The 134,154-nt window shown below is 40.1% G+C and overlaps 9 protein-coding genes and 1 long non-coding RNA gene across 21 annotated transcripts; 5 read left to right on the plus strand and 5 right to left on the minus strand.

The window, feature by feature from the left end:
- The first annotated feature begins 5,415 nt into the window (after window positions 1-5,415).
- On the plus strand, window positions 5,416-18,665 carry prokr1a (prokineticin receptor 1a). The gene is made up of 3 exons (XM_066662306.1): window positions 5,416-5,550; window positions 9,608-10,147; window positions 17,318-18,665. The coding sequence occupies exons 2-3, from the start codon at window positions 9,681-9,683 to the stop codon at window positions 18,006-18,008; spliced, it is 1,158 nt and encodes a 385-aa protein (XP_066518403.1). The 5' UTR covers window positions 5,416-5,550; window positions 9,608-9,680; the 3' UTR covers window positions 18,009-18,665.
- Window positions 18,666-32,343: 13,678 nt separating this feature from the next.
- On the minus strand, window positions 32,344-50,928 carry aplf (aprataxin and PNKP like factor). 4 transcript variants are annotated; one of them, XM_066649070.1, is made up of 12 exons: window positions 50,796-50,892; window positions 50,607-50,646; window positions 49,771-49,864; window positions 48,598-48,669; window positions 47,611-47,771; window positions 45,169-45,367; window positions 43,093-43,213; window positions 39,289-39,494; window positions 37,315-37,601; window positions 34,518-34,649; window positions 34,090-34,136; window positions 32,344-32,854 (listed from the first exon to the last, which is right to left on the minus strand). In XM_066649070.1, the coding sequence occupies exons 3-12, from the start codon at window positions 49,861-49,863 to the stop codon at window positions 32,664-32,666; spliced, it is 1,509 nt and encodes a 502-aa protein (XP_066505167.1). In that variant the 5' UTR covers window position 49,864; window positions 50,607-50,646; window positions 50,796-50,892; the 3' UTR covers window positions 32,344-32,663. The 4 variants fall into 4 exon arrangements, 3 of the variants coding, with proteins under 3 accessions (XP_066505167.1, XP_066505176.1, XP_066505159.1); XR_010795938.1 differs by lacking the exon at window positions 50,607-50,646 and adding an exon at window positions 34,263-34,348 and having other exon boundaries at window positions 32,802-32,854; window positions 50,796-50,928; XM_066649079.1 differs by lacking the exon at window positions 50,607-50,646 and having other exon boundaries at window positions 39,289-39,491; window positions 50,796-50,928.
- LOC136673550 (F-box only protein 48) lies at window positions 49,500-55,295 on the plus strand. 5 transcript variants are annotated; one of them, XM_066649109.1, is made up of 3 exons: window positions 49,500-49,602; window positions 52,967-53,292; window positions 53,807-55,295. In XM_066649109.1, exons 2-3 carry the CDS (start codon window positions 53,005-53,007, stop codon window positions 53,966-53,968), a joined length of 450 nt encoding a protein of 149 aa, XP_066505206.1. In that variant the 5' UTR covers window positions 49,500-49,602; window positions 52,967-53,004; the 3' UTR covers window positions 53,969-55,295. The 5 variants fall into 5 exon arrangements, with proteins under 5 accessions (XP_066505206.1, XP_066505215.1, XP_066505223.1 ...); XM_066649118.1 differs by having other exon boundaries at window positions 49,544-49,602; window positions 52,972-53,292; XM_066649126.1 differs by lacking the exon at window positions 49,500-49,602 and adding an exon at window positions 49,824-49,944 and having other exon boundaries at window positions 52,972-53,292.
- A 1,496-nt stretch (window positions 55,296-56,791) lies between these two features.
- LOC136673300 (tetraspanin-16-like) lies at window positions 56,792-60,651 on the plus strand. 3 transcript variants are annotated; one of them, XM_066648707.1, is made up of 8 exons: window positions 56,792-56,882; window positions 57,360-57,473; window positions 57,600-57,797; window positions 58,123-58,197; window positions 58,345-58,452; window positions 59,363-59,518; window positions 60,175-60,258; window positions 60,550-60,651. In XM_066648707.1, exons 2-8 carry the CDS (start codon window positions 57,405-57,407, stop codon window positions 60,631-60,633), a joined length of 774 nt encoding a protein of 257 aa, XP_066504804.1. In that variant the 5' UTR covers window positions 56,792-56,882; window positions 57,360-57,404; the 3' UTR covers window positions 60,634-60,651. The 3 variants fall into 3 exon arrangements, with proteins under 3 accessions (XP_066504804.1, XP_066504818.1, XP_066504810.1); XM_066648713.1 differs by lacking the exon at window positions 56,792-56,882 and adding an exon at window positions 57,137-57,150 and having other exon boundaries at window positions 57,333-57,473; XM_066648721.1 differs by lacking the exon at window positions 58,345-58,452.
- A 463-nt stretch (window positions 60,652-61,114) lies between these two features.
- best2 (bestrophin 2) lies at window positions 61,115-68,529 on the minus strand. 2 transcript variants are annotated; one of them, XM_066661142.1, is made up of 10 exons: window positions 68,378-68,529; window positions 67,301-67,395; window positions 66,617-66,850; window positions 65,844-65,998; window positions 65,678-65,755; window positions 64,723-64,875; window positions 63,610-63,690; window positions 63,287-63,441; window positions 62,488-62,978; window positions 61,115-62,430 (listed from the first exon to the last, which is right to left on the minus strand). In XM_066661142.1, exons 1-10 carry the CDS (start codon window positions 68,527-68,529, stop codon window positions 62,189-62,191), a joined length of 1,836 nt encoding a protein of 611 aa, XP_066517239.1. In that variant the 3' UTR covers window positions 61,115-62,188. The 2 variants fall into 2 exon arrangements, with proteins under 2 accessions (XP_066517239.1, XP_066517238.1); XM_066661141.1 differs by having other exon boundaries at window positions 61,115-62,978.
- A 3,595-nt stretch (window positions 68,530-72,124) lies between these two features.
- On the minus strand, window positions 72,125-78,872 carry get3 (guided entry of tail-anchored proteins factor 3, ATPase). Its single transcript, XM_066662374.1, has 7 exons — window positions 78,475-78,872; window positions 76,633-76,780; window positions 76,019-76,167; window positions 75,580-75,730; window positions 75,053-75,160; window positions 74,380-74,577; window positions 72,125-73,812 (listed from the first exon to the last, which is right to left on the minus strand). The coding sequence occupies exons 1-7, from the start codon at window positions 78,615-78,617 to the stop codon at window positions 73,684-73,686; spliced, it is 1,026 nt and encodes a 341-aa protein (XP_066518471.1). The 5' UTR covers window positions 78,618-78,872; the 3' UTR covers window positions 72,125-73,683.
- Window positions 78,873-82,201: 3,329 nt separating this feature from the next.
- LOC136677899 (verrucotoxin subunit beta-like) lies at window positions 82,202-100,973 on the minus strand. Its single transcript, XM_066655599.1, has 12 exons — window positions 100,868-100,973; window positions 99,762-99,854; window positions 96,408-98,161; window positions 95,625-95,744; window positions 92,936-93,024; window positions 92,605-92,800; window positions 92,411-92,524; window positions 90,866-90,955; window positions 89,542-89,630; window positions 83,501-83,696; window positions 82,365-82,478; window positions 82,202-82,276 (listed from the first exon to the last, which is right to left on the minus strand). The coding sequence occupies exons 2-12, from the start codon at window positions 99,850-99,852 to the stop codon at window positions 82,223-82,225; spliced, it is 2,907 nt and encodes a 968-aa protein (XP_066511696.1). The 5' UTR covers window positions 99,853-99,854; window positions 100,868-100,973; the 3' UTR covers window positions 82,202-82,222.
- A 9,948-nt stretch (window positions 100,974-110,921) lies between these two features.
- Window positions 110,922-112,110, plus strand: lbx1b (ladybird homeobox 1b). Its single transcript, XM_066661772.1, has 2 exons — window positions 110,922-111,336; window positions 111,638-112,110. Exons 1-2 carry the CDS (start codon window positions 111,060-111,062, stop codon window positions 112,108-112,110), a joined length of 750 nt encoding a protein of 249 aa, XP_066517869.1. The 5' UTR covers window positions 110,922-111,059.
- Window positions 111,181-113,516, minus strand: LOC136687391 (uncharacterized). Its single transcript, XR_010800465.1, has 3 exons — window positions 113,270-113,516; window positions 111,825-112,066; window positions 111,181-111,305 (listed from the first exon to the last, which is right to left on the minus strand). It is a non-coding gene; the product is annotated as an uncharacterized lncRNA (long non-coding RNA).
- A 9,720-nt stretch (window positions 113,517-123,236) lies between these two features.
- Window positions 123,237-128,153, plus strand: cenpk (centromere protein K). Of its 2 annotated transcripts, XM_066661500.1 has the most exons (11): window positions 123,277-123,316; window positions 123,522-123,619; window positions 124,142-124,268; window positions 124,648-124,704; window positions 124,931-124,994; window positions 125,104-125,150; window positions 125,251-125,333; window positions 125,473-125,571; window positions 125,721-125,856; window positions 126,621-126,674; window positions 126,812-128,153. In XM_066661500.1, exons 3-11 carry the CDS (start codon window positions 124,152-124,154, stop codon window positions 126,965-126,967), a joined length of 813 nt encoding a protein of 270 aa, XP_066517597.1. In that variant the 5' UTR covers window positions 123,277-123,316; window positions 123,522-123,619; window positions 124,142-124,151; the 3' UTR covers window positions 126,968-128,153. The 2 variants fall into 2 exon arrangements, with proteins under 2 accessions (XP_066517594.1, XP_066517597.1); XM_066661497.1 differs by lacking the exon at window positions 123,522-123,619 and having other exon boundaries at window positions 123,237-123,316; window positions 126,812-128,150.
- Window positions 128,154-134,154: the final 6,001 nt, after the last annotated feature.

Raw genomic sequence — 134,154 nt, forward strand, 5'->3', positions numbered from 1 at the left:
TAGGAGGAGTGTGTCCACCCTTTCATTAAATTTATTTCCAGTAAAAACTGCACTTATACATTTTTAAACTAAACATTCCTGAGGACACTTGATATAAAATAAACCAACATCCATTTTTCTTACCATCTGAAAATATCCATCCACCTCCTGAGAGATTACAGCCCAGTGCTATGGGTCTTAGAGGATGTGCAGGTGTCAAGAAGCTGTTACTGAAAAAGGGGAAAAAAATCTGAGATGTGGAGGAATATTCAGTGGAGTAATGAGTCTGAATTTCTCACTGGGATTCTTTATTTTAGAAGCAAACAGTGCAGCCCACTTCTCCGACTGAACTTCGGCAGCATGGGAAAATATCCCTGTGCTTTTTCTTGGAATAAAAAAGTGAGTCTCCCAAAATGAAGTAAAGCTGTAACAAAAAGGAGAGAGTGGACAGACTAGATACTGACCACTTTGATGCAGTATTTAGTGCCTGTGACCTCTGTGTCATTTTCTGTTAAAAAAGATTAAGGTTCAGTTTGGTGTGGGCAACACACATTTGGTGGGTGATTGGCGACTCAAAAGTGTCCGTAGGTGTGAGTGTGTGTCGCCCTGTGAAGGACTGGCGCCCCCTCCAGGGTGTGTTCCCGCCTTGCGCCCAATGATTCCGGGTTGGCTCTGGACCCACCGCGACCCTGAACTGGATAAGCGCTTACAAAGGTGGTGTGTCATCTCTGTGTCTGTATGGGTTTCCACTGGGTGCTCCTGTTTCCACTCACAGTCCAAGAGTGCGAGTGTATCCATAGGAGTCTGTCCATAGGTATAGTTCCCTGTGATGGACTGACACTCCTTCCAGGGTGTGCCCCTGCCTTGTGCCAGTAGATGAATGAACAAATGAATGAATGAATGTTTTCTGTTTTTGATTCCCAAAGGTAAAAACGGACTACTGTATTCACAGGTAATTAATTTACTGAAGGGTGGTCCCTAACATTTTCACAGGGCTGTCTGTGGAAAGCAATTCTCAAGACAAAAGGAGAAGTGAAAACAATGGCTCTAAACAGATTCAAATCAGTGCTGTTTCAGTCTGAGTGTTTCCCCTGAGTGGCCAAATGGACTCTAAAGCCTGTTTCATGAACACAGGTCTAGATCTGTTCGGAAAATCACTTTTCTATCAGAATATATTATTGTCCCTGTGCTAAATATGGCATGCTGGTTTATTTATAGCTGGGACAGTGGGCCTTCGCTGGGATGTTGTTTATGAATGGGTTTTCATTTGTCAGATGTTGGTTTTATGAGCACACGCAGCTGCGTGACCCTAAGTCTCATTTGTGAGTATTTATTTATGCATGAACACGGCTGTCGTTTAGTGGGATGTATTTATACATGGAAATGGTTCAAGGGCCAACTGCTGTCATTCTGTTTTTATCTTTCCCTGTTCTTTGTTGAGAAATACGTAAGTGTGTGTGTGTGTGTGTGTGTGTGTGTGTGTGTGTGCGCCCATATATTTTAAAAGCAGAGCGTGAGATAGTTACCCTGGTCAGCAATTTTTATATTTACCTATCAGAGCAAGATGTGTACGTTTTGTCAGAGTCTGGGAATGAAGCAGTTATTGAGTGTGTGTGTGTGTGTGTGTGTGTGTGTGTGTGTGTGTGTGTGTGTGTGTGTGTGTGTGAATGTTCCAAGCAAATGGAAATCTAAAAGTCCATAAATTCAGTTTTACATCTGTCTCTTGGCCCCTCCACGTACCCCAAGGACATCATTCTATTTCCACTCACATAAGGCATTAATTACGAAAAGAAATACTCTTCGAACCCTTGTGTAGTTTTCTGCTTTCCACAAATTTAATTACAATTACAATTTTTAACTGTAAATGAACAGTAAGGTAATCTCTTCATGAGTATTAAATCATAAAGTAACTCATTAATCCATTCATTCATTCCTTTTCAGTAAACACTTCATTTTGGATGTGTGGGAAGAAAATACAGCACCCAGTGGAAACCCACGCAGACACAGTGAGAACACACCAACTTCCTCACAGACAGTGATCCAAAGAGAAGAAGGGAGGAGATGGGGTGATGGTGGGTGTGATGTTGTTCAACACAGGGATGGAGTGAGAGTGAAAGGGGTAAAAATGGAGCTGTGGAGAGGTAATTGGGGCATGGTCTGAAGCCCAAAACGACATCACATGGTGACTTCACTAAATAGACTGTTTTGCAGTTGGGGTTCTTTAGGTGACGTTTAGATGTTTTGCGATGGTAACAACGTACACATAACACATTAAATGATTTATTTTTGTAAAGACCATTTGCCCCTTTTAAAAAACAGTGATGAAACACCATGCTTGCATGTTTCTCCCAAAGCCAAATGTTGTCAATCTGACAAGACTTTGGTTGAACTTTGCCTCTTTAGCTCTTCCCTGGAGCTATGAGGACAGTGTTTTTCTTTCCCCTCTGAAGTGAGTAATGGGGATACTATCCAGATGGCTGTCTACCTGCTGTGCAGCACCACTGACTGATATTTGTACAAGTAATGGAAGCTTACGGCCTGTTTGCAGTGTTCAGACAGCAGTGTTGAACGCTTGCCCTATGGAGTTGATAAGTGTTCAGTGATCTCAAATACACTCCCTAAATGTGAGTTATGACACAAGTTTCTAGAGTTCAAGATGGTTCCAAACTCTTTGCTACTTGGATTTAAAAACATCATAAAGTGTCAGAAAAAATGAGTACAGTACAATGCAAATGCACCTATGTTTATTATTATTTAAAATCATTTGTCTTTTTAGTAAGCGTTAAGGGCAGTGTCAGGTTCACACAGCTCCAAGGTCCTGGGGTTTGTGGGTTCAATCCTTGCCTCAGGAGTTTGGTGTGTTCTACCTGTGTGTGTGGGTTACCTCCAGGGGTTCCTCTCACAATCCAAAAACATATGTTGTTCAGTGTGTGCCCGCGTTGGGAAAGCTGTGTCATTTAGCACCATGTCACTGTGACATTCATTAAATACAATGGCATTTCACCCCATAAAGTGTCATTACAACCTAATGTTAGCGATAAATCAACATCGTTTGACACCAAAGCAGGTAAGTACATGCAGACTTGAAGGCCAATGACACTAAGTGTTTGTTAATGATAATGTTGCTATTTTTCTTTAGCTATTATGTAAGTGTCATACAGACTGATAAAACAACTCAAGTGTTTATGCATTTTGGCCGTGCAGTTTACACAGTGCTAAACAGTGGCTAGCTAAATTAGCCTCGTAAGACAAAGCAAAACTAAAGAATCAAATAAAATAAAAAAAACTGTGTCTTGACAGGTTGACTTCTATTGTGCTAACATCTCTTTGACGTCTGGATCAAACGTTATTTTTTTTGGAGATGATTAAACTACCCCGACCACTTATATAAAGTGTTAATAGCCTCAAAGTTATAAAATGAAATTAACAACTGAATGCAAGTTTAATTGGTTTGTCTTAATACCAGCTGTGACAAATGAGCTGAAATATATTGCTGTCTGTGTTAAACCCATCTGAGCCAGACTGATACACTCTAGGGCTTTTTTTGTTGTTATTTTCCTGTTAGTATTTCCCCCACAAGGTCAGAGAGAGATTTTAGGAATCATGAGTAGAACGGCTGCACTTCGGATCAGATGGCTTGTTTTTTTCTAAGCCTGTGGGATTAGAGAATAAATGTAAATATGACTGGAGTTTTATCAGAATGGACTCAGATGTCCCCTGGACAAACAAGGCCATTTGTCTAGAGATGAAAAGTCTTGAATTATAGCTCGTGATAGTACCCTCAAACACATTTAATCACTCAAACACATTTTAAATGCACAGAGACTTTTATTCTGTAAAAAACTGTGACTATTCTGGACAAAAACTATTCTGGAACAACTGTGAGATACAATGAGTAGACCTGATATAAAATTATTTATATAAATTACAATTATTCACTAATCTAATTTACAAAGCGGGCGGCACAGTGGTGCAGCAGGTAGTGTCGCAGTCACACAGCTCCAGGGACCTGGAGGTTGTGGGTTCGATTCCCACTCCTGGTGACTGTCTGTGAGGAGTTGGTGTGTTCTCCCTGTGTCGGCGTGGGTTTCCTCTGGGTGCTCCGGTTTCCTCCCACAGTCCAAAAACACACGTTGGTAGGTAGATTGGCGACTCCAAAGTGTCCGTAGGTGTGTGAGTGAATGTGTGTGTGTCTGTGTTGCCCTGTGAAGGACTGGCGTCCCCTCCAGGGTGTATTCCTGGCTTGTGCCCAATGATTCCAGGTAGGCTCTGGACCCACTGCGACCCTGAACTGGATAAGGGTTACAGATAATGAATGAATGAATTTACAAAGAATAATGGGAAAAAATAAATAAAGAAAAATTCAGTAAATTCAGGCATTTTGTCTACAACTCCCCCGGTGGTCCGTCCAGAAAATGCAGAGCCAAACCCCAACTGACAGCCAGCTTTGCCCTCAATGCCATGGTCCTGTCTTCCTGCCAGCCTGCTAGTACAAAGTCTGGGAAATATCCAAGAGCATGTGTGCACAGGGCCAGTAATGTTCCAGAGAATTCACAGTGCTGCTCCACGTCTAAACACAGAACATCTTTAACTGTACACTACATTTGTAGCAGGGCAAATCTGGAAAATATCCCAGATGCGGGAAGGAGGTACTTCCCTCTCGCCGACATTGGGCATTGATCATGGTGACCCTGTCACAGCTCTGCTGTTCCTCCAGAGCATGCCGTTACACTTCAAGCCTGTAAACTTACTTGATTATAAGCGGTGTGAGCACAACTGCACGTGTGTGTCCAGGAACGGAGATGGGTTCACTAGCTATATCCCAGCCAGCACACCTCAGAGTAGCTCACACGAGTATGTTAGCTGATGACTGTTAGTACACAGCCCCCTCCAGGGTGTATTCCCGCCTTGCACCCAATGATTCCAGGTAGGCTCTGGACCCACCGCGACCCTGAACTGGATAAGAGGGTTACAGATAATGAATGAATGAATGAACACACCCAGTAAACAATTAGCCGTTGATTCAACGTTGAAATAACGTAATGACTACCGTCTAATTAACGTTCTCTGAAGGTTTAAAATGAAAGTTGAAAAGACGTCCAAACACAGACATTGAAAAGACGACTATTAGACGTATTTTGGACGTCCATTGACGTTATTAATTGGTCCGGAAATAAATTACTTGTATAAAACGCGTTTTGGACGTCCACTGACGTTATCGATTGGTCACCACTTAACTAACTTATTAAGATGGATTTTGGATGTCCATTGACGTTTAAAATATGTCCTTGACGGACAGACTACTTTTAGACCTATTTTGAACGTCCAGGGACGTTCCTTGTTTACTGGGCAAGACCCTCGGCTCGTTCATTTTCTCCACAGAGTCGAGTAAAGGCCGACTAAACCGCCACTAGAGGGAGAGAACACTCAGTATTTCACTCTGAAAGGAACCAGCGCTGAGGTGTCTGTCATCTTCAGAGACCGGGCTCTAAAGAAGAGCTGTTCGTGGAGAGACTATGGGACTCTACTATGGGGAAAGTGATAAGACCGAGGAGTACCATCCAGAAGGAGGTAGACTTTCCATTTCTGAACATGATATCGGTGTTTGCCACTCTTTTTTCGTTCAGTGGGTAGTTTTTACCTCAGGTTTATTCATTGCTCTCCGTGTATACTGTTGAACCCTATAAGATCAGCTGTGGTTTCAGGATTTCAGTTTGATTTACGGACCAGTTTGGATTAAACGCCCATTTAATTATAGAATTAATTTTCCACATTTAGTCATAGTTTGAAAATCCATTTAAAAACTCCTTTCTATTTAACCGCAATTACTTTAGAGAATTAAAAGCTATCCGAATTTATGAAGAAAATCACTACATCAAATTACAGCAAAATTAATTCATTTTCATACACGCTCTGAAAGACCTTACAACGATTTCAAAACATTAAAGATAAGATTATTTAATTTGTTTAATTCATACCTCTTACTGTAATAAATATGAATTCAGAAAACAGAACTGGATTTGTCTGATGTACGTTCTAAAGGATGAAACGATAAATAAAACGAACAGAAGTGTAGAGTTTTTAAAATGCAAGGACAGAAGCAACCAATAACTGATCTGTGGAAATAACGTTGAGCTTATTTTATTGTAATTTTATATTGTCTAATAAATACGAGGTGGGGTACTGAAAAGGAAATATCTAGTTTTAATGTAATAAGTTTACAAATGGATGAATTTTAGTGTTAAAAAAATGTTTGTGTAGTGTGTTTTAGGTTGTGTGGGTTTGAGATAGTGTGTAACTGGTGTTTGAGGTAGTGTGTTACTGTGGTGTGTTTGAGGTACTGTATAACTGTAGTGTGTTTAAGGTGATGTTTGTTTGAGGTAGTGTGTAACTGTAGTGTGTAACTGTAGTGTGTAACTGTAGTGTGTTTAAGGTGATGTTTGTTTGAGGTAGTGTGTAACTGTGGTGTGTTTAAGGTGATGTTTGTTTGAGGTAGTGTGTAACTGTAGTGTGTAACTGTAGTGTGTAACTGTAGTGTGTTTAAGGTGATGTTTGTTTGAGGTAGTGTGTAACTGTAGTGTGTAACTGTAGTGTGTTTAAGGTGATGTTTGTTTGAGGTAGTGTGTAACTGTGGTGTGTTTAAGGTGATGTTTGTTTGAGGTAGTGTGTAACTGTAGTGTGTAACTGTAGTGTGTTTAAGGTGATGTTTGTTTGAGGTAGTGTGTAACTGTAGTGTGTAACTGTAGTGTGTAACTGTAGTGTGTAACTGTGGTGTGTTTAAGGTGATGTTTGTTTGAGGTAGTGTGTAACTGTGGTGTGTTTAAGGTGATGTTTGTTTGAGGTAGTGTGTAACTGTAGTGTGTAACTGTAGTGTGTTTAAGGTGATGTTTGTTTGAGGTAGTGTGTAACTGTAGTGTGTTTAAGGTGATGTTTGTTTGAGGTAGTGTGTAACTGTAGTGTGTAACTGTAGTGTGTAACTGTGGTGTGTTTAAGGTGATGTTTGTTTGAGGTAGTGTGTAACTGTAGTGTGTAACTGTAGTGTGTTTAAGGTGATGTTTGTTTGAGGTAGTGTGTAACTGTGGTGTGTTTAAGGTGATGTTTGTTTGAGGTAGTGTGTAACTGTAGTGTGTAACTGTAGTGTGTTTAAGGTGATGTTTGTTTGAGGTAGTGTGTAACTGTAGTGTGTAACTGTAGTGTGTAACTGTAGTGTGTAACTGTGGTGTGTTTAAGGTGATGTTTGTTTGAGGTAGTGTGTAACTGTGGTGTGTTTAAGGTGATGTTTGTTTGAGGTAGTGTGTAACTGTAGTGTGTAACTGTAGTGTGTTTAAGGTGATGTTTGTTTGAGGTAGTGTGTAACTGTAGTGTGTTTAAGGTGATGTTTGTTTGAGGTAGTGTGTAACTGTAGTGTGTAACTGTAGTGTGTAACTGTGGTGTGTTTAAGGTGATGTTTGTTTGAGGTAGTGTGTAACTGTAGTGTGTAACTGTGGTGTGTTTAAGGTGATGTTTGTTTGAGGTAGTGTGTAACTGTAGTGTGTAACTGTGGTGTGTTTAAGGTGATGTTTGTTTGAGGTAGTGTGTAACTGTAGTGTGTAACTGTGGTGTGTTTAAGGTGATGTTTGTTTGAGGTAGTGTGTAACTGTAGTGTGTAACTGTGGTGTGTTTAAGGTGATGTTTGTTTGAGGTAGTGTGTAACTGTAGTGTGTAACTGTGGTGTGTTTAAGGTGATGTTTGTTTGAGGTAGTGTGTAACTGTAGTGTGTAACTGTAGTGTGTAACTGTGGTGTGTTTAAGGTGATGTTTGTTTGAGGTAGTGTGTAACTGTAGTGTGTAACTGTAGTGTGTTTAAGGTGATGTTTGTTTGAGGTAGTGTGTAACTGTAGTGTGTAACTGTAGTGTGTTTAAGGTGATGTTTGTTTGAGGTAGTGTGTAACTGTAGTGTGTTTAAGGTGATGTTTGTTTGAGGTAGTGTGTAACTGTAGTGTGTAACTGTAGTGTGTTTAAGGTGATGTTTGTTTGAGGTAGTGTGTAACTGTAGTGTGTAACTGTAGTGTGTTTAAGGTGATGTTTGTTTGAGGTAGTGTGTAACTGTAGTGTGTTTAAGGTGATGTTTGTTTGAGGTAGTGTGTAACTGTAGTGTGTAACTGTGGTGTGTTTAAGGTGATGTTTGTTTGAGGTAGTGTGTAACTGTGGTGTGTTTAAGGTGATGTTTGTTTGAGGTAGTGTGTAACTGTAGTGTGTTTAAGGTGATGTTTGTTTGAGGTAGTGTGTAACTGTAGTGTGTAACTGTAGTGTGTTTAAGGTGATGTTTGTTTGAGGTAGTGTGTAACTGTGGTGTGTTTAAGGTGATGTTTGTTTGAGGTACTGTATAACAGTAGTGTGTTTGAGGTGATGTGTTTAAGGTGATGTTTGTTTGAGGTAGTGTGTAACTGTAGTGTGTTTGAGGTAGTGTGTAACAGTAGTGTGTTTGAGGTGATGTGTTTAAGGTGATGTTTGTTTGAGGTAGTGTGTAACTGTAGTGTTTTTGAGGTAGTGTGTAACTGTAGTGTGTTTGAGATGATGTGTTTAAGATGATGTGTGTCTGAGGTAGTGTGTAACTGTAGTGTGTTTGAGGTGGTGTGTGTTTAAGGTGAATAACTGAGTGTTATTCATATCAATGAGCTCTGAGTCACGCTTTAATTACATCATGAGTCACTGAAGAGTAACAATTTCCTGAGAGATGTGCCGAGGTAATAGCCATTAATTTGTTCTTGATAATATTAACGAAGGAATATCTGACATAAAACATTTCTTAATATTGCTCTGTTAGACAGATAAACAGATAAACAGACTGAGATACAGACAAGAAGACAGAGAGATGAATGAATGGATGAAAAGATTTATGAGTTTACCTCCCAGAAAAAAAAATACAGCAGCAACAATGACTTCACTTTTCAGATATATTTAATATATATATATATTAGGAATCCATTTTATTCCAACTGTTAGTTTTGCTTGAACACTTTTACATATAAAATGCATTGGTAACCTTTCATGGTTATGGTTTTCTACATATACCTCTGTAAAATCAATGTGGAATAATAACATGGAGGTTGGATACAGATGCAACATTGTTGTAATGAAGAGCAAACATAGACATATGAGAAATAAACCAATAACTGAGTGATTAAAAAGACCTAGTGTAATGTAAAACAAAAAAGAACGACAAGAAGAAGCAACAAACTTTACACAGGACACAAATGCTTTAATCAACATGGGCTATATAAAACACCAGGACAAGGGTCAAGACGTGACAGGACGAAATGAAAGAAACACGAGAGCAAACACATGGCTTTGGGGAAAAAAAACAGAAAACTAAAACTGGAAACTAAAACAAAAACAAAAAAGCCACAGGACAGAGTGAGCCTTGCTTGCTTCTGCTTCTGTGATTGACATTGATCTGTCTATGTTCTTCCAGCCTGAGTTAGAAAATACATGGCTGACCATATAAACTTGTAAATGATACTGAGATCTGCACATGACGTCTAAATGGTCTGTGCTATAAACCATATAGACCTTTATGTAAAACAAAATATCTACAAAATTAATTCATATGGAAATGTAAAAAAATTACGAAAGTCTTTATTTTTCAGGAAGTAAAGTAAGGTCAAGGGAATGAGGAGGAAGGCAGATACAGCTGATACAGGCTGAACTCCACAGAGGAAGATGGAAGAAAGAAATCAAACTAACTTGGCTGTGACTTGGACTCAAGGCCAGCCTCTGGAAAGTCCTCAAGACCCTCTCGTGGCAAACTACGACATTCCTTTGGATTATGACGTTCCCCTGGATGAGATCCCGGACACTACTCAGGGCAGAGCGTTTTTTGTGGCTACCATCATCATCGCTGTGGTGCTGGTCAGCATCATGCTTGTTTGTGGGATTGGGAACTGTCTCTTCATCGCGACTTTGGCACGCTACAAAAAGCTCCGTAATATCACCAACCTGCTCATTGCTAACTTGGCTGTGTCTGACTTCCTGGTGGCGGTGGTTTGCTGCCCCTTCCTGGTGGATTACTACGTGGTCAAGCAGCTCTCCTGGGACCATGGTATAGTGCTGTGTGTTTCCATCAACTACCTGAGGACAGTGTCCCTCTATGTGTCTACTAATGCCCTGCTGGCCATCGCTGTGGATAGGTGAGTATTTGTTTTCCACATTAACCTCCTCTGAGTTCAAGTTGTCCACAAACATGCAGCTGTCCAGTGAGCAAGGCGTGATCTATTCAGTCAGTTTAAGTTTAAACCACAGAGGCTACAAAAGAATGGTGTTGATGCTTATAGCAGGATTTGCCTTTTCTAATTACTTACATTTCTTCAAACAAAAAAGCATAGCCTCCCACACGTCTGTGCTAAGTTATAAAACTAGTGATGGACAGATCCAAACCTTTCCCTCAGTGCTGTGATTATCAACAAGCACTGAGACCATGAACGTTGAAAAATGGAAATAAATGCGTGTAGTCTGTGGTCATGTAGCTACAACCACCAAAGAGAGTGTATCAACACATTTAGAGGATTTTCACCCAGCTTTTCAAATAAAACCACATAAATAAGCTGCTTTATATTTTCATTGGACTTAATGGAACATGTTGAATAAAGTTCACCAAAATGTTGAAAATATGTTTATCTTTCAGTGGGTTGGGGCAGTAAACTACAACACAGTTCTCTCATGTAAAGAAATGGCTAGTCTGTTATCCCCAAATACACCCAATTACACATTAATAACCCCTTAAATTTATATTTAAAGATTAATTAATTTATTTTATTATTATCTTTTTTTAATGGATCTTAATGATGGAAACAAAAACCTTAAGGTGAATGAATATCTTGGCCCAAGTGTCTACAGGATGCACCTGAAACTACGGATACTGGAAGCCTGTGCTAGCATTTCTCCTGCGGTGTTGCTATCACTGTGTGAAGAGTGGGAGAAGAGGGCACAATGGGCAGCACTTTGAACACATTTTATAAGTGGTCAGAAACTTGTAAATAACTCATGAAAGAAAGTTACATTAACTTTTATAATAAGTTTGATGTGTCACATGACCCTCTTCCCATAGAAAAAAAAGTTGGATCCAAAACGGCCGATTTCAAAATGGCCGCCATGGTCACCACCCATCTTGAAAAGTTTACCCCCTCCCATATACTAATGTGCCTCAAACAGGAAGTTAATATCACCAACCATTCCCATTTTTTAAAGGTGTATCCATATAAATGGCCCACCCTGTATATTTAAGCCTTGAATGATACTGTGTAGAATTTAGAGTAATGTTGGAGTAATACAAACATTACAGACAATAACAGAGCTAAATAAATGCTCAAGATCTGCAATTTGTGTCTCATTTATAATAATAATAATAATAATAATAATAACCACCACAACAACAACAATAATAGATTATTAATAATAATAAATATATTTTATTTTTCCAGTTGCAATAAAATCAATCAAACAATCAAAAAACATTGTGGTACCAGCATAATATATCAGCCATTGGTCGCCCTGCTCTTTAAATATCAGCATTGGCATCAGCATCAGCGAGTATAAAACTCATATCAGTTGACCATTAATGAGAAGTGTCCAGATTTAATGAACACCTGAGACTGCCACCTTCCCCTGTCCTATACCTGATAAATATCATAAATGAGTGGAAACATTGGACTGTTTTCTTCAGGAGGTCATATTTTTCTGTTTCGTTAGAATGGCACTAAGAACAATTCCAGCTTCTTCTCCTTGACCAATGCAGATTTGTGAACAATCACTGAATTTCACTTTCAACCAATCTTCCCCATGATCGCTTCTCTGTAGGTGTTAGTGCTAGCTTTCCTTTGCAGTTGTGTTAATTGTATATCCCATTTCCTACATTTCGGTCACAGACACAGATGTTTCTGGACCATTTGGTTTTCATTTGATTTGAGCTTTCTATCTTGATGCCCTGACATCTTCCTGCTTATAAATCTATTCCAGGATTTCCTTTCTAGAATGGTTTTATAATCTTTTCCTTTGTTTCAATTCACAGCTCTCTTGTTGGGAACACAGTTTCTTACCATTAGCCAAGTCCAGCATGTCGTTAAACTTGCCTTTTTTTGACTTGTATTTGCATTGTGGCTTCATTCCCAAGTACTTATAATTTGACCACTTGGACATAAGCGGAACAACTTGTACTTGTTAGTTTGGCCTAAAACAAGACTTTCAACACATAGTTCATCCAAGTGGTACTTTGTTTATGAAGGTAACAGTTTACATGTGTCCGGGTCAAATGACATGTTTTTCTGATTGTCCAAGTAAACAAAATAAGTACACATTGTCTACAGAGGACACACTTCAGCACGTTCTACTGCATGAATGCAGTTTGTTTACCGAATTAAAAAAGAGAAAATAATAAGGAATATGGCCCAAATGTTGAATATTTTATATTTTATATATATTATATTTTTTCAAATATTGCCAAAAGAATAAATTGAAATCGGGCTTTAACCTTTTAAAGCCAAACGTATCAAATATGATACATGATTTTTGGAGGTGGCTCTTTCATCATCTAATGAAAAGAAATATTGAAACTTTTATCCTTTTTGAAGTGTTCTGAGTTCTCCACTGAACTGTGAATGAAGAGGAAGCATTTCCAGACATTTACCAAACCATTATAAAATTGTTATCATCTTGAAAACACCGGAGAAAATCTCAAGACTAGTTTTTAAGAAAACTGAAGCAATTCCAGGTATGATTTGAATGATGTTACTTGTAGTAAAACTAAGTATTTTTGTTACATTTCATAGATGTTGTCTATTCAACCTGTCACATGCTCATTAATTGTAATAAATATTCAGAAAATTAAAACTGTTCTTTACAGCAGCAAAACACATTTAGACAATTTTACTAAGTATTTTTATGAAACAAAAATTCATTTTAGTTTTCTAAAAGCCTTTGTGTAAAAATGTGTTGGCTCAGTTCTCGACCTTGACTTTGTGAAACAGATCCAGAGGAAGATGATGATGATACAGTTGACTGTGGGATGTCTGTTGAATGACCTCAGACCTTAATCCAATGTTCAGACAGTAACAGAAACAACTGTAGTTCCTCTAAATGTAGAAACACTGTTGTGAAGATCAACAAAAAGGGCCTTTGTGGTTTTGGTGTTTTTATTACCACCAGTATATGAAATGTAAAAAGGTCAGAGAGAAGAACAGAGTACTTATAGGTCAAGGACTTCTAGAGCAGTGTTTCTCATCAGATCAATGTTCCTGATACGTTCTGAAGAACAGAAACAATCATTTGATATTCATTGTTTAATTGAAATTCATCAAAATTAAGAAAAAATTGTAAAGAAGTCTAAAGAAGAGTTTTAACTGATGCAGTGAACTAAATAATAAAAAAATATATTGTAAAATTCCTAAATTTGATGCATTCAGAAATTATATGACCCAAAATTTATAAATTAACAGCAATTAGATTTTTAGTTAAAGGCCCATATAATGTGTGATTAAAAAAAAATGTTTTATTGTATTATTATTTCATGTGTCAGGCTTTAAAGGGCTAAGTTCTACTCTGTAGGAAAGTTGATAACTCAAAGTGAACAAATCTTGCATGCCCAAATTTGATCGTATTAATCCATGAGAATGTTAGTGAGGTCAGGCACTGATGTTGGATGATTAGCTGTGGATCACAAACACCTCTCCAAATCATCCCAGGTGTAATAGAGAGTGCTTCGTCATTCCGGAGAATGCTGTTCCACAGCCCAGTGCAGTGTGGGTATAAATCGTTCTAGTGCATGCATGGTGACCTTAAACATGTGTGCATCTGCTCCAGAGTGTTCCATTGTGTGGCTTTTTTCCTATTTTACAAACTGCACCCTTACCACTGAAAGCCCCACTCCACAGTAGATGCACTTTAAAGTAGATGAAGTCACTAACTTTAACGTGAGTATATGATTTTTATAAACAGAATCCATCAAAGTGTGGTTAGATGGAAAAGATATCCTCGTCAAACTTGGCAGGTTCTCTAAATATGTCTTTATACAATCTGCATATACCAGGATGAGATTTACAAGATCTTTCTTGTGTTCAGCAGTTATTTGTGGACCTCTGTCTCTTGTTGACAATTGGGTGATGGGAAGATTTACACAACTACCATTTTAGAACACCATGAAACTTTGGGAAGTGCTGCATGTTTAGAAAATCAAGCAAGTCTTATACACTTAGGAATTTAATGGGATTGGCCCATCCAGAGGAAGTACAAGAAGTCCCCTGGAAAAAACTAAAGCTGGAATTCTAACAAGAAAAAATTGTGTGTAGGTGTCACACATACAGCGCTTTGCAAAAGTCAACCCTTCTGTACTCTTATTTAATTTGCAGATAAACTCATTTTCAGGATCAGTGGAGGACATAAATGTACAGAAAATTAGACAGAAACTTAACCTACTAAACACAGGTGTCAGTTCTCAGTACAGCACTGAAACACTGCGATGTAAAGGAGGTCGTAGATATTTAATTAAGACCCAGAACTGTGTTCACTTGTAGAAAATGGAAATAAAATGTCCCCTTTAAAGTCAACCTTGATTACAATAAAATAACTCTAAAGGTGACATTTAATTTCAATTTTCTACAAGTGAACACAGTTTGGGTCTTAATGGAATATCTATGACCTCCATTGGTCTAAATACCACAAGGAATAAACCTCAAAGCAGCATTCTCCCCCTGTGTGAACAACCCTGTTCCTTTAAATGATAACGAACTGCTCTCTGTTTGCCCTGACCCTGAGCACACAGCAGTGAGGAGCAAAGAGCAGAAGCTATGGTTTTAGACTTTTTCACTCGGTTCTTTCTTCTTTCTCATTTTCTCTCTTTTTATTCTGCTCTTGTTTTATTTGACCCAAAGCAATAGCTGGCCTGTGGGCCAGGCAAAAGGCCCACGGGACGCTGACAATGTCACAATGACCCAGAGCAATAGCTGGCCTGTGGTCCAGGCAGCAGACCCATGGAACACTGACGATGTCACAATGACCCATAGCAATAGCTGGCCTGTTGGCCTGGCAGCAGGCCCACGGAACACCTACGATGTCACAATGACCCAGAGCAATAGCTGGCCTGTGGGCCAGGCAGCAGGCCCACGGAACACTGACAATGTTGTGATGACCGAGAGCAATAGTTGGCCTGTGGGCCAGGCAGCAGGCCCACGGAACACTGACGATGTCAAAATGACCCAGAGCAATAGCTGGCCTGTGGGCCAGGCAGCAGGCCCACGGAACACTGACGATGTCACAATGACCCAGAGCAATACCTGGCCTGTTGGCCTGGCAGCAGACCCACGGAACACCTACGATGTCACAATGACCCAGAGCAATAGCTGGCCTGTGGGCCAGGCAGCAGGCCCACGGAACACTGACAATGTCGCGATGACCGAGAGCAATAGTTGGCCGGTGGGCCAGGCAGCAGGCCCACGGAACACTGACGATGTCAAAATGACCCAGAGTAATACCTGGCTGGTGGGCCAGGCAGCAGGCAGACGGAACCCTGATGATGTCACAATGACCCAGAGCAATACCTGGCCTGTGGGCCAGGCAGCAGGCCCACGGAACACTGACAATGTCAAAATGACCCAGAGCAATAGCTGGCCTGTGGGCAAGGCAGCAGGCCGACGGAACCCTGACGATGTCACAATGACCCAGAGCAATAGCTGGCCTGTGGGCCAGGCAGAAGGCCCACGGAACGCTGACAATGTCACAATGACCCAGAGCAATAGCTGGCCTGTTGGCCTGGCAGCAGACCCACGGAACGCCTACAATGTCACAATGACCCAGAGCAATAGCTGGCCTGTGGTCCAGGCAGCAGACCCACGGAACACTGACGATGTCACAACGACCCAGAGCAATAGCTGGCCTGTGGTCCAGGCAAGCTATCCACGGAACCCTGACGATGTCACAATGACCCAGAGCAATAGTTGGCCTGTGGGCCAGGCAGCAGGCACACGGAACACTGACGATGTCACAATGACCCATAGCAATAGCTGGCCTGTGGGCCAGGCAGCAGGCTGACGGAACTCTGATGATGTCACAATGACCCAAAGCAATAGGTGGCCTGTGGGCCAGGCAGAAGGCCCACGGAACACTGACGATGTCACAATGACCCAGAGCAATACCTGGCCTGTGGGCCAGGCAGCAGGCCGACGGAACCCTGATGATGTCACAACGACCCAGAGCAATAGCTGGCCTGTGGGCCAGGCAGCAGGCCAACGGAACACTGACGATGTCACAATGACCCAGAGCAAGCACTGGCCTGTGAGCTAGGCAGCAGGCACACAGAACACTGATGTTACAATGACACAGAGCAATAGCTGGCCTGTGGGCCAGGCAGCAGGCCGACGGAACACTGAAGATGTCACAATGACCCAGAGCAACCCAGACAGCGAGCATATATCGGTCTATTGGCATAAAAAGCCTGGCACACCACTGACTGTAGACCACTGCTGGTCCACCATCGGACCACTCAGATTACTGTCCTGTACAGGATATAATTAATTTTTAATCTCCTCAAACAGATTTTAAATTCACAAAGACTTTTATTCTGGAAAACAAACTAATACAAATATTACTAACAACGAGAGATATAATAATGAGTATAAGCCTGATATAAAATGATTATGATAAAAATGTTGATGCTGTGCTGGATTACAATAATTTACTAATCTTATTTATAAAGGATAACAAACGAACCTAATGAAGCAAAAAATGTAAATTGGACTGTGAATGGAAAAGTGCTAAAATGTGGCAGTTTGTCTAACATTCTGTTTAATCACCAGCGGTCTGCCCAGAAAACCCTGTGCAAAACACTAGTGGACCTCCAACTTTGCCCTCAGTGGGACAAAAGATCATTATCTTTCTCGCCCCCTTCCTGTCATTAGAGGCGTACCCCAGGGCTCAATACTAGGCCCTGCATTGTTTTTCATACTCGTAAATGACTCATTTATTAATACATGCTGATCTTGCATCTCCCGCCTCAGGATTAATATCAATTGAGGACAGGACAAGCCTTCACCAGCACTCATCTGTCTTTAAATCCCTTGTTAATAAATACTTAGGCATTTAGTTAGAGATTGCATATCCTGCTCCCACCATATTACTAAACTTCGGCCAAAGGTTAAGGGTTTGGTGGTTTCTCTGGCCTTAGTGCTTATTAGGAGTCTTGTATTCTCTTGTAATATTTTCATTTATTATTGATTTTTTCATATTACTTAGCTGTGACATTCATCATTCTTATGGAAGTATATTAACATTTGTGTGTGTGTGTGTGTGTGTGTGTGTGTGTGTGTGTTTGACAGGTACATGGCCATCGTGCACCCTTTAAAACCACGCATGAAGTACCAGACAGCATACTGGCTGATATTCGGAGTCTGGATTGTGCCCATCCTCATCTCCGTCCCCTCGGCCTACTTTGCCACCGAACAGGAGTACCCTCATGGCACCGTCGCCCAAGGCAACAAGATCTTCTGTGCTCAGATCTGGTCAGCGGACCAGCAGCTTCTGTATCGTACCTACTTCCTGTTCGTTCTGGTGGTGGAGTTTGTGTTTCCCGTAGTCGTCATGGCGACCTGCTACGCCCGAATCTCACACGAGCTGTGGTTCAAGAACATCCCGGGTTTTCCCACAGAGCAGCTCCAGAGGAGACTGAGGAAACGGCGCCAGACTGTAGTGGTGCTGATTGCCGTGCTGGTGGCGTATGTGATGTGCTGGGCACCATACTACAGCTTTGCGCTCTTGCGCGATTTCTACCCATCATTGATCACACGGGAACGCAACTCCCTGGTGGTCTTCTACATCATCGAGTGCATCGCCATGAGCAACGGGGTCATCAACACTCTGTGTTTTGTGAGCGTGAGGAACAATGCTGCCAAGTGCCTCAAGAACACTAAACTGGCGCAGTGGCGCGACGTCTCCCGGACGAATGTGGCCGTGAGCAAGATCGTGGAAGACGGCGAGATCAAGACTTCCTCACTTCGAGTGACTGAATAAGTGGAGTGTACTCAAGTAAGATGAAGGAACCAAGGGAAGATATTAAAGACTGTTGTCTGTTGTTACTGTTTACATTAATGCCATTTTAATGGGTGACTCCAAAGTTTAAATTATTAAAATGTTAATATTTGAAAAAACAAGGAAATATGTTCTTACAGATATTTTCTGAGACAAAACAGCAGTTTTTAACACAGTGGAACATTTACATATTGTGAAGTATGCTTCTTTCAGATACTCAGAGAACATGAGCACTGCAATTTTGTTCATTGTCCTGTTGAACATGTATTTTTCTTCACACGAGAAAACCAGGCACAGTGAGAATGGGCCTTTAGCCTAGAGGCTCTGGGGAATCCCAGTCCTCCATGCTTTGTTTGATTCCCTGAACTGTAATCCTCTGTACATATCCAGGTTTGGTAGGTGTGCTGATGCAATGAAGTCCACCAAACTATGCGTTACCTCTACTCCACAGTGTTAGCAGTTCTCTTGTGAAGCAAGCATATATAGTTAAAGTGATATCACTTTCCCAGGCTGCACCGTCGCAAATGACAAAACCTCAGGCAAGCGTTAACCTATCTCCAGTGTCTATTTTTTCCTGGAATTTAACCAGCTTTGCTTCTTTTTATAGCTTTTGCTTATAGCTCCATGCTTCTGTGTGACCAGTTTCCACATTTTTCCACCGTGCAGTCCAGCACACTGTTAAAAATAAAAACTTCTAATGAACCAGTAACTGATCACACAGACTGTTACTGCATTTCAGCTCAGTACTCTTGTGTCACACATTCACAAAATGTGTTTTGTCCTTTTTGTTTCCACTTACAGATGGCTGTGGCATGCTGGGGTTTGAAATGACAGTCTGCCGACGTTAGTGATGAAGACTTAGACAGTTGGGGCCCCTGAAGTTAAATTTAAAAGTAAAAATATAAAAAAATTAATATTTGTTTAATTTACTTTAGATTTAACTTTAGATCATAGATTTACACAAATCCAGGCATTTTCTTCTGTTCAGTTAACTCAAATATTCAGGTCATTTTCAACTTATTTGAACCTAAATTTAAATCAAATGGATCTTGGATGTTTACATTTTTAGACAAAGTATTTTATAGCTTCATAATTTTAAACCAGCATTTGCTCAGATGACTCCGACAATAAACAGATTACGTAGGCTCACAAATGTATATAGCAATGTTTTAAAGTATTCCAGACGTCTTAATAGAAGGTTGTACAGCCAAATAAACAATAGCCATTGTTTAAAGAGATGGATTCAGTGAAGGATGGATCCAGACGTGCACAATAGTGAGATGGAGACATTCTCAAAAGATTTCCTGTTGTAAGTAGAAAGTAGTTTTGTTCTTTTCTCCTATTGAGTTGTCTACCAAATCCTTTGGAAAGATGAGTGTGTTCAAAACAGTATTTATTTAAAAGTAGATTACAGTTTGTGGTTGTACTTGCAGACCGTTCAATCCCATAAATCCAGAGGTACAAAAGATCCTCAGAGGTGACTGATCAGCTCGGAGAACATGGTGAACACAGATGATGTGGTTCATTGACTGTATGTATAAATCAGAGCAGGAATAAATAGTACCCTTTACAAAAGTCATCTTCTGTGTTAGAGCAAGTGAGACTTAGGCGAACAACTGATGTAAAATGTAAAAGGGGATCCTGGTCTTTGATTAAACAAGTTCAAGTAGATTTAAGTTGTGTCGTTCTCCCATACCTTATTTACACGTTTTAATAGATATTTCTCCAGAATGGCCTTGAAAGTGTATTTCTGAAACCTCCTGGATTCAGTGCACTGTGGTGGGTTGTGACTGAAATTGATCCAATACAAATACTTAATAAACCCTTTTCTCAGGATATAACGCGATTACCATTCAGAACTCTGTAAATAACCAGGGTAAAGTTCAGCTTCCGCACAGTGAGCTGAGCTAAAATTCACATGGTTCACAAGTGTTCATGCATTTATAAATTTATTGTATTGATATTTGTTTTTCTGCTTTGGGATCGAAAATATATTTGTCACATTTAATAACCTACCTTTTAACTAGTCAAGTTTATTTTGATTCATATATACATTTTTGTCCAAAAAAAGTATTTATTTTTTTTTCCATATTTTGTCTTTTTACGTCATTTGAAAATGCCTGCTTTACATCGTCTTTCTTACCATATACAACTATTTCAGGAAGAATAAGGAGAGTAAATAAGGTCCAATAACAACAATGAACAAAAATATTAGCTTTTGCTTCTTTTTCGATGTTTGACACGTAGCAAAATAATCTGCGAGTTGTTTTGTTTGTGTTTTGTGTGTAATTAAATACAAAGTGATATGGGTGATGTGTGATTTTTGACATGTTCCAGAATGTTTGTTTTCAGACGAGGGTGCAGAGGCAGCTAGGTGTGACCTGGCTGTTCAGAAACATGCCACATTCACGTAAAGGATGTACTGATTTAGATGAATAACAATTAATCTGTAACAAACAGTGATGTATAGACTTTATACATTTAAATGAAGCTAGATGCTGATAATATTATTAATTTGGCTTGTCAATTTGGCTAGGATTTAATGCTACTGCCATGAAACTTCACACAATCCTAGATCCTATACCAATACTCGGGCTGTTTGTGCTTTTTGGAGCAATCCAATGAGCTCCCAAAATGGGAACTTTCCCATTGGAATGCATTGGTCAGAATTTCAACCTGCTGTAATTCAGTCAATCTACGGCCACAAGATTTCACACAGTCAGACTCGGGCACACAGAGACCCATCACATTGATTTTCAGGCCTCTCGCCCTCATCTGTCCCATTTTATCCCTCCATTCACTTGAATGGGGGGGGTGGCTAGAGTGGGTGATGTCATCGCACTCTAGCTACTCGGCCCGGAAAGCCTTTTTCCACTTTTCAGCTGAACATTTCCCCATAACATCCTTATGCTGTCATCTAGAGAAATTTCTCCTTTCGTGCACTTGTAAATTGGAGATCCTTTGAAAATACGGTTTTTGAGTTCAGAATTTTTGTTCGGCGGGTTTCAGCTCCCATAGAGTTCAGCACACAGAGTTGCAAAAATTTGTTCTGTGATTAAACCGTCATGACACAATTAAACTGCACACTTTTCACACCAAATTGATTCCCAGAGTGTCATTGTTGCTACGGTATGTTTGGTTAAAAAAGTTTTAGGAAAATTTTCAGAGCTACACAAATTTGTTTGGAGGGTGTACCCCCATAGGAATTAATTGAATTGTGAATCTCTCAGTGCTTTAGCTGTGTGAGTGTGTATAAGAAAGAGGAGGAGAGGGGGAGTGGTGTGAGGGACACAGAAATATATAGGTGGTCTCTAAGATTTTAAAGGTCATTTTTAAGGTGGAAATCCAAATAACGTGTTGTTTTGAAGGTGGAGGTCTTAAGGTGGAATTTTTTAAAGGTTGCAATTAAAATGTATTGGCTGTCTTTTTAAGATTTTAAGGGTTATTTGAAAGTGGTCATGTATTTAAGGCGAATGTCTAATTTAAATGGCCATTTTTTAAAAGTGGAATATTTTTAATGTGGAATTACTTAAATTTCACCTTTCATTCATTCATTCATTATCTGTAACTGATTATCCAATTCAGGGTTGCAGGGGGTCCAGAGCCTACCTGGAATCATTGGGCGCAAGGCGGGAATACACCCTGGAGGGGGCGCCAGTCCTTCACAGGGCAACACAGACACACACACATTCACTCACACCTATGGACACTTTGGAGTCACCAATCCACCTACCAACGTGTGTTTTTGGACCGTGGGAGGAAACCGGAGTACCCGGAGGAAACCCACGCGGACACGAGGAGAACACACCAACTCCTCACAGACAGTCACCCGGAGTGGGAATCGAACCCACAATCTCCAGGTCTCTGGAGCTGTGTGACTGCAACACTACCTGCTATAAATATGAAATAATTTCATAGTTGAGTTTTTGAGTTATGAGTGTTTATTCGACACTAGTGAGGGACCCAGGTCCCATAGACTTCAATGTATTATCTGACTGGGTGAGCAAACCTTTCTTTAAAATGTTTGTGTGTTTTACACTGACATTGCACAAACAATTCTTGCTCAATCTACACAGTTCTTGCAAATCGATTGCCAGAGGGTTCTTTCTCGTACAACGTGATTAGTTTTTCAATGTGGGATATGGTTTTTGTACAGCTCTCCTTGTTTTTTGTACATGTTATTTGAAGTGGTCATTTATTTAAAGTGGAAGTCTAATTTAAAGGTGAATTTTTTAAAAGTGGCAGCCAAAATATATTGGCAATTTTTAAAGGGACATTTAAGTGGTCATTTATTTTATGTGGAAATCTAAATTAAATAGCATTCTTTTTTATTATTTTATTTATTTATTATTTTTTAACATTGAGCTTTTTTAAAATGTGGTGTTTTTAAAATATTGGCAATCTTTTTATGGTATTAAAGTTTATTTGAAGTTGTCATTTATTTGAAGTGGAGGTCTAAATAAAATGGCATTTTTTTTATGTGGAATTTCTTTTAAGATGTCAGTCAAAGTATATTGGAAGTCTCTTTAAGCTGGTGGTATTTTAAAGGTAGTATGGGATAGATTGTTCTATAAATTTAACGTCATAGTTATTAAGCAGCATATAAGGTAGCTGGCAAAATATAATAGGAGAATTTTTAATGTGGTATTTTATTTTTTTTAATGTTACCATTTCTATGAAATGGTCACTTACACAAGGTGGAAGCCTAAATAAAATGACAGATATCTTTTTAATGTGGAGTTTTGTAAGGTGGCCTGCAAAATATAATGGGAGACTTTCTAAGTTGGCATTAATTTTAATGACCGTTTTTATGAAGTGGTCACTTAATGAAATGGCTGATTTTTTTTAAGGAGGAATTTTTAAAGCAGCATATATGCTAATGTTGCAACAAAGCTAGCAATATGTGACAAGCCAAATTCAAAATTTGTTTAAGAACTTTCCCCCTCTAGTTGACCTTGTGTTTGTCTTTCATCTCTTTGTCTCAATATTAGCCACAGAATAACAGTCTGAACCACACTCGACCACCGATGTTCAATATGAAATAAATGTTCCAGAACATTCCCCACAAAATCACCTGCAAGTGCAGACAGTGTAAAAATCCCTCGCCTTGCTGATTAACTCCATCTGTGTAAGACATCGGTGGCTCTTCAGTTGTTATTGCTTGTCTTTACTGCAATTTACTGATCGTTATCCTGCACTCTGTGAGGTCCTGCAACATGGCGAAGGAATCAGGACCTGAAATTGATGCTATATATACACCATTCCATCACAAGATTGCAACCACTGAGAGGTGATGGGATTATCTGACTGCAGTGGCACCTGTTGAGTGTTGGGGTGTATCGGGCAGAAAGTGAACAGTTCCTAAAATCCTTCTTTTAGGTACTAACCTCTGTTCACCAGAAATAAGCCACGAGACCAAATCAGCATATCCCTCACAATTTGGCCCTTGTGAAAGTGTTTCAGATCCTTTTCCTCCCTCATTCCTCCTCCTTCCAATGTCACCTTCAAGAGCTGAGTGTGTATCTGATGCGTGATATATCTCACCATTCTATTGAAGGCACTGTAATGAGATAATATTATTCACTTCAGTTGTCAGTGGTTGTAACCTTGTGGCTGATTGTTTACTTCACACACACACTATTGGCCAGTTAAAAAAGGACGTTAAAACATGTCACAATATTTTATCTTCATTTATGAGATGATTAGATATATGATTAGGGACGTTTCCAAAATTTGTTTAAAAAAACTCCAACAAACAAAAAACCCCATTACAATTTATAGCGAAAACAGGACTCAGCTAATAAAAAGCTCAAAAATAAAATAAGTACTGGAACAGCTAAATTGGACATCTGAGATGTGAAGTAAAGATTTATGGACAGACAGTGTGACTGCACACAATTCCGTTTGGGGACGAGGAGCACATATTTTCTTGAATACAAAAACAAACACTGTCTGGCCTTTTTTTTCCATTTGGTTCAGAGGGGCTATTGCTACGTGAGGAGAATGTGTGCTGTGAGGTAGTCCTCAGAAAGAACTGCTGTCAGCGGTGTAAAGGAACACTATGTAATACTATGTACCTCAAAATTACAGCTTCACTATTGTGCAAAAGGGAGAATAGATCCTCTATTGTTGTTTCTTTGAGCTCAGCACTGCAGAAACTGCACTATGTAACATTAAGCGGAAGGTAGGAAATCTTCCAACAGGTTACACACACTATTCCAACAGCGCAAAGACCTGCAGCTCTCTGCGGAAGCAACACTGAAGTGGCTTTAAAGGATGAATGTCCCTGTTTGGCCAGGTCAATGGGCTGACCTTAATCCGATAGATCTGTGGCACACTCTCCAACTTACTGTCCACGGCTAAGCTTTGAAGAATTTTCCGTGGAGGATTGGGCAAATATCTGTCCAGTGTTGACCGTTCATAGGGGCTTATCCACAGAGATTAATCACTGGTCCTTCAACAACACATTAACCATGCAGGAGACAGCATGTGACATTTCAGCTGAAGCACTAATGCACAGCTTCATTCTTTAATCATTTTATTTACTTTGGGAATACTGATAGCCTGACTCTGAGCTGAAAGATCACTTGTGAGGAAAACTGGCCCTGAGCACTTTGGACAGGATTAAGACAAGAGGTGAACTTTGTAATGAGGAAAATCCCTGTGCATGTGATCAATTATCAGTGATCTGGAAAAGACCATACAACATCACACACTTCGTCAAAAAAATAAATAAACTTCAGTGCAGACTTCAGCAAATAAACTATCTTAAATTGGGTAGGAGTACTCGAGTCCAATCTCTGTCATGATATTAGTCAAAATTAGCCATCTGGTTTGTCTCAACATCATTTTGACTCACTCTCATCTCAGTTTTGGAATAGAATTTGGGCTTTGTTCTCGAGACCAGGCATTAAACGGAGTAAAACAGATTTTTTTCAGTATAATCTGTGCTCTGTCTAAGAAGGATATACAAGTTGCTGTTCGTCTCGCCCATGTCCAGTGAACAGATGTTATTCTGAATCATCAAATATTAAAAAAAACGTGCACCTTCACTGCATGCTGTGTCATGTTTCTTAACTTACATTCATTCATTCATTGTCTGTAAGCACTTATCCAGTTCAGGGTCGTGGTGGGTAAGAAGCCTACCCAGAATCACTGGGCACAAGACAGCAATACACCCTAGAGGGGGTGCCAGTCCTTCACAGGGAGACACACTCACACCTATGGACAATTTAGAGTCACCAATCCACCTACCAAAGTGTGTTTTTGGACCATGGGAGGAAACCAGAGCACCCGGAGGAAACCCACACAGACACAGGGAGAACACACCAACAGTCACCCGGAGCGGGAATCAAACCCACAACCTCCAGGTCCCTGGAGCTGTGTGACTGCGACACTACCTGCTGCACCACCGTGCCACACGTCTTAAATAACAGTGTATGGAATTATCCTATTGAGTTGTGTTTGAGCACCGTGCACCCCTCTGTAGAACTTCTCTAAAGAAAAACCCTTCAGGTCAAAGCCCATTCTGCCACGTGTCAACCAAGTATGCAGAGCAACAGATGTACTACCGTCTGTAATTATAACCCTACAAAGTGCTCCTTTATGCTCAGTAGACCTGGGAGCATGGGCAGTGAGTAGATTATTAGAGAATGGAACATTTGTGTTTGCCCCTGTGTGATTTTTAAACAAAGGAAATAACTCACTTTGACAAACACCCTGACAAAGCACTGACCTCTCACAGGGACAAAAACATGTAAATAAACGTCTTCATTTTCACTATTTTTGTATTTTTTTTATTGCAAGAAACTGATAAACCAATAAACGCTCATTTCCTTCACATTCAACAGTTCACCGCTGAAGGCCTCTCACATCTAAAATGACACAAAAGAATTTACTATTTGTTGTTCTAGTGATGTAGCCCCTTGTCCGCTGCAGAGTGAGGATATATATATCTTAGATTAACTAGACATTTACAAAGGAAGCAGTAATTTCAGTATATGTGGGGGTAAAAAGCAGCAGATCCAGTTTAGATGTGTGTGGGAAGAATGCTGCAAATGTTGAAGGCGTTTTCTAAAAATTAACAATAAATCATTGGTTCCTAAATCAGTCATCAGGGCTTTGCAGACAGTTCACATTCTCCTAGCTCAATTAAAACAGGCTGTTAAGAACAGTCAGTACCCAGCAGAGGAGTGATGGGAGCTGGGTTGGATTAAAAACATGGACTGGGTCAATGGGGACTGGTTTAAGAGACCAAAAAGTCTCTATAATTGCTTTTATTGTGATGCACAAACATGCTACAATGCAGGAGGCGTCTTTTTGTGGAAATGATGGCGTGTGTGAAAGTAAGAAAGCTGCCTTTATGAATACGCCAATTTCCATTGGCTCCTAGCAGTATGTTAGCATTAAACTACGTTCACAGTATTTAATATGACACGTTAAGCCTTTAGTTCAGGTCCTGAAGCCCTAACCAGTGGTAGAGCTACTCACATAGATACCATAGGAAGAAATATAATCTGATTGGCTGATTTTCCTCTGGGTGTTTCAAGATCTTTTCCAGAGCGGAGGCGGCCAGTTGGGCTCTCTTTGACTCCAGGGTTTAGTTCGTAATCTCCCAATGATGGGAATAGTGCTTAGACTTGTGTGCCACTTGGGAGTGTTCCCGGTTTTATAGCAGGGCTACTCCTGCTCACCAGTGTTTCATAACACCATCTGATTTCACTAGTGCAGCTTCCCTGACCTGGAGTTAATTAGCAGAATTACAAGGTGTTACGCTGATTTAGAACAAATTAAATGCATGTGTCCCTTTTACGATCTGCTTTTCATTTTGGAGCTGAAGATTACTCATAACAACACATGCTAATGGAACAGCGGGAGGTGGATAAGTTTTACTGCTGTGTTATTGGTTCATTTCTTGTACATTAAGCCTGAATCCCTTGTTCGCTGAAAATACACAGTAATTGAAATCTGTGACTGAGGACTGGAAACACATGCTGTTGTTCTGTTCTTGGGGAAAATACTGTATCCAAAAGTTTGTGAGTTGGGATTGAGATTATTTAAAAATGGTGATTTCAATGTTAGTGTAACTATATTTCTTTTTTGTTAACACCATGCAACTCTTACTATCACTCTGACGAGTCTGAGAATTTTGTACTAAAATTTGATACACAAAAACCTTCATTTATTCATTCATTGTCTGTAGGCACTTATCCAGTTCAGGGTCGCGGTGGGTCCGGAGCCTATCCGGAATCATTGGGCACAAGGCAGGGGGGAACCAGTCCTTCACAGGATGACACACACTCACACATTTATACAGATACATACCTATAGACACTTGATCGACAATTCACCTACCAACGTGTGTTTTAGGACCATGGGAGGAAACCCACGCAGACACAGGGAGAACACACCAAACGCCTCACAAACAGTCACCTGGAGTGCGGCTTAAACAGACAAACTTCATGTCTCTGAAGTTGTGTGACAGCGACACTACCTGCATTGTAGTAATACAATGTCTGTTATTCAGCAGTGAATCAAATTCACAGTCCACAAAATTATAAATTCTCAAAAACTAAAAAGGCTGTTAATACAAAACTGAATAGAAAATGTAAATAGTAACAAGTCTGTGGGTTTCCTGGACAGTGACTAAGCCTAGCCCCTCTTCACTGCTCACAGGGGGAGACAGCTACAATCAAAGAATAATAATAATAATAATAAAAACATGCAATTGTACTCTGCAAAACCCTTGTTCCAAAAACGACTACTTGATACTAATCAAACTACAAGCACACATTAGGAACAAGGTTAATCTAAACTGAAAATAAAAGAAAAATATTTCCAATCATACAACCCCCCCCCAACCCAACCTGGCTCCTACAGGAATGTCTGAACTTGCTCAGGCACTATTTAAGGACGCCTAAAACTCAGTTTGGGCCTTTTTTTTTAACAAGAAGGTGCAGAATGTCCTATGTAAATATGAAATATCTCTGTTTTACAACTCAGTAGTATTATAATTTTAAAAAAAGATTGTTTACCAAGCTAGCATTATGGATGTAATGTTGAAAAAAAGTGTGTGTGTGTGTGTGTGTGGGCTACTGGGAGATAAAACAGGGACAGAAAGGGCTATGAGGAATACGAGGGGAACAGAAATATTTACCTAGTGATCATGTATTGTTGGTTCTGTCACAGAAAACTCTTAGACTTAATCCCTGAATGGGAAACTGACCCTTCGTGTGGTTCTGTTTTGCTTTGTTAAAGTTCTAATCACTACACATTCAAGTTGATTTCTTACTATGTAAAAACTGAATATTGAATAAAAACCATCATTGTTGCACATAAAACAATAAAACTCCAACTTGTTACATATTGACAGTAACGCTTTTGCTAAAGGAAAGGTCACAAATAACTTTTCTCTACATTCTTTTTGCTTTTAATCAGGTTAGCCACGCACTGTCCTGGAAAATCAATCCAAATCAATTCCACAGGCACAGTACAGGGAAGAAGGATGACGCTGACTGAGAATAAAATTCCACTGGGTTTTTAGTTCCAGACACAGTTAAAAACTTCACCACCTCTGACACAATAACGGGTTTCATTAAAGGTGAGGGCTGTAGTCTGATTCACTGCGTTAATGCTACAGTATTGTGATTAACACTGAAGCAAGACTGAGGGCACTTGAGAAGACACCAGCCACCCAGAGACGTCTCAATTTGTCAAATATTCCCAAAAAGAACTGGGTTGAGTTACCGTGGCCAGAACAATTTGGATCACATTAAGAAACAACATTAACAAAGCCCAGTTGTTCATTTCAAACCAGAGTTAGAAAAGAGTGCTTAATTGTTAAAGCTATAAGCTACTGCATGTTTATGCATGTGATATGAAGTCTCTATGTAGTCAGCTCTTAAATAACGAGTGTGGGTGACTACCCCTCTGACAGGGTCCTCTTCCGCCAGATCCTCCTTGAGAAATTCCTCTAGACGGAATTCAACAATTACACACAGTCACAAAGAGGATTTCCTTGATTTAAACAAAGCTGCAATTTGAATTTTCTTAGAAGCTCACCGCACTTCCCTCAGCAGCCTGTTTTCATCAAGCCCCTACACATACCGCTCTGTAATCTTTTCGTATTATAGCATTATAACAGGTGTAGGAGGGCACAAATTACAAAAAAACAAAACAAACAAACAAACAAAAAAGATTCAATTGTACTTCAATTGTTTTATATTGGGAAATTACTCTTCTAGAGTTAGACCAATCAGACACAAACAAACTAAACGACTATCTGGAACTCTGTATTCAAGCTCCAATTAAAAATTAAAGCCAGATCTTCTTGGTCTACTTGGTTATAAGAAGAAATAACAAGCTGGGACCTTTATTTTCAGAAAATACTTGCAACTTAAATTCCAATCATGATATTGGTCAGAAATATCACAACTAGATTTTTTCACCATATCATTCAGCTTTAATGTGAGCCCAGAAACATTAAAATTTAAATGCCCAATTCCAAAATTATAAAGATGCACTATAACAGACGCTTTGAATTTGGCTCACCTCAAAATCCAAGGTTCTCCTACGAAGTTAGAAATAAAAAATGCAGAGTACATCAATTTGTATTGTTTACAACCAGGTTTTTTTTATTACTAAAAGCCCTATGAACACATTTTAGGTTCAGTAAAAAAATAGAGATAAAATAAAATGATAAAAAAAAAAGGACAGAATAGGCACAGCTTTACTATCTATTACAGGGATCCTCAATCACAGTCCTGGTGAGTCCATGCTGTGAATATTTTTGGTGTTCTCTCCACTCTACACCCCCGGTCCAGAACATAACTAAAATGTTTCATTGGTTAATGAGATGAATGAGGTGTGCTCCATGAGACCACAGTGAGGGGGTAACTGGGACCCCAGTTGCAACAAAACAACAGATAAGTAATGTCTCTAAAGTAGGCCTTCAGCATTTAGAAAAGATGAAAAATCATAAATCACCAAAAAAATATCAAAAAACAAACAGGAAAAAAAAACACCAAGAGATAACTCATTTAAAACTATCATTCAGAGGCCAGATGTTTGTGCCAGATGTCTTGCTCTGAGTGAATCAAGCCAGAATGGAAATCCAGTCTGTCCTAGTAGTGGTTTTGGAAAAAAGTTTCCAATTCAGAATGAACCATGTGTATTACTCACAGTTCTGTACAGAAAGCTCCCTCAGCACGGTCATCCTTTATAGGTAGAATCTCCACTCACTGTCATTTCAAATCTTTCATTTCTTCAGGATCAATAAAGTGCCATCTTCTCTTAAATCTGGAATCTCTTTGTCCGGTACGTTCATGTAAACATTAGTAATGAAGAAACAAAGCTCTTTAAAGGTGTTTCACATTCTCCTGCACAGAAGGGATTTCTCACTGTTCTCTTACTGTATGTACCCTGAGATGGTGTTTTAGCCTAAGTGCAATACATAGCATAACCTCATTTATTTATCTCAACTTACTAATGTTTTCAGTGGTATGATCTGGGCAAACATCAGTTACCCAAGACATGTTTGGTCTTACGGTGCCTTAGATTTGTACTACATTTTAAAAAATAAACATGCTACAAAAGGTTTTTTGAGTGATGCCATAGAAGGATCACTTTTGGTGAAAGAACCATGTTTTCTTTAAAGAGATGCGTGAGTGTGTAGAATCTTTTAAAGGTTTGAAAATACTTCCCTTGCTCTTAAGATTCTTTGCCCATTTAAACATATTAGCAAAAATGGTTCTTCTATGGCATTGCTCAAAGAACCTTTTGAAGTACTTTATTTTTAAGAGTGTGGAAAAGCATGGCTAATGTAGCTAAACAGCAAGGAGGAAGCCAATAGCTCAGTAGTAGACATTGTACATCAAATGAACTTTTTTTGTGTTTTGTGGTTGCAGACACTGTAGAAACACATCTTTATGAAATACAGCAAAGTGCATCAGAATGCTAATAATTGTAGCAGCCGCCATTTTGAGGTTGTCCAAGTTGATGGATGTTAAAACATGATAAATCACAATCAAAATTGCTCCTTTTTCCGTTTCTTTTTGTCAATAAGTCTACCCACATGAACTGTGTTACTGTGTTCCTACTAGGACCTACATGCTAATTAGGTAGATATTTCACAAAGCTAAAGGATGAATTTTGTATGTGCTTTTGTCCATTAGTATAAGTACATGTCAGTGTCAGAAACCACATTCATAACTTCAAATTATATGATTGTACTTAGTTTACACAATGCTATAAAGCAGCTAAAAGTTTTGTTTAGAGTTAGCTACATTAGCAAAAAAGTTTCAGACACAAAACACGTCTTGGCTGATCACTATGGAGTCAAAAAAGGGTAAAAAAGAGTTTGTAAAACAATACTCACAAATGTAACGGACTTTGTAACTGCGCTTGAGCAACTACAGACACGTAAAACTAAATTCCACAAATGTATTGGAATGTACAAACTTAAAACCACAACAACAAAATAACTTAAAATCACAAATGTGTAAAAAAAAATTGCATTTGTAAATCAAATGTCATAAATTTGTGAATCAGTACCTTCTCAAAAAGCTTAAAATGTGCAATAGCAGATCTTTTTAGGGTTCCAAATGTTACTGAGTTTTTGAATGAGGTGGAAAAAATCCACACCTTCCCCTTCTCTGCTGCGTGTGCGAATCTATTTTGGCAGTTGTGGATTTAAGACCCTGTTTTGACGGCCAATTGATGGACCAATAGGAAAGTTTTAGCTGGACCAATCACATCGCGAGGTTTGTTTAACCAATCAGAACGCTGATTTGTTGCTGTCAACCATAGTGCTTTTCCACCAAATCAACTCCGGTTCTTGAACCGGTTCCATTCCTGATTCGTGGAAACTTGGTTCTTTCCAGTGAACCGCCGCGTTTCTACACGTTTAGAGGGGGACCAGGAATACGTCATGAGCGGGGGACGCTGTGGCCGAGTTTAGAGGCGTCCTGCTGACCTTGTGAACAGCGGAGAAACGTAACCAAGAGCTCTGAGCTTCAAATACAGCGTTATCACCCAGTGGAGCTTATCATTTACAACGTTTCATATAAATAAATAATAGGAAAAAACAGTAACACGCCCTGTTTTAATTTGTTTCGGGTGCTGTTAGACGCGAAGCCATGCGCATTGGTCAGAGCCGCGGCTCTTGGTTACGTTTCTCCGCTGTCCGTAGAAACGCGGCGGTTCACTGGAAAGAACCAAGGTTCCAAAAATCAGGAACGGAACCGGTTACATACAAAAGCTCCCACTGTCACATTGGAACCTTAAAAAGGTTTGCTCTTGCACGTTTTTAAGCTGTTTGAGAAGGTACTGATTCACACATTCACGACACTTGATTTACAAATACAAATCCTTTTTACACGTTTGTGAATTTAAATTATTGTTGTTTTAAATTTGTGCATTCCAATACATGTGTGGATTTTAGTTTTACGTGTCTGTAGTTGCTCAAACACAGTTTGACATTTGTGAGTATTGTTTTACAAACTCAATCTTTTTGATTCTTTTATGACTCCATAGATCACATGTTTGGGGTGAAGTGAAAATCAAGTCAATCTGATTTTTAGCCAAACCTCTACAGTAGTCTTACAGACTGGTGTGATACACTGGGGCAGAGAGCTTGAGTCACTTCTTCTTCTTCAGAAAAGCTTTGGCCTCCTTCTGCAGTCGTTTAATGTCCTCTTTGCCACTGTCATCCGACTCTGGCACATAATCAGAGTCTTCATCCACTTCCTCTTCCTCACTCTCATCATTAATGAAGCTGTCCTCATAATGATCTTCATCTTCATCATCATCATCATCTGGCACAGACTTTGCTGTGGAGTCAGTGGAGAAATATTGTAAAAATAATAATTTAGCTTAGAAGGACTTTATTGGATCGCATAATGAATTTGAGTAAAAATGTTAACACGGCTAATGAAAAGCTGTGAAAGCTAAAACTGCAGAGTAGAATCATGTGTAATTGAATTACTGTGTTCATTTGATGTTTATTGCCATGTTAATATTTTTGGTTCATCAGCAGTTATTAATCTTAAAGCAATTCTTTTGCACTGTTGCACTTTGTACTGCATATTTCTTTAAACCTAAAACTATACACCGACTGCATCTTAGCTTCTGTCTTCTTTTCTTAGTGTGATTAATGCTTGAGGGATGTTAGCTATGACGGAATACAGCCAACTCAGTGGGAAAGAAGAGCGTCACGAGAGGCATGGAGTAATTCCACTCTCTAGCCCGGACTCCCCCAATCACACAATGCTTCCAAGCCGATAGGGTAAAGAACAACTTCAGCTCAGATCATTTATATTTATTTTTATTTATAAAACACTTTTCAACCGGTGTTGTCAGCAAGCTGAGGCCACTGTGGCAAGAACTAATTCAATAGGCTAGCACATGTCAAACCAGTTGGTAATAATCAGACGTCACTGGACAGCTTCTACAGGCTCGCAGGACAATACTAACTGACTTTAAATGACTTACTAAATTCAGACACTCATTTTGAAAAAAAAAAAAAAACATTCAGTAAATGTAGTGGCCAATTTGTCAATAAAACATTTAAAATTAAAAATAACCCTGAATCTGTGACTTATTCAAAAGGACTGCATCTTTATTGGGGGCAAATGCGACACTCATTGGTTGCGGATGGAGATACAGGATAAATTTAGTTTGATTCCATTGCCATCACAGGTGCATATTTGTGAATGTGTGGTTGTGTGTGTAAAATGACAGCAAAGACAGGACTTAAGACTTGGGGCTGATTATTTACAGCTCTGTGAGGAAGCATTCAAAACCTCGCTGTGAAGGCTGAGAGATCAATGCTGTTGCTTAAAGCATCAGTTCAGCACCTTTTTAAATGGCCAGCCAGTGACAGGGAAAAAGAAAGATCTGTGGCATGGTGGGCTTTTGTTGCTTGGAGCCTGTGTTTGGGATACACAGTTGATCTAGTCTGAAACTATGCTCAATTCACAATCTGAATAATCCGAGCAGTCAATGTTTTTCAATGGTGTGTCCTAATAACATCTGTGATTCTGTTGTGGTTTAAGGGAATACAAACCTGGAGGCTTTGTGTGTTTGTATTCCTTCTTGTGTTGAGGATTCTTCCTGCAAGAAAAACAGGATAACGCAACTTTAATAAGAGATAAAAGAACTATTCTGCTGGTAGTTGGAAGTATAGATCTTGGAAATATAGATTAAGTGCATTAAAGCGACACTAGGTAATATTTTTACCTCAGAATTACAGCTTTCATTGTGATGCTCCACTGAACTTCAACAGGGAGAATAGAGCCTCTGTCATTGCTACTCTGGGCTCAGAACTGCAGAAATGGCACTATGTAACTTTGGAAGGAGGGTAGGAAAATGCTCACCAAAAAGCGTTCTTCTGAAAAGTACCTGAGCAGAATGACTTCTGTTCCCTAAAGGACTTTCCCAGAATGTGTAAGTTGAAGGAAGCCGTTCAGAGTAAAAGTTTCAAGGTAAACTTACCTATAGCAGTCAGTGCCGTAAGGACACTCAGGACGGTCATCGGGTTCGTCTTCCTCCTGGCCATTCCTTTGCTCTGTCTCATAGTCATCATCTCCTGGGTGACTGCACTCCTGGAAGTGGACTGGATTTTTTCTGGTAAATGAGAATTTAAACAAGAATAATTGAAACCTGTGTCAGCCCAAAGAAAACATACCGCAGGGATAACTACATGTAATTGAACAATTTATCCAATAATTAAGCTGGATTATCATAAATCAGAAGCCCAGTTCACTCAATGTCCACTTCATTTCCCCACTCACTGATTGAGACCGACGTTCTGAAGTGCTCACCACAGACAGCCTTGTCATTACACCGCGTTCAGTTTAAACCTTTGTGTCAGCAAGGTAGTTAAGACACATTGAACGAGCCAAAGACAGCAGTCTGGAACAAATTAAACCCATCTGAGCAGCTGCTTGACCAGCAGAAAGTACATCCAGCTCTGATCCACTTATTTACACTTTATTAGTGTACTTTTAAAAGCTTAGAGAGAGCGTTCTGCTGAAATAATTCACAATGGTGAAACTGCCAGTGCTGAAACGTGAGGAGGGCTGATACTTCAACTGCTTTTCCAGTCAAAAGACCTTAAAGAGATAAAAGACAAAATGAGCCCCAGAAGTCCTTTTATTTGTGGAGGATTTGCCTCGGGCTAATCTAGAAACATTAAGTCCAACTTATCTGTCAGAATTCGCAATAAAAGAGAAGACACCGACTAAACCAGAGACAATAGTGAAGATGACACACCAGGAGATTGCAAAAGTAATGCGCACAAAGAGCATTCACAATTTGATTTATAAATTCATCCAAAAGAGGGAATGAGTGCGAGAACTATTAATTCAATTATAAACATGTGTTTGTCCTAAAGTGATTAACCATGGTTTAAGGTTGAAGCAGTTGCCGAAGTCATTAAGTTTATAGCCTACATGCAACACGCCCCTGAATGACAACAACAACATTTTTTAAAACTTTTTTATAAACTTGAAATCTGATCTGAAGGGTCAAACTGAGTCACATGCTCTGAGATCAGATCTGAATTACACTCAAAACCAGTTGCAAATGTGGCTTGAATTCCAGTCTGATCTGATATGGCTTTTGCCTTGTTAGCAGCAAATCTATTCCTGCTCCAATCAGATATGAGTTGTCCATCTAAATAAGGACTGGACACTAGACACTAGAAAAATGGTGTTATATTATTGTGCTAAGCTTTTATTCAAGTGGTTCCCGCCTCTGGACACAGTTTGAGTGTGATCACTGCACTGTTGAAGCCTGAACTGTGTCCATACTATTAATTAATAACAGAATGCCTTATTCCATCACAGCAGAAAGTCTATTTAACAATGCACAACATGGTGTACACAAGGGGCGTTCTATATGTACTCCTAACCGATATAATCTACAAATCCTGCAGGTGATTTTATCTTGGTTCTAGGAACTGACACTGTCTGAGGGGATATATATATATAAAAAAAATCATCAGCTCATTTCAATCATTAGTTTTGTTGCAGTCTCTACGAAACTCCTGGTGCTTTGTGTGACTGTGGATTCCAGGACATTAGTCCTCCACCTAGAGCCTGGACTTGAGGGATATTTTACTTTTTCCCAAATCTCCCAGATCTCATTGGAAAGCGTTAAATTATCTATTTTGAGTAAAAATTCAATGTATTATTTTCAGGGAATTAAAAAGCTAATTACTAGATCTAACAAATGTATAGACGTTAAATGTAAACACATAAAAATAATATTTTGACAAACATATGTGCTTATGAAGATTGTCGTTCTTTTCCTTCTTATTGCCTAGTTTTGGTTCTGTATTTGTTCTTTGATTTTTCTTCTCTTTGCATTTTCAGGTGTCTTCCTTTTACATGTTTCCTGCTCTAGCCACACCCATTCCTCATGTGACTGCTCCAGGTGTCCCTTGTCTGTTAATGTTTAAAAGCACGGTCCTTCAGTGCTGGGTTTGTGGATCATTTGTAAGTCGTTGTGTATAGTCTGGGTTTCAAGATGTTGAATTTCTGTTTGTGTTAAAATGTCCCTCTGAAGTCCGTGTGCCTCTCGTTGGTTCTTAGTTGGATTTTGGCTCACGTTTCCTTTACTGTTTATGTTGCTCTCTCGTTCTATTGCTTGGCATTTGTTCTGCATTTAGCTCTGTCTGGTTGTTTTCTGTCTCTTTCTGTCTTTTTGTTTTCTCCCTGGACATTGCTCTGTTTGTTTGTACTTATGTTAGTTTCCCTTTTGTGGGTTTTCCTGGTTTTGCCCTGCGTTAGTCTCTTTGTGCCTTTTCCCTAGTGTTTATCTGGGGTTTTTTTTGTCTCTCTTCAGTTCTCCTTATTTCAGATTTCCTTCAGTGTGCCCAGGTTTAGTCCGTCATTGTTTATCTGTAGATTCTGTGTCTAATGTTGTTGTTTTTATAAAATATTTGCTCTACTTTTTTGGCTTGAGTTAATCTCTTGCTCTTGTCTAGTTTCATTTAGTCCTGGTCCTGTCTCACTTGTCTCTGTTTGTGTTGAATAAATGTAAAGCAAACATTGCTGCATTTACATCTGCCCCTTTGCTTCCCTGCACCACATGTGACTTTACTTCATACCTATACAGGGAATATTTTGAAGCACTTGTACCTCACCTACATCAGCCTTGTAGCTTAAGTGCCAAACTATGAGACTTCAGACACCTGGCAGGTCTTAGCTGATCTGACATGGGGATGAAGGGGAAAAGAATAAATAAAATGTTTTGATGAGCTACTGCTTTAGGACCTGTTCTGTACCTGTAGCAGGAGGTACCGTAGGGACACGGTGTTCGGCGCTGGACGTTGGGTTTGCTGGCAGTGTTGATTTCCGACTTGCTGCCCTTTGAACTCTGCTGTCCGTTCCGAGAGGGCATCTTTTCTTTCTTGGAGTTTTGTGCCTCTGAGCCTCTAGCCCTGGATCCCGGAGTGGCCTCTGCTCTCTTTCTTCCTCTCCGTTTCTCCTCCTCTTCCTCTCTCTCTGAGTCTTCGCTGAGTCTGTCCTCAAGTGATGGCTCTCCCTGTGGCTTTGGGGCAGTGGCCTGGTCCTGTTGGAAAATTCATTGCTTAAATCAACTGCAGTTCAAAAAACACTGTAGCACCAATATTAAAACAACATGGTTAAACACGTGGTGATCTCAGCCAAAGTGAGCGGAGTTAGACCTGGACCTTTTGCTAATTCAAGTTAAAAATGGTTACAGTTCAGCCACAAGAAGACACCACTACAATGCTGGGTGCAATTCAAAGACTAACCCTCATTAATTTTAATTCCAGTCATTATCTGTAAGCGCTTTTCCAGTTCAGGGTCACGGTGAATCCAGAGCCTACCTGGAATCATTGGGCGCAAGGTGGGAATACACCCTGGAGGGGGCACCAGTCCTTCACAGAGCAACACACACACACACATAAACTCACACCTACGGATGCTCGAGTCGCCAGTCCACCTACAAACGTGTGTTTTTGGACTGTGGGAGGAAACTGGAGCACCTGGAGGAAACTCACACAGACAGAACACACCAACTCCTCACAGACAGTCACCCGGAGCAGGAATCGAACCCACAACCTCCAGGTCCCTGGAGCTGTGTGACTGCGACACTACCTGCGACACCGTACCGCCCCGTAAATCAATGGACAAGGTCCGGAGCTTTCAACACCACTGAATATATGGGATTACTTACGCCCAGAAATGTTCCGGGGTACCTGGAAATGTACTTGGAGGAGCTGTGTGTGTGAACGCAAACACTAGCAATATTTGTCCTAGACATTACAGACTTTATCCTCCTAGCACCTTAGTGGAGACTCTGGGCAAAGTCAGAGTCAGTGAGAACACAGCTGCTAATGTTGAGTAATATCTCCTGCATGTCCAGCCCAGGCGCAGCCCCAAGCCAAAGCACACTGCACATTTCCTGCTGGAGAGAGAGAATCTGACACAGATAATCTCCCACTGTGCATCACATTTGTGAAAGGACCACTCCAGGACCTGATGTTCCAGGTTCTTGAAAAATTCTCCAGAGTTCATGTGTGAAACAGCATTCAGTGCTGAGAAGCAGCTTCTAAAATTTAAAGTAATGTACATAATGGTCTTTGCTCCCCCACTCATTACTAACAGCTGTTATTTCATATGGTGATGTGATTGTAAGCAAGCTTCCTTTTCTCTGTAAGAGCTTCTGAAGAGCTCCACATTCCTTCAGATCCACAGCACTGAGATGTCTCCTCAGAGTGACAGCAGGGCACAGAAACACCAGATCTGAGAAATGTGGACTAGAGGTCGACAAGGATTGCATGGTTGTTAGGAATCCCAGTTTTGTACTCTTATATCACCTCCAAAAATTATGTTTCTGGAGAACTGTCCTCACATCAAAACAAATTCACCTCTCCTGTCAGTGCTCCTTCAGAAGTTCTGCCCCCAAAGCCATGCACATGCCTTTTACAAGGCGTGAGTTGTTTTTATTTCTGCATCCTTTAAGGAAGAAACAGTAGATTCGAGTAAGAGGCTAAAGCTAATTTGTTTGTTTCCCCATTTACAGAGCCAGGGCTGTGTATGGACACCAGTCTTTTTTTTCCAGCACTTAAACAATACAGAGAACTAATGAATGATTAAAAAACATTCTCTGAATTTCACAAAAATTATTTACTGGATTGAAATCATGGACAATCATGGACATTAATGAAGGCTGGTCTCAAACTTCAGCAATGAATGCAGTCTTGTTACTGCCTCTCTGAATCCACAATTACCTGGCTCTCCTCTGTGTCGCTGTTCAGCTTCCTTGCTCTCTTCCTGGGCTTTTTCTCTACCTTGCTGTGTTCTTCCTCTTCCTCATTTTCCTCTTCTTCCTCAGCTTCTGATACAGGCTGCTTTGTTCGTGCTCGCTTGGGTCCTGTGGTTTGTTTGGACTGGGCCGTCTTTGAGGCAGTCTGAGCTGGGGCTCGCTTAGCAGCTGCTGAAAGAAACGGAGCAGGAGAAGAATCAAATGAGGGGGACATCAATAAAACAGATCTGTTTTCAAGGGAATCTGAGGTAAAATGCCAGAAAAACAAATGCACATCACCAGCAGTCAATCAATCATTCGATTTTGGTCAAGAATACCCCCTTCAACAGAGCAATTCCAAAAAATATTTTGATAAATCTGCATTCATTTTTTTTGCAATTATTCAGATTCTTCATGTGTTCTTCATTAAAGACAGTGTTTAGAGATAGAGAGATAGATAGCTCAATCCTTGGAATACTTAAATTCATACATATTGGGTTTTATATAAGGTATTTGTACCTTGTAAGTTGGACATCACAACAATAGAAGAACCCTGGTGCTACAATCTTTTATACATAAAAATTAAATCGCAACCAACATTCAGAACTTCTAATCGACATAAAAATGTTAAGTTATATCCCCACTGTGTGTTCATGTACTGTCCCTTTAAAACCAAGCTACTGCGATTCTGCCCCTATCTGCCACATGGAAGCAACCTAAACCCAACTGAGCAACTCGAGCAGCTCATACCAAAGAAAAACACAGCACCTGTGATGTGGACGTGCTGTGTTTTGACTGAATTTAAGGTGACACTGAACAAAAAGATAGATGGAGATGGTACTCAGTCGGAAAAGGGTGGAGTGCTCTCTCCAGGTTGGAAGTGAGATCCTGCCTCAAGTGGAGGAGTTTAAATACCTCGGGGTCTTGTCCACGAGTGAGGGAAAGATGGAGTGGAAGATTGACAGGTGGATCGGTGCAGCGTCAGCAGTAATGCGGGCTCTGTACCGGTCCGTTGTGGTGAAGAGAGACTTGACCAGAAAAGCAAAGCTCTCAAATCTGCGTCCCAACCCTCACCTATGGTCATGAGCTTTGGGTAGTGACCGAAAGAACGAGATCGCGGGTACAATCGGCTGAAATGACTTTTCTCCACAGGGTGTCTGGACTCTCCCTTAGAGACAGGGTTAGGAGCTCGGACATCCGGGAGAGACGCCATTGCTCCTCCATGTAGAGAGGAGCCAGTTGAGGTGGTTCGGGCATCTAGTCTGGATGCCTCCTGGACGCCTTCCTGGTGAGGTGTTCCGGGCATGTCCAACGGGGAGGAGGCCCTGGGGCAGACCAAGAACACGCTGGAGAGACTACATGTCTCGACTGGCCTGGGAACGCCTCGGTATACCCCCGGAGGAGCTGGAACCGGTGGCTGGGGAGAGGGAGGTCTGGGTTTTTTTGCTCAGACTGCTTCCCCCGCGACCCGTATAAGTGGTGGAAAATTGATGGATGGATGGATGGATGAACGAAGGAAATCAAATGTAAACGCTGAGAAAAACAGTTTCAGCCAAAGCACAATCACACACCAAATATAAACAGTGCTCAGAAAAACAAGAGAGGAACAAGCTCCCAGCGACGTTAGAAAAAATATCCCAGCTTTAACACTGGAGCAGATTTACAGCCTCGTCACTGAACTATGATTAAAAAATACAAACACAAAATAATCGTTCATTAATCGTAATCGTGGTAAAATGTAAAGTTAATCGTGATATTGATTTACACTCATATCGCCCAGCACTACATAGAACCGTATACAACACATTCTCTATTAATCTGAGGAACCATTTCACTGTGCAAATAATTATTCAGTCAAACACATAGTGCAAGAACCCATGAAGAAATCTTTTTAAGAGTGTACACAAACTTTAGAGATTTGTATGTAGGTAGCTTGAATGTGAACTAGGCTGATGATGTACTACTGTGTAAACTGCAGCGAAGTGGGACACAGTTCCTATTAAATTCAATAAATAAATTGAATAATTTTATTATCTAATGATTATTCCATTAACACCAAAGACATTCTCTGATGTCGAGGTCTGAGCTCTGCACCCATCAGTCCATTGGTCTGAGAACAACTTGGTGTTCCTGTTCATTGTCTCAATAATCATGCTTTTCTCGTTAAGAACGTCTGGATGAATCCACATCTTTTCAGATCCATAGCTGGTGAGAGGCCTTCTCATGTTGGAAATGTACAGTCCTCTGGTCAGCAGCTCTGCTTGAATAAGTGAAGTATAAAATTGGCGTGAGCTGATTTATTAAAAAGAGCTTTACGAGGGTTCAGTGGCAAAAAAAAACGAGAAGCAGTGATCCAGGCATATTCTGATATACTGCTATACTGCTGCTGATACATTCATCATCATGTGTCTCTCAGAGTACTAATAGGGATCATACCTGATCTAAATCAATAGCTGCAAATTCATCACACACACATATTTTAAAACCCAAGAGTCACATGTACAAGACCTCTCATGTTCTAGAGTCAGCTTTAGACATTAATATCTCTCTAAATATGATTTAAGGCTAGTTTTTAACCTCTGGCACATCTGTTTCTCCTCCTGCTGTACTCCTAAAGGAAATAACCGGCTGTAGGCAATCAAATACTTACAGCAATAATAATAAAAACTGAAGCACCTGGTACGGGCACACTGAGATAAAACAGAGGTAAATCATGCCAGAACAAGACACTGCAGAAGATACTACAACAGAGAACAGAATGCGAGGAACCAAACAGCACATACAAGACCTAACTATTGTAGCTTGTAACAGATTTGTTAAATTAGGGCTTTGAATTCATTAATGTACACTCTCTCTCTCTCTCTCTCTCTCTGTGTGTGTGTGTGTGTGTGTGTGTGTGTAGACACGTAAGTGTGTGATAAGCTGGTCCACGTGGATCAGACACAGCAGTGCTGCTGGAGTTTTTAAAGCCCTCAGTGTCACTACTGGACTGAGAATAGCATCCAAATCAACCCCAACTCTGTGGGGGTCTTGTGGGGGTCCATTGAACAACAGAGGGGTGAAATAGGGATAAGAAAGTATGCAGAGTAACAGGTAAACTTATTTCTGTAATGTGTAGAAATACAAAGCGCTGCTGTATGGATGACTGGTTTGTGTGTGTGATGTTGAGGTCTGGGCTCTGGGGTGGACATCAAACAAATCTCTGTCTGATTTTCATTTTTTATTCTTTATTAATATTCTTCTTTTGTGTCTTTTTCCTTTTTTCTCAGCATTGGATTGTTGAGAGCTCCACATCCTTTCAGACCCTTGATTTTCTCCAGTCTCTCAAAGAGTGCTGTTTTTCAGAAGGGGACAGTTATGGTGGTCTACCAGGACTTCTTTGGATGTTGACCCCTTTTTGTATTTCTTTTTGCAGTGCTGTGTGCCTTGTCCTAAGCTGTTAGCATTAGCAACCAAAGGCTAAACAGGTGTGGAGAAGGCAGCAGCAACTCTGAATGCAAATAAACTCCATCTTACAACAGCATAATTACCATGACTAGATCAAAGCAGCGGATAATGGCCTTTGGGTGACGGTACTCCCTCTCTCTGTCTCTTCCCCTCTGTCCTCCTCTCCCTCCCTCTTCCTTTCCCTTGCAGGTCTCTGTCTCCCTCTTTCTCTCTATTTCTGTCTTTCCATTTCCCTCTCTCTCCTTCTGTTTGACGAGTGTTGCTAATAGCCCATGACTGTTCACAAGCACGTTGACACTGGAAAGACCACTTTTCCATGTGATTGTTGTCATGGAGACGTTACCTTTCCCTGTGGATGTGCTCGGGGCAGTGGGAGCGGAGGCTGTCATCCAGGCAGGTAACACTCTTGTCCTTCGAGGAGTCTGAGAGGCTGATAAATCTGCTTTACTGGCGCTAACAGCAACCTGCAAACAGCCAGCCAATGAGGGAATCTGTTAGCTCATTTAACACTGGATTAATCTGGGAATTGTGCATTCTCCTGCAAGTGTGTTGGGTTGTTTACAGCAGTTTGACAAGGTGTACTGACTGTCTTCACAGGTGTAGGAGGAAGATCGGTAGTGTGGAGTGATTGGGGGAGATCTAACGGATGCATGGAATTTGTAATGAATAAATTGTGGGGAAAATTTCTTTTTTTAAACAATATCTGTAGGCTGCCAAAATCTATTATAAACATCTGTTCTAATATCTGTGACTATTAAGAATTCATTCTGAAGTGTTTACTCCTCCCTTTCAGAAGAAGTGACGCCATGGGATGTGGGACTTTTGGAAAGTATTATACCATTACCTTCTTGGAAAAAGTTGCTAGAGTTACCTGTTTCTGAAAAATCACTGTTGGGAAAGATCACATTAATCTCAAACTCGTCTGACGTCTGTAAAGCCACAGGACACGAGGACTACGCCTCATGCGTGTATTTTACTATGATTTTTAAAAGGGAGCACTATTTGAGTGTGCTTACTGTTTTATGCGCCCTGTGTGATTGTGGTTTATGCGAAGCCCTTCAGGCGCCCGCATCTGGAGACTATTTTCTGCCCTGACCAATCAGATCAAAAGAGAAGAGTGGCCTTCGATGGCGACTGTAGGAAAGATTAGTGGCTGCAGTCACGAAGAAACCTGAAATCAAGGGTTTAATGACTAAAAATAGAAATAATTTTCTAGTTTAGCTTGACAATTGACAGCCCACAATAGCTTTAAGGGCGAAATCGCAGTCCCTGAGTAGAGTATTTTGTTCAAGTTGTGCAATGCTCCAGTCTGTTTTTGCCACTTGTAGTGAACCTCGTGCATTTTCATTAAAGCAACTTCGCCATAAAGTACCTTCACACCTGGTAACTGATCAAATTTGAGCTAAACGTGTGCAATCAAACTGAGGGACAGAATGTAGGCCTCGACTATTTAAAAGAAAGTAATGGATGGCAAATTTCTCCAATTATAGGAACAACCAGTCATTTTCTCCAGTGATTCTTCTTCGTTGAACTAAGGCTAAATGGCCTGGGGGCATCAGAGATTCTGCACTAAATTATTTCACACATGGACACATCATGCTCCGGATCATTCACAGATGACAAAGCAATTTGTATCACACTTTACAAATGGAGGCTAAAATAATGATTAATCAAGTTTACAAATATCGTTTTTGCTATTTTTGTGGTAAAAACAGATTTGCATTTTCTACAGACACTAATTTTCCCTTGATATGTCATTGGTTGCTTGGCAACCGACAGACATCTCCATCCTCCAGCAATCATGGAAATACTACTTACTGTATATGGTACAACATACTTTAACGTCACTCAAGTTGTTCAAGTTGTACTCTCAGAAAAAAAAGGCATCGGTGACACCGGTATATTACTGTCACCAAGGGTACAAACTGTGTAAATGTACCTTTACAAGGTACAACGGTAATGTTAAAGTCCAGTTTTGTTCACTAAAAGGTACATTACATTCTCTTCTCCAGGTTCATTAAAGAACTGTGTAAAAATAAAGCACATAATATAAGTCCTGGATTAAACCAACACAATTTCAAAATCTACAATTACAACAGACACATTTATGTTCCCTACTTAAAGATACAGAATATGTGCCCCTTGAAGGTACCACCACAGTGACAGTTTTTCCTGACAGTGTAGGGTACTGTTGAGTATTAAAACCATGGCAAATAGCGTTAACGCACGGCTCCACCATGTCCCACATTGCATAGATGAGGGATTCGGAGGTCTCATCCATGCCCCACTCACCCAGGATTCCCTCCTTTGAGTCGTGAGCTCAGAGACCTCTACCTTTGTCTGCACTAAACAATAAACCGTTTCTAAACAGACCTTGTTATAGAGGGACAGAAGAGGTGCAGGTGAGTCTTAAACACACCTGGCTGCAGGAGGTGGGGTCAGGTTTGCAGGGCTCCTCCTCTTTTTCCTCCACTTGTGTTGTTAGTGTTGATTCAGAAGTGAGAGACGCACTGCTCCTGGCCAGAGGATTGTATTCCAGTGTTTCCTGACTCACTCCAGAGGATTTGGACTTCTCTTTTGTTTCCATCTGTGTCTCATCTTCAAAACCCTGGCTGTTCCTATCACAGACCAAAAAAAATAAATCATACAAATTAGACAGAATATACTCCAATGGGATGAACAGTGGCACTGGTGAGTGCATTGTTTCTGTGTTTTTTGTATATTTCATTTTAAATTCTTTTTTTTAACAGAGTGTTCAATGTTCTATAATCCTTAAGACTTTCTTTTTGTTTTTTGTTGTAATAAATCATCACACACTCACCTGCATTGGAATAACTCACAGCTTGAAAACCTGAACTTAGACTAACAAGTTTAACTGCAATGGTAATAAATGAGTCTGCCTCATCTACAGTGGTATTATGAGCCTTAAAAAGGTAGTGTGGTTTCCTGTTTAAGGTTTCTTTCTTTATGAGAAAGGTTATGAAAAGCCCGGTGGTCTTCAGAGCTGGATTAACAACCTGTGACCTGTTTTCACAGCCAGTAAAATTATTAGAATTTCATTCCATGACGTTCCCGACTGGTGTCTGACCTCTGTGTCATAGTTACAATACTAGGCACAGTGTCGCAGCAGGTAGTGTCACAGTCACACAGCTCACACAACTGATTCCTTTGGCCCCAATATCTCTAGCAAATCTTCAATAAATGGCGTTTCAGGTTTGGACTTTTTCCAATGAATATATAAAGTTAGGCTAGGTAGTGTCAGTCACACAGCTCCAGGGACATGAAGGTTGTGGGTTCAAGTCCTGCTCCGGGTGACTGTCTGTAAGGAGTTTCGTGTGTTCTCCCTGTGTCTGCGTGGGTTTCCTCCGGGTGACTGTCTGTAAGGAGTTTGGTGTGTTCTCCCTGTGTCTGCGTGGGTATCCTCCGGGTGACTGTCTGTAAGGAGTTTCGTGTGTTCTCCCTGTGTCTGCGTGGGTTTCCTCCGGGTGACTGTCTGTAAGGAGTTTCGTGTGTTCTCCCTGTGTCTGCGTGGGTTTCCTCCGGGTGACTGTCTGTAAGGAGTTTGGTGTGTTCTCCCTGTGTCTGCGTGGGTATCCTCCGGGTGACTGTCTGTAAGGAGTTTCGTGTGTTCTCCCTGTGTCTGCGTGGGTTTCCTCCGGGTGACTGTCTGTAAGGAGTTTGGTGTGTTCTCCCTGTGTCTGCGTGGGTATCCTCCGGGTGACTGTCTGTGAGGAGTGTGGTGTGTTCTCCCTGTGTCTGCGTGGGTTTCCTCCGGGTGACTGTCTGTGAGGAGTTTGGTGTGTTCTCCCTGTGTCTGCGTGGGTTTCGTCCGGGTGACTGTATGTGAGGAGTGTGGTGTGTTCTCCCTGTGTCTGCGTGGGTTTCCTCCGGGTGACTGTGTGTGAGGAGTTTGGTGTGTTCTCCCTGTGTCTGTGTGGGTTTCCTCCGGGTGACTGTCTGTAAGGAGTTTGGTGTGTTCTCCTTGTGTCTGCGTGGGTTTCCTCCGGGTGACTGTCTGTAAGGAGTTTGGTGTGTTCTCCCTGTGTCTGCGTGGGTTTCCTCTGGGTGACTGTCTGTAAGGAGTTTGGTGTGTTCTCCCTGTGTCTGCGTGGGTTTCCTCCGGGTGACTGTCTGTGAGGAGTTTGGTATGTTCTCCCTGTGTCTGCGTGGGTTTCCTCCGGGTGACTGTCTGTAAGGAGTTTGGTGTGTTCTTCCTGTGTCTGCGTGGGTTTCCTCCGGGTGACTGTCTGTAAGGAGTTTGGTGAGTTCTCCCTGTGTCTGCGTGGGTTTCCTCTGGGTGCTCTGGTTTCCTCCCACACTCCAAACTCACATGTTGGTAGGTGGATTGGTGACTCCAAACCTAGAGGTTGTGGGTTCAAATCCCGCTCTGGGTGACTGTCTGTGAAGAGTTTGGTGTGTTCTCTCTGTTTCCGAGTGGGTTTCCTCCGGGTGCTCCAGTTTCCTCCCATGGCCCAAAAATACAAGTTGGTAGGTGGATTGGCGACTCAAAAGTGTCCGTAGGTGTGTGTGTCGGCCTGTGAAGGCCTGGCAAACCCTCCAGGAAACCGGCGCACCCGGAGAAAACCCATGCAGACATGGGGAGAACACACCAAACTACTCACAGACAGTCAACCGGAGCGGAACTTGAACCCACAACCTCCATGTCCCTGGAGCTGTGTGACTGACACTACCTAGCCTAAATTTATATATTCTTTGGAAAGAGTCCAAACCTGAAACACCATTTATTGAAGATTTGCTAGAGATTTTGGGGCCAAAAGAATCCGTTTCTTTACTCTGACCACAGATGATGATGAAATAAATGGTCTGGCAGATTGTTTACACCTGTGAGCGGTGGAGGTACCTGGGTGTGTTTTCCTCTGTTACGACATGCACACTGTAGACATATTTCCCCGGCAGGAGAGAGATTATGGACCCTTCCTTTAGGCAGTGCCACTGGTCCTTCTCTAGGGGCTCAGGGGCTGCCTCCAGAGAGGCCTGGATGAAGCAGGGGTTCAGGTGCGTCTGCAGATGACACATGAACAAATTAAGTCTGGGTCATTCAGAAACAGAAACACTACAGTGAAACCCGAACACTAGGTAAGATTTGGTAAGTTCGCTTCTGGGCTTCCCCAGAGTTTAGTTCACTTTAACAGCGCTGTTCTGAAATAAAGTGGAAGAGGGTTGGGAGGTGGTGAACGTTCCTACCCTCCTCCAAAATTACAAAGTGCAGTTTCTGCAGTGCTGAGTAGTGACAGAGGCATTCTCCCTATTACAGATAAGTACAGCATCGCCATGAATTTGAAGCTATAATCCTGTGTGTGTCATCACCAAGTCAACCATAACAGAAATAATTATAAACAGAGAAATGATTGAATGCTCCCTGCAGTGAGCTCATTTGTTTATGATGGAAGTCCATATTAATTAAATGAATATGGATTTCACTGTGTACCAAAATTATATGAAAATATGGTCAGAATAAATAAGTGTTCGTTCAGTTATTACCTTCAATTACCCCCCCCCCCCCCAAAACCCCGCCCACACACACACACACACACACACACACACACACACTTGAGACTGAGGAACTTTCAAGGAGATAGAGAAAGCAAAGGGAGAATAGAAGAGCGATGCTGAAAGAGCAACCAAGAGCAAGTCTTTGTAATCAAACACTTTTGATGTCTTCAGATCAAAGATCACTGCTCTTAAGGGTCCACTCCAAAAAGACAAAAGCCCTATCATCTTCTTTAACATCATCTTCATCATCATCATCCATGTCGTCGCCATTGAGATGTGGTAACAAACTCACAACCAGTAAAAGCAAGCTGCAAGTGACTCATCAGAAACCTACGGGTTTGATTCGCAGCTGACCGTCCACGTTCTCCAGAATCCCATGGTTCCTGGACACTCGTTTATCATTCACCTGGTGGAGGAGAGAGGAAGAGATAGCAGCATGATTCCTGCATTTTGGAACAGCAAATACCACACAGAGGACAACATACGTCAGGCTAATATATACAGTGTTCAGTTTGCTGGGTACATCTACATTCTACCTAAACTAATTGGCCATTTTATTAGAAACACTTACTGTGCAGGAGGTCTTAAAAATCAGAGCTGAATGTTCTTGGCGGAGGAGTACACTCTGACCCCCAGGGTAATGAATTCTATTATTTTTTAGGGGTAGCTATGGCCTAACGTTTAGTGGACTGGGCTTGGGACCAAAAAGGTCACCAGTTTAATCCCTAGGACTGGCTGAAATGCTTTGTCAGTGGTGGGTGCCTCATGCACAAGGCACCAGACACCTAACCAAGGTGGTTGCCCACTGCTCCAGGGGTGTGTTCACTGCCCCAGTCACTAGTTTTGTGTGTTCACATTTTCACTCCTACACACATAATTGTTTAATAGCCATTGCTTTGTTGTTTCAAAAGCAGCTACAGATTTGCTGTTTTGTTGTTTTCCGCCTCCTGAGCTGAACTAATAAACTGAAGACCCCACCTGCAAATGTTACACAGTGCAGATTCTGCAGTGCTGAACCCAGAGTAGCAATGACAGAGGCTCCATTCTCCTTACTAATAGTCAGTGGAGAATCACAATGATTTTAAAGCTTGAATTTTAAGGTATAAACACTACCTAGTGTTGCTTTAAATTCCATTGTAAATTCGTTGCAAAAATGTGGGGAGAATCCTGAGTAAAACCTCAGTTGAATCGCTCTCTGAGCCTTGGCTGATCCCTGGTGCAAAAATGCATAATGTGAGGTGTGCCACCTTGTGGACTGAGACAGTAATTACCAGTGAAGAAAATGGCTTCTTGTGGGAAGCTGAAAGTAAAAGAGAACCTGAAGCCCATTCTAATTAAGGTACACTATTTCAACACCTGTATTGTCTGTGTATTTTATGTGTCATTTTAGCCCACAGCTCCATAAAAACCTATTAATTCCACCACACATTGTGTTCTGAGCCTCAAATAAAAAGTCGGAGCTCTTAAACGTCATGTGCATCATAAATACTGGTAATGCACTACTCACTCCTAGAAAGGGTCCTCTTCCAATCACAGTCTCTCCATAAGGCAGGTCAATGGACTCCCCTCCATCCACTGGCTCCAACTCAAACCTTGGCATTCTAGGTTTAAAACAGTGGATAAATAACTTACTGCACCAGTTAATCCTGGGTCAGAGACAACGCTCAAACTCATCCATAAGGTACTGCATGGTGCTCCATCCCTACATACCCAGTAAACAAATAGGTCTAAAAGTAGTCTGTCCGTCAAGGACATATTTTAAACGTCAATGGACGTCCAAAATCCATCTTAATAAGTTAGTTAAGTGGTGACCAATCGATAACGTCAGTGGACGTCCAAAACGCGTTTTATACAAGTAATTTATTTTGGGACCAATTAATAACGTCAATGGACGTCCAAAATACGTCTAATAGTTTCAAAATACGTATTTTCACTGTCTGTGTTTGGACGTCTTTTCAACTTTCATGTTCAACCCTAAGAGAACGTTGATTAGACGTCAGTCATTGCGTTATTTCAACGTTGAATCAACGGCTAATTGTTTACTGGGTAGAGCCCTGTGCTGCATGGTTTTACCCTCTTGTACACATCTGGCACTGGGACATGTGACCACAACAATCAGCCACAACATTATAAACATCTCCTTGTTTGTCCACTTACTGCCCATTCTCTGAGCTCCAGGAGCACTGTGTAGTTGGGTGGTGGATCATTCTCAGTGCTGTAGTGACACTAACATGGTGATGTATTAGTGTGTATTGTGCTGGAACAAGTGGATAAGAAACAGCAGTGATGCTGGAGTTTTAAACACTGTGTCCACTCACTGGCCACTCTGTTAGGCACACCTACCTCGTTGGTCCACCTTGTAGATGTAAAGCCAGAGACGGAGCTGTGATTATGTAGAGAGTGTATAAACAAGGAGGCGGTCATAATAGTATGGTTGATCGGTAAAGTAAATATATAAAAATATATAGACTACATATTTACATGGTTGTTAGACGCAGTTAACCAAAGTGAAACATAATAATGTTCACACACCTTATCTTTCCCAGAGGTGCATGAACAAACCCTAAAGAGAAAAAAACATGTGAACTGTCTTAAACCCGCTCGTTCAGTGAGCCCCCGCACTGAATTCTGCTCCACGGAAACTTCCGAGCACTCCGCCACCAACACATTCAATGCACATGCGCAGAGAAAATGTTCAAAAAAAGCACTTCAAACAGTCTTTTCTGTCGCCAAGATGTCCCATTCAATAACGTCCGGTCAACGACCCGGCGCTAGAGGGCGCCCCTCGAGTGAGAGCAAAATGAATGGATCACTACGGAGTAGACAGACAAATCCACCCCTTTTCTGCTGAAGAAAACCCGAACGTTCATTCGTTTTAAGTGTTATATTAATCAAAATTTCTAAATGGATATTATATTCTGGGAAAAAGTCCAGGAACATGAAACAAATTTCTCGTTTACCTGTTCCGGTCCACTCGCCCCCATTCACTCAGGTCTCTCTGTCTGGCGCCCCCCAGCGTTTAAAATTATCATATTAATCCAGTGGGAGAATTGGGGAAGGGACAAGGCTCTTTTTAAAACGACTCTGATTCCGTTTGAGCTGGGAAATATATGTATTACACTTTTTACTCCTTAATAATTAAAATGGTTGTCTCCAGACCTTAATGATATTTTGGGCGCATTATAATACATTAATTAAATTATTTAAAATGTATGTTGTTGATAGCCGAGGCTCTCTGCACATGCGCAGTGTGAAGGGCGGCGTTAGTACGCTGTCTTTGTAAATAAACAAGGAGACATTTAAACGGTCAGCTGTCAGAGAGGAAGCAGCGGATTGAGGATTATTGGGTAAAGCTTATGATTTCTTACTTTTATTGTCTCCGTATCGATTACACAAAACACAGTTTATATCTAAATGCATAAAATTGCCGTTGATGCCTAAAACAGGGAACGGCAAACGTTACTTATCCGCTCGGTCGGGGATAGACTGACAAATCTCATACTTCATCCTGAACAGTGGAAACAGTAACTTACACCACCTTCAGGCCATTCACTACTCTACTGTAATGTATGTAGTGTACTGTAGGGAAAGTAGTGTAATACAGTGTACTATAGTGTATTGTAGTGACTGTAGTGAATATAATATAGTGTAGTGCACTGTAGTGTATCTAGTGTACTGTAGTTAGCTAATGTACTGTACTGTAGTGAATGTAGCTAGTGTACTCTAGTGAATGTAGTGTACTGCAGTGAATGTAGTGTACTGTAGTGATTCATTCATTTATTGTCTGAAACTACTTATCCAATTCAGGGTCGCGGAATCCAATACCCGGAATCACTGGGCACAAGGCAGGAACACACACTGGAGGGGGCGCCAGTCCTTCACAGGGCAACACACACTCACACATTCACACCTACGGACACTTGCCGACACTTTGAGTTGCCAGTCCACCTACCAATGTGCGTTTTTGAACTGTGGGAGGAAATCGGAGCACGCAGACACGGGGAGAACACAACAAACTCCTCACAGTCAGTCACCCAGAGTGGGACTCGAACCCACAACCTCCAGGTCCTTGGAGCTGTGTGACTGAGACATTACCTGCTGCACCACTGTGCCACCCTAAATATAATGTACTGTAGTAAATGCAAATAGTGTACTGTAGTGTATAATAGTGGCTTGTAGTGAATGTAGTGTACTGTAGTGTATATAGTGCACTGTAGTGAGTGCACTGTACAGTATTGTAGTGAATGTAGTGTATTGTTGTGAATATAGTGTACTGTGGTGTACTGTAGTGTATGTAGTGCACTGTGGTGTACTGTAGTCTATGTAGTGCACTGTTGAGTATATAGTGTACCGTAGTGTATGTAGTGCACTGCTGTGTATATAGTTTACTGTGGTGTACTGTGTAGTGCACTGTAGTGTATATAGTGCACTGTAGTGAGTGCACTGTACAGTTATGTAGTGAATGTAGTGTATTGTAGTGAATATAGTGTACTGTGATGTACCATAGTGAATGTAGTGCACTGTGGTGTACTGTAGTGTATGTAGTGCACTGCTGTGTATATAGTGGACTGTAGTGAATGTAGTGTACTGTAGTGTACTGTTCTGAATGTAGTGCACTGTAGTGTACTCTACTACATATAGTGTACTTTTACTGTATGTTGTTTTAATGTTATGCCTGATGTGTGTTTGCTTGTTTACTGAAGCACAGGCACAGCTGAGCAGGAGAGCTGAGTGATGCTGAATGATGCAGGATGTCTCTAGGAGGAACAGAGATATCTGTATTGTTTGTGAAAAAGGCTCCACCTTGATTCCTCACCAAAACTTCACAGAGACCCTCCCCACAGAGATGAGCGTGAGGATCTTCAGCGAGCTGGACCTCAGGAGCCTGTGCCATGCTTCTCTCACCTGCAGGCAGTGGAACAACATCATTGAGAGCAGTGACTACCTGTGGAGGACCCACTGTCTGACCGTGCTGGCAGTGTGTCAGAAGGACGTGGACGGAGACAGAAAGGATGGACTTTCATGGAAGGTTGGTCATTTGTTGGAGAAACAAAATGTGCACATTGTACTGTACATGTGGTTTCAACAGTTTGACCAGTGGACAGTCAACTGTGGACAAATCACTGTGCAATGTTCTCAAAACCCGCATTTCTCATCATGTGTTTGTATGTTCATATTTGCCAATGAGCAAAACAGGTTCATTTAATCAGAGATTGTCTTGTGGTGCTTTAAGAAGTTATAGAAGATGAACATGCCAATAAGTGATAGAGCACACACAGGAAATCTAATAGCTTGGAAATGTTTGGTAAAAACGTAACACTCCATATGAAGTCTAATTCAGTAGAGGTTTACTCTGAGTCGAGTCTAAATGAAGATTCAGACAGAGACTCAAAGCTCCAGTACATAGATAAAGAACAAGAAAACCTCAGACTCTAAATGTGTCTCGAATGAGCACTAAACTTGGAGTTGGGGGAAAATGTGAAATCTTTGTCTGTGAACTGTTCCTTCAGTACTCACATGCTGTCAACCTGTCGTTCTCTCAGGTTACTCTGGTGAGGAATTATCAGAAGGGACGCGTGAAGAAGAGATGGTTAAAGGGCCGATACAGTAATATCTGCCGTGCTGAGGATCTCCCACCAAACAGCATGTGTCCTCTGGATGTGGAGACGTGGGGCGAGATCCTGGAGGCCGAACTGGATCGATAGACTCAAAGGACTTATAAGCTCAGTCTGAAAGACTGCAGTTGCGTTTGGACTGAAATACTTGGTCATTTGCTTTAAGCAATGACATATTTAAGGACATTTTTGTATCATTGTAAAACAGTGCTTGAAGACTTTGATTAATGTAACACACACAATTAGGGGCCAGTTTATTTACTGTTAACTCCAATATTTAAGGGCAGTTACATTTGACTTTTATTTTTATAATTATGAACATATACATTGTCATAAAATTATAATCTTGCTTTAAATCATACATATGCAGGTGGAATAAGAGCTGCTATGTTTTATGATGTACATTCCCAATTAGGAAAGATGGCTGTTTGATTTTAAATCTATAGATGGATTCATAAGAGAATGTTATGTTAAATTAATATATAATTTTGGAATTTTATTTTGGACTTTTATTTTATTATTATTATTTTTTTATTAATATATAGTATTATTATTATTTTTTATCATAAACGTTTGTGATTTGGTTGTTTTAGCAACACAACATCACGGGAACAGACACAGTATTTGTTGTCATGACTTAAGCACTTCAGATAAACTATTCTTTATATACTAATGTATACTAATGTGTAATTACTTCACATTCTGTACTTTAAGACCTTCAAGGCCTCTTAAATATCACATTTGACAGATTTGGGTGTTTTTACATCTCATCTGAAGGCTGTTCAGTGTCCCTGGATTCACCAGCATTTTTTTTCTTTCACCTTAAATGCTGCACTAGTTGCATTCTGACGCCGCTAGGTGGCGAAATACGAACACAACTTCCACACCGTGGAAAAACTACACGTTTAGCTTCCTTCCGCGGATTTTATCTCTTTATTTTCAAAGTGTCTCAAAAATCTGAATGTCTCACTAAAGACAGAATATAACAGACTATTGATATCCTTAATATGAAGAAAATTTACTGTGGAGAATTTTTTTGTAATGGCCCTGTGAACAGAGCATGTGATATGACAGAATGTGGAAACATGAACTGGGGGTGTACAGTCTTGTGAAAATTAGAACACCCCATGAAAACCTTTGTCTTTTTAAACATATTTAAACATATGGACATTTGACTTTTATTTGAACAGCACTAAGAAATGGAGCTTATACAAATAAAACTGAAGAAATTACTTATAAACATAGGTTGTACACTGTAATTGTCTTTGGCAGAGAGGATTTGGCAAATTTTTCATAACCCACATAATCAGCTCCACTGCTCCTCCCACAAACGCATGTTCCTTACAAATGTGGCACATTGAAAAGGGAAATTAACAGGTTTTTCAATGGTATAAAATGTATTGCCATAAAGCATTGTTACAACAAATAAATAATCTATAAAACACACATTTCTATATAAATATTTATAATAATATTAGAAATAACCAGACATTGTGAATATACACACAACGACATTCTGTGTTTAAACAAACACAACTTTATGAATTAAACTCTGCACTTTGGGATATTACATTTGTACTACACCTTCTGTAAAATCAATTTCAGATTCTTGATAATCTGACAATTAAATAATAAAAATGCCATAGGACATATACTCCACAGTTCATGTTTCCACATATTCATCATGTCACTTGATATATTCACAGGGCCATGACAAAAATTCCAAAATAATATTTCTTCATCTTCAGGACATCAATAGTCTGTTATATTCTGTCTTTAGTGAGACTTTCAGATTTTTGAGACACTTTGAAAATAAAGAGATAATATCCGCGGAAGGAAGCTAAACGTGTTATTTTTCCACGGTGTGGAAGTTGTGTTCGTATTTCTCCATTTAGCGGCGTCAGAATGCAACTAGTGCAGCATTTAAAGGTGAAAGAGAAAATCCTAATGAATCGATTGCTCATCCTTGGTGTCCCGGATGTGAACTCAGAATTTTTTTTTAAACTCATATTTTGGCATCTGAATTTCGTCTACTGAATTTGAGCAACTTCAAAATATATGTTTGATTTTTTAAAGCTTGATTTTTTTTAAATCTTTTTTTTTATTAACCTTGAATAATAACAGTGAAACCGTGTTCTTGAAAATTCACGAGTTCAATTCAAGAACAATTATATTTAGATGCATAATGCAGATGCAGAGGTGTAAATCTGAAGACTTAAATTCAAAAACAACAAAATTCAGATGCATAATTTCAGTGCAAAAAAATTTAGTGCTACAAATTCAAAGGTGGTAATATTTCAAAATCTGATGAGACCTCAATCACATCCCCTCAATCACATCCAAACTCATCAGGCCTAAAGCTGCTTAGTATGTTGTGAGGTGTAAATTAGGGTGACCAGACGTCCTCTTTTATCCGGACATGTCCTCTTTTTTAGACTTAAATATATGTCCGGGCAGAATTTCACAAACGTCCGGGATTTTGTTTTTCTAGAGCTTACATAGAACTTTGAGAAGCGTTTCGTTCACAAACTAGTCCAGCCCTCCCCTACTCCGATTGGTTCGTTTGAGTGAGCAGGGGGCGTGGTGAAGTAGCCTAAAATCTTCTGATTGGACGGTCTGACTGTAGAGCTACCGTTATTGGTCGATAACCTACTCTGTAAACATTTAATTGGTCAGTTTGCACGTCAGTAGTCTCCAGCAGCTATGCCACAAAGTAAATGTAAATCAATTAAAAAAGAAATTCCCATGTTTTGTGTAGCAAATAAAGGTGTAAAGGACCTAAAAGCACACATAGGTTCAGCTAAGCATACAACGGCAGCGAGGGGCAAGAGCCCGCCCCCCCCCCCCCCACACACACACACACACACTGAAAAATTCTCCTGTGATGTGTGTGACGCATCACTGTGGATTGTGACATCATAGACCATAGTCACTGGGAGAGTCGAGGAAAGCAGAAGTGAGTGAATGTAAAGACGGAGGATAGACAGAGTACAACCAGTCTTAAGTATGTTCAGGGGATTATGTGAAAATCAGTTCTACATTAATTTTAGATTTTTTTAAATTAATTGTCAAACAGGCATCATTTCGAAAGTGTGTTTGTGTGTGTGTGTGTGTGTGAGAGAGAGAGAGAGAGAGAGGTATATATACAGAGGTACTCTAACTGTGTTTATACAGTCGTTAAACCTGTTGCATAGTTTTGTGGATGTTTCCTGCTATTTAATAGGCTTTTGTCAGTTCTTTACCTGTCTGAAGACCCCCAGAATAAAAAGAAGGTAAAAGAATTACCTGTTCATTGCTACAGCATTGAACCCATAACCATGCCCTTGTAGCCTACACATATTTTCATCTATCAGGCCAATGGACTGTATGTAGGTAACTGAATAGTAGACAAACTGACCCATGCCTAATGAGAAAAAAGCCTCATGTAATTCAACATTAACCTCCTGCTCATCAGTAACACAGGTGGACTCTCTCTGCTTAGACCAGTGCACAGTTCTGACTGGACTGCTGACCAAAGCCATAAAGCATGCCTCATCCGAATGCCCTACACATGTGCTTGAGAGGTCTGATGATCTTCCTCAGTGTGGTGATACTGGTGAGGACAAGTCTGTTATTTCTTTCATTCAGCTGTGTCATCTCTAGGAAAGGAGACAAACCTGACAGGGGAATTCCACCATTTTTTTCATAATCTCTCAATGATTCATTTGCTCTCCTGGTCCAGATGAGTGGGTTAACCATGTTCTTTTTGGGGATCTGGATTAAATACGGCATCGCGTCCTTCATTGAGGCCACGGGTTCATTCTCCAGTCAGTTGCTAACCAGCAGCTACATCTGCATGGGAGTGGGCGGAGCTCTGAGTCTGCTCGGAGTGATCGGCTTTTGTGGAGCCTGGACCCAAAATCGCTGTCTCTTACTGCTGGTGAGAGATATTTATTCTTTCTTTCCTTCATATTCATTACAATCAAGATGTTTTATCCAAATTATTAGATTATAAATCTCTAATGTATCCATCCTTCCACCCATTCATTCATAAATGCCCCATTATTCATGTAGCTACTAATTATTCACATATTCATGAATGCAGTCATTAAATTATTAAAATGCTCTTCTAATCATTCTGTTCACTCATCATTACATCACTTTTACTATCCATCCATCAATCTATTCATCCATTCATCCATTTATCCTTCATCCTTCCACAAATCTTCTACAATCACATCTACATAACCTTCTTCTCTCTGCAGTATCTCTGCATCCTGTCGATGATGTACATTGGGCAGACGCTGAGCACCACCGTGGTCTTAATTTACAAAGATGTGGTGAGAATATTTCATCACGCCTTTCTCACAACACAAACGAACTTTAGTTCCACAAAGTACAATCACAATACACTAACTTTACCAAAAAGAACAAATACGATTCACTTTAAATCTCTCAGAGCTAATGTTAACCCACCCTGCTTCCAGATGATCGCTATGGTCCGAGCAGCCAGTAGGGATTCCTTGATGACTGCCTACATGGGGCCTGCTGCCACTGATCCCATTTCCAGAGCCTGGAACGGCATCATGATCAAAGTGAGAGCTGGCTTTGCATGTTGGCATTTGTGAATTAGCACTGATATTTAGTACTCACACTTAGCATTAGATGTATAATACTGTCGCTGTTCAAAGAAAAACATATATGTCAATTTATTCTTCACATTGTGTGAAACCTTCATGATGAATGGGCCAATAGAAATGCTCCAAATTTACTTATAATTAAATGTTTTTAAATTGAAAGTTAAGGTGGGTGGCACAGTAGGTAGTGTCTTAGTCACACAGCTCCAGGGACCTGGAGGTTGTGGATTTGAGTCCTGCTCCAGGTGACTGTCTGTGAGGAGTTTCATGAGTTCTCCCAGTGTCTGCATGGGTTTCCTCCGGGTGCTCCCGTTTCCTCCCACAGTCCGTAGGTGTGTGTGTCTGTGTTGCCCTGTGAAGGACTTGCGCCCCCTCCAGGGTGTATTCCTGCCTTGTGCCCAGTGATTCCAGGCAGGCTCTGGACCCACCACGACCCCAAACTAGATAAGCGGTGACAGATAATGAATGAGTAAATGAATGAAATTTAATGCCCCCACCACCCCTCTCCTCCTGTAAAGTTAATATTTTGGAGAGACGTGTTTCTCTTTAGACAGGAACAATATGTGAACTGTAGAGATTTAAGCAGTGGTTCTGCCAAAAAAAGTCAACTGAATATTTCCCCTTCCCTGGAGTTATAAGGCTAAGCTATCAATTAGCAGTAGATGCTAGCGTAGCTAACCTATTTGAAATGTAAACAAAGCCAAAGTATTTTGATTTGAAAAAGGTTGCTGTGAAAAAGCTCACTTTACTAAAAGTGGTAAGAACCAAGGGTTGCCAAATATACAACCATACAGTCTTCCAGTAAACCTACATGTGTATTCTGAGTTTCTGTATGTAATACAGATCATGCTGTGTGTGTGTGCTTCAGTACAAGTGTTGTGGGTTTGAGAACTCCATCCAGGACTTCAAGAGCTCAGTATTCAGCAACAACACAGGGCTCCTGTATCCAAAAACCTGCTGTGTGGACATGACATTGCCAGACTGCAACGGACTGGACACTGTATCCAACCTCATACGGCAGGAGGTACAGATATACAAATATACACAACAAAAAATGATTCGACAATAGTTATCTAACCTTTTATCACAGTTAATGAGATCTTGATATTGTTTTACAAAACTCACATACAATTCTGAATGAAAATTTGTTATAATAACCATTTGTTGGTGGTTATACATTTCTGCCTGGGCTTTTATCTTTCACCTCAGTGGGGTTGGAGTTAATGTTCCTTCATTTGTTAGCTTAAAAATTATGTGATAATCTATGACATTGTACAGGACGTGTATGTATCTGGCAACAATCGTTTTTTAATTATTCACAATAAATTGTATTGTCATGGGGTACCACTAGTGTGCTTGTGTTACCACAGACCTATCCCCCCAGAGTCAAACGAACGAGGTGGGAACTTCTTGCATGGAAACCTCAAAACCCAAGTAACAAAATGGCCTTGCCCTTAAGCGAGGGAATGCCTCCTCGAACAGTACAGAATCCACACACAATCCTGAGAGACAACCAACAGCTCGCCAGAAGCTGTATATAAACAGACTGTGCACTGATGGTTGTCTCTAGATATACATTAAAGTCCCGCAGGGTGTGAGGCCTACCGTCACTTAAGGGCAAGGCCATCCGCTTTCTCTGCGTTAGAGATATTATTGCTGTGTGTAATGTGTGTTTGCCAGAGCTGTATGACAAAGCTGACTGAGATTATTAAGGACATCAGTGTCATCATCAGTGCCGTCGCAGCAGTCATGTGTCTCATGCAGGTCAGACCCCACTCCACAGATTTTATTTATTTATTTGTATGTAAAGTTCACAGATGGTTGTAAAGTGTTCTTTAGGATCTGCACTTTTATTTGCAAGTGAACACAAATTCTGTTCTACTGAAGTAGGCTAACATTGGTATGTTACATTTTTAATGCTCAGTGCTTTAATTATGTTTTTTCCTAAATGGTTTGTAGAGCACTGTCAGTTCAGACCAAATAAATTTGTTAACTGAGGATAGTACATACATTAAAAATCCATTATTGACTGATTTAATGGCTCTGGCTTTACAGTTGGCCTCTATGATCATCTCCCTGGTGCTGTTGGTGAGACTGGGAGCTGTTCACCAACTAGACACAACCACCATCAACCCTTAATAAAACTCTTGAGCACACAAATCCTAGTCTCATCATTTTTTTATTATTATAAATGAATTCTTCATGACATTTGAGTTTAGTCCCTTACTTGCACTGGCCCTTTATGAAGTGTAGTTATAAAATTGGAAATTACCTTTGTGATCTACGAGGCCTTGGGACTAAAAATACACTCTCAGGAAAAAAAGTACAAACAGTGTACTGTACCTTTAAAGTCCAGCTGTGTTCCCTAAAGGTACATTACTTTCTCTTCTTCAGAAGGAGAGGTCAATATTTGTAAGATTTCCTTACAGATGTGTGTAAAATAAAAGAACATATAAGTGCTGTTGTAAAAAAATCTGCAATATAATAGAATATGTTACAAACATGTTTCCGAACTAAAGGTAGTGATTACATAGCGTTGAGGGTACCACCGCAGTAAACGTTTTTCTAAGAATGAATGTTAATAAAGCTGTACATGTCCACAATAAACACAGTAGGACAGAATACAGGTTTCCTAGTACAGCCGTGGTTCTCTGGGACAGCAGGACATTTAATTGGGTTTATGTGTCTTTCCTGAATTACGGTTTAACACTCTTTGTTCTGTGACATGATGCATTATCATCCTGAAAAATGACCATAATCAAACCTCTGCTGTGGTAATGAGTGCCCTCTCCCCTGGTCTTTTACCTGACATACCCCATAAACAAGCACAGAAATAGTCTGTTTTTCTCAAGGTATCATCTTTATAGGTTTCATTACATCTGCATTCGACAAATAATCCAGCATCTTCTCTTTGGCCAATACACAATACTTTGTGGTCTTCCTTCAATGATGATTCTTTATGTTTATTCATCAACTTTTCGTTCATTCATTCATTCATTCATTATCTGTAAGCGCTTATCCAGTTCAGGGTCGCGGTGGGTCCAGAGTCTACCTGGAATCATTGGGCGCAAGGCCGGAATACGCCCTGGAGGGGGCGCCAGTCCTTCACAGGGCAACACACACCCATTCACACCAGTCGCCAAAATTGGGAGGAAACTGGATCACCCAGAGGAGACCCAAGCAGATACAGGGAGAACACACCAAAGTCACCCGGAGCGAGACCCACAACCTCCAGGTCCATGGAGCTGTGTGACTGCGACACCACCTGCTGCGCCACCATGCCACCCTTATTCATCAACTTGTTTTGGATAAAAATATGCCAGTAATTCCATTGATTTTATTTGGGGCATGTTTTATGAAACTAGAATATTCAGCTATTAAACAAACCTCGGTGAACATCTTCTAGGCTTGGGGATTCCATCTTTTGTTCCAGAAATTGTTTAAAAGCTGTCGATGTATTTCCAACTCCTGGTGATCATTTTGAAAGTGTTTATGAAGATTTTATGCATATCTTGTTTTCTGTTTGTGCCACAGCATGGTGGTGCAACAGGTAAAGTCTGGAGAGTTTACTTAAACGTTTTAAGCTGTAAAAACTGAACTGTGCGGTGGTCTTTCTCACCTTGTGTCCATCCATTTCTTATTTTTAATGTTAATTGTTTGAAATGCTAAACCTCCCTTGTTTTGGATCCAAATGTCAAAAGTCAGTATTGCTGGATGAGCTGAACACCTTGGAGCCCACGCTGACACTCCGCAGGCGCTGACTGTGTTCCTCTGGTGGTGATGAGGGATCCCTCTCCTCAGAGAATGATGGAAAATCGAAACGTGGAACTGTCAAGGTGGACATACCTTGTGGTGCTTTGCCATTGGTTGTTTGAGGAGTCATGACCTTGGCCTGGTCTCCAATTGGCTGGAAGGAGAAAAAGTCTGGAATGGAGCCTTTGGCTGGAGCTGGAGTGGAAAGCTGAGGACTTGTCAGACCCAGATTGAAAGTACTTGCTTTGGGTCTTTCTCTATTGTGGCCTGGAGGATCTTTTGGTAAAGGTCCTGGTATCTTCGGCACTGTCAGCTTCTTCTTGTCCATTTCATTCACTCCATCCTCGTTTCCTCCTTCATTACTCTTCTTAATCTCTAGTGTTGGTGGTGCAGTGTGTGTATTAATGTTCCCTCCACAGCTGCAGATGGTGCTCTGGGTGTCCTGTCCCAATCCTGACAGTAGTGACCCACTTGCACCTCCACTAAGCCCTACACATTCCTCCCCCTCCCCATCCCCATCCGAGTAAGAGGGGTCAGGACAGACCGAATGTGTCAGCTGCTGCAGCTGGGCAGACGTTCTGCGAAAGGCTCCACCCACAAAGCCAGTAGGAGAGGGGGCAGAGTTTAAGATGCGATTGAAAAGAGCAAGGTTGTGATTCTGAGTCACAGATTCTTCCAGATTCTCTGCAATCTCCTCCAAAGGCTGGAAGTGCATCTCCTCTTTGGGGATTCTGAATTGGGAAAATGGCACAAAAGAGTATTATGTTTAATGCTTGAGATTATAAGAGGAACTTACTATTACAAATCCAAACCACACAACTTCATATATCAGAGCCACATTGGGGTTTTGTTGCATTTCTGTTTAAGAACCTGATATTATTCTGATATCATTTAAAAACTACCAATGTGTAATTAATAAACTCGTTTGTAGCCCTCTCCTTAATGGACTCTAAGGTTTCACAAGAATATTAAATCTGAATTAGAATGGGTTTTGATGCTGTTTCTTAATTGCTGCTGTGATATTTGCAGCTGCACTCACGCCATATCGAAGGTGGAGCCTTGGAAGGAGGGTTTTCGAAGGACAAACAGAGTAGCAGCGGTGTATGGTGGACGAGGGTTGGAATCATTCCAGTATCGGTCCCTCTCCATCATGGGCAAATCCCCATACATTTCATCTACTGCCATCATGGAGACCTGGAACATCAAGAAGAATAGAAACATTCACAGATAAATACCCATACATATAGAGAGCAGGATAAAACAGTTGGGTTGCAGACATAATTGAGTAGATTATGTGACACATAATGAGTGAATAAATACACAATTGAGTAGATGAATGAATGAATGAATAAATGAATGAACCTGAAAGTTACGGTCTATGAGCCAGTTGGTCTCAAAATCATCATCATCTTCACCAAATGGGTTAATGAGTTGTTCTGCCACCTGTTTACCAACATTATACCACAGATAAACAAAAAATTATATTCAAGCTAAAAGTGGTGCATATTATTCATAAAATATGTCACTTTTTTAACTGCTGAAGCAGATGGAAATCCAAGATTTTGAATGAAATCTTATTCATGTACATTTTAATGTAATACCAACATAGCTTTCAGTAACTGCAGGCTCTTAAGGCTGCACTGATGATTTGCAGGGACAAGCAGGAAGTGCACAACATCTTGTAATAATTATGCAAATTAGCATGCTAAATAACTAAACTATGATAACTTAGATTTTTTGTAGACAGAGTGAGAGAGGAAGAAGAAGAGTGAGAGTTATATTTAATATTTCCGCATAAATAAAATGTAATCTGTCAACAGTAGTGATGGTGTGTTGGCATCGCTAAATAAAACCGCTAATTCATCACTAGCCTCTGTAAAGCAGTGAATTATGAGAGGAAGTTGTGGCCAAATTTGGTAAAACGATTAGTTAACAAAAAGAAAAAATAACACATTAAATTCCCATGTGCTGTAACATGTTAATTTTGACAGAAATATGTTTAATCCCCTCCCACAGAATGGTTCTGTGTCCCCGGGTATGGTTAGCTAACCGCAATGAGAAAACAAAGCTTAGCATGGTTTGTAAGCGTTCCATGCTGAACAGTGTCTGTGTGGAAGATCCACCAGAATAGTTACCATCCATACTCAGAATCTCTCGGCCCGTCAGTGGAAAAGAGGCCTTAGATAGTTCAAGTATATGGCTCTTGCGTTAGTTATTGTTAGCCAGTTAAATTGCAGTGTCTGTGGATTTTTAGGCATTCTAGTCTAGGCAAGCATTTGGAGACAGAGCTTTGATGATAAAATCTGAGTCTATTTGTTTGGCTGTTGAATTTCACAGCTTCAATTAGCATCTACTAGAATGTTAGTGTCCACACGTTTTGGCAGGAGAGGAGAAGGAAGTCACATAATGACAACAAAAGGCATAGAAGAGAAGAAACCTCAGGAAAGTAGTCAGGCTCTAAAAGTCTTTCCTGACCTTCAGCCAGCCAGCGTAGAAGAAGAACTGGAGCAGGGTGAAGATGGGCACATAGAGGTCAAGGTCATGGCCTGAATAACCCTGGCTTGGGTCTAGAAACTGTCGGCCAATCAGACACACCAGAAAGAAGCCATAGACAGCCAGAGTGACCACCTAAGACATTTAGAAACACCATTTGGAAAATCTGTGATTTGTTAATTCTCTTGAAACTTTATTTAACTGAACAAAGCAAATAAATGATTTCCAGTAATAAATATTTAAAACTGTAACACCATAAAAAATGTTGGAATAAAGAAATTTTTACCTATGTGTTATCTCCTTTTTATGATAATAATTAATTAAAAAAATAATTCTTGTCATTTTGTAATTGAACTTTTTGCCCATTCTTGCTTGATACAAGACTTTAGCCTTTTAACAGACTGTGCTTGCCTCTGTCAACAGACTGTGATTGTGCCATAAGAGACAGATCTGGGCTGCAGACAGGCCAGTAAAACACACACAGTATGTGTCTATGAAAACACACTGTTGTGAAATGTTGCAGAATGAGGCCTGGCATTGTCTTGCTGAAATAACCATGGACTTCCCCTTTTGGCAGCATATGGCTCTCAGTATGGTCAGATTACTAAAGCTTTTTTATTGCAGTCTACAAATTATCTCAACTTCTTGGAATGGGTTTGAATATTCATTTGCAGTCATTATTAAAAAAATAATCATTATTGCTTTAGTGTGAAAATGTGGGGCGAAGCTGCAGTGAACTGAGCAGGGAATGTATATGTGTTGTATTTTGTGATATCACAGGGACAATGTATTTTCTTTTCATTATTTATTAAAATGAGGTGGATTTCAGTTTGCTGGATAATTGCTCTTTTAAATCGTTTACTGAACAGTTTGAAAATTATAAACTGTCAATTCCTAAATATTCAACAACATATATCAACATACATTCTTTTCTCACCTGTGTGTAGACGAGTGGCACACTGATCATGTCGTAATGGAACAGCATACTGCATTTCCCTCTGAACTTATTCAGCTCCTACAGATCATCATATTCAATTAGGATCCTGTATTTTAGAAATGCATGGCTGAGTTTTGGTTATTTCATTCATTGATTTCTGGATTACCTCCAGCAACAGTTTGTAAGTGTTGTCATCTTTGATTCTGCCCTCAGATCGTGCCACAGCAGCCAGATTAGTAAACCACACACATGGGATCCAGTATTTATTATAAGGAGATTGTAAACTCTCAAACTTCTTCCTTTCCTCTCGAGTCATAAAACCTAGAAGAGGCAGTTCAATCAAGGGTAATGAATATTATCAATCTATAGCCAGTAATCATCAAGGTTATATATATATCTGACAGTCTGTCACTAGATGGCACACTAGAGCAACAGCATTTCATATCAAAACAAATGCTTCATATTCACCACGCCCTTTGCTTAAGCCACACCTCTCACTTCTGTGTTTTAGAACTTTGCCGAGAAAGTGGCTGCTAAAAACAGACAAGAATAACCAAGCTATTGTAATTTTTTCTCAGAGGTGCTTTATTTGGTGGTGAAGATACTTGGACAGTAACTTTCGTCTGAATGTGTGTCAGTGTCTTGTCTCTTGGGGAGGGCAGCAGTGAGAATAACATGCTATAAAAACAAGGAGCAGAGTACAGCACACACAGAACGTGCGTAAGTTAATTCTCTGATCAGGATGCCTTTACGATATGTTTACAGAGAAAGTACTTGCTTGTTGATATATTAATGTTTACAATGTCAGATATATCACATTTAAAAATTAATTGGCCTAAGTGTAAAGCTGGTGGACCTCTCTCCATTTCCTGCAACATTCCTGGCATCCATAAACTACTCATTCTAATTGTGATTTTGAGAAATTTTCCCCACAGTCACCTGCTTCCACCACGTGGTCCATGGTGGGGAAACGTTTGAAGACAGCGGTGCTGACAGAGCGGAGGATCAGTAGAGCTGCCAGGCTGGTGTAGCGCATCAATGTCCTGCGGAGGAGCCTCCCACGCTCATCACCACACTGCACACCTCCAGACAACACACACATGATACTGTCCGGCAAGGGGATGGATGTGTACTGATTCCACCAGCGGTTCACTATCAGAGTCACATAGAAACCTGCAAGTACACAAGGACAGTTACCACGGTTACACCTTTATAGTGACCATTTGTACTCCACAGCAGTGTTCACTCCGTGTCTAAACAGCCCTTTTCCTTTAAATAAGAACGAGCCACAGCTCAGTTCAGTGCGAGAACCCAAAACGAGGAGAAGTAGCTTTGGATTTTAGCCGTTTCACTTGGTTCTCTTCCTTCTCCATTCTCATTTTCTCAGTTTTTACTCAGTGCTCTAATTTCTCTGCATGTGTTGTTTGTTTTGCTCTGTTTAACCTCCATACCTCTCTGCGCTCTCACATAAACACGTGTCCAGCGCCGTGTTTGGTGAGACTCTGATGAAGAGGCAGGACAGTCCTAAAATGTCTACATTGTACATAAGAAGCGGTACAAAATCAAAACCACACGTTTTGTCCCATCCTATCTGACCACAAAACACTGACTGGGTTAACTGACCTAAGACGAAAGACATAGGGATGAGACTGGCGTAGTGGTTGCAGTAAATGGAGAGTTTCTCAAAGTACCTCTTCTGTTCGTCCAGAAGAAAGAATCTGCAAATAAACACAGAGTAGATTCAGGGACATTATGCGGCCAAAACCTTCGCTAACTGTCACGCCTTCGTCCTGTCATGTCTGTTGTCCCCGGCCATGTGCTTTTAGCACATGGCTATGTTTTGTTTATATCCTTGTCTCCGCCCTCGTCCCGCCTCCTCGTCCGTGTCATGTGTTAACCCGTCCTCATTATCTGTCCAGGTGTTTCTCATTTGTGTCTGTATTTAAGTCCCCTTCCTGCACGTCCTGTGGTTGGTCATTGTTCTATTGTTCTCTGTATCGTGTTTAGTCAGTTGTGTTATCCAGTCTGTCCGTATCTCTAGTTTGTCTTCCAGTCTGTCCGTATCTCTAGTTTGTCTTTACTCCTCTTCTGTTCGTTTGGTTCCTTTGTCCATGCCTCTGTTAGCTATCTGTTAGTCATCTTGTTATGTTAAGCTCTCTGTTTGTTGTTCTTTTGTAAATTAAACGTTATCTGTGCTTTAGCGAATGCGTCCGCTCCAGCAGTCCGTCCCTCGCTCCTGACACTAACACCTTCTCATCAAAATTCTTTTTTTAAATGAATCATATTAATAAAGAATTCTTCCCCCAATTCTTACAGTAATATTCTCTACATTTTGACTGTAGGCTTTATGTAGATGTTGGAACATTTCTAGTAGGATCTGATAGCACTCAGCCAGCATTAATGAGGTCTGATATTGGATGATTGGTCCTGATCAACTTATTCTTCATGTATCGGATAGGGATCTATCACTCCAGAGAGTTGCTTTTCACTGCTGAAAAGAGCAGGGCTTTATACCCCTCAAGTTGATGCTTAGAATTGGGTTTTTAAGTACAGTTGCTTCAGAGAGTCAGATTCTATTGGTAAATGCTTTACTCTGAAGATTATATTGAATATTGTATCAGTAAATAGGAGCTGAATTCACTCATTAGATGCCATCAACAAACGTTTGGACATCCAGTGACATTGAGGGTCATTACTCACCTGTATGTGATGCTGATTGCAGTGTACATGATGAAAAAAGCCAGCACCTCTTTGTACAGAACTTTATAAATGCTGCCCCTCCAGGCCAGAAGCAGCTTGGAGAAGCCACAGAAACGAGCGTTGGCCACGCGAGCTGTGTATGTCACCGTCATGAGCACGCTGAGATAAACACAGACAAACACACTACTGCGTCTTAAACAAGACTCATCAAAATATACAAACACACCTCGTACCAAAAAGCAGCTGACTGGAATATTTCCAAATCAACAACGACGACAGCCCCTTAAAACAAAGCCAGAAATGAACACAGTTACATCAGAGCCTAAACAAGTTCTAAAATGCACAGAGACCACACACAAAAGCAGCTCATTTGGGACCTTGGGGGCAATGAAGCACACAATCAAATAAAAGGTAGAGGGGAACTGTTGCTTTACAGGATAACACATGCAACCCAGACCTGACGAGTCCTGTTTAATGGTGAAATGAATCGTCTGATCCCATGTGGCGTATTTTTAAATTACATAGATTTACAGACAGGAATACGAGAAATAACAAGAGGTGATAAGAGTTATAAAGAAATAATGAGAGACGAAAAATTATAAGAGATGATGAGATGTGATGGCAGCTGATGAGAGGTGAGCTGAAAATTAAACCTTGGTGTCTAAATAAAAGTGAATAGATGTGTCACTCTTCGTCCAATCACTCCTGCACTGAGCCGGAGATTGAGGGCTGTCTGCTGACTGTGTGTAACAGAGCAGAGTAAACAGCAGGCTGGGGGATATAAACTCAGAGAGCTGAAGGAGATATCCCTGTCTCCCTGCTCTGTCTCTGCCTGTTAACCATGATGAGGCACCATTACATAAACCGCACACACACACGCACACTTGTTTACACACACTGTCCAAGAACAAACTCTCTGACAATATCAGCCATAAATATCGTCTTCATTATGTGGTCAAAATAAAAAACTGCTTATAAAAAATGCACTATTGCAATAATATTCATAAAAATAATAAAACTATTGGAAATAAATAAACAGATGTGACTTCCAAAGATTCTGTACAACACACATTAATTCAGAAATAGGTAGAATCCACAAAAGTGTACCACTGTAAAATCTATTGTGAGGAACAGTTGACAAAAAAAAAAACAGTTGGCACATACTACATTTTAGAAAGTTTAAAAAGTGAAAGAAAGATATACTAATTAAAAAATATTATTAACTTTATTAGTCAAAATCTAGAAAACAAAACAGGCCAAAATGTATGTGTGGAAAAAAAAAACAATTCCAAAAATGGAAACGCAAACTAATTCCGGATTACCAAAATATGTACAGACACAGTCACATAACATACATTTCAGAACTTATTCAGCTTCAGATATATTCTTTATGGCATCAGAATATGTTCATCTGAAACCACATACATTAAAAACACTTGTGTAGAGAATAGTGTTGTGTTGGAGCATCCTTACCTTTCCTCTGAGAAGTGTGGAAAACAGCAGCTCCTCCAGGGTCATTTTAAAGCCTCTCCTCTCTCCTCAATGCTGCAGTTTCTTTGTAGAAGCTCGCCGCCCCGCATTTCTTTTTTTTTTTCTCTTTACTTTATGCTCAAGCTGTACTCCTGCTGCTGCAGCATCTAATCAAGCTTATTCCAGCAGCGTCTATTCATCACAAAGAAAGGTACGACAACAGTTTACTGAAGGACATCATTCATAAGGTCATAAGCCTTTCAATACGTCTGACACAAACCTTATTTCAGAAGAAGCATCAATGTACGAGTTACAAAAACTGATACTCACTGAAGAGAAGTGAAAACACATTGCTGTACATTTTAAGACAACACTGTTCATTTGCTAAAATATATATTCAAAATATTGAAATGGTGGCACACTTTATATATGTTTTATTCCTGAGTATTTGTAACTTAGCGCATGAACAGAAACTGTGCTGAGAATAGGCATTGTGAATATTGTTACCTTTGGATATTTTAAAACAACATATTGAACTCATTTTCAACCTGTTTATCTTCCCTCAGATGGCACTGCATCAGAAATCATCAGTGTACAGTAATAAATATAGCCACATCAGCTCAGGAGTACTTCAGGAAACTTTAGTCACTTAACAGTCCACCACTGCATCAAGAATTTCAGCAATATTTTGTTAGGGCCATTTTACACAGGTCAATGTCATGTAAAAAAAAAACCTGTTTCTCTTTATTTTTCTTCCCTTGCTTTGTCTTTAAATCCTTTCTTTTTCTGCTGGACCCCTTTTAACTCAGCAGGGGCTCATTAGGCTCGTTAGCCACAAACTCCTGCTGCTAGAGAATAGTTCAAAACATGGAGATTAAAAAGAACAGACAGAAACAACCCAGATGGGTAAAGATTTAGATACTAGTTGGATATGTACAGATTATTTTAACCCCTTAAACAGAAATGCAGAAAGGCATGTAATACCTTTCTTGAAGTATGTTTGTTAGGTTTGTGTCTGTACGCCGCGTCCTGAAGTGTCTGCTTCAGTTTTAATTACTCATTGAAACGGTCAGTTGAACCCGGCTGGGGTTCTTGTTTTTGCAGTTTATGGTGGAGGATGAAAGGTGGCCATGGTCACTTCGCATCTTCACAAAGCATTAGAAGCTGTCAAGCCTCTGCTTTGACTCCCTGCGTCCCTCCACTCAATTCAACGTTTCATGGCTCCCCTCCTTCGCCTCTACACACCGTATAAAACACCACTGAAAACTAGCACGGAGAAATTGTTATAAATATTAGATGTATAAAAATATAAAAAATGATAAAATACTAGTTATTCTTGACCACACGAAAGGCCTTCTCTCAGGGTGGCCCTCCCCAAATTCACGCAGCAGGATGCTAGTCAACATTAGCATATGTTAGCTAACACAAAAAAACTGGACCGTTATTGTGCTCCTTTAATCCCAGTAAACAAGTCCCTGGACGTTCAAAATATGTCTAAAAGTAGTCTGTCCGTCAAGGACATATTTTAAACGTTAATGGACGTCCAAAATTCATCTTAATAAGTTAGTTAAGTGGTGAACAATCGATAACGTCAGTGGACGTCCAAAATGCGTTTTATACAAGTAATTTATTTTGGGACCAATTAATAAAGTCAATGAACGTCCAAAATACGTCTAATAGTCGTCTTTTCAACTTTCATTTTCAACCTTAAGAGAATGTTGATCAGACGGCAGTCATTGCGTTATTTCAACGTTGAATCAACGGCTAAATGTTCACTGGGATGTGTTAAACTCCAGTGTCATTAACCATTAGTTTAGGAATAACTGAAGTTTTGTTTTGTTTTTTCACTTTAAAATGAAGGAAAACAATCATTAATGTCATTCATAATCGCTTAATCTCATTAATAATTGCCATTGCTTGTCATAATATACATAGACTGTCAGACATTTGGTCTTCCAGATGCTGTTATTACTGTTGTAAAGGGCGACTAATTATCTACTAATGCCCTGGATTCAAAAATAATGCTGGATGAGCAAGTATCCACAGATCACGTCTGCGTAGCGTACACTATTTCTGGAAAATGTGCTTCCTTTTATACATATATCATTGTATATGTTAAACATATTATGTTAAGGATGTATAAACTCTTAGACAATAGTTTGAACATCACTGGGCAAATGACATGTTTTGTTTATTTTAATGAAGTGAAAAGAAGTAAAACACAACTCCAACAGGGAACACACTGAAATATGACAATCATTAGAACACAATTTCTGTTTATTTGTTTTCAACATATTGAAAAAAAACAACAACATTTGCACATGCCCCATTATGGAAAATTGGCAAAACATGTCATTTGAAAAGGGTGGTGTTCCACAAAACAGGATTTTTGAGTTAGTTTGGTCATTTAAACCTACATATAAGGACTATACGGATGTCCCTCATCTCTTTTCAGGGACACATTTGGCTTGAGACTATTCTAGCTAAATTGAGAAATCCCACTTTGTGAAATACCCTCCAGGAGTAAACAATCCAGTTGAAACCAATTCATTTGGTAAATGCTTGAAGGATTTGAACTGTTTTAGAATTAAGTTTACCATGTTTTAAATGAATTTGCATATCTCTTTACCTTCAAAAACAAACTGTCCTGTAAACAGTACGCTGCAGGCAGATGATATAAGGATGAGAGATGAGGAGAGAGAAAGAAATGACAATAAACCCAAATGATCTTTTACCATGTGCTTCATTATGAGGAATCAGAGAAATATCCCGAAATCAAAGCAACAAAAAGAAGCTCCATGTTAATCTATATAAATACAATGCACTTCAGCTGACTGCAATAATTACATTGTTTGTACACAGAAATTACAATGTTGAGGAGCCATCGCCAAAATTAAACTGTAAATTAAACCAAAGCTCTCCAGATGTGTTTAAGACAAGTACAGGACAGTGCTGTATTGTGATCAGATGCACTGTCATGGTGAGGACTCTCAAACAAGCAAATGTACTGTTCAACCCAGGAGCCGTGGAGGGGCTGTCACAACAACACATTTCAAATCAAATTTGCAAACCAAACGTCAACCCATTATCTCAAAGACTTCAAAGCAGTCCCCAAGGCTCTAGTCCAGTGCATGTTTTAGTACTGTTCTAGCTCCAAACCCACACTAATATGGATTTACCTGACTTAGGAGAACTGGAAGCTGGGACAAAACAAAAACATGGACAGGTAAAACCGCTAGGACTGGATTACAAGTGCTTTATTCCCACTAAGAGACATTTACTCTGAGGCTGGAGGCGTACAACTGAGGAATACGACTGCGGCTGATTCGCAGCTTAGATTTACATTAGCATTCAAATAACTGGGCCCTTTCAGTTTTAATACACTGAACACATTCCTACACTCACACACCAGAAGCAGGGGAGAGAGAGAGAGATCTGTCCACCATTTTTAAGCAGTTTTTATGCTCTTTATATGTACATACACACTCAGGTCACCATCACACAAACAACCATCAACAATAATTTAATAAATGGAGAAAAATTAAGCGTTGTGATTCTGTTTACTGAACTGAGGAAAGAGTGAAGCGAATATCACTGTCAGTTTGTGAGGATGGTAGAGAGAGAGAGATATTTCAGTGCTGTTTTACTGTATCAGACTATGACACTGTTGTAAGCTGTTCCAGATCTGAAAATGATAATAATAATTATGTTGGTGAAAGTGATGTGTTTATGTAGCTGTGGGTTCTGAGAGAGCTGATGGAGTTGCGTCAGAATAGTGAGTGTGTGGTGTGTGCGTGTGTGTGTGAGAGAGAGTGTGTCAGTTTATGAGAAGTAAGTCACTTGTTGGGTGGGTTGTAGGGCTCTAGAAGAAGTTTGGAAAACGTGTTGACTTTGTCTGCTCCTCGCACTTCATGAGGCAGCAGAGGCAGTTTAACTATATGGAAATCTTCATAGAGGTCCTCCATCTGAAACACACAAACCGTAACATTTATTATTGTAGCATTATTATTATTATTATTAATCATAAACTGTAAAAATGTGATGATTTTTTGTATTATGCATTTGTACATGACTGAACTTTTTAAACTTCTTAATCAAAACGTTGTTTTCATATGTAATGCACCTCATGGTCATGGCTTATAAACTCAGCTCACTCATGTTTAGCAAAGTGAAAATTGTCCACAAGGGGGAGATCTTAGCGATAAAATCTGTTTCAGGGCCATGGATTGCTTCGAAGTGACACCGACAAAGGGTAAACAACAGGCTTTAACTTGTGTTTTCAAAAAAATATGGCCCACATTTGTAATCATTTCTGTAAAAAGTAAAGACTCCAACTGCACAAATTTAAACATTTGACTTGATCATGCTCACAATGAAAGTAACAGATTTCCCTCATTAGAATGGGCTTCTTGACACATAGTGATGATGATCTACACAGTCCAGAAAGCTTGCTTTCACCTAGAGAGACCACTGTACATTTAAATTTACAGTTTCAACTGAATCCTCTGCAGAATAAACAACTTCTCCTTCACCTGGTCCAGGTATTTGGACTGGATCTTGTGTCTGGCCTCACACATCTTGCACGGCCTCTCTGCGTCTGGGAAAACAAGTTGGTTGACGATGATGTTGTGTGTGTCGATGCGGCACTTGGCCAGCTCCTGGATCAGTCGCTCGGTCTCGTACAAAGACAGAAACTCTGCGATGCAGACGCAGATGAATGTCGTCTGCTCCTGCACAGCACAGTCAGACACAGACAGTTAGATCCTAGGTCTTTTGAGTGATGGGATATACATTTAGATGATGGTCTGCACTGAATAATAATAAATAACAAGCAAAGAGGGTGTAAAGTCTACTGTGATGTTAAAATGATGGTGAAAATTTGTTTCAGTCAAAACTTATACTTTTAATAAATAGTTTGCTTTATATTAAATCATAGCAGTTAAAAGGTTGTGTTATTTTCTGCCATTTAAGTTCAAGAACCAAGATTATTTTTAAGCCCCTTAAAATACATACGGGTGATTTTTAATCTGAAAAAAGTGTAATTAAGAAAGTGCAATGCTTTTTTTTTGTTTTGTTTTGTCTGGGAATCATGAAGAAAAACAACAGACACATTTCTGTTACCATGCAGAAAGCTTTACAGAGCTTGTTTTGGAGAGAAAAGTTTTCCATTAAAACTCGGTAGGGAACTGCTTTTTAGGAACTTACTGGGTCCTTAAACTGCTCACTGACTGATCGGATAACAGGAAGCGTCTCCTCCAGTTTTGAGGCCAGCTGGTCTGCATTCATATCCCCCAGTCCCAACATGTTACACATCTACAGAGACACAGCAAAACCACAGTCTCATTAGACTAAATTTCCCAAAACATAATGAAAAAAGAGAACATCAATCACTACCTACACCCAAAATTCTTAAGTGTGCATCAAGTCAGATGGTGAATCAACAACAGCATGGTCCTAATACAACAAACATGGAATAAATGACTAAACAAAAACTAAGTTAATTAAAATAGTAATCAATAAATTGAACACTCATTTTTGACCACACCACATGTTTGTATATATACACATTAATTTGAATCTTACCAAATAAAAAGCAAGTACCCTGAATTGTTTTCCAATGATAATCATTGTCACATTCATAGAACTTTGTTTTTCACCTGTTTTGTGTGTATATGGTTTATCTACAAAATTACTCACAAGAACTACAATTCCCAGCATGCAGCTCTCTGTACCTGAGAGATAAAAGGGCTGATCTGGTTCTTGATCTGCATGAGACGTCCCAGGCCGCGCTCCACTATGGTGGGAAAGTTGAGCAGACGCAGTGTGTGGCCAGTGGGAGCCGTGTCAAACACCACCACTGAGAAGTTCATCCCTTTTACTAACCTGCAACAGCAAAACAAATCCAAGAACAATATGCAGGTACTTTAACTCTTCTTTGTTTGTGTTCTTAATGACTGAAACATAACTTGGGAAGTAGAAGATGACATCAAGCAAGACGACGAGGACACAAGAACACAGAAGAAAATGGAAATACATGTTTGTTTGTTTTTTTCCCCCTTCAATTGTAAAACATCCTTGGGTATGTGAAAGGTGCTATAAAATTAACATTATTATTATTCCACTTGTTACAGATACAGTATTTTAGACTCTCTGACTGCAGTGGAGACTGACCTCATCACCTCAGCGTAGCTCATGGCCTCGTCAATGCCGGGGAAGGCGCTCATGGCCTCCTGCATCATCTTCTTGCCCATGCTCAACATGTTGTCCTCCTCGAAAAACTCATCTGGCAGCTCCGCCACCCCCAGACTCGGGTCGATCTCCTACAAACAGAGGAGCATAGGTCCAACATCAGTGGTCTGAGGGATATTCTTCCAACAAGCAGTATCACAACCTCAACCTTACAGGGTGAGATGCTTTTAGAACTGATGATATTTAATGGCTTATAGTAGTTTTATGTAACACTGCAATTGGCCTGTTTGAAGTTTTGCTCAAATTGTTTTAAGCGTACAGCTTAAGCATAATACTTTTACTAAAATAGGAATGGAATGGTGTTGTAAATAAGTTATATTTTTCTGTTTTCTCTTTGTTAATGTACCTTTAAGTGTGATTCTATATAAATTAATTTAGTTTTGATCGATTTGTGTGTGTTGTGCCTTGTTCCAAAATCATTTTGGGCTGAAACCCTACTTATAACTTCAAAAGGAAGATATAATAACAGGTATTTGAACTCATATGCTCAAAAAAGACCAGTACTAATGATGTTCCTAAGCAGTGAGAACACTGACCATGGCAAAGAGGTTGTCATAGCCCTTCACTTTGGTGGGCACTTTGGAGAACTTCTGGTCGAAGGCATCAGAGATGTTGTGTGCCGGGTCTGTGGAGATGATGAGGACACTCTCCCTCACTGCGGCCAGCTGGACAGCCAAACTACAGCTGGAATGCAATGAAGAGCACATTTGGCGTGAAATGTAGTTAAACCAAGTTTGTTCACAAAGTTTCTCCAAAGCACAAGTTCCTCCAAAATAATGAAATCAATTATAAAGACAGAGCAGACCAAAAAAAAAAAAATAAATCCCTGATATTCAGACACTGATTCTGAATCTCTGGGTCCTGGGTTAAATCCCTGCCTCAGGTCACTGAGGAGTGTGATATCCCCTCCCCATCTCTGGGTGAATGTGAGAAACTGTCCACAGCTGTGTGCATAAGTGACTTTGTGTGAGTGTAGTGATGGACTGGCACCATGTGTTTCTGCCTTGCACTCAATGACTCCGGGTTGGCACTGGACCCACTGGGACCCTGTAATGGACTGAATCAGTTACAGAAGGTGAATTAATGAATGAATGGAATTGATGATTCTGTCTAAATTTTTCAGTATGGTAATGCATTTTCTGATAATGGTAATTTTAAATATAGTAATGTTGAAAAAAATATATATTTTAAATGAAATAAGGTTATGTTGTAGCCTACTTAATGAATGTTTCGATAAATAAAGGGTGGTGACACTTTTCCAGACTGGACTAAATAGGATTCGGCTGATTGTTGAGTGATGTTTTTTAATTGCTCATATGGAGTCTATATTTTAGTTAATTTATTTTACATTCTGGAGTCCAGTTATTTGTGAGATGTTACAACATCACTGGATTTAAAGTCCCTCAACTAAATATAGCAAACAAAAACAAGCAAGAAAAATCCTCTCAAACAGGTTTGAGAGGCACTGGCTAAACCCAGATCTGGGCAGTGTTTATTCGACCAGCTTGTTGCATATGATGCTTTGTCTGCTGCTAAAGATTCCAAGGTATTAACTCAGCTATCTGTAAACATTGTGGCAACGAGGAAAAGCTTAAATTATATAGCAGACTCAGTTCCCTCACAGCTGTTTTAACACTTTTAGCCATGTCCTTCTCAAACCATACTGACTGTTTCATTTACTGCCCACTGTAGCACTGTCTGCTAATGACTGATATTCCAATTCAGCTTCATTCACGTTTATTCGTTAAAAACACGCTGTGACGCGGTACAATCAGAGCACAGTGGAAGTTGAGAAAGGTGTACAAGTCAGAAACATCTCATAATGAGGTCAAGAATTTAATACAACATTAGGTAATATCCAATATAAGGTTTGTTGTATGTTAGCGTCTCAACGTTAGCCTCAGCGCGATGATGCGCGTTCCAAACTGCGCCATGCTCCCTACATAGTGCACTTCGAGAGTTAACATTATGGTATTTACACCCAAATAGTGACCATTCAATCCATTTCGTAAGCTATGACAACATCCCAATTCAGAGCCTTGCTGGCCCTTCAAAATAAAATTTAATTTGCGAAAGACTTAATAAAGCATTGAAACGATAAGACTGTTATTAAGGCTTTATTAAGTTAACACGCATTAAATATCATTCCAACGCACTATTAAGTAACTCACAGACAATAAATATCTAATTTCCAACCATTATTATGTCTTTCCCACTACTTAATTTTGAAGGAATGTAAATGGAGTTCATGAGCCCTCATTTTAAACCCTATGCAGTACACTAAGTAGGGAGCCTAAAGCCATTTGTGAGGCGCCCCCCGTTAACGCTGACGCAAAGGTGGGCTTCATTGAGAAATATTATCCTTGCCGTTCCGTTACCTGCAGGTAGTTTTTCCTACTCCTCCTTTGCCTCCTACAAAGATCCATTTCAGAGATTTCTGCTCGATGATGTTCTTCAGAGTGGGCTCCAGGGGCTCGATATCAGGCGCATCTTCAAACTCGTCTTCCAATGAAGCTGCCATCTTGTTTCACATTCACAGCTCACGCGGACCGTACCATTTCCACATGCTCTGCTTATGAGTCTTCTTTAGACGCGACATTTTGGCTCAAAACAAAGAAAACACGGCTGTCGAGTAACCATCAGATCCGAAATGTCGCCCAAAGAGAAGTTTCCAGACCCAACTACTCTCTGCAACTCAAAGCTGGTGACTCAAGCTCTGGAAACCTCTGAAAATCTTTGGTGGACTGTTCCAAACCAGTGAGAAGCTTCCAGAACCCAATCCTGTCCAGGGCTAGGACAGTAATTTTACATCACTTTATATAGATACCATTCTTTAAATAATTTTTAATAGATAAAATGGGCTAATAATATCCACACAAGACCAGGGGTTTTCACATCGGCTTAAATTATTTAGCTAACTCATAAATCATATTTTACAGCCCAAAATCAAATCAAGAAGAAAATTATTCAGAAACCCCAACAAGTAACACAATTCTCAGAATTTCAATTTCCACCGTCCTTCTTCACTTCAGAGAAGTTGTCCTAAATATATAAAATGCAAAAAACGAGACAAATTATAGTTAGAAAAAATAGCTATCAACAATAATGATCAGCAACCCCCAACAGGTGTCAGCCTGGAGCTAAAAAAGTTTGTTTTTTGGCTTTTAATGAAGATATATATATATAATTTCATAAATGTCATTGAGGTTTTTTTACTGGGTACTTTACAATATAAAAGCTTGGTTAGTTCATTAGAAAGTTATACAAGACGTGTCTCTTATCCCATGTTGCAGTAGACTAACATAAGGAAATGCTTTCAGGTCTTAAAATAGATAAATGAACTCAGACAGACACTTTTATTACTTTAAAGAATTTATTTAAATTGAGCTCAGTTTCTTGTTGGAATTATATTAGCTTAATTTGGCTTAAAGTTCATTGCTGTGATTAGATTTTTATTCAGCATGAATCTTTTTAATTTATAAACTGCAGGAGTGAATTGTAAATCAGTACTGCACAGTAATACAAGTCAAAAACACAGAAGTTAGTGTCAAAAATGCCAAAGCAAGTGAGATTAAAGGACAAAAGACAAAAAAAAGCCAAATAATAAAGGAATGATCATTAAAAAGGAATCTATATTATCTGGTATTATCTGCTTAATAATATCTAATTTAATGCTAACACCAGTCACATTTCAAAATATGCTGTCCTTTGTTGAAACATTTTATAATTTACCCACACAGCATTTAAACCTAAATCTATGCTTTTATTTGACATTCATATTTACTATAAATTTAAACATTTAATGTTATACTAGGGCAGCACGGTGGCACAGCAGGTAGTGTCACAGTCACACAGCTCCAGGGACCTGGAGGTTGTGGGTTTAAGCCCCACTCCAGGTGATTGTGAAGAGTTTGGTGTGTTCTCCAAGTGTCCACGTGGGTTTCCTCCAGGTGCTCCGGTTTCCTCCCACGTTTCAAAAACACATTGGTAGGTGGATTGGCGACTCTAAAGTGTTCGTAGATGTGAGTGACCCCTCCAGGGTGTGTTCCTGCCTTGCGCCCAATGATTCCGGGTAGGCTCCAGACCCACCGCGACCCTGAACTGGATAAGCGCTTACAGATAATGAATGAATGAACGTTATATTATGTTTAATTCCATTCAGTTGTGTATCCTGAGTTCACAATTCGCTACTTTCATGATAATTAGAGCAAAATGTATATAGGCTAATTTTACAGTAAGCTGTAGCTGGTGATCAGTTTTTGTGATTTCACTGTTAATACTGTTAAATCAATGCTGACTTTCTGTGATGCAGAGAATCGTGTTTTTGCATCGCAATATCACAGTATCACTATACACTGTCACACCGCTAATTAGCAGTGATTAGCACATAATACGTCTGAACTGCTGTGTCTCAGTTAAGCAAACTCCAGCCAGCTGATATTAACCTTTATTGAGCTTAAATAAAATATTTTGAGATCATGCTGTCTGAATATATATGCCATGTTTTTAAAAATCACTAAGTAAATATAATTTGAGCAAAACATTAGGTTATAGGCAAAAGTGCTAATAAAAACAGAATCAGAGCCATCCTTTATCCTTAAGCATAAAACCTGATTGAACTCCTGTCTCAAAATGTATGTTCTTTTTATGAAACAAATAGAAAATATGAAGAGCATGCATAAAAAAACAGTGTTAGTGATGGAAAGCACCACCCTTATGAAGCCCCCAAATCTACAATAAATATAATTTTGCCCCTTATGGAGAACCTTAACATTAAGAACCCTAGTACTTTACATTGCTAACACTGTCCTAACATTAGGGTGACCAGATGTCCTCTTTTACCCGGACATGTCCTCTTTTTTAGACTTAAATATATGTCCGGCCGGAATTTCACAAACGTCCGGGATTTTGTTTTTCTAGAGTTTACATAGAACTTCGAGGACCGTTTCGTTCACAACCTAGTCCCGCCCTCCCCTACTCCGATTGGTTCGCTTGAGTGAACAGAGGGCGTGGTGAAGTAGTCTAAAATCTTCTGATTGGACGGTCTGACTGTAGAGCTACCATTATTGGTTGATAACCTTCTCTGTAAACATGTAATTGGTCAGTCTGCACGTCAGTAGTCCTTGTTTACATCAGGCAAAGCTCAGGTACCTACCCTCATCTCAAGCAGCTATTCCGAAATGTAAACGTAAGTTCTCCGATGAATTAAAAACGAAATTCCCATGTTTTGTGTAGCAAATAAAGGTGTAAAGGACCTAAAAGCACACATAGGTTCAGCTAAGCATACAATGGCAGTGAATGCCCCCCTCCCAAACGTGTCCTCTTTTTCCCTTTCTTAGATCTGGTCACCCCACCTAACATACACATCTTGTTTTAAAACATGGTTCTCTTATAAACCATATTTTCAGAGGTTCTTTAGTGAGCCAAAATTAAATTCTCTGTCATCACACAAAATATCCCTCCTGTTTTTTTTTGTTGTTTTTTAAAAGTAAAAGATGCACAAAAATGATAGAAGCAACTTTAGGTGTCATAGTGGAACCTCTGGCCTGCTTGCACTACCAAAGATCTAGACGCAGAGGGACTCTAAATGTGGAAGAACAGGGCAGACTTGTCCTTAAGTGAGGTAGTGCCATCAAACAATCTGAAGAGATAACCATCAGTCTTACCAAGCAGACCTATGAACAGATTTTGCTCTGCATTGTGGCCCAATGCTCTACCAATTGAGACTATTCAGTTTACATACAACCTCAGATGAGTTGAAGGTTGATTCTTGATATCTTGTTTTTGAGTGTGTGGCATCCTGTCTGCTTTTTTTAGTTGCTGATTTTCAGAGTCCTAGAGGTTGTACCTGTGGTTGTGCAAGAAGACCAGTGGTTCCCCTGTGATACTGGTAGCTAATGTGAGCTAAGATTTTGGTTATATTAATAATTGGGACACATACATTTTAACTAGATTAAGGAAACTTATATAACTTTAGCACTTGGCTCAAACCACCAAACAACAGACACATCAACAAAGACCATGGTTTTAGATAATATTCACTGCATATTCTAATCATTAAAATACATGAGTCTATCAAAGCATATAAATTCCTAAATATTATCTGGTCAAGGTTAGAGGAGGTGATCAGTTTCCACAAACATGGGCAGGCATGGTGACCTTCATATTGACATTGTCCACCTGGTGAAAAGAAAAAACATATTGCAAATAATATATACTTGATGTAATGATTTTAACTTGATCCTACTTTTCGCTAAAAACTACTTACTTCAATGATGCCGAAACTGTTCATGAAGACATCTCCAGCAACTTTGAGCACAGACACACTTTCCACTGGCATACGGTGCTCAAACATACAGAAAGTGTGTCCATTTAGGATTACCTGAGGGAATAAAAGGTTCATGTTTGTATCACCTTTCATTTTATTTGCCATAAATTGTTCATATGGTACTTAAAGGAATACTATGTAAAATTGAATTTTCTCTCTCTCTCTCTCTCTCTCTGTCTCTCGCTCACACTCACACACACACACACACACACACACACACACACACACACACACACACACACACACAGAAATTATGAGTCGAGGGATATTCACATCAGTCACAACCGGCTCTCTTGGTTTCTAGCGATACACACACATACTCTCACAGGCAAACACACAGACACTCTCTCTTACACACACATGGATCTTTTGAGCCAATCGACAAACACATCAGTCACCAGCTCTTGGATCTTCTAGTCATACTCTCTCTCTCCCCCCCCTATAATGTCCATACTGAGAAACCCAAGCTAGATTCTTCTTGTAGCAAGCTAAACACCTGTGAAATGTGTGCTGTAAAGCATTACACAGTTCTCGCAAGAGTTCTCAATCCTTTGATTCTCAAGTTGCATAGTCAAGTTTTTAGAGTAGCATCCTCGCAGAGCAGAGGGGCTATTCTCCCTATCTAAGGTCGGAGGAGCATCCCAATCATTTTGAAGATGTTAATTTAAGGTAAAAATACTAAATAAATCATTTATTATCTGTAACCCTTATCCAGTTCAGGGTCGCGGTGGGTCCAGAGCCTACCTGGAATCATTGGGCGCAAGGCAGAAATACACCCTGGAGGGGGCGCCAGTCCTTCACAGGGCAACACAGACACATTCACTCACACACCTATGGACACTTTTTGAGTCGCCAATTCACCTACCAACATGTGTTTTCGGACTGTGGGAGGAAACCGGAGCACCCAGAGGAAACCCACGGGGAAAACACACCAAACTCCTCACAGACAGTCACCCAGAGCGGGAATTGAACTCACAACCTCCAGGTCTCTGGAGCTGTGTGACACTACCTGCTGCGCCACTGTGCCGCCCCAAAATACTAAATAATGTTCCTTTAAATTATTTCATAAACCTTACCTCATAGCATTGTGGTTTGACAACAATGAACATATCGAAGGCTCCTCCTTTTGCAAATGACATCGGAAACTTTTCTTCTATCCCCCACTGATCATTTCTGAAGCTGTTGCAGATCACACTTTCCTCAGTGCGAGGGTTGAAATGAAATGCGATGTCATCCTCAGTTCTTTGCCCAGTCTTTAGATTTATGCTAAAGCTACAAACACATGACAAGTTATATTTGAAACAATATTTTTTATACTCCTTAATTATACAAACCCCATCTCCAGTAATTTGAGACACTTTCTGTATTGCAAACAAAAGGACAAAACACTTTCAAACATGATCTCAATTATATTTTTAAATAAAAAACAGACTTAGAATTGGGTGCCTGCTTTCAAAAAGGTTGTGACAGGATCAAAATAAGAATGAAAAGTTAATATCACACTGTTCTGAAGCAGTAGACTATAATCATTCATTCATTCATTCATTATCTATAACCGCTTATCCAATTCAGGGTACATAAAAATATATTAAAAAGTGTTCACCAAAGGCTCAGTCTTTGCAAGCGAAAATAGGCTTTCTTAAAAATAAGGTTTCTCACTATGCCAAACTTTGTGAGAAATGTCAACCAGTTCAAACATTTTCTATGCAAGATTGCTAAGATTTTAGTTCTTCCACCAACAGTTCATAACATCATGAAAAGTTTGAGGGAGTCAGGGGAAGTCTTGGTGCATAAAGGCAAAGGGCGGAAATCACTGCTGTATGTGTTTGACTATTGAGCAGAACTGTTTGAGAAACCACCATGATACTGTGATGGACATAGCCACGTAGGCTCTGGAGTACTTCAGTGTCTGTGTCAAGGAATACAGGCTTAAACTGTATTAGGCAAAGAGGAAGCCATATATTAATTTTGTGCATAAATGCCGGTGAGTTCTCTAGGCCTGAATTTGAAGATGGACAGTGGAAACGTGTTCATGAAATCTTTCAGCTTGTTTATGTGGAAAAATCAACATCATATTCTACATACCATTAAAAAGACCATCCAGACTGTTACCATGCAAAAGTGCAAAAAAAATCATCTACAATGGTTTGGGGTTGTATCAATACCCAGAGAATGTGTGATCTGCATATATGTGAAGGTTCATCTTGGTATTTTGGAGAGACATACGCTGACATCAAAATGATGTATTTCCCAGGAACCCCATGTCTATTTCAGCAGGATAATGCCAGGTCTCATTATACATGAGTTACACAAACGTGGCTTCATAAACATAGGCTGCATGTGCTTTAGTGACCTGCCTGTGTCCAGATCTGTCTATTATTGAAACTGTATGGTGTATGATGAAGAGGAGAATCAGACAACGGTGACCACAGGCTGATAAGCAACTCAAGTCTTGTATAGAGCAAGGATGGGCAAAAATTCCATGAAAGTACAACAATTAGTATCTGTAATTCCCAAACAAAAAAAGTACAAAAATGAGAAAGGTGGTGTGACCCAGAGGCAAACATGCTTCTGCCCCAGCTTTTTTTAATGTGTTGCCGGCATCAATTTCTAAGTTTGTTTATATTTAACAAAAAGAATAAAATTCATCACTGAAAACACTTGTTTGTTAATCAAATGTTCAAGTAAATTAACAAATTTAAGTTTTTCTTGCAGTTTTAGTAAGTGTCCATACATTTCTGGTAATGGGGTCAAAGTAAATATATACAAATATATATATATATAATCCAGCACATTTTATATTTTTCAGATTTGAAACCCCTTATGGAAAGTGCTTGTATATGGAGTCAAAAGGATTTTGAGTTTGTAAAACAATACTCACAAATTTAACGGAATTTGTACCTGCGTTTGAACAACTACACACACGTAAAATTCAAATCCACAAAGGTATTGGAATGGAAAAATTTAAAACAACAATAATAATTTAAATTCAAAAATATGTAGAAAAGATTTGCATTTGTAAATCAAATGTCGTGAATGTGTGAATCAGTACCTTCTCAAACGGCTTAAAATGTCGCTGTGGCCGAGTTCAGAGCCGTCCTAGTGAGCTTCAGTCAATCAATCAAATTTTATTTATATAGCGCTTTTCACTACAAAAAGTCGTCACAAAGCAGCTTTACGGAGATCCGGGTCCAAGCCTCCTATGAGCGACCCAGGGGCAACAGTGGCAAGGAAAAACTCCCTCAGCACACGAGGAAGAAACCTTGGAAGGAACCAAGACTCATACGGGGAACCCATCCTCCTCGGGTCAACACCGGAGACACAACAGAGAACAGAACAGAAGTAAAAGTGGAATGATGACAGATGAATGGGTTATAGTAATGTGAATGTAGTATATTAGTGATGAGTGTATGAGTCTTAGGAAGGAGGAGGTGATCAGTGATTCGGTGTGAGTTAGAAGTAGGTGCAGAGTTAATTTGAGATAAAACAGCATGGCCAAGCATGATAGTGTAGATGAGGCAATGCCAGGATCTTGTACAGGACACAGGGGCTGGATCAGGGCAACACCTGGAGAGCAGCAAGATCAAAGCATGAGAGAGACAGGAGAAAGAAAACCAGACAAAGAGAACAAATAAAAATACAGAGGTTAGTAGGGTCATGGTAAAGAATGGGCAAAATTGTCCTGCGAGAAAAGCTTCCACGGGTCAGGCAAGAGAACCCAGCGACAGACAGCGTGTTGGCGGTTACTAGAAAGCTAACTAAAAAAGCTGTAGCTATGGTGATATGACAGGGTTATGGTGATATACAGAACAGTGATAATATGAAAACCAGCCCGAACACCAATAGAGAAGGAGTAACCTGAAAGTGAATGATTAACCAAAAGCTTGTTTGAAAAAGTAGGTTTTTAATCTAGATTTAAAGATTGAGAGTGTGTCTGAGCCCCGAACAGTAACCGGAAGGCTATTCCAGAGTTGAGTAGATTTGTGAGAAAAGGCTCTTCCTCCTGCAGTGTTTTTCTTAATGTGAGGAACAAAGAGTAGATGGGCATCCTGTGAACGAAGTGTACGTGACGGGCGATAATGTATGAGAAATTCAGTAAGATACTGTGGGCCTAAACCATTTAGAGATTTATAAGCTAAGAGGAGAATTTTATAGTCAATGCGAAATTTTGCAGGTAGCCAGTGTAGGGACGAGAGAACTGGGTGCTGCATTTTGAACTAACTGAAGCTTGTGTAAAGCTTTGCACGAGCTCCCTGCCAGGAGCACATTGCAGTAGTCTAGACGTGAAGTTATAAAAGCATGCACTAGTTTCTCTGCATCTTTTAAGGATAAGATATGCCGAATTTTGGCAATATTGCGTAGGTGGAAGAAGGCGGTTTTGACTGTATTGGATATGTGGGTATCAAATGTGAGAGTCGAATCAAAGGCTACCCCTAAGTTTTTAATGATGGTATTGTGTCTTACTGTTGAATTATCAATAGTTAATTATCAAATGTTGAAGATTAATAGCAGCATTTCTCAGTGAATGCATCTGAGTATCTGTACCTAGTAACAAGACCTCGGTTTTATCAGAATTTAACATGAGAAAATTTTGCATCATCCAGTCTTTAATTTCAGTTAGACATTCTGTTATTTTACACAGACAAGCAACATCAAGTGTAATCAGCGTAACAGTGGAATTGAATCCCATGCTTACGGATTAGTCTACCCAGTGGCAGCATGTAGAGTGTGAATAATACAGGGCCAAGCACTGATCCTTGCGGAACACCATATTTAACTAAATTATGATTAGAGGATTCATTATTCAGATAAACAAATTGATAACGGTCAGATAAATAGGATCTGAACCAAGAGAGAGCAGATCCTTTTATTCCTACCAGATTTTCCAGCCTATCAAGAAGCATCACATGATCTATGGTATCAAACGCTGCACTAAGGTCAAGCAGCACCAGAACAGAGATATAGCCCTTATCATGTGAAAGGAGTAAGTCATTAGTTTCTCTTGTTAGAGCTGTTTCTGTGCTGTGATTTGGTCTAAATCCAGACTGAAAAATGTCATGAATGTCTTTGTTTTGTAGATAAGAGCACAACTGCTGTGACACGACTTTTTCTAGAATCTTAGAAATAAAAGGGAGGTTTGATATTGGCCTGTAGTTTGTGAGCACAAGAGGGTCAAGATTGGGTTTTTTAATAATTGGTTTGATTACTGCTAGTTTCAGTGGTTTTGGTACATATCCAATATTGAGGGATGAGTTTATTATTGTGAGCAAAGGTCTAATGACTTTAGGTAAAATTTGTTTAAATAATTGTGTTGGTACAGGATCCAGTAAGCATGAAGTTGATTTAGATGAGCCAATTAAATTAAGCAAGTAATTTTCATCGACAGATTTCAAGTAGTCTAGGTGCACCTCCGAGCTGGTGGGGGGTGCATCAACAAGAGCCGATGTGACTTTGGACTGATTTTGGATTTTGAGGCGAATGCATTTTTGTTGCCAATTAGATTTGATACCGTGCTAAAAAGGAATCTAGGGTTGTCTTTGTTGTTTTCTATAAGAGAAGAGATATACTGTGATTTGGCTTTAGATAAGGCATGTTTGCAGTCGGTGAGGCTGTGCTGCCATGCAATTCTAGTTTTGTGTGTCTCCATTTACGTTCATCGTTACGAGCAGCCAGTTTTAAGGCATGCGTGCTGCACAGCAAATTCACCGGTCTTAAATGAACACTGTTAGTGTTAAATCAACACTGTTAGTGTTAACTTAACACTGAGAGTGTTAAATTATTACACCAACAGTGTTGATTTAACACTAACAGTTTTCATTTAAGACCGGTGAATTTGCTGTGTGTCACTGTACCATTGAGCAAGCCTTTTCTCTTTGAATTGTTTGGTCTTGACTGGTGCAACACTATCTAGGTTTGTACACAATAAGTGTTGTAGGTTGTTTGTAATGAGCTCAAGGTCATTAGGGTGAGTTGGAAAAGAAATGGTGGTAAGGTCTGGAAGGTTATTGATAAAATCACTAACTGTTGAGGATGTTATAGTGCGTTTTCGAATATAGCATGGCTGTGGACAGATATCAAAGTTTAACGCAATTTCATATGTGATTAGATGGTGATCAGAGATGGTCTCATGTAGCGAGAGATTGGATAGATTCTTTATCTCAATGCTCCGTGTTAACACTAGGTCCAATGTAGGTCCAAGCTTGTGAACAGCGGAGAAACGTAACCAAGAACTCAGAGATTCTAATACAGCGTTAATGCCCAGTGGAGCTTATCATTTACAACGTTTCATATAAATAAATAATAGGAAATAAAAAAGGAACACGCCCCGCTTTTGTGTGTTTCTGGTGCAGTTAGGCGCGATGCCATGCGCATTGGTCAGAGCCGCGGCTCTTGGTTATGTTTCTTCGCTATAGAAACGCGGAGGTTCACTAGAAAGAACCAAGGTTCCAAGAATCAGGAACGGAACCCGTTCAAGAACCAGAGTTCGTTTGGTGGAAAAGCACCATGGCTGCCAGCAACAAATCAGTGTTCTGATTAAACAAATCTCAAGATCTGATTGGTCCTGCTAAAGCTTTCCTATTGGTCCATCAATTGTCCGTCAAAACAGGGTCTTAAATCCGCAACTGCAAAAAGAGATTCACACACGCAGCAGAGAAGGTGAATGTATGGATTTTTCCACCTCATTAAAAAACTCCCATGGGCACATATGGAACCTTAAAAAGGTTTTCTCTTGCACATTTTAAGCCGTTTAAAAAGGTACTGATTCACACATTCACATTTTATTTACAAATGCAAATCTTTTCTACACATTTGTGAATTTTGTTGTTGTTTTAAATTTGTGCATTCCAATACATTTGTGGATTTGAATTTGAAGTGTATGTAGTTGTTCAAACGCAGTTACAACGTCCGTTATATTTTTGAGTTTTGTTTTACAAAATCAAAATCTTTTTGACCCTTTTTTGACTCCATACTTGTAACTCATAAAAATGATCCACAAGGAGGGGGGGCATATAGTCACTTAAAAAAACAGTTGATGAAAAGAAGCACTGTATGTTTTCATCTGTTTAATGCAGTTTCTAGTGAATATACATGTTGAGTCATTAGCATGAAACCTTACCTGCTGGGATCTGAAGGAACAACACCTTGGAAGAAAAGAGCCAGTCCTACTTTCAAGCCTCCAGTAATTGGTCCCTCATAGTGATTTCTCTGATGTAGAGACAATAAGTACAGACAATGATAAAAATCCTCATGTATTAAAAGTAATGCTATATGTTAACCTATATTCAGGCCAAGAACTTGTAAGGTTTATAGATGTTGTATATGTTATATATATATATATATTATATTTTATATTATTTTAAAGGGGAGTTCATAAGACTACATAATATCTACAGGGGTTAGACAATGAAACTGAAACACCTGTCGTTTTAGTGTGGGAGGTTTCATGGCTAAATTGGAGCAGCCTGGTGTCCAACCTTCATTAATTGCACATTGCACCAGTAAGACCATGTGCATCCAATGGTTCAAACATTGTGTCCTGAAGGCGGTGCTGTGTATCAGGACGACAATGCACCAATACACACAGCGAGACTGGTGAAAGATTGGTTTGATGAACGTGAAAGTGAAGTTGAACATCTCTCATGGCCTGCACAGTCACCAGATCTAAATAATATTGAGACACTTTGGGGTGTTTTGGAGGAGCGAGTCAGGAAACGTTTTCCTCCACCAGCATCACGTAGAGACCTGGCCACTATCCTGCAAGAAGAATGGCTTAAAATCCCTCTGACCACTGTGCAGGACTTGTATATGTCATTCCCAAGACGAACTGACGCTGTATTGGTCGCAAAAGGAGGCCCTACATCATACTAATAAATTATTGTGGTCTAAAACCAGGTGTTTCAGTTTCATTGTCCAACCCCTGTATATGAGCTCACAATGGCAACTGACATAGACCATCATAAACGTTTAGAAGCACTTCCTTTTTCTCAACAGGTTGCATTTGCCAGCTTTGTTGTCTGTCATATAGTCTGTGGGAGAAGTCATAGTCTGTGTCCTTCACGTGTTTAGTTCTGGTTTTGTGGTTTATTAAAAATCAGTCTTAGCGCATACTTTGGCCTCTGCATCTCCTTCCCACTTACAGTGACACTGCCAAGTTGACACGGCATCTTTTAGCTCAGTGAAACAAATAAGAATGAATGAACAAATGTGCCCATTTTCTGTGGCTTAGCGCTATGTTATCAGAAGCAATAAATCACTCATATATACACAGTTGTTTTTACATGTTATAATAGTGTGGTAACTAAATAGCAATATCTCTGAATATGACAAATCAGCCTTTGTGGCAGAAGACTTTTATTTCAATTATGTAGATGTCATTTAGCTTTATGAACACTGCCATTAAGTAAAATGTGTCTATCCTAAAAAAAAAACATGTTACTCACAGGGCTACAGACTGGATACTGGAGGTCAGAAAGCTTTGCACGTGAGACTCCTGGGCTTTGCTCCTTCCCAAAAGTGGATGTGTTCCAGTTCTGTACAAATCAGTAAAATGAAAACTGTTAATGAAAGAACTTTATTTGCAATATGTATCTATTTCATAAAACAATTGTTCAAAGTTATGGTGCTAGGATTTCCTCTGCTGTTGTAGTAAAGAGTACAGTTTATTTCCTTCACACAAAAACAGTTTGTATAACACTGCCTTAAATTGTCCATTCAACATGCTCTGTATTGAATGGCACACAATAACTGTCCAGCTGAAACTATTTAAACCAGTATGACAGCTATGTTGGTCTAAACTATATATTTTTTATTTTTTTGCAGTATTTTACTGTGGCTTTGAATAAACATTTAATTTAATTAAATTGATTTAATATTGTTAAAGGCTTTTTAAGGACTACCATAATGGACACAGGCAAATTTATGTTATTTTTCTTTTACCATTTACAGGTTCATCTCAATAAATTAGAATATGATCAAAAAGATTTATTTCAGTAATTCAGTTCTTACAGAGTGATCTATTTCAAACATTTATTTCTTTTAATGTTTATGATTATGGCTTACAGCCAATGAAAACACAAAAGCCATTATCTCAGAAAATGAAAATTAATAATTAAAAAATGTTTGTAAATTACACATTTTTTATTATTATTTTTTTTTAATTACAAAATACCTGCAAAGGTCTCCTAAGCCTTTAAAAGTGGACCCTTAGTCTGGTTCACTAGGCTACAAAATTATGGGGAAACCTGCTGACTTAACAGATGTCCAGAAGGCAGTCATTGAAACCCTTCTGCTTTATATATACAGGGGTTGGACAATGAAACTGAAACACCTGGTTTTAGACCACAATAATTTATTAGTATGGTGTAGGGCCTCCTTTTGTGACCAATACAGCATCAATTCGTCTTGGGAATGACATATACAAGTCCTGCACAGTGGTCAGAGGGATTTTAAGCCATTCTTCTTGCAGGATAGTGGCCAGGTCTCTACGTGATGCTGGTGGAGGAAAACGTTTCCTGACTCGCTCCTCCAAAACACCCCAAAGTGTCTCAATAATATATAGATCTGGTGACTGTGCAGGCCATGGGAGATGTTCAACTTCACTTTCATGTTCATCAAACCAATCTTTCACCAGTCTTGCTGTGTGTATTGGTGCATTGTCGTCCTGATACACAGCACCGCCTTCAGGAAACAATGTTTGAACCATTGGACGCACATGCCTTAACTAAAACCTAGATGCAGGTTGAGTGGATTGATGGAATAAGGTCATGTATTTACGAAGGCTATTTATGTAACTATAGACTTCCAATGTTTATAAGCAATGAAGCAAAATTTGCGAAATGTTTTGATTGGCCAACTGCATCTGTGTTAAATTGGAATATTGTGTAAATCTGACTTTCTCTACATTTTTTTTTTTACATTTTTTTAGTCATCATTGTATGCCTCTTTATTTTCACTCTACAAGCATATTCTTTGAGAAACTGACCAACCTCAACCAAACCAACTGTGTTCATGAAAACATGTCCATGGATGTGCAGTGTGGTCACCCTCTCGACTGGCATTCGGTGCGCAAAGAAGCAGTTCTTCTGGCCGTTCACATACACCTGGAGAGAAAATATAATAGTCTTATCTTTGTGTTTATTGACATCATGGTTTTTAACTCTCACCCAATCCATCACAGTACCTCATAACCGTCTTTTTTAATGACAATGAAGATATCAAATGCTGATCCACTAGTTAAAGGACACCCCTTCGTCTCTTCTGAATCTTCCCATTGTCCATTCCTGTAGCAGTTACGGACAATTGAGGGGTGAGGTGTGATTCGAGGATTGAAGTGAAAAGCAGTTTCATCTGGTCCTGTCATGAAGTTTATATCAAACCTGGTAGGAAATATACATAGTATTTTAGTAGAAAACAGAAAGGTTATCTGTCAAGAACTATAACAAGACATTCATTCATTTATTCATTTTTTGTAACATTTTCACCCAGATGTTGTCAATAGCATAAATGTGTACCTTTCAGCAGCTGGATTAATAACCCCTTGGAAGTACAAAGCCATTCCTGGTCTCAACCCTGTGCGGATTTGTTCCGTATAAGGGGTGCTCTGTATAAAAATAAACCAAATTTTTAAATGTATTTAATGGTTTGTCAGTTCAGCCAAAACATGGAAATACTTAACTGAACTGGGTATAGTTTCCCAAAAGCTTTGTAGTTGTAAGATCGTCTTAACTAGCAGAGAGTGTATGTAAGGCTCACTCTACCATTTAAATTGCTTTAAAGAACCTGTGTTCACTTGTAGAAAAGGAAAGAATATGTCCAATTTAATTACACATCTTTGACCTGTTTTTGTCAAAATAACACAAGGATCAAACAGCACAGCACTGTTCTCCCTGTCTAAACAACCCTGTTCAGAACGGCTGGATTCTGCACCTGTTTCTTTAAATGAGAATGAGCCACAGCTCAGTACAGTGCTAGGGCCCAGGAGCAAGGAGCAGAAGCTCAGGGTTGGACATCCCAAAAGCATCTTAGAATAAACGCAACGTCTATGATTGTGGGGAAATGCAGTTTATAAGCTCTGCATTATATAAGGTGAAATGATGTGTTTGAGGGGAAAAACATTAGTTATTTGTAAGTGGATGAAGTTTAAATTGTTTGTAAGTTTTTATTCACTGTTTAATGATAGAGCAATCCTCATTTCAGTTTGTGCTTTTCAACATTTGGATTTCTCTCTGTTGTCTAAAAATACTTCAGATGCCTCTGCCATGAGCAGAGAGAGGGAGAGCCTAGCATACCGGACAGAGGCAGTTTGTTAATTTACTTATTTACAGACACTGGGGCTTCGTAAACACATTACACTGGTCACGAACACACGAACAGACTGGAGAGCTAGCCAATAGTGAGTAAACATATTCTGATTTTATAAGGATTTTTTTTATTACAATCATGACCTATGCCTTTTAGTGGTAGAGTGAGTATCACACTAACTCTAAGATGTTTTGGGGAAAATGGGTCCTTGGTTTTCATACATTTCCGTTCTTGTTTCTGCCATACTTAATCATTCATTCATTCTTTCATTCATTATCTGTAAGCGCCTATCCAGTTCAGGTTTGTGGTGGGTCGGGACCCTACCCAGAATCACTGGGTGCAAGGCAGGAAAACACCCTGGAGGGGGTGCCTGTCCTTCACAGGGCGACACACACACATACAGTCACTCACAGACTTTTCTACCAATGTGTGTTTTTGGACTGTGGGAGGAAACCGGAGCACCCGGAGGAAACCCACGCAGACACAGGGAGAACTCACCCGGAGTTGAACCCACAACCTCCAGGTCCCTGGAGCTGTGTGACTGCGACACTACTTGCTGCGCCACTGTGCCGCCCCATATATAATCAGTATTATTATTTCTCTGGGGTTTTGTTAAATTAATTAAATGAGTCTGCAGAATATTTCTAAAATTACTTCACTGTATTTACTGAATATTTTTAATTTAGTAGCAAAACATGCAACCAAGCTAACAAGTCAGGAATAAGGAATGACTGCAGCTACGCGAACTCCACAGAGAATCTCCATAGAAAGTCTACGGTTGATGGGAAATGCAGTTTGTTTACGTTCCAAAGCTCCAAAGTTAAGGTGGAATAGAAAACAACTTTTGTTTGTACATGGATGAAGTTTAACTTGTCTGTAATTTTTATTCACTGTTTGAATTACCACAGAAACTCATTTGTAACTCAAGTTGTTACGTTTTGTAGCACTTTCAGTAATGCAGTTAGCTGTCTCCTGAGTCTGGAGATGTTTCCACATTAAGTGATCCAAAACAGCAAAAATATGTCAATATTACGCACCTATGGAGCAGGAATAGAGTGATATCTTCCTCTCTCTTTGAGCTTTTATATGTTTGGAGTTCTCTCCATTGTCTAAAAAGATAACAGATGCCTTTTCTGTGCCATTAGCAGAGAGAGAGAAACACTAGGATACTGGACCAAGGCAGCTGTTTTTTTAATTGTTCACAAACACTGGGGCTTCGTAAACACATTAGACCAGTTTAGAGCATGCAAACGAAGTGGAGAGCTAGCAAATGATGAGGAAACACCTTCTGAATTTCTTAAAAAGTGTTTTTTCATTACAATCCTGAACGTCACCTTTAAGCATGGGTGACATGGGCATCCCAGGACTTCCAGGACTGGCATCTTGCCAGGAGCAACTTGGCTATCAGTGTACTTTTTAACTATTTTATTTATGTTTTGAAATGAGAAACTAGTATTTAACTGATCTGGTCAGTGCAATTCCAGATTCACTGAAGCCTCTGCTCTTACTGTTGATAAATTCAGCGAGACAGGTCTTGAGCCATACTCAGAAATCATTTTTGACAGCAGTATCTGCCTCTATATTGCATAATTACATGGAAAAAATAAGTTTTTACTTTAGGAGTGTGAGGATATTTTGGTCTAAAATGTCTTGAGTTGACGATATCTCAATCTTTAAAAAAAAAAACAATTCTTCCTCATGATCATGTGACATGGGGCCGATATTGTTGTGAAACCTCCAAATTTATTTTCAGAGAGTAGTTCCACAGCAGAAACAGACAACAGTGAGATGTGTATCATATATCACTAATGTATGCCAAAATTCTGAATGCAATCAAATCATCACAGTAGTGTCCTGGCAGCCTCACATGCTTACTGTAAGTGAACTGAAATTACTCACAATGTTGCTGACCCTGTTGGAAACTTCTGACTCGATAGTTGACAAACTCCACCGTGAGAGTCCTATGGTGGTTGTTATTTTTCTCCTTAGATCATTTAAGAGGGAAGAAGTCTCCCAGTTCTATGTGGGACACAATGGTATGAGAAGACATGATTCATTTTATCAACATGCTATGATATTTTTGCTCACTTTTGAAGCCTGTAGTGTGACAAATTTCTGCATCGAATGACTAGTAAAATGCATCTTCCTTCTTAACTTTTGAGCTAGTTTTCCACCACATGCCCAAAGCAAATGAACTCAAATAGCAACCAGTGGAAATTACAGTAAGTTCTATTTCTAGTCTAGTCTAGTCAAGTTAATTTACATTCTAACAAATACCAGTCATCACATCAGTGCTAGTTTACAATCTAGTGCACTCTTTGGTCATACGGCTGTGCTTGGTGAAGACTACATTTTCACTTGGATAATTAAAGAATTTGCTACGCTGTTGCTGACTTTAGCTGCAAGTGTTTCCAAAGTCGCTCAAGTATCCTTAGATCCCGTTAGTATTGATCTCGATCTGGTACCAACAAACAGGTACAGTTCCACTTTTGTGATTCACTTCTACAGCCACTGGAAAATCAATGTAGTCAGTGGATTTCGAGTATTAAAATTCCAGATGCTCTCTTCTCTAGATTTACAGAACAAAGGCTCAAGTAATGTTTCTTAAATTTAACATCTACATATTATTTAAAAAGTAAAAAAAATTATAAAAACTAGGAAAGTATGGGAATCTTCACTAACCCATGATTGACCAACTGGAACATTGATCTTTCCTTGAATGGAGAAGAGGACAGAGTCGCTTGCTTCACTCACTCCCACATCGCTGACCACTCTGTACCGGACCCAGTATTGGTTTGCAGGCTGCAGTCCAGTTAATGTGAAGGTTTCCCCTGCATCTGGAGTATCTGTAATCACCCAGGCTTCATCATTTTCTTCTGCTCCATTGGGCTGTGTTACCCTGTGTTCCACCCTGTACTTCATTGTCACTCTGGTAGAAGACTTCTGTAACTTTAGGATCACATTTCTGTTTTGAATGTCCACACTTGGGGCAGGAGGCTTGGACACAGGCTGGAAGTTGCCATCCACCATTTTCCCTTTTCTATACAAGCGAATGGAGATGCCAGGATTGGAGGGATCTGAGATTGAGGCAACGACATACCTGGTTTTCTGATCTTTATTGGCCTTAGAAAAACCTTTGAAGAGAGCAAGTTTCTTCTTCATCATCTCAGATATCTCAGGATTGCTAAACCAACTGGCAGTGTCAGGGTAACTTGATTTCAGAACTGCTGACAGATTTTCAAACTGGTCTTCTGTCAGGAACTCATTTATGGCTGACAGATATGGGTCTTCATTCTTCATAGAGGTGAAGGCAAAGCACACAACAGTGTCCACTGTTGGATCAAAGAGGATGGTGTTGAGTTGGCCTGTAGATGCTAATATTGGGATGTTGCTCAGTTCCCTGGTGTAGGATTTCAGCAGATCTAGTTCAACTTGGACACTCCCTAACCATTGATTCAGTCTGTTAGCCTTGAAGGGTGACTTTTGATGCATGACCACAAAGTTATCCAGTTCCTGCTCTGTTGCCTCACCACCACGGATAGCAGGCAGGACCTTGCTCAGGGCTTTTTGTAGCAACATTTTATAATTATTAAATGATTCCTGAAATACTTGCAGCCGTTCTCTCACATCCTGGAAATCTTGGAGAGTTTTATTTTCAGTCAAGTTATTGCATTTCCTCTCTGCATCTCCCAACTCTTCCATTAAACTCTCTACTTTAGAAATCAGTGTAGTCTTAATTTCTCTCTCCAGCTTAGCTGCTTTGCTATCCAAATGTGAAAGGGGATAGAGCCAAACCTTCACGGGCACAGCATCCTGCTCCCTCTGCTTCAGCAAGGATGGCAGCTTCTTGAATAACTGCAAGGCCTCCATGTATGTGGTGGGGTTTTCATCAAGTTCATAGTCACCATAAAATGTACAGCTGATGTTTTCTGCCATTTTCTTTTCATTCTCATTCATCTTCAGAGCTCCTGCACCCTCAATGGAAAATGAAGGGATCTTCCTAACTATTACGTTTAGGTTCCCCTCAACCTCTTGTTTGTCCTCATTGTCACTGACTGTTTTATCAAACACCATATATGCCTGACCTCCGTACAGTACAGCTGTAACCACATGAGTGGCAGTCTTCTTTTCAAACACCTCAGGGTAGGTGATTTTGCCCAGCTGGGTCATAGTAAGTTGTTCAAATCTTGTTGTCTGGCTGTACTGCATTGTAATTCTGGACTGACGTTCTGAAGACTTTTTGTCACGCAGATACTTGGCTGAGCCTCCAACCTCCACCAAACCCCCCAGAAAGCTGGCCTTCAGAGAGGTGCTCACATCAAGGAGACTGGCCTTATCACGGAGGGAGTCAGAGGCAGAGAACTTTAAATCAGTCTTGGGCTGTCGATGCACATCCAAGTCTTTGGATAATGATACTTTATCCCATAGGGTAACACCTGAAATTAGGGAGAGTCTGGAGCTTATTCTCATTCTTTTCACTGAACTCATTACTCTAAAGGACAACTTTGTAGGGGTACATTTAAAAAGTGTATGTCAGTTTTTTCAAGCACAACTTATGGCCCTCTAATCCTGACTACATTTGAAACATAATTCTGTTTGTGATCCTCTAGCCCTTCAACTGTCGTCAGGACCACAAGGTTCACTATGCCTGATACATCTGTGCAAAAATCATGAGCATGCCATTACCAAGTTTTCACTGTGGTGAGTGTTATCTACCACTGCATCAAGAAACCTACAGAGTACTATCATAGGGTTGCAATTTTTGCTTGATTATCTCAATTCTACACTCCATGTCTGCTTTAAACAGTTATCCTCACCGTGTTCACACAAACAGAGGTCTGGTTTAGTGATTTTATATAATTCTAAAGTCTTCACGCTTGACATCAAATGCAGAGCAAGATCAGAATGCCTCATTTTACCCCATGTTTGTTTTAAAGATGTAGCCAGTGGGACATTAGGACCTTCGAGTGACAGATTATTTGGCAGCCTTCTCCTTTAACTGTATAAAAAGGCGATCTTGCTTGAGTTTGTTAGTGGGGAGGTACCTGGCCACCATTACAAGCACAAGTAGGCTGTATGTTGATATTGGCCACTGTTTTTCTTTGCTTTCCACAGTTTTCATGTTATTGCTTTCTAGTTTTGTTTATTGTTTCTTTTACTGTGTTAACTATTTAGAGTTAAATGGCAGTTGTTCTTTTTGTACTATATATGAACTAGTTTTATTTTTGTTTAATTGGTGGTGGTTATTTTTCAATATTTTTCAAAGAGCAACAAAATCATCTTTTTGGTTTATACTCAGTCATTATGCTAAGTTCTTAGGTAAGTGCCATAATCAAAAAGTGTCCCTTTTTGTAGGGTGTCCCACTTAAGCTTGATCTGGTATATTTACTGTGTAATACAAAGTGTTTGGAAAATTATCACACATTCTATTTGAAGCAGTCATTTTCTTCTTCTCTTTTGACAAATGTTTTAATAAAATGTTTATTATTGTTGATAAAATAATATTCTTAATACTAGTCTCTGCCTCAGCTTTTTTTTTTTTTATTGCAATCTGTATCTGTGAAGAGGGAAAGGTTTCTTTATTTGTTGGGTTCTCCCACTTTATTTAAGGGAGTTGCAACGTCTAATGATTATGGGTGGTGTAGAATTATTAAGTAAACCTAATAAATAGAAGCCATCATTCATAGGTGCCACCAATATAAACTGACAGACTGGTCTCATTTTAGCTTGTCTGGTCTTGGCTGGTGATCCAGATACACATCAATGTACTCTTGCACTCAACAAGTGATTTTGTCATAATTCCTCTCTTTAATGGCTTCAACACATCCCAAAACTTAGCAGTGTCTTGTTTTATTGTGACAAATCGATTTCAATAACTAATTAACACCCTTATTAATTATCAATTTTTATTGTTTAGTGTTTTTAAAAGCTTTTAAAAAGCTGTGCATTAGACATGTTGTTAGTTTTGTTGGTTAATTTGCTAGTAATGCTCCCATTAGTAATCTCTATGTTTGTTTCAAAAACACCACAAGTTACCTGGAATGAAGTTATCCCTGCGGCAGTCGTACAACATGCCAGGATACAGGGCCCTTCCCAGGGCTGCCATTTCAATTATTTTAGGCTCCATGACTGTCAAGAAATATATAAAGAGAAGAACTGCCTTGAAAAAAGTATGATACAATTCCAAAAAATCTATAATACATAATGCAGATATTTGATATATGTTTCTATTTCTAGATTAATTGTCTATGTTGTGTTTTCTTCATTGTAAAAATTAGTGATAGATTGTAAGGTCCTGGAAGGCCAAGGTCCAACACAGAGCTGGATTAGACCTGTTAGAATAGGGACCAGCAAATTGTGCTGGACACTGGCCCTCTAGGAGCCGAGCTGAATACCCTGGAGCACGGTCTGTCAACAGAAAATCATCCAGGAAGAAATGTGGGTCTACAGAGTCTGTGTGCTTGTTTGGTTCTTTGAGCAAAAACTGCCGACCAATTGTCCTAAATGTTTAGATTTAGATTGTAAAGTCATCGGGCAAATCCATAATTTTTTGACCAAAAGCCCACAGAAAAAAACAGCCTTAGACAAAAACTTCTGCCTCAGATAAAAAGTACCATCAAAAGGCCTGTTGTTTGAATCCTAATACTTGTTAGAAAAATATTTCATAGGTGTTCTGTGTCTGTGACAAGCCACAATGTCATTTTATATCAGTTGTCATGAAAGTCCTATGTTACTTTATAATAAATAATAATGACTAAGTATTATGTGTGTAAAATCACTTTTTCTTTAGCTGTAATGTCTCTGAGGTTCATTATATACATATAAATATGCTAGAATTAAATCTGAATTAAACCCTAACCAAAGCCACTAAAGCTCTCACCAACAAATGTATTATTGTTATTATTAGTGTTAATAGTAATAATACCTTGCTGCCATCTTGGAATTCATTTGCATCTTAGGCTGAAACACTACATACTGCTTTCAGGAGTCTATGTGCAAGACTTCTAACACTCCTAAATCCACATTGACTTGTCTCTGTGACATGATTAAATTGGTTGCTCTGTATAAGAGCATCTGCCATTTTGCCTAAATGTAAAAATTTACACTATATTTAATAGTAGAATTAGCTATGCCAATCTCACCTTGTTTTGCAGCTTTCTTTTAGAAGATTATAGGCAGAAAAATTACCCAGTTCTTTTGTTGGAAGTTGGCTTTGTCTCTTCTAGCAGAGTCAGTTTATACGAGCAGTCTCTAATAAGATAAATGACATTTATCAGACGTTCATAGACTATATTTAAAAAATGCCTAAAGTGGGCTGGAACTAGTAAAGAATGCTTGTTAAGAATGAAAAGAATATTTGTGGCTACGTGATATGATTACAGACCAGAAAGAATTTACCGCTACACTAAATCTAAATGTGTCAGATAAGGTTACATTGCGAAGTTGGATATGTTTGAGTTGCTCTGTGAGGCCTGAGAAAGCTTCGGTGATGCTGAATGATAAAAAATGGGCAATTTGTTGTTGTACAACATACAAAAAAATGTGTGGCAGTGAACACACACATACACACACACACACTAGTGCACTAGGGGCTTGGAACACACACCCCTGTCCCCTGTCTTGTGCTTAGTTCCAGATTGTTCCCCTGCCATGTGATTTTCTTTCCCTAATGTTCTCAGTGGTACTGTGATGCCCTTCCCTTGTGTTTCTAGTGTCAAATGTCTTGATTAGCTCACAGGTTTTTCTTGTTGGATATGTCTTTTTATAGCCTGTGTCTGTGGTTCCTGTTTGTGGGTCATTGTCAGTCATCAGTCCATGTTTCTTGGTTTCGTCTAAAGGTTTCTGTGTGCATACTGTTTATTGTCTTGTGTCCTTATTTAGCATCTCTGTTCAATGTTTAGTCCTTTGTTCAATATTTAGACTTTGTTATGTGTTTAGCCTTTACGTTTAGTGTGTAGCATCTCAGTCTCTGCGTTCAGTCTCCCTGTAGTCTTCACTCAAGGGCTCTCAACTCTCATCCATTGAGAATGAGACACACGCTGAGAAATGATTAACTTTCTCATCCATTGAGAATGAGACACACGCTGAGAAATGATTAACTTTGCCACACCGAAATTAATCCTACAAATGAGTCAAAGGCAGATTACTCTATGCTCCAACAGCTGTTTTGAATTGGCGACATATCGGCCAATCAGAAAACAGGATTTCTTGTTGCTGGGTGAGGTCTGAAATGGGTTTCAGCTGCAAACACCCACGCACAGCGGACATAACCTATACTATAAGTCGGTTTTGTTTCTCTTGTATTTCTTGGTTTCTTAGTGTCTTGCATCTGGTTTTTATTAGTGTCCCATAATATTCATTAAATATCTCCTACACCTACCAAGTTCAAGTTCAAGAAGTTTATTGTCATTTCAGCAGTATAATGTTTACAGTACACAGTGAAACGAAACAGTGAAACGTTCCTCCAGGACCAAGGTGCTACATAAGACAATACACAACATTAAAGTGCAACTAGTGCAAAGCTAGTGCAACATAAAACAGTGCACACGCATTAAAGTGCAAAAGATATGGCTAAGAAAATACAAAACCATGTCCATACAGTACAATACAATACACTGCAATACAAGACAATGCAAAACCATAAGTACGGAGGGGGTGAGGGAGAGAGACACTGCAATTTAAAGTGTATTTGTGCTGTAAACGGTAATTGGATGTAACCATGATGTAAACAGGATATGTGTAAACAGTACACTCATTTTCAGTCCAACAGACCAGTGTTTGCGTGAAGAAGTGTGTGTGTGTGTGTGTGTGTGTGTGTGTGTGTGCTTCTTCAGTCCAGTCTCAGTCTCTAGGTGTTCAGGAGTCTGATAGCATGTGGGAAGAAGCTGTTATGGAGTCTGGATGTGAGGGCTCAAATGCTTCGATACCTTTTTCCAGACGGCAGTAGGTTGAGGAGTGTGTGTGAAGGGTGTGTGTGATCTCCCACAATGCTGAGTGCTTTGCGAGTGCAGCGAGTGGTGTAGATGTCTGTGATGGAGGGAAGAGACACACCGATAATCTTCTCAGCTGTCCTCACGTTCCGCTGGAAGGACTTGCGATCTGCCACAGTGCAGTTTCCAAACCAGACAGTGATGCAGCTGGTCATGATGCTCTCCATGACTCCTCTGTAAAAAGTGGTGAGAATTGGAGGGGGGAGATGAGCCTTCTTCAGCCTTCGCAGGAAGTAGAGGCATTGCTGGGCTTTCTTTTTGATGTTACTGGTGTTAGTGGACCAGGTGAGATCATCCGCTAGGTAAACACCAAAGAATTTGGTATTCTTGACAATCTCCACAGCAGAGTTGTCGATGTTCAGCGGCGAGTGCTCCCCCCTTTTTTTTCTGAAGTCTACAACCATCTCTTTGGTTTTGTCCACGTTTAGAGACAGGTTGTTGACTTCACACCAGTCAGTCAGCCGCTGCACCTCCTCTCTGTATGCTGACTCGTCGTTCTTACTGATGAGACCCACCACAGTCGTGTCATCAGCGAACTTGATGATATGATTTGAGCTGTGCATCGCTGCACAGTCATGGGTCAGCAATGTGAACAGCAGTGGACTGAGCACGCAGCCCTGGGGGGCTCCAGTGTTCAGTGTGATGGTGCTGGAGGTGTTCCTACCGATCCGGACTGACTGAGGTCTCCCAGTCAGGAAGTCCAGGATCCAGTTGCAGAGAGAAGTGTTAAGGCCCAGTATATTCATCTTCCCGATCAGGTGCTGAATGCTGAGCTGAAGTCTATGATCTATCTCTGTCCTACCACTATCTCTGTTCCTTGTCTGTCGACCCAACCCCAACATGACAGGTGTTAACAATGATTCTTGCAATAACTGAGTCTTATCATCAAAGCACCTGCTGAATTCAAGGTTAAGGCCTGAGACACAGTTTTCTTTATTATCCCGGTTGCTGTCATGGTGGTTGTTGCAGCTGTCTGAGAGGACCAGTTCAAGACCAGGCCTTAAGAAGGCCTGAAGCCTGCTATTGTTATTTTGTAAAATAGCATACTCCTTGGCTTGACAATAAAGAATGCATTGTAGAAAATGACACAATATTTAATTAATATTTAGCAATATAAGATAATCATGTCATCTGGAAATAATGATCAATGGGTATGGTATATTTGGAAAGGACAAGGAGAAGCCAGATGATGACCCCCCCTTGCCCAAAAGAGGGTATAAAAACTAGATTTTCTGGGATGGTCAGTTGTGCCTGGACACAGAATTAATGCTTATTTGGAAAGCCTTATAATTTCAAATGGATCTTGAAGCCTATTCTCTTTGTCACAGAGTGCATGGGACGAGGGGACGAGAGAAAACAAGTGCGTAAGTATCACTTGATGCAAAATACAAATGTTTAATAAACAAAGCAGACAACAAATAGAAACACAGAACAATCAGACAGAAGAACATAATTCGATACAAGACAATGAACACTGATGTAAGAACACAAAGACTTATAAAGAGGTTATAAAAGGAAGTAACGGGCAACACCTGTGAGCAATCACAATGAGGGCTCACAGATGAGGGGCATGGTTAAAGACACAAAAGGAGCAGAAACATAATCAAAACACAAGATCCTGACAGTGAAGTGACAGGGAATTACTTAGACATAGCATAGTTACACAACTCCTAACTTTGCTACAGTACAGCTCCTCCTCTTATGTGAAGCATTTATACATCTTAAATGTCGCAACATTGCTATGAGGATTTGATTGCATTCAACCACAGTTTAACACTGTAATTTACTATTAAAACACTATTAGTCAGGTTTTAGGAAGGGGGAGGACATCTGACTTCCTGAAACGTCATGGAATGCACACAAGACATCTGATTTCAAAGATGGTGGTGCAGCCATAGCTCGCAGCGGCCACTCCGGATACAAAATGGTGCTTTTGGTTTATTTACTCATGTCTGCTTTTAGTTTCTTCGACACATGGACACAAGACCAACCAGTGTCTATGTATACAACTATCAGATGCTGTTACACTATCGCAATCAACCAAATAATACCATAAACGATGAGCTATCACAAAGGTTACGCAGTCTTGGCCTGCTACAGCAACCAGGCCCCCGGACCTCTGCCTCGCCTGAAGCCGGTAGCCGAAAGAGGGAGCACCAGAAAGCGGTGAGTGAGACTACAGAAGCACGGCAAGCAGGCTGGAGTTTGTGCTAGGCTAACAACAAAGCCAACTCGGCCAGCTCTTCCGTTCATCCTGCTCTTAAACATCTGCTCCCTGGAGAATAAACTGGACTGCAACTGACTTCTGAGAACTACACAACAAGAATCTAGGGACAGTTGCATCTTTGTTTTTATGGAAACGTTGTGGAGCGACAGAGTTCCCAACGCCGCCATTCAGTTAGACAGACTAGCTTCATTTCCTGCCAACAGAAACTCAGCCCTGTGCAGTAAGACTTGTGATGGAGGACTGTGTGTTTACATCAACAAGGAATGGTGCAAGAACACTTTTTCCATGCCTCCAAAGTTCAGTCTTAGAATTTTGATACATTGACCCATGGTGTTGATTTGTCTTTATCACAACGGAAAGATTAAAACAAAGGATGGCGTTCAGCAGGAGTGCCTACTCACTAAAAGTTTATTCAGACAATAATAGCCCATTAGCTTTCTGTCCATTCTGGTGCAGAGTTGACCACGGTCTCAGTAGGTGTCCCATCCTCAAAGGCCCCTTAAAAAAGCCTTGCTTACCCAGCATCCTCCACAAAACTGCACTTCACACACACCTTCCTGTCCTCTGACCTTCCCTTTAATGCTCTGAAAGCCCACCCCCTATCCCCACACTCCCCACCAAGACATGTGTCCACAACGAGATGGCCAGTTAGCGCTACACCTGATAAAAGCTCTGCTGCAGCTGGGAGTCTGTTGTGACTAAACACCCTCTCCATCACTGAGATTGGTGACAGGTTTTACAATCCTCCAGTATTTAGGTTTAGCCCTTCTTCTTCAGTTCTCCAGTGGGGGGCACTTAGTGTACTCTTACCCCCCGTCACTCCCTTCACCCAGCAGTTCTACTGTGGCCAGCTGAACTGTGCTGGAGTCAATGGGCAGCAGCGGAGGATGTGTTAATGTGTAGCTTCTCTTTGTGGTTTAGTCCTTTTGTTGGACAATAGAGGGGACAGGCGTGAAGGGGAAATGGAGTCGGAGCAAGGATGAAGCCAGTTCATCAAATAATGAGAAGAAAGCCACTCTCTGGTTCATTATTGTCTTATTTGTGTGGCGTGTGGTTAGTGAAGCATAATGCTGTTGTGGTTTGGGACAGAGCCGAAAGGTTGAGCACCAACGCAGTTAGAGCTTGGCCTCCAGTTTGAACCGTAATGTCAAAACGTCTTCAAAAACAAGATCCATTTCTACCAACATCCTTATGGGATTTCAGTAGAATATTAGCGCTAAGCTAACAGCGAATTACATTAACTTTAGCAATTCTAAACCAAACACAGACATGTTAAAGTTTGTTAAAAACATCTATTCATTCATCTTCTATATCTGCTTCATTCTGGTCAGGGACACTGTAGGTTTGGAGTCACCAGGGAATTTCACCAACCCACAGATGTTAGGGTTTCAAACACACCTCCTAAAATTGACTAATTTAGCTATTACTCGTACATGAAATCTCAACGTCTCATTTCAGTCAGATTCTTTCACAAAATACTATGTATATTATTCCATCTGCGGGGATATATTTCCACACCTCCAAAGTTCAGTCTTCAAAGTTGGTTGTATTTTCTGCTTCTTTCTATCCAAGTGACCTCAGTAACAATTGTAAGCTCATCAGTTCATATAGCATTTAATTGATTGTCTGTAACCACTTCATCCAGTTCATGGTTGTGTTCGGTTGAGAGCTTACCTGGAGTCACTGGGCACAAGGCAGGAACATACCCTGGAGGGGGCGCCAGTTCACAACACACATTCACTCAAACCTATGGACATTGCGCATGGCCTGTTTACCTACCAACGTGTTTTTGGACTGGTATTTTTGGAGGAAACGGCAGCACCCGAAAATCACGCAGTCAGAGAGAACGCGCCAAACTCCTCACCGACGATGACCAGAGGTGGGGCTGGAACCCACCAACCCAGGACCCTGGAGCTGTGTGACAGCGACACTAACTGTAACACTGTACATGTTTGGGTGTACAGATTGTCTAAAGGTCTGTCGTTTCCCACAAAATTGGTTGATTCCTGTCTCGTCTGTTCTAATTGGATGCCTTTCATTGTTCTTTTGAAACACTCCTTATAACATCAATGTGGGTGGGCGGGGCTACATTTCTGTAGGCCAAATGGGTCTAAAATTAGGCTGAATATGAGTAAACACATTTAGGAAATCAATTCAAATCTGATGGTTTTTGCGACATTTACAGAAATCTTTTCTATGAAATGGGCCCTTTAAGGGTGTTTAATATTTGGTTTCATGCTTGTGAATGAGTAAATTCAAATTGTTGTAAGAATCTGCATAAACATTCCCTTTCTTTTTTTAATTCACTTCTATTTTTTATTGTTCATTTATTCTGTTGTTGAAAATGTGCAAACAGAAATGTTCTTTGCAAAAAAAAACAAAAAACAATGCAGTAAGATCAAAAATAACAGTGGTGGAGTCAAATTCTCACTCTCTCTTTCTTTCTGTGTTTATAGACCAGAACAATTGTGTGTTAAAGCTCATTAAAGTGTCGGAGAGGCCTTGGCGGAGTTGATTGATGACCGCCTGACAGAGTCAATGTGGGACAGCTTTAAGCCAGATTGATATTGTCACTAAACACAGAGTGAGAGGATACAATGCACACGGTCAAACAATACGGTTGTCAAATGTTTTAAAGTGATTTTCTAATTGATTTTTATCACCACAGGGATCAAAGTTTAATATGATATTGTCTCGCAATGTCCCCTTTTGTGTTCATCTCTGTTTTGAATATTAAAAATTTAAGTAATGTCATAACCTTGTGCTATTATGTCTCCAATAGGTTAATTTCTACAAAGTAGAGAACTTAAAATAAGCGCAATTTCATGTGGTTGTTGTTTTTATTTTTAGGAAACTCAGTCTGATCAGAGACCAGTCTACATGAAAGGTTTTGAAATAAAGGAAGAACAGTTGGGTAAACAAAGCTGGGATCATTAAAAAGTAGTGCACATGGTTGAATTAAGGTGAATTGACTTTTTATTTTTACAGTAGAGTTCTAAATTTGAATACATTTTACTACAAATTTCATTCACACATTTCATCTCAGTAAAATCAAAAGTTCAAGCAGGAAACGTGGTTCTCCTCCTCACTCCAAAATCCCTTCTTCAAGCCTCTCATTTTAAGAGGTTTATATAACAAAGGACCTCCAGGACCATTCTTCCTTATTAAGCCATATATCACTTCAGCACACTTTTACATTTTAACATTAGCTTCTGAAATGCCGTCTAAAGTTTCACAATCCCTGCCAACACAACAAATGTTACAGCTCCTCAAATATCCCAAAATCTGAATGAAATCACTTTTAGGCAGAGTCTAGAAACTTAATAAACCTGATTGGTTTAATCTGATGTAAAGTACCATGAGAGGACGTAGACCCTTAATGTTAAGGTGCTTAAACATGAAATCACAGCAGGAAACATTACTCAGGGACATGGACCTTTGTTGCCTGGAAGGATCTGTTGAAATTGCAGATGTAGATTTAATTTCAAACGTTAAGAATGCGTATCATGTCTCATCTAATGGGAAATGTGAAGTTCCATTAACGTATCTGTTTTGTATTGACAGTTGTTGGAGAGAATGGTTGTAATAATCAGAGACACCCAATTTATCTCACTAATTTGAATATGCCAAATTCCATCCACTTTCTAGGTCACCCTCTAACACAAGATGCTATCAAGCTGTTAGAGCAAAGGCTCAAAGTCACATGAAGTGCCACTGCATCTTTTCAGATCTATAGGAAACATATAGGAGAGCTTAACATGCTTGAAGAAGAACACTAACTGACCAACTGATCTGAGTAATTTTGAGGCTGATATAGATTTGGTCTGTTTTGTATTTGGCCTTGATTGGGAATCTTTGGACAATCTTTGATGAGCTATTGTTAGGAGTAATTTAACCTCTGAATTAGATTACAATTAGAATCTAATTATTCCCATTAAAGCAGAACCTTCAGAAATGTTTCATTTTTATTCTCGCTTTCTCGTCATTTATATTATATTATGTTATATTAAGTGTTTATGATGTTCAAATATAATACAGGATTTAAGCTTGAAAAGCATGTTTGTAATTGGATATTTGCATTGCTTTTATATTAGATTAAATACATGTGTATGTACACTGTATTACATATAGTTGATTGGCCTTTATTTGGAGATTATAGGTTGCTATTGATTTGGTCTGTTGAAACATTTCTATTGATTAACTTTAAAGAGCCCCTACAGTAGAAAATTCAATATAGTTGTTTTTACTTTTTAATGTAAGCATTGTTCATGTTTAACAACCACACCATTCACTCTCCATTCCATAATGTGTGTGTGTGTATTTGTAGTTGTATATGGAAATCAAGCTGCAAAAAAGAGCCTGTTTTGAATCCATTGTTTTTGTGATGTCACCAAAAACAAACACATTTGCATATAGCTGCCCTTTCAGCCTACAGCAGTTTAGTCTCACCCATTCATGCTGAATTTACAAGGAGTGATTGAGATGATTTTTTCCAGACTATTATTTAAACAGTCCACAATACAAGACAGTGGGGATGTATTAAAAGTTAAACTGCACCACTGACTGAAGTGACCTATTACTTAAGTGAATTTATTGATCTGATACTTATGTTCTCCTACACGAGTTATAATTTGGAAAGTTATTATTTTTTTCTTTTCCTTGGAAAGTTAGGGTAATTTACACGTTTGTTTATAAACACTAGGATCTTAAGAAAGACATCAAGCCAAAAAGACGACATGAGCTCGAGGCCATCTATAACACAGCCCTCATTCATCAAACTAATTCCCGTTTCATACACACAGCCCGGGAACCAAGTGTGTGTGTGGACCTGCTTGTCTGACTCTCTGACTGTGGGCTTTAAAAAGCCATGGCAGGGTTTAAAGAGGCATATTGTCCCTGAGCCCCAGGCAGCACACTCTGGGGAAATGTGTGTGTATTGTATTGTGTGTATGGGAGTGCTGACACTGTGGCAGATTCCATATTTCTCTGAGTGAGGGGGCCAGGAGGGCAGACACTGAGCGGGGTGGGGGTGGTGTTGGCGGAGATGGTCTACAGAGCAATGTTCGATTTTCTTTTCCACTTTTTTATCCATATAAATCCTTTAAGGATATTGGGTATACATTACTGGTTTAAACATTGTCTGAGGAGTCCAACAGTGCACATAGTTGGTATAACCTTTATAGATAAGCCCTCGGTATGGAGCCATGGAGCAGTGGAACTGTGTTCTCTGGAGTGATGAAGGACCATCCACGTCTTTTGGGAAGAGTTGGAGAGGGTACCTTGTCTCACTAACACAGTTAAATCCATCAAATCTAGTTTCATGCCTTCCCAGAGAAGTGGAGGCTGTAACTGCAGTGGAGGAGAGTATGAATCCCTTTTAAAACCCTTGATTTTAGAAGAAGAATAGGTGAGAGAGAACAAGACACAGAGAGAAAGGGTCAGTTTAGTGGGTAACACCGCTGACTTGAGATCAGTTCACCTGTAAGAGTCCATGGGTCAAGACTCCTAACACTTGTAGCCTACCTCTGTTACGTGATTGGAAATGTAAGTCGCCCTGAATAAGAGTGTCTAAATGCTGTAAATGGACTGTATGTTGATTATATTTTTTGTGCTTCTTCACACAAACCCCTCACACATTTTATTAATCCTTGTATTTACTCATCTATTCATTCAGTCATCTAAAAGGCCTGGAGCTTACAAATAAAAGCCTTCATTCTGCTTTCACTGACAGGTCTGATTGTATGTTTGTTTGTGTAAAGGAACCCTGTGGAACTCCTTGTATTGAGCAGAACTCCTCCTAACTCCTCCTACTCCTCCTGCAGGCTAATTAATGAAGCTCAGAGTCTGGTACTCACACTGCACTGCCAGGGACACAGGGAGCAAGAGGAGATACCAGCATCTGATCACATTCGGTAACTGCTTGTGGCTTAGTCATAAGCAGATTTATTGTGAATCATCCCCTGCAGGACAGCAGGCCACACCGCCCTGGTCCGCTGGTGTTTGGAGACATCTTCCACCTGGATGCAGCATCCTTCCTAAGCCTGGACTGAAGTAGCCTTATCGTTTCCTTTACTTTCTATCCTCCGAAAGCATTTAAAAGCAACGCAAGATTGGATAATGACCTCCACCGAGGCCCTCAGAGTTTGTGCGGTACTTCCTAAAAGCCGGACACTGAGCTCCCCTGACCACGTCCACCCGAAACCCCTCACACCTTTCAGCATTGTGGATATCCTCAGCAAGCCCACCATCCAGAGGAGCCATGTCCACAGAAGTCTCAGCAGGGAGATGAGCTGGAGTGTGAGGGTCCAGGAGCGGTCAGCGCTGAGCGCTCTACAGGAGCTCACCAACAAAACCTTCAGAGCCCTGGACATCAACACAGCACAAACACCAGCAGGTGAGAATTCATCAGCCTTGACCACTGGGCATGAAGTATTTACACAGGACTTGAAATGAAGACCTAATATTATGAATATTATTTAATATAATTACAATACTACCGTATTAGAATACAGCTTCTTTGAGTAGTCTAAGGAAATTACGATGATAATATATCACTTATTATAATAATTTTACTTTATTTTTTAACAAAGCTAATACCTATAATCATGGGAAATTTTAATATTATTGTTGTTATAATATTAATAACACTGTTTTTCCAGTGCTGATATTTCTCTGATCTGTCTCTGCAGGGAGAGGCAGAGATGACCCAGCTGTGTTTGTTCCGAAGAATCAGCTGAGGAAGAGGAGAAAGGCCCGAACTGCCTTCACCAGTCAGCAGCTGTGTGAGTTAGAGAAGCGTTTCCTTTATCAGAGGTACCTCTCTCCCGCTGACCGGGACCATATCGCCCAGCAGCTGGGCCTGACCAATGCACAGGTCATCACCTGGTTCCAGAACCGCAGAGCCAAGCTGAAACGGGACTTGGAGGAAATGAAGGCTGACGTGGAGTCCGCCAAAGCCCTGGGAAATGTGTCTACTCTGATTGAGCCTCGGAGGAGTGGACAAGGGACCAGGGGCGTCTCAGGGCCAGGGGCCACTTCTCAGCGGGACCACGGGCAGAAATTGGTGCACAAATTACAGCTGTCCCCTGCAGGGTCCCACTCGGACCACACAAGTCAGCACAGCTCTGAAGAAGACGAAGGAGACATGGAGATAGACGTGGATGATTAATGAGCAGGAAAAAGACTTTTATAATGTTGTAGTTCTTTAGGTAAAATAGACTGAATCCACACTCAAGTAAATGTATTGTTACTTTGTAAAAATAATGGCTGGAGTAGAGGTTAAAACGGAAAGTACCTTTCCAAAAAACATGAGATTTCATTTGTAAGCAAAGAAACTAAAGCAAAATTTGTATGACCCTATTCTTCTTTTTGTCTTAAATAAAATGCTAACGCTCCAAAGCAGCACAGCAGCAACAAAACAGAATGAACTGCTTCCCTCTTGAAATTCAAGTTCTAAATTAAATTAAATTTTGAGTACAGATAAAACAATTTGAGAGAACACAGGAAAAAACTAATCCAACGTACAAAAATGTACTGTCAAATACTACCATCACTACCCAACTCTTAAAATTTCCAACATTAAATAAGCTGTTAGCATACACTGTATTTGTTTTTTCAGTCTTTCTAAAGTCTACCTCCCTCAGGCTTCTGTGCATTGTGTTTTTGATTGACAGCGCTTTTTAAAAGAAACTAAATAAATGGTTCATGGCAGTGACCTCGCACTAGGTTTTATGTGATTTATGAGTATTTATAAAATTGTCATTGTTTGTACAATTCAGAGTTATAGATTTTTTTTGTACTGTGGTCTACAGACCTTAGACACAAAACTGTGTTTCAGGTCTAATGTATGAAAGAAAAAAATAAATGAAAATCTTTCTCTAATTTTGTCTCTTATGCTTATTATTATGACATCACGTCACTGTCCAAAGAAAAGCGTTTATCTCCAAAATAGTAACGTTACAGTAGAAGGAGAAAACCTTCTTAACTTTCAGTGAATGTCAAAATAAAGAGATTATATTCCAAGTATTTTTGGAGCATTTCTATTGGTCCGTTCATCAAGAAATTTGTCACAATGTGAAAGACAGCTGCTGTGTTCAGATGATGTAGTAAAATAAATATCAACAAAAATGGAGATACATGTTTTTTTTATACAGCGACAATATCAAAAAAGGGTGATATTACATTATGCTGGTAATAATAATACCGCTATGATACTACAGCCATTTCAAAAAGACAAGGTAGCAAATTTGATAGTAAATGGCCAACATTACATGTTTCAGGATCAGAATATAATGCAAATAATACATTATTTACAGGACGTTACTTACTGGTTCCAGCCGTTGTCTTAATTACAGCTTTGGTTTCTTTTCAGAACAGTTGTTTTACAGTTTCAGTTCAGTCTTGGGCGTTACATTTTCAAAATGTTTAACGTGTTTGAAAGTGTGAATTTGTAGTGGTAATAACGCTTTGATTGCAGCAGATGTGCATCCAAACTGTGCCATAGGCACTAAAACACCCCCTGCAATTATACACCATGGCTTTAGAACTTTTCACTGGTAACAGTCTGGTAACCTTCTTGCACAAAGTGCTATTTAGCCTATAATTATGTAAGTCATGTGTTATATAGCTTTATATTACTGTAATGCTGTCCTTTATAAGGACGGTGTGCCTTTGGTGTTCTATGGTCTATTTGGCTGATTAGGTTTGTTTTCCTCCATTTTGAAAAAGGCTTTGTTTGGGCCTCAGCTCTTTCTTTTATCGACAGCAGTTTAACGAACTGCGTGGGTCCGACATCTTCTTAGCAAACGCTAACTGCTTCAACTCTTTCTCTCCTTTTTTCTTTTTTATCCGTTTTTAGCCCCATTCCAGCTATTGTTTTTGCTCTGTCTGAATGAAACAGCCTCCCCTCGGCTTGCTTTCCCCCTTTTCTCTCTCTATAAGCGTGTCTTGGCTTATTGACCCGGCGACGTGCGTTTGGCCATTGGAGCCGAAATTTATGTGAGAAACAGCAATCTGGAGCAGCGCGGAGAAAAGAAGAAAGAAAGAAAGAAAGCCATATAAACCTCGCAGTTTTGGGCCACTTTCTCCCTCTCTCTTGCCTTGTTTTGTTCTCCACTCAGGACTATAACGTTAAAGCGTAACAACCGAGGACAAACGAGCAGTCAGACGAGTGTGAGGAGGCGCCCCGCGGTCACTCACAGAAACAAGGCCGGGGCCATACGCTTCTCCGCGGCTGACACTTCCTCACAGCTCCGCGCCCGGTGATGGATGGCCTCGCCCCCCCACGCCCCCTTTAGAAAAGTGTGTCAACTCACACTCACTCACTCTCACTTCTAACTTCTTCTCCTTTATCTCAATTTTGTCTTTTCTCTTCCCTTGTTCTCCACTCCATCCTTTCAATCCCTTCTTTTCTCTTTCATGCTTTAACTTTCTCTCTTTCATCTTATTTTTCCTGTGCTTTCTCACATTCCATCTCAAACCTTTCTCAACTGCTTTCTCTCCCTTTTCTTTTTTTGTGTCTACCTTCTACCCCCTCTTCATTCGCTAGAGCATCTGTACTCATGAATGTCCATTCGCTCCTCTTTCCTTTTTTTCTGTTATTTTTGAACAAGTCAATGAACTACAATGACTCTCTCTCTCTCTCTCTCTCTCTCTCTCTCTCTCTCATATGTTGCATTTTGTGTGGGGACTTTTATATTTGAGTTGGAAGAATGGCTCCTTATTCGGCGTGTTTTTCATGTTAAGTAGGCGAGGGCAGCGTTAAAGATTTCAGACGTGTCAGACTGAGCTAAAAGGCCATCTTTTCACAAAAAAGAGAGAAAAGAATAGAAAAGAAAAGGGAAAAAAACACGATGATGGGAGAAAGAGCATCTGAGTCAGAGGGGGAAAAGAATAGAAACAATTTACACAATATGGCTGTTTAACCCCACGTCTGTTAACAAGAAAATTAATGACATAATCACCAGAGAATTGAACGTTAATGTTAAAGATATTCACATTGTTATATTAATTACATTATTGTTATGTGATTGTTTTTTATTTTTGGTAGGCCAGGTACTGTACTCCCATACATGATGATAAATTAAAACACATGTCCTATGGCAGATATGGATTTCCCTTTATTAGGGGTCCAAGCACAGAATGTACTGGAGCCCTATTGTTTTTCAAAATGTATTTGCTTCATATGAACAAACATGTAACGTTACAAAAATACAAAAGACACAGCAAACAGATATAAACATATTTGTTCAAAATAATTAATGTTATAATAAAAAGGATGTTCCAAATGTTTATGTAAAAATATTATATTTAAAGCATTTTATTTCATACCTTGTTTTGTATCCCATAGATCGTTTTACATTTTATTTTTTTACATGCTTCATTCATTAATCATCTCTCTAACTTATTCATCCTGGTCATGGTCAGTGTCAGTCCAAAGTCTACCTGGAATCATGTAATTTACAAATATTTTTAAAAATTATTGCAATTTCATTACAATAAAAATATATATATTTTTTCTATACTTTTTCATCCTTCAGATAACATTTTATTTTAGGTGCAGAATATCTATAATAAAGAGTATTGCGAAGTTTACTGTAGCCATAGTTACCAGTTCTCTGGCTGCTTTCTCTAAACAGCTCTGAATGCTTCAATTATATTAAGTTTGTGCCTGAAATTAATCAGTGCCCTATTCACTTCACTACATAGTTAGCAACGTAGGGAATAGAGTAGGGGGCCATTTTGAATACGATTCATATTATGTATGATGAAAGCACACTGGCATGAGCCCTCCTGACAAGGAACTGAACTCCTCCGCTGACAAGGAACTGAAGGCTCTGCAGCTTGAAAAAAAGGGGTAATATTCCGCCATCTTTAAATCACCTAAAAAGAGGCAGGACTGTACAGAACAAAATCTAACACTGAGTGAACTGTGATACTCAGAGGGTAATCTCGCATTACCAGTGTCTGGTGCCTTTCTCCACTTTACATGGCTAAGAACCGCCTACAACTGAAGAGAAAGAAATTTGACATGCAAAAGGTCCAATCAAAAGCCCATTCCTCAGGGGAGAATGAGATAATAGGCTTGGGCCAATAGGTGCATGGAGTAGACGTGTGATGTTTATTATTCAACTTTGAAAAAAAGCATGCTTACTGTAGTAGTAGTAGTAGTAATAGTAGGAGCGATATTGGTTGTGGTAGTAGTTAAACTTGTTATAGTTGTAGTAGCACTCAGTAGTATTAATGATAGCAGTAAAAGTAGTTGTACATGTAGTTGTAGTAAAAATAGAAGCAGTCAGTTTAGATTGAGTAACAGCTATGGAGACCTAAGGTCTTATGGTTTTATTATTATCATTTATATTATAATTTATTATTTATAATACCTGCATTATAGGGACACCACTTTTCACTTATGGTAGAAATGTTCAAGTAACTCCTTTAAACCTTCTAATGATACATCCAACTTAAAATCACTAGTTTTATTTTAAAATCATGGAAAACCACATACCTTGTACTTTTTACAACATTATTGGGACATGACCTGACCTGAGGACATAGATGGTTTATAAGCACAAACCCCATACACAACACACAAACACGAACAGATACTTAAGATGACAGTCCAGGCATCAAAGGACATATAATTTGCCTGTCAAATATAACTACTATTTTATTGTTTTGGCCAATCTGTCATCAATCATTTTTATTTATTTTTAATAACTGCTGGCTTGTACACCACACCTACACAACACATGACATACAAAAGTACTATTTTGTGAGAGCCATGCAACATTAATGTGAAATGAAACACTGACAGTAGATTTTTATTAGTCTCTGACAGCATTACCTTAGTTTTTAATTTAATGTAAATTGTGACTATGGATATTGGTGTATAACTATAAAACTGCAGTCGTAGTAGAGAATATATTTTGTCTGAAATATATTGCAAAACATTCATCAGCTAACCATTTGACAATAAATAATATTTAAAAAAATATGTCAACATGTTCAAAATATAAAAGCATAATACACATGGGATCAAGAAGCAGAGCAAAACCAGTAAATTTTAATTAAATTATTTATCATTAATATTTACATAAGTACTGATTTAAACATTAACAATGTATAATTAAAAAAAACATTCTGCCAAGACACAAATGTAAAACATTAATACCAATTGCGGTTACAGTCATAAAAAAAGATTTATTTATTTTTTCTGATGAGAATTTGCTTTAATTTTTTTTTCCCACTTTAAAAGCAAGTGATTCAAATCAATGCAAAAACAACAAGCATGTTAAGTATCAGAGAAATTGTTTATTCAGAAATAATCATTTCATGTTACAATTACAGACCATATATTAATTTTAAAAACATTAAAATCAAGCCTTAAAACAAACTGAATTCATAAGTTATTCTAAGTAAAAACAAAGTATTCTAATCATTCCCACCAAACCACAGTCTATATGCGTCTCCTTCCACTCCACCGAACGACAGTCTGCGCATGTCTCTTCCCACCGAATGACAATCTACACACATCTCTTCCCACCGAACAACAGTCTACATGCGTCTCTTCACACCGAATGACAGTCTACACATATCTCCTTCCACTGAACGACAGTCTACATGCGTCTTCTTCCACTGAATGACAGTCCACACGTATATACTTCTACTGAAAGACAGTCTACACACGTCTCCTTCCACCGAACAACAGTCTACACACGTCTCTTTCCACCGAACAACAGACTACACCCGTCTCTTCCCACCGAACGAGTCTATATGCGTCTCTTCCCACCGAACGACAGTCTACACACGTCTTTTCCCAACAAACGATAGTCTACATGCGTCTCCCTCCACTCAACAACAGTCTACACGTGTCTCTTCCCACTGAACGACAGTCTACAAATGGACCCGTTTCTAATTTTTACAAAAAGAAAAGTGGTACAAGTAATTTTTATTTGTTCCTGAATCTCAATGGCCTTAGCGCATTTTCTTTGATTATCTTTTACAAACCAAACATAAAAATTGAGCACACGTGCTACTACACCCAACACATTTACAACCTTCATATGGTCTTTGGGTCAGTTTGACACACAGAAACTATGGAATCAAAAAAGGGTCAAAAAGATTTTGAGTTTGTAACACAATACTTACAAATGTAGTTTGAGCAACTATATACACGTAAAACAAAATTTGTAGCTGTGTTTGAGCAACTATGTACACGTAAAACACGTGCTGTTAGGCGCAATGCCATGCGCGTTGCTCTTGGTTACATTTCTCCGCTGTCCGTTTACTGGAAAGAACCAGGGTTCCAAGAATCAGGAACGGAACCGGTTCAAGAACCAGAGTTCATTTGGTGGAAAAGTGCTATGGTTGACAGAATCAAATCAATGATTCTGATTGGTTAAACAAACCTTGAGATCTGATTGGTCCAGCTAAAATTTTCCTATTGGTCCATCAATTGGCCGTCAAAAAAGGTTCTTAAATCTGCAACTGCAAAAAGAATTTCACACATGCAGCAAGGAAGTCGAATGTGTGGATTATTTCCACCTCATTCAAAAACTCTCACTGTCATATTTGGAACCTTAAAAAGGTTTGCTCTTGCACATTTTAAGCCGTTTGAGAAGGTACTGATTCACACATTCACAACATTTGATTTAGCAATGCAAATCTTTGTTTCATATTTGTGAATTTAAATTATTATTATCGTTGTTGTTGTTTTTTTAATTCGTGCATTTTAATACGTGTGGATTTTAGTTTTGCGTGTATGTAGTTGCTCAAACGCAGTTACAAGGTCCGTTACATTTGTGAGTGTTGTTTTAAAAACTCAAAATCTTTTTGACACTTTATTGACTCCATAAGAAACATGCCTACAGAGACACACAGAATTTCTCTCTCTCTCTCTCTCTCTCAATTTCAATTCAATTCAAGGTGCTTTATTGACATGACAAATTAGTTACATTTGTATTGTCAAAGCCTGGGTTGCAATTTAAAATTTAAGAAGAACATAAACATTGAATTAAACAATAAAATATTGAATTAAGGGCGGCACGGTGGCGCAGCAGGTAGTGTCGCAGTCACACAGCTCCAGGGGCCTGGAGGTTGTGGGTTCGATTCCCGCTCCGGGTGACTGTCTGTGAGGAGTTAGTGTGTTCTCCCCGTGTCCGCGTGGGTTTCCTCCGGGTGCTCCGGTTTCCTCCCACAGTCCAAAAACACACGTTGCAGACTCGAAAGTGTCCGTAGGTGTGAGTGAATGTGTGTGTGTCTGTGTTGCCCTGTGAAGGACTGGCGTCCCCTCCAGGGTGTATTCCCGCCTTGCGCCCGATGATTCCAGGTAGGCTCTGGACCCCCCGCGACCCTAAATTGGATAAGCGGTTACAGATAATGGATGGATGGATGAATATTGAATTAAATAAATACAGGGGGTAACTTTTTAGAACTTGGAAACACCCGCCAACATTCACCACAGCGACTGGAACTGGGGGAAAAGGTTATATATGGTGTGTGTGTGTGTTTGGGTGTTTGACAGGGTCACTCACTGTCCCTTTTGTGATGGCAGGCGAGGACGTATCGGGCTGCGAGAGTGCAGCTCTCTCTCTGTTCTCCCAGGAGATACGGGAGTCTGTCTGTGGGGGTCAGGGCTGTGAAGGACGGGTGTATTTCACTAAATTTAATTTAGAACTCTTTGCGGATCTCAGTGTACTTTGGGCATTCTGTGAGGAAGTGCAGCTCTGTCTCAGGTCGACTAAAGCCGCACTGCTGGCAGAGTCTCTGCTCCTGAGGCAGCCAGGTCTGTCTGTGTCTGCCCGTCTCTATGGCCAGACCGTGCTGACTGAGTCTGTACCTGGTCAGGGTGGTTCTCAGGTCTCGGTCAGTCACTGTGCTGAGGTACTGTGCCACAGTGTACTGCCGCTTTAGAGCCAGATAACATTGCATTTTACTCTGTGATTTAGTGTGAGTTTCCCAATAGTGTCTGTACTGTTCTTTTATTCGTGCAGTAATTTGGTCGGGTCTGATCGGATTTGCTGTGTTCTGGTCCTGAGCTGATTGAGGGTTAGTGTGTGTTAGTGGGGGTGTGCTAGTGTGTGTTAGGGAGGGTGGTGAACTGTAGCTCAGGACCAGCTGAGTGAGGGGATTGTGTTCTTTGCTCAACTCTTGGTGCTGCAGGGCTTTGTAACGGTACGAGTGGGGGTCGCTGTGTTTAAGGTGTGTCCAGAATTTGATCGCCCTTGTTTGTATCTTTATAATTAATGGATATTGGCCTAATTCTGCCCTGCATGCGTTGTTCGTGGTGTTCCTGTGCACCTTTAGAATACTTTTACAGAACTCTGCATGCAGGGTCTCAATCGGATGTTTGTCCCATTTGCTGAAGTCTTGGTTTATGAGCGGACCCCACACTTCACTGCCATAAAGGGCGATGGGTTCAATTACAGATTCAAATAACTTTAGCCAGATTCTGATTGGGATTTCTGCAGGAATGTGTTGTTTTATGGCGTAGAAAGCCCTGCGTGCTTTTCCTCTCAGTTCATTCACTGCTTGATGGAAGTTCCCTGAGGAACTGATGTTGAGGCCTAAATAATTGTAATTTGAACAGTGACTAATTTGGTTTGTACCTAATAGAAATGTGTGTGGTGCTCCCTGAGATCTGGATCTCTTCTGAAATATCATTGTGTTTGTCTTTTTAAGGTTGACTGTCAGGGCCCAGTTCTGACAGTACTGCTCCAGCAGGTCCAGGTTCTGCTGTAGACCCTGCTCTGTGGGGGACAGCAGAACCAGGTCGTCTGCGTAGAGCAGGAGTTTAATCTCTGAGTCGTGCAGAGTGAGACCGGGCGCTGCAGAACGCTCCAGAATCAAGGCCAATTCGTTTATGTAAATGTTAAATAGTGTTGGGCTTAAGCAGCAGCCCTGTCTCACTCCGCGCTCCTGAGAGAAGGAGTTTGTTTGTTTGTGGCCAATTTTTATACCGCATTTGTTTGATGTATACATTGATTTAATCAGATCATAGGCTTTACCCCCTACACCACTTTGTAAAAGTTTATAAAATAATCCTTGGTGCCAAATGGAATCAAAGGCCTTTTTAAAGTCAATGAAACATGCGAATATTTTGGCTTTATTTTGAACAACGTATTTGTCAATCAGGGCGTGTAGGGTGTAAATGTGATCAGACGTGCGGTGATTTGGTATGAATCCAATTTGACTCTTACTCAGGACACTGTGCTTCATAAGGAAGTGTAATAATCTAGAGTTTAAAATACTACACAGTAACTTCCCCAGGTTACTGTTCACACAGATGCCTCGGTAGTTATTGGGGTCGAATTTGTCTCCAGATTTAAAGATGGGTGTTATCAGTCCACAGTTCCAGATCTCAGGGAAGTGACCTACCCTCAGAACCAGGTTAAACAGCTTTAAAATGGCCAACTGGAATTTTGAACTGGTGCATTTTAGCATCTCGTTTAAGATGCCGTCAGGTCCCGATGCTTTGTTTGGTTTTAGTTTTTTAATTTTCTCTTTAAGCTCCTGCTCAGTGATCGTGAAGTCCAGTGGGTTCTGGTTTTCTTTGATCACTATTTCTAATTGTTCAAGTTTTTTGTTTATTGTGTTTTGTTCAGAATGTGGATCTAATTCTACTTTTTTGAAGAGTGTTTGGAAGTGGTTGGTCCATGTCTCTCCGTTTTGAATCACCAATTCTTCATAGTCTTTCTTTTTTAGGTTCTTCCAATTTGTCCAGAACTGGTTTGTTCTGATGGACTCCTCGATTAGTGCCAGGTGCTTTGTGGCGTACTGAGCTTTTTTGGTTCTGAGTGTACGTTTATATGTCTTTAGTGTCTCACAGTAAAGAAGGCGTATGTGGGTGTTGTTTGAATCTCTGTGTTTCTGATTTGATAAATGTCTAAGTTTTTTACGCAAATTTTGACATTCTTGGTCGAACCAGTCATTTTCTTTTTTGACGTTAGGTTTTGATGTGCTTTTCAGTTTCAGTTTTGCCTTTTCAGCTGCTTTGTGAAAAATCCAATTAAAGTTTCTAACGGCCAGATTGACGCCTTCGTTACTGTGAGTGTAGGTGGCGTCCAGAAAGTTGTCTAAAAGTGTTTGAATTTCCTGGTGCCCGATTGCTTTCTGGAACTCTTGGGTGCTGTTTGGGGCCCATCTGTAAGGTCTCAGGATGGTGTACAGCTCACTGGGCCGTGTGTGTGCAGTGCTGTTAGTCTCTGTCCGTTTAATGAACACAGTGATTTGGCTGTGGTCAGACAGAGGGGTTAGTGGTTTTACAGTGAACGCACTGAGAGAGAAAGGGTCTAAATCTGTGATCATGTAATCTACTGTACTGTTACCAAGAGGTGAGCAAAATGTATATCGTCCCAGAGAGTCCCCTCGTGTCCTACCATTGACCAGGTACAGACCCAGACTCTGACAGAGCTGCAGCAGTTCCTTTCCGTTTCTGTTCCGTTACGACGCCATCGTAGTTGTTTCTGTAGGGGCACAGAGAATTGTTAATGAAAGGTATTTTGTTTGGATTAAAGTTGTCAGTGTGTGTGTAGTCTGGTAGTGTCCCTGTCATTGCGTTCAGGTCCCCGCAGACGAGCACATTTCCCTGGGCCTGGAAATGGCACGCCTCTCTCTCCAACTCAGAGAACATGTCTTCAGAGTAGTACGGGGACTCTGAGGGTGGGATGTATATAGCACAGAGGAATATATCTTTCTGTGAAGAGACTACTGTGTTTCTGATTTTAATCCAAATATAATATTTTCCTGTTTTTAATATGTGTATATTTTGATGTAGGTTTTCTTTGTACCAGAGGATTAACCCTCCTGAGTATCTTCCTTGGCGTACTGTGCTCAGTTTTTAATGCATTCTTTAAAATCACTGCTCAAGCTTTTTAAACCAAAAGCTGAAGATTTCAGTCCTTGAATGTTCCATGAACTAATTGAAAGTGAAGCCATGTTAGATTTATATTTTAAGATTTAAGACCCTTATAAACAATGTACATTTATAGATGTGCACTTCTCCTCGGGCTCGTGTGAGTCTGTGCAGTTTTATATGAGTCTGGTGCAGATGTACTGCAGTAACTGCTCTCTCTCTCTCTCTCTTTACCATATTGGTAGCGACAGGGACTCTTACTGTGAAATCTCTGGCGTTCCTCACCGACCCAGCAGAAAAAAATACACAAATCATTAAAGATTTATTGATATATGATTTAAAAAAAAAGCTTTTTGAAGAGATAGAAATTTTCTTGATTGTTTGTTTGTAATTTTAAAAAACATACAAACGAATACTGAAAGCTGAGCGCCCTGGATAAATGTCGTGGCGTCGACGTCACTTCCTGGCGGTCGGTTTGTTTTGGCGGTGGTTTGTTTTCGTTGGTGGCAGAGAAGTGGAGGTGAGGTTACTTACAGCAGAGCATTTCACTCTAAAATACGCAGAATTGCTTTGTTCACTTCTTTACTTTTGAATTATGCCGAGATTAAGAAACATATTGCTGTTTAGCGTCTGTTTTATACAATCTCTTGCTGTACTGCGTAAGGTAATCTACAATAACTCTAAAGCCACCTCCCTCTTTCTCCACTCATCGTCCATTATATTAGCTATCTCCACTGATATAGGGAAGCACCTTTTCGTACGTTGTTAGCTCTCTTTCGTCCTTGTCTTCAACAGTTGGACCAACAGGACCCTCACAGAGCAGGTATGATTTGGTGGTGGATCATTCTCAGCGCTGCACTGACACTGACGTGGTGGTGGTGTGTTAGTGTGTGTTGTGCTGCTAAGAGTGGATCAGACACAGCACTGCTGCTGGAGCTTTTTAACACCGTGTCCTCTCGCTGTCCACTATTTTAGACACACCTATCTCGTTGGTCCGCTTTCTAGATGTAAAGTCAGAGACATTAGCTCATAAGTTGCTGCACAGTGTGTGTTGGTTGTCCTCTAGTCCTTCATCAGTGACACAGGATGCTGTCAATTCTCAGTCCTGGAGAGACACTGAGGTTTTTAAAACTCCAGCAGCATTGCTGTGTCTAATCCACTCTTACCAGCACAACACATACTAACACCAGTCAGTGTCACTGCAGCACTGACAATGATCCACCACCCAAATCAAACTTGCTCTGTGGAGGTCCTGTAGGGGCTCTCAGAAAAAGGATACTGTTACATTTTCTGTGACCATAAGGTGTCCTGTTCTCCACCTGTTTTGTTTTATTTGTGAATGTAGACAGTTAGCAATGGATCAGGTGATACAAACCCCTGAGACTCCAGCAGTAACCATCCCAAGCTGCTCCAACCAGACAAGGGCAGATATACTGGATGAATGTGAGGACCAGTTTGGACTCTTACAAAAGGTGATTTAGTTTCAGATTTTAGCATTGTGCAGATGTGGAAATGTTTAAATATCTATGATCAAACTGCATGTTTTGTTTATAAGTGATAATATGTACCTCTATACACAGGATAAGATCCTATGCCAATGCAATAGAGCTTCACATAGGGCCCACTCCATTTTAGTTGTGATGTTTTCTGCAAATAATATAAATAATATGCACTATAAGGAAAATATATAAAGAAATATAAAATGTGCCCTAACATTTGCACAGGCCATTATTTTGTCCCAGTATGGTCAATTCAGAAGACAAACAATGCAACAAAGAGTTAAATTTCATTAATATGAATAATAGGTTACTGATATTTGATAATCATTTTGTGTTATTTTTGAATGTGCAGCTTCTGAATGAGCTCATATTAACAGACACAGACTGCAGTGATGGAGACTCGAGTGAGGTGAGAATATTGTCACCTATTAATCTCCAATGAATTTGTAATCTCCTCTTCAGTGTTGACCAGGGTTTAACATGTCGTACAGGGAGAGGGGTGTTTTACCTTTTCTCTAAGTCTCTGCTGTAATGCTCACATTAACTGGAAGAATGTAAGAGATGCCATTTTTCGAACATATTTTTTTTTAGAAATCTTAACTTGATTAAGTTAAGTGACTTTGTACATTTTCCAGGCGACAAATCGGCTGAATGCCATCACTGCTGAACTGGAACAGTGGCAAGCAATGGAACCCAAATGTAAGTTGCTTTAAGGGATGACAAAAATGAAAGGATCCACCTATAAACAACCATACCACTAATATTAAGTCTGATTTTTTTTTCTGCCTTGACTTTTTCATCATCTTAGTACTGTCGACGAATCCTGAAATTTTATTGGCCCTTGGGAGGGATGAGGTGAGTTTACAAAGTCACTAAATATATAGCTGGAACCATTGGAATATTTAGTAAAACTCGGACTTCTATGATAATATATATATTTTTTCTTGTTTTACAGGTTCAAAGACGCAATAGTCAGCTGAAAATGGTCCTTTCCTGCTACCAAGCAAAGCAAGATGCCCTGAAAGGCCTTTTGCAAAGGTGTCCTACTCATCCATATGTATGAATAACACAGTAATCTGATGCCATGATTACATAATAACACAATACTAAATACTGCAACACACTGTTGTCCATTTTGAAGACTTATTAGATAACATTTGTGTTTATCGTGTTTTAGGGAGCAGAAATGGTTGAAAGAGAATAAGGAAGTGCTTACGGCAGTGACTGAGCGAGTTGCCACTCTGCACAGTGAGAATGAGAAACCGTCAGAGCACAAGTACAGATACTTCTACAAAAAATAGACACACAGCGAATGTTGTATTTTACACTTAAAGCTTGTTGTTATTGTTATTATGTGGTTATTTACAGCACAAGCATGTAATTCAGTGTTAATTTCCATTAAGCTTTTCTTTGTCATTTCCACAGCATCGTACGGGACATGAAGAAGAAAATCTCCAGGGTGAAGGATTACCACAACAGCCTCATGGACACATTAAGTGACATTTTGACTGAACATTTCCCTCTTCCTAATAAGGAAGCATTTCACACCAAGAAAAAGAGAGTGAGTTTTCTCTGTACTCTTTCTGTACGTATTACACAATACTAATTTAGTTTAGATGAGTCATTACATTTGAATTTATTTATCTATCTGGAATGTTAAAATATATCAGAAAATCTAATTTAAGTGTTAGCACGAGGCTGAATTTCCTCGTACCATCATAAAACATACTGAATATCATTCATTCATTCATTCATTCATTCATTATCTGTAAGCGCTTATCCAATTCAGGGTTGCGGTGGGTCCGGAGCCTACCTGGAATCATTGGGTGCAAGGCGGGAATACACCCTGGAGGGGGCGCCAGTCCTTCACAGGGCAACACAGACACACTCACACAATCACTCACACCTACGGACACTTTTGAGTCGCCAATCCACCTACCAATGTGTGTTTTTGGACTGTGGGAGGAAACCGGAGCACCCAGAGAAAACCCACACAGACACGGGAGAACACACCACACTCCTCACAGACAGTCACCTGTATTTTAATACTTTCCAGTATTCGTTTGCCATATTTTGGACACAAATACTATTCTCAAGGCCCTATATTCCCAGGGACAAATATTCAGTGTTCTTACCTGAGATCTTAATGTGCACAAGAATAATTCTCAATAGCCAGCATGAATTTTGTTATCCAGCATAAAGCCACAGCATCTGCCTCCTTTTATAGCTTGATAATGCAAACAGCACACAGCTAGTATGTGGCAGATGTTAAAAACAGCCATAAAAAAAGATGTTCACCATGTATTATTTGGGTTTCTTTGGCAGGGCACTGTTCCAAACTTTGAAGCAAACCTTATCTCATTGAGTGAGATTCTTGAGGTATGTCTGAATGTCATGTTTTTAAATTTGGAGTAATGTGTTGCTCTGTAGTACATAATAGTAATAAAAATAATATGAACTTGTCCTGTGCAAGTCATTCATTCACATACTTTCATCTTGTTTTTTTCCTCATGCAGCAGTTAACAAACAAAACATTGGACTCTCCTCATGATCCCTATGTGACTGTGGATGACACCTTCTGGCCGCCGTACATAGAGATGCTCCTTCGTAATGGCATTGCTGTCAGACACCAAGAAGACTGCAATAAAATTAGACTGGAAAATTTTTATTGAATTAGAAACATTCTTGTATATACCTAGTTTTAATGGCTTTTATTAAAAAAAATACTGTACAGGCTTTTTTTAATCTTTTCATCTTCTATTTTTATGTATTTTAAAGTAAATTACTTTTGTGAAATAAAACAACTCTCAGCTGAAGCATCCAAGTAATTAAATTACATACTGATGCTACACTGTGAGGCTGGAAATGTAGCTCAGAAATGAAGCAAAAGATGACGGTGTGGATGTAAGGTAAAGGAGTTCGGTTTAATCTCAGGTTTTATTAGAAACAATATAAACGCTTAAAGTGAACATTAGAGATCTGACACGGAAGAGGTGCGTTGTGTAATTTTTCTGAAGGACAATAGCAGGTCAATCTACGGGCGTATCATTGAATGAAGCAGAAAAGTGTTACTGCACTGGCCTCTAGTGGTAAGGGTACAGAGTGCAATAAGGAGTTAATTAAAGGCCTTTGAGCTAAGACATCTACTACTACAAAATGGTGTTGTAATAAAATATATGTGTAAGACCAATATGTAAATTGGCTAAAACACTCTTTATAAATTCTGTGTGGACTGCCAGCACTTAGCTGAACGCGTGGATAGATGTAAACACAAGGATACCGCAAACCTGGTCCTGGTGATTTACCGCACCGCTTAATATTAGCGAATAATTAAATGATTTCAGAAACATCTGGATATTAGGACTAAACTACTCCAGTGCCATCTTCTCAAATCTTTATGGACTGTGATAACTCATTAGGATAATTGTCCCTTTCAAGCCTGGATCATAACTCATATGAGAGGTGCCATACTGCCATCAGTGGATGTGGATTTATTGATATGTAGGATCACCTTAAACAGTTCTAAGAGGATAAGATCCCAAAATATGGGTTGTTTCGCAGGGTAGTTTCCTATGTGGCCTAGGTGGTCTGATTGATTTTAAAACTAACTGCTTGCTTATTACACTACTAGGTTTTTCACTACATGGGCTCTTTAAAATCTAAAATGTTCATTGTGATTCAATACTATATTATCGTCTGTTGTCTGTGTTGGATTGCCACGATCCTTAAATGCTTTCTGTCGATAGTTGTATGCAGTGTTATGGCAGACGGTGATTGCAAACATCTGACTGAAAGCTCACTGTATTGACCCAGCTTCCAGTCAAAGATGTTTACAGACACCTCACTACCAGTAGTCTGTCTCATTCTTCTCCGGTTTCCACCATCTGGGAGTGTGTGAAGGTCAATAAGTCTGCATTTGAAAAGAAAATATTGTGTAATGATCTTTGCTGAGGTCTAAACACGTATTTAACATCCTAGTGCCTCTGTTTCCACTGTTTGCTCTCGCTGCAGTCTCAGACTGTCGCTGGATTTTTAACTTGACATACCTGAGCAAGTCTACTCCTAAAGCAGGAGGTTCTACGGACACTCGCTCACTTGCCTCTAAAGAGCTGTTCTTGGCTGCATACCAACAGAGTTTATAAATAAATAATATATACAATATATCACTGCTTCTACTGCATTTTTACTGATATATATCAATACATACCAGTGATATTTGACATTTTAGGCCCAATCTTTTAAAATGTTTACATTTCAAAAAACAAAGCATTTAAGCTTAAGTTACAAATTGATTTATAATCACTCCATGGTATAAATATTCGTGAGAAGTTTTAGAGGTATTCATCTCTACAGTCATCTAAGAACAATTTAATTTCAAACCCCTCTGAGTCCCTTTAAACCAAGGAGGTAGGGAGAATTTTTGTAAAATATATGGAGCTGCCCTTTAAGGACGATGTCTTCTTATGCCCACACGAGGGAGCTAAAGAACCCCGTTCACGACACGTCTCTCTTGTCCTTGATCTGTAAAACAAAGCCAAACAAAAACATCCATCTATTGTTTGGTGTTGGTTTTTATACTAATTGTATTGTGAGATCATAATGGCTGTGATTATGACGTATGCAAAGCCGAGATCAACGTACTGTTGTAGATTAATCAAACCAATCAACACGGGAGGGACTTTGGAGTCAACTTGTCAACTTCTGCTCCAACAAGCATGTTTCAGGGGGAAACTACTACATAATTGAATATACAGCATTTTCTAGACGTTGGTTTAGCCTGAATTAAACTGGGCTACGTCCAAAAACCACACAACACAATACACTAACTCATTACACAGGGTCACAAAAGAGAGTACCTCAATCAGAAGTGCAGTTTTTAGTGCAGCGTACAAAGTGTAGTAATGCACGGTTTCAGACGCAGTCTTGCTGTGATTCTGGCTTTCCACGCGGTATACAATACCAGCACATGCGCACTAAGAGCAAAACAGTAGCTTGACTGATGCATACATTTAATCAGAACCAGACCTGGCTGCTTCATAAAATCCCAGCTTACTTGCTGTGGCTATCTAGGGATTAAAAGCAGCACTCACCTGCTCGCTGGACCTGATGTACATCTGGGCACTGGTCAGATCCCAGTCCGCTGAGCTGTGGCTTTGACTTTCAGCTCGCACGTCCTTTAGTATTTGTGAGCCTCACGGTGCGCCTCGACCAATCAGCGACCGGCTCACGCTCACACATCAACGGGACAGACCTCAGGCACGTGCTCAGGGGCATGCGCGCGCCTGCACTGACCTTCATCATCCCTTCATCATCTCTTCATCTTTCTTTCATTCCCCACTTTCTCCTTTTGTTCACCTCTTTCATGCCCAGATAATTCAGAACAGACGTGTGCAAAAGTTATGACACCCACTGGCCACCCATTAACCCACTCCTCTCTGTTCGTCAACATTATAGATGTGTACGTTATTTCCAAGAATAAAAGTCCCTAACGCCTTAAAGGAACCCCAGCTAAGATCTGGTATTTGCCAGATTTAATTCATCTTACAGCATTGTCCTGAAATCAAAAAGGGAGCGGGTTGGTGGTTTCCTGCCCTTCTCTAAAGTTACATAGTGCAGTTTTCTGTGTGCTCAGCAATGAGTAGCAATGACAAAGACTCTGTTCTACCTATTATAGGGCGGTGAAGCATCACAGTGACTTTGAAGCTGTAATTTAAAGTAAAAAATACTACATAATTTTGCTATAAAAGTGGATGAGGACTAACTTCACACCCTTACCCTCCTTCAGTACACACACCTATGACTATACAGTTAGTCTCCGCCTCTCCACCCACCCCTCAAACACTTTGACAACACGTTGACAGAACTGACTCCTTAGGTTTATGACATCAAAAACCCTGGCTATCTGAATCTGGCCTTTTGTTTATCAGAGGCTGTTGTATGCCTTCTAGAGGATAAACAACAGCACATGGACAAGGTTAAATGCTTGATTTTGATTAGAGGATTTTGTTCAATATGGAAACATCAATATAATGGGGAAAGCAACAGGGCAGTGTGTTTAAGCTTCTTTCGCTTTGGAATGGTTTTACTGTAGATGTTGGGACAGCCACAAGAACAGTGGTGAGGTCAAGTACTGATAGGTTGGATGAGTTTGTTTTGGATCATGAACTCCACTCCAGCTCACGCCTAATGGGTTCTTCTCTCGAAAGGGCTTAATACAGCCCTCTATCTGACACTTGGTATTGGGCAAGGTGGCCTTAGTCTTGTGGATTCCTGCTCCAGAGCATTATGGTCTGTAGGCAATGCTGTTCTATGGAGATGGTACAAGTTGTACGCACTATTATCCACTGCTATTTTAATGTAGCTGAATTCAGTGGAAGAGGTGTCTGGATACTGTTGGGCATAGTGTATGCATTAATGGCCACCGTTGGGGCCCTGGGGTGTGTTGAGAAGTTAAACATTAGAAACAGGTGAGGCAGGTGATGTAGTGGGAAAGAACGCAGCTGTTTATTTGGTTTATAAACGAGGCTGTTCTGGGGGATACAGAGGAGATTTTCTGTATGTCTCAGTATCACAGTGTCAGATGATTTTCTACTAAAAGAACACACTTCTTTGGTTCAGTTTAGTTCTCTAAATTTATCCTGAAGCTTTTAGACTGAAGGGAACCGTACTCAGAAAGCTCATTTCCAGAAAGTAAAACATCATCATTAATCACAGGATGCTGTTGGTGGGACATTTTTGGTTGGTGGACTACTCTCGGTTCAGAAGTGACACTGAGATGTTTAAAAACTCCAACAGCACTGCTGTGTCTGATCCACTCATACCAGCACAACACACACTGACACACCACCAAACAAAAATACCTGCTCTCTGGTGGTCCTGTGAGTGTTGTAAGCATTGAAGAACAAGACAAAAGGGGCTTACGAAATATGCAGAGAAACATAGAGAAACACAGAATGCACCTGTTTTTTCAGTGAAGCTGAGAGAGCAGACAGTGTGTGCAGAAAATAATAATGTGGCATATCAGTAAATACAATATACTGCACACCTAACACTCATTTGGTGACTTCAGTTTTTATAATGGCTTTACCTTTGTTCAGTTTATGTTGGTGCACTTTTTCTGTATGAAATGAAATATGTTGATAATTTGAGCTGATTTTTGTGTTCATATCAGGTGCAGTTTGAGTTAACAGCCGCTAGATGGCAGGGCGGGTCTGTTGAGAATGGGCCTGCTGTAACTGAAGGCTCTATGGTGTTCTTTAGATTTACAGTAACATTCAAACCAGCCATGATACCGAAGCTTTAAAGTTGTTTTCTGTTACCTACTGATTCTGATTAGGGTTGCAGAGGAGCCCACCAGGGATTGCTTGGCTCAATGCAGAAACACACCCTTGACAGGGAACCAGTCCATCACAGGGCACCAGGCACAACTTCACCCAGTCAACCCACTTACTAACACATGTTAGTTAGAGAGAATGTACCATGCCACTCACAGACAGTTACCTGAGGAGAGGATGGAACGGTTCTGGGGTCTTATTGAAGGGACTGTGACCTGCTTTCATCAAAATACCACAAGGATCAAAACACAACAGCAGTGGCCTCCCCTGTCTCAAAAGTTCTGTTCAGAATGGCCTGGTCCTTTAAAGAAAATGAGCCACAGCTCAGTTCAGTGCGAGAGCCCAGGAGTGAGGAATAAGGAGCAGAAGCTCTGGATTTTAGCCTTTTTCGCTCAGTTCTTCTCTTTCTTCTCTGTTCTCATTCATTCATTCATTCATTATCTGTAACCGCTTATCCAATTTAGGGTCGCGGTGGGTCCAGAGCCTACCTGGAATCATTGGGCGCAAGGCGGGAATACACCCTGGAGGGGGCACCAGTCCTCCACAGGGCAACACACACTCACACCTACAGACACTTTTGAGTCGCCAATCCACCTGCAACGTGTGTTTTTGGACTGTGGGAGGAAACCGGAGCACCCAGAGGAAACCCACGCGGACACGGGGAGAACACTTTCTCTGTTCTCGTTTTCTCTTATTTTATTTTGCTCTGTGTAACCTCTTCTTAACAAGGGTCCAGCGCTGTGATTGGAGAATCTCAGGCGAGTAAGTGGGACAGTCTTCAAAGTGTCTGCACCCTTTGTAAGAAGAGCAATGCACAAAATTAAAATGATACATTTGATCTTTTTTTTCTGATTAGGCAGACCACAAAAATCTGGTGAACTCCAGATCACCAAATTAATGTGTATATGCACAGAACAAGTGATGCAGAGGGAGGTGCTGTTGTCACGCAGCTCTAGAGCCTTGATGTCTGCTCCCCGGCAAGGGGGTAACATTTGTGTGCTCCTGGTGCTCCTCCTAAGCCCAGGTCTGGAAGGGAATCCCGGGTAAAATCTGTGCCAAAACTACTGTGGTGTTCGCAGCTGATCTGCTGTGGCAACACCTCAGCATTCCACTGTGGATCAATCGGTCCGTCTCCCTTGGCATCAGTAACCCTTCTGGCAAGGCTTTACACTAGCCACATCTGTGAGGGTTTGATTGCAATTTCACTACCTAAACATTAGCAAGGTCAGGTGTTGAGTCCTGGATCAAAAACTCCAACTAATTCTGACTGGATCAGGTGGAGAAATGTTCCGCTGCACCACGGTTTACTCTTTTGTGGTGAAGAGAGGGAACAGCGCCCGGTGCAGTTTGCTGTCCGAGGTACTGAACACACACAAAAGGGGAATCCCACCAATTGTTTAAAAATTTCTGTAAAATGCCATGTCTGAGATGAAAAGCAGATCTGTCAAAGTGTGGTGTTTGCAGTGAATGGATTCATTGCAGAGAAACCGATTCAACACTTGTGAGTATGTGTGTGTGTGAGTATGCATGTGAGGGAAGTGGATCAGACACAGCAGTGTTGTTGGTGTTTTCAAACCCCTCTGTTTCACTGCTGGACTAAGAATAGCCCACCAACCCAAGACATCCAGCCCAAAATTACATGTTGGTGGTGTCCTGTGTCACTGATGAAGGACTAGAGGACGACCAACACACACTGTGCAGCGACAGATGAGCTACTGTCTCTGACTTCACAGGTGGACCAATGAGGAAATAGTGTCTAACAGAGGGGACAGAGAGTGAACACAGTGTTTAAAAACTCCAGCAGCGCTGTTTTGCCTGATCCACTCACACCAGCACAACACACCACCTGAGTGTCAATGCAGTGTTGAGGATGATCCAACCCCCAAGTCATACCTGCTCTGTGGGGGTCCTGACTGCTGAAAAACAGGATGAAGGGATCAAACAAAACATGCAGAGTAACAGAGGGATTAGTTCATTACAGAACAACAAAGTTCACCTATGAACAATGAGAGATCATTTTAATGTTTGGGCTGATCTGTGTATTTGAACTGAATTTAATCTGTTAGCCTGTGATCACGAGGTCATTAAAGGTGTAATTCAGTCTAGGTTTTGTGTAAACATCCTGTCTCTATGACACCACCTTGGTCGTGTGGGTGGGGCAGGTTCCCGTACGTAAACATAGCCCTGTGGTCGTTTTCTTTGGAGGGGGGGGGGGGGGGGCTTTAATGCAGCGGGCTGCTCGGCTCAAACCTTTCTCCGCGCGCCAGAATAGCCGCATTGATCTGGTCTAACATTTCCCCTGCAGCTCGTCGAGAGTGCGCGAGGCCCGTTTAAGAACTCAACGCCAAAAATAGAGCGCCGTCGTGAGCGCGCATGTAAAGCGAGGCGGCATCGTGAGCGCGCACACGGAAGGTGCGCCCAACTGAGCTGTGAAATAGGAGCGAGAGAGGGAGAGCGTCTCGCCATGCTTTGGCGATGCGGCTCGACCGTCGCTCTCTGGCCCTCCATCGGTCCGCCAATAGGAG

The sequence above is a fragment of the Hoplias malabaricus genome, chromosome 2 (assembly GCF_029633855.1).
Source record: "Hoplias malabaricus isolate fHopMal1 chromosome 2, fHopMal1.hap1, whole genome shotgun sequence".
NCBI lineage: Eukaryota > Metazoa > Chordata > Actinopteri > Characiformes > Erythrinidae > Hoplias > Hoplias malabaricus.

Bases quoted from the DNA above. Each gene is read 5' to 3' on its own strand.
- prokr1a (XM_066662306.1), top strand. From the start codon at position 9,681: ATGGAAGAAAGAAATCAAACTAACTTGGCTGTGACTTGGACTCAAGGC. The intron at 10,148-17,317 runs GTGAGTATTTGT...TGTGTTTGACAG, and splicing joins CTGGCCATCGCTGTGGATAG to GTACATGGCCATCGTGCACC.
- aplf (XM_066649062.1), bottom strand. From the start codon at position 49,863: ATGCCAAGGTTTGAGTTGGAGCCAGTGGATGGAGGGGAGTCCATTGAC. The intron at 37,602-39,288 runs GTAATTGTGGAT...ATTTTCCAACAG, and splicing joins GCGACACAGAGGAGAGCCAG to GACCAGGCCACTGCCCCAAA. The intron at 34,650-37,314 runs GTACAGAACAGG...CTCATTTACCAG, and splicing joins TACGGTACCTCCTGCTACAG to AAAAAATCCAGTCCACTTCC.
- LOC136673550 (XM_066649109.1), top strand. From the start codon at position 53,005: ATGATGCAGGATGTCTCTAGGAGGAACAGAGATATCTGTATTGTTTGT. The intron at 53,293-53,806 runs GTTGGTCATTTG...TCGTTCTCTCAG, and splicing joins AGGATGGACTTTCATGGAAG to GTTACTCTGGTGAGGAATTA.
- LOC136673300 (XM_066648707.1), top strand. From the start codon at position 57,405: ATGCCTCATCCGAATGCCCTACACATGTGCTTGAGAGGTCTGATGATC. The intron at 58,198-58,344 runs GTGAGAATATTT...CCCTGCTTCCAG, and splicing joins TCTTAATTTACAAAGATGTG to ATGATCGCTATGGTCCGAGC. The intron at 60,259-60,549 runs GTCAGACCCCAC...CTGGCTTTACAG, and splicing joins CAGTCATGTGTCTCATGCAG to TTGGCCTCTATGATCATCTC.
- best2 (XM_066661141.1), bottom strand. From the start codon at position 68,529: ATGACGGTGACATACACAGCTCGCGTGGCCAACGCTCGTTTCTGTGGC. The intron at 66,851-67,300 runs GTCAGTTAACCC...GTGTACTTGCAG, and splicing joins CCCTATGTCTTTCGTCTTAG to GTTTCTATGTGACTCTGATA. The intron at 65,999-66,616 runs GTGACTGTGGGG...TGCCTCTTCTAG, and splicing joins GGACCACGTGGTGGAAGCAG to GTTTTATGACTCGAGAGGAA.
- get3 (XM_066662374.1), bottom strand. From the start codon at position 78,617: ATGGCAGCTTCATTGGAAGACGAGTTTGAAGATGCGCCTGATATCGAG. The intron at 75,731-76,018 runs GTCAGTCTCCAC...TTGCTGTTGCAG, and splicing joins AGCTACGCTGAGGTGATGAG to GTTAGTAAAAGGGATGAACT. The intron at 73,813-74,379 runs GTGAAGGAGAAG...TGTGTGTTTCAG, and splicing joins AGTCCAAATACCTGGACCAG to ATGGAGGACCTCTATGAAGA.
- LOC136677899 (XM_066655599.1), bottom strand. From the start codon at position 99,852: ATGGAGCCTAAAATAATTGAAATGGCAGCCCTGGGAAGGGCCCTGTAT. The intron at 95,745-96,407 runs GTTAGTGAAGAT...TGTCCCACATAG, and splicing joins TTCCAGTTGGTCAATCATGG to AACTGGGAGACTTCTTCCCT. The intron at 89,631-90,865 runs GTGAGTAACATG...TCTCTACATCAG, and splicing joins AGTATCCAGTCTGTAGCCCT to AGAAATCACTATGAGGGACC.
- lbx1b (XM_066661772.1), top strand. From the start codon at position 111,060: ATGACCTCCACCGAGGCCCTCAGAGTTTGTGCGGTACTTCCTAAAAGC. The intron at 111,337-111,637 runs GTGAGAATTCAT...CTGCAGGGAGAG, and splicing joins CACAGCACAAACACCAGCAG to GCAGAGATGACCCAGCTGTG.
- cenpk (XM_066661497.1), top strand. From the start codon at position 124,152: ATGGATCAGGTGATACAAACCCCTGAGACTCCAGCAGTAACCATCCCA. The intron at 125,151-125,250 runs GTGAGTTTACAA...CTTGTTTTACAG, and splicing joins TGGCCCTTGGGAGGGATGAG to GTTCAAAGACGCAATAGTCA. The intron at 125,857-126,620 runs GTGAGTTTTCTC...TTTCTTTGGCAG, and splicing joins TTCACACCAAGAAAAAGAGA to GGCACTGTTCCAAACTTTGA.